This window comes from Pseudophryne corroboree, chromosome 10 (assembly GCF_028390025.1).
Source record: "Pseudophryne corroboree isolate aPseCor3 chromosome 10, aPseCor3.hap2, whole genome shotgun sequence".
Taxonomy (NCBI): Eukaryota; Metazoa; Chordata; class Amphibia; order Anura; family Myobatrachidae; genus Pseudophryne; species Pseudophryne corroboree.
Window position 1 is genome coordinate 342389006 of NC_086453.1, and position 144179 is coordinate 342533184.

Genomic DNA, 144179 nt, shown 5'->3' on the forward strand with positions numbered 1-144179 from the left:
CAGGTCTGGTGGCCCCCTTCCTCTACCTGCTATTATGCTCTCTAGATTGTCTACCCCGGGTCATAGGGGTGGGGTATCCAGATGGTATCAGTATATTATTCTTTTGAATAAAACCGGTAAACTACCTTTGCAGACTAAGTGGGAGAGGGATCTTTCTATTGTACTTCGAGAGGAAGAGTGGGATACAATTTCCTCACAGTGCTTTAAAATCTCTAAATGTCTCCAGCATTCAGAAATGTTCTATAAATTATGCAATAGGGCGTACTTCACTCCGCAGAGGCTTCAACGTATCTGGCCCTCGACCTCCCAGCTATGCTGGCGAAACTGTGGTGAGGTGGGTACCATTCTACATATTTTCTGGGATTGCCCAGTTTTGGGGCCTCTGTGGACGGAAGTGTTCTCTCTTTTGGCGGAAGTGGTGGGAGCGAATATGCCACTAGATCCACTATTTGCCTTATTCCACTACTCTCCTCACGCTCTCCTCAGCTGCGACAAGTTTATTGTAGGTCACATCTTAATATCAGCTAAGGCAGCGATAGGCCAATTGTGGAAATCACAGTCCATACCTCACATTCAGACGGTTATTAATAATACCCATAAGCATTTCCTTTTTGAAACGGCGGGATGTGTGTACTCTTCATCTCCTTCTTCTATCTATATGAGATGGTTTAAATGGAGTGAATTCCGGGAGAGACAGGGCCACTCCGTAATATTTAGTGATCCCATTGACATGACAATTCTGCACTCTCCACAATCTGATAATACCCGTATGTGACAGATGCCCCCTATCTATCTATCTATCTATCTATCTATCTATCTATCTATCTATCTATCTATCTATCTATCTATCTATCTATCTATCTATCTTTATGTTACAATATCTGAGTAAGGTACTCCCCTGACATATATGTTCTCCTCTCTTTGTCTATTTTTCTTCCCTCGTGTGTCGCTGTCTTGTTATGTCTTTTCCTCTTTCACTCTCTACTGTGCTCTCTACTACATTATTAGTGAACTGAGCTTCTGAATCCAGATTTGCTGTGAATGATCGGGTCTCATGTATTAGCTCAATGTTGTACTCTTTATACGATCTCTGTTCATGTACATTTATTGTTTTTTTTCTCTATATTTGGAAATTAATTAAAAAAAAAAACATTATTGAAAAAAAGAAGTGCGAACGAAAGGATCTGTAAATGCTGATTTACTTACAGGACTAAAAGCAATACCTTAATACACTCAATACACTTTAAATCGAGCCGCTGCGGCCGCTGTATGTAATCCTTAACCTACGTACTTTTTACTCAGTTAGCGTACAAAGACCAGTACCGTGTTCGCACTTTGCGTACACACGCCACGACGGACGTACAAAGTACATGCAGTGCATACACACACACACCGACACGCTGAGAGCACAATGCAGCTACACGTGTGGCTGAAATACACTTTAAACCTTAGCAGGAAGGAGACACGACACCAATTGTATTTAAGATGTTGGGATCCGACCCACCAACATATAATTGCTGAAAGGGGGTTACAACAGATATACAATCACAATAACAGAAAAGAGGCTACAATCAATGGTACATACGTTTGGTTTCACCAGCGCCACACAGTCCGGTGCTCAGTCAATCTAGCCAGATGACCTTCAAAGAGAGATCTGACCGGCTAGGCAGCTTTGCTTTTTATACAGTTGGTCAAAACACAATACAATGGAAACTGTAACCTCTTCATCTATAGGACAAAGGGCTGGTCATTTACAGTACAGGAGGGGTCATAGGTTGGTTTGAATAGGTGGGCGATGTCTGGTCCAGGTGTGCTTGCTGTTGGTCTAAACTGGGTTCCCGCCGAATATCAGAGTACAGTAAACACAGTATAATATTAATATCCTGTTCCTGCGCATAATTATGCGCAGGAGCGTGCTATCTTCTGCAAACTGATACCGGAATTTTTGCCCTTAAAATACCCTATGGTTGGATACCAAACACCACCTCATAACCTAATGCTGTCCCCTCATATCCTGTAAAGGTGAATCCCTTTGTTGTTGTACCTTTTAAACAAGTATAACTTGCTGGTGTGGTGCGTGTGAGCTATGTGTACATTGTGCACTATGTGGATTAAATATGAGATATGTCTTTGTGGCTTTTCCATGCGAATACAAATGCTACCGTAATTACTCATACCACGCGCTAATATGGAGGACCACGTGAGCGGTCATACGCAACTTGCGAATTTGCGCATGCACGGCAGAACAAGTACGCGCATGGAGGCCATCTGTGTGGAGTTTGTACGTAATGTGTCTACTGTAATATTTTCCGACTTCGACAGTTCACCCTTTGGCAGTCATCAATAACTGCCACTCTTAACTAATAAACTAAAAATATTACCTATACAATATATACAAAGCTTGGATGATCGGGGGAGAGTTGTAGGTGGGAAATGTATAGCCTAGTGGGATAGTAAAAGCATGTATGTATGAATCAATGTCTGAGGGGCATGTATCATTGTGCCGTATATGTTCTAAGTAGGCTTCAAGGTATTGCGAAGTATACATTAAATCCTTCTTATCCCGTATTAAGGGTCTGTACTTGGCCAAACAAACACTACCGAGCTCCTTTCGGGCAAGGGCTTTTGACCCTCGCCTCTTCGGCTTCAAATACCAACAAATGGGGAGCACATTTAGTTGATGATACATGGAGGGGGAACATATGTGAATGCTACGATATGTGTATAACACCTGTCGACTATGTGTGCCATTACCTGAGGGTTGCAGAGATGAAGATAAGACACATATATAAAAATGCATTCACATAAACATTGGGTAGGGTTGACGTCTTTTCCGGTTGGATGTTTCTGGGTAAAAAGGGGGAGACAGAGAAAAATGGTGAAAGAAACAGGCCATGAAATTCATTTGCAATCCTTATCATGACACTGTTTCTATTGATGGGTCATAACCCAAATCTGCTGCTGTGACAACGCCCTCACGCCTTAGACTCATCAAATTTGTGCCGTGCTTGCGCCGCGTTAAGATTCGAACATACCTGAATATCAAGCCAATAATTATGATGACACCCAGGATACAAAGGAGAAACTTTCCCACACTCATGATAACATTCGGTGCCCACTCTCCTAACCCTGAGAACCATTTGCGTGGGTTCAACCATGAGACCCAGCCAGTCAGTTCATTGCCCACAGCCATCAAGGTAAGGTTGTGTTTCCTCCAGAACTCCCACTTCAATTGTAAGATCTCATCCATCTTTTGATCGATGATCTCCGTGGGGTCGTTAGTGCTATTCGTGATATACATACAACACTTCATGCCATATTGAGTTGCCAGGGTAACACAGTACCCATCTGTCACAGCTGTAACGTAATTAAGGACCATCCTGTGCTGGATCAGTTCTTTCTTGTAGGCTTGTAACTCCCTTCCTGTATACCTGAAGGTGTCATCATACATCTCAGTGATATTATCTATCAAGTCCGCCAGCGCATGGATGTACCTATAATTTATAGTTCCTCTGGCAGTACGGGTGATATCTAATGCGAGTAGGAACTGAATCCCGGTGGATTCGTGGATCAAATCAGAGGCTGCGTGCTCTGTCCTATCTATGAGGTGTCTCTAGATGATGTGTTCATAATGGGTATGAGTATAAGGAGTCTGAGCGCTGTGGTGAATGTCTTTCATTTTGTTGTGGGTTATGGTCATGACCTCTGGTAGTACTCTCCCAATATAACACAATCCCTCAGAGCTCGGAGTAAGCCACTTATATGCTTTCCTCCCACATATGAAACAGGCATCATCTGGAAGAACATAGGGGACAAAATGTAACAACACCATATTGCAAATCTTCCATGTAAAGAATCCAGTCCCTAGTTCTCCCATTTGCTCAGTACAAGTATCGGGCTGGATGATGTGGGCACAATACCCCTGCGATACCTTTCCAACCCACATGGTTTTGCTTCCACGTGTATACTGGTACCGAAAATACTTCCCACTGTTGGCTATCTTGCGTACAAGTTCAGAGTTGGTAGGTATCCTATCAGCTCTGTGCGAAAAGGTCATTGTCTGGTTATTCCACGTCACTTCCCAATTTCCTGGTTTTCGGAAATTGGAAATATTAAAACACAACAGTGACTTATCTACATGATACTGGTGGAGCTTCAAACTAGGGGGCCTAGATATATACCGGTCTCCCACCCCGTAATTCGAGTACCTCATCTATTGCTAAAGGGTATGGCACTAATCCTGACTTACTCTGTACTTGAGGTACCTGTGAGCACACTCAACATTCTGTCCGGTTTAAGACCTTACCCACTAATGAGTGGTAATCACTCAACGGATGTCGGTTCATGTCGATATTAATGTTGGACTGACTTCTCTGGATGCACCCATCTTCGACTATGTTCTCACAATTCCTACAAATACAATATTCATCAGACAATAACCCCTCGCATTGCCCCCGAGCTCTGTGACTACCAGAGTGCTTACTGATACCAGCCTTTACTAGAGTTATGTGCTGCTCCTGAGATCCTACAAATCCGTACTCGCCATCAGAACCCATTCCAGATCCTTGCTCGACTTCTCTGGGACCCTCTTCAAAACAGATTGTCCTGGGCAAAAACAGAATTACCAGAAAAACACGAAACGCAGTCTCTTGAGGTAGATCCATTTCGTTAGGGAAAAAGAAGGGAAATAAGAAGGAGGAGAGAGAGAAAAGGGCAGTGGGAGGTGAAAAAAGAAAACTGGTACGACAACCGTCTTTGATCTTGTTGTTCTCCGCGCTCACGTGCCTTTTCAACAGTCCTGCCTCTCAGCTTTCCCGCAACAAACACTCCAGTGATACGAGGTTCTCTTCACCTTGCTCTTTGTCACGAGTTTTTCTCCGGGTCAGCGACCTTCTTGCCGTGGGACGAGTGGACCCAAGTCTCTCTTTCGGCGACCTTTAGTGCTGTCGTGCTGATTAACAAGACTTGATACGGTCCTTCCCACCTGTCTATGAGGCAACCTGAGCGTAAAAATTTTTGAATCATCACATAATCCCCAGGCTCAATATCATGACAATTACTGTTCGGTAGGTCAGGAATCACCAGCTTTAGATTTCTTTGTTGATTTCTCAGCTGCCGGCTCATCCTAACCAAATATTTCACAGTTATTTCGTTATTGCATTTCAAATCATCCTGGGGGTTTATCATTACATGAGGTTGTCGACCAAAAAGAATTTCAAAGGGTGATAAGTTAAGCGGTGACCTGGGAGTGGTTCAGATGCTGTATAACACTAGTGGCAAAGCTTCTGGCCACAGCAATCCAGTTTCAGCCATTACTTTGCTCAGCTTATTCTTAATAGTGCTATTCATTCTCTCCACCTTCGCACTCGCCTGTGGCCGGTACGGAGTATGCAGCTTGCTATTAATTCCCATCAGTTTGCACATGACCTGAAAGACTTCACCTGTAAAATGGGTACCCCTATCACTCTCAATCATTCTAGGGATACCATATCTGCACACAAATTCCTGCATGATTTTCTTTGCAGTGAACACAGCAGTATTTGTGGCAACGGGGAATGCTTCTACCCAGTTGGAAAACACATCAGTACATAATAATACCTATTTTAAATTCCTACAGGGTGGTAACTGTATGAAGTCGATTTGTATTACCTGAAAAGGTCCGTCTGTAGGAGGGATATGGGATGGCTCCATTGGTATTGCCTTACCAATATTCTTCCTCAAGCAAGTAAGACATGTCATTGCTTTCTTACCTGCATGAGAAGAGAATCCCGGTGCACTCCAGTAAGCTCTTACCAGCTTGCACATACCCTCCTTGCCCAGATGAGTCAGACCATGTGCCGCCTCAGCTAGACTTGGGAGATATGTTCTGGGGGCCACTGGCTTACCGTGTCCATCTGTCCAAAGTCCTGAGGACTCCTGACCATATCCCTTTGCCTTCCAGACTGCCTTTTCCTGTAGGGAACACAAATTTTGAATATCAATTTAATTATTTCATGTTATCCGTTGTGTGAAGTAAAAAAACACATCTCTGGATGAGCGAAGAGAGGGAAAATGAAAAAGAAAATGTCAGGTTTGCCATTCACCAACAGGCCATCACACCATCATGCATATCAGTGTCTGTACACAATCTCCCTTCACCAGTATTCCCATTCTCCAACCTTTGTGCATGACAAGGCACACTGCAGTAATACTGGTGTCATCCTGCTGGTGAGATATACTGGGTTTGGGCAGAACTCTGGAGGACTGAGTAGGCATGTGGTGTTTGAACTGTAATCGGGTCCATGTATTGGACCACCCCGTGTGAACGAAAAAGATGAAGAGGCAATTGTGGAGAAACAGAACAGAAGTTGGTGACAGATAAGTTTATAGAGATAAAGAAGATTTTATAAAATTTGACAAATGGATTGGGCACTACGGGGAAGTGATTCTCTACTTGGTCTACTCCCCTTAAAAAAAATCTATGTGTGTTGTATCTCTACTGGGACTATCCCAGCCATCAATCCAGTGTCCTGTCCATCCTAAGTTAAAAGGGAACCTGGTATTTTAGCGAGACATTTTCCTCTACCAGTGATGGACATGAATCTAGAACAGTGAAATGCAACATTAGTCTTCGTGGGTGTCTAACATACTTTGTACTTCCTGAGCGGGAGCACATTATATGTATATCATTTTTAACAAATGTTTCTGTTACGTTAGTCAGGGGCCATTTCTGCTGGAAAAAGAAGCAAAGGTTTAGAGGCCCCCTCTTAACCCCAGCAAGTTTTGTCAAAGGGTAATGTTGCATTTATTTTGTTCTTCCCATTTAGCCGAATCTGTGTTTTCTATATGGCTTGTGATTCCTTACTATATGTCCCTTGGTCCCGTCTATGTCTTTAATAATGTGGCTTGTGTTTTCTGTCTAGGGGTTCTATATTGACTATGTGTCCTACTACTCCTACAATCTCTGGCAAAATGCCCTTCCTTCCTACAAGTGTAACATATTATTGGTCTTCTCCAAACATCAAGGGTCTGGGGTTTAGGCAGATGGGACTTTGCTGTAAGAGCCTGTATACTTACAGTCCTCAACCTCTCCTCCTGTTGTTCTCTGCGCATAGTGATATTCTTGTGATGTTCAATAATGCACTCTCTGAGATTATCTACTGTGGCCCCTCTCCAAGTAGGCAAAGATGTTTGCACCCTGTCCCTCAATGCCTTATTGAGCCCGTCCATTAGCACAGAGACAGCTACCTCCCTGTAATTCGCATTGTTCCCTATATCCGATACCCCAGTGTATCTAGCCATTATTTGCAAAGCTCTATGGAAATATTCAGATGTCATTTCACTGTCCTTCTGTCTTATGGAGAAAAATTTGCTCCACTTAACAGCAGTGGGAAAATACAATCCTAGTTGTATATTAATTCGTTCCACGTTCTCCTGATTGTGTTCGTCAGTCATAGGACCATCTGACTCTAATTTACAATCCGTAATACATTTTTGGGTGTCAATATTAGGGGGTAGGCATGCTTTCAAGAATAACCGCCAATCTTTGGAGGTTTATGGGTATTGGTGGCCATTCCGAGTTGTTCGCTCGGTAAATGTTTTCGCATCGCAGCGATTTTCCGCTTAGTGCGCATGCGCAATGCCCGCACTGCGACTGCGCCAAGTAAATTTGCTATGCAGTTAGGTATTTTTACTCACGGTTTTTTCTTCGTTCTGGTGATCGTAATGTGATTGACAGGAAGTGGGTGTTTCTGGGTGGAAACAGGCCGTTTTATGGGCGTGTGGGTAAAAACGCTACCGTTTCTGGGAAAAACGCAGGAGTGGCTGGAGAAACGGAGGAGTGTCTGGGCGAACGCTGGGTGTGTTTGTGACGTCAAACCAGGAACGACAAGCACTGAACTGATCGCAGATGCCGAGTAAGTCTCGAGCTACTCAGAAACTGCACAGAGATGTCTTTTCGCAATATTGCGAATCTTTCGTTCGCAATTTTAAGAAGCTAAGATTCACTCCCAGTAGCGTGTGTAAAGCTACTAAAAGCAGCTTGCGAGCGAACAACTTGTAATGAGGGCCCTTACCCAGATCCTTGATAAACTTCTGGCTAAATGCTTCCGGGGATCGGGGAATTCTGAAATTATTGACCGCAGCTCTGATATGGACCAAGGGCAATACATTGCATTGTTCCTGGTGAGGGTTATTCCCTGACTATCGGTTCTCCCAATGGGAGTTACTATTTCCAAGACAGGATGTAACTCTACCATTCCATTCATAATTTGCTCACTGTGAGGTGTTATTGTCTCTGTGTAATGAACAGTCTCACACTTACCGATGTCTGTGCTCTCACCAGTCCTTTCAGTAGGGGACACCGTCACTGCTCTTATTGGTTGGGCAGGGCCCACCTGAGTTTCCTGTAAGGCGACTGCCTGATTGAGAGCTGAGATTAAGCTGGATCCTTCATCTTCCTGTGACCTATAACCTTGGAGAGAATTCAAAACAGGATTCAACTTGCAAGGGTTAGGGTTAACAGACTCATCATGAATGTCTCTATCGTTTTCCAATGTACCATTGATTGTAGCCATTTTCTCCCCTTCGACCTGTGTCGGTAATGGTGTGTTTGTACTCACATTCCTGCCAGGTATGGAACCTGCTGTGCGAGTCAGTTCACTTTGTACCTCCCCCTCCTGCTGACACAAATTTAAACAGTCATTATGTCTGATCCTTTGTTTTCTAGATTTGATAAGACATATTCTAATCTTTACGTTTTGCAGTACCTCTGATTCAAAGCTGCCCATCCTGGGGAATGATGCCCTATCTTCAGCAGTCATACATACCCATTCATTGCAATAAGCCTCCGTGTGTGGACCATATTTCTCACACATAATAAACCTCGCTGACCCTCTCGGCCGAAATTCTCCAGCCTGAACCCTGCATACTGAACGTCTCTCACTTGAGCAACTGGCTCCCATATTTGTGGGCCTTTTCCCACAAACACCAAAATACTCAATGCAAGCAGACGGTGAAAGTTCACTGAGCGCTCTTCACCCGCTCTCGCCCACGTTGGCCAGTACAACGATACACTGTTGATAGTGGATCGCAATGTGCCCAACCTTGGGCCCTATCAGACCTTACAGCACCGTAATTTCTTTCGGTGGAGGTTCTGTTGGAATCTTTTCCTGAGAGAGGCAGCGAAAAAATTTCTTTTCGGTATCTTTCGACTGGAATTTTTGTAGGGTGAAAAAAACAGTTGCCTAATAACTATTGCTCACCCTTTCCAGTGGAAGCCCACCAGGGAGATTTCCAGACGTTATCAAAGAAAAACCCCTTGTTTACACAATCACATCTGCGTATGCTCTCCACAGCGCATATGACACAATAATATCACTTTGTGCTGTGTAAAACACACGGACGTGCGGTTCAATCGCACAGCCTATAGATACTAGTTATCTATATGCCCTACGATTGCGGGAGTCGAATTCACAAGCTGCGCTCCTCAGCCGGAGCGTAACAAAAAAAAATCTATACGTTTGGGATTCACCTTTACTTCAATTCACGATTTCTATACTTCTCAATGCACAATTCCTTGTTACGCTCCTGTGCAAGCCTCCTCACGACTTGCGTATTTCTTTCTTTATGTTCACGTAAAGTAGCGAACCTTACGCCACCGGGCCTCTACTAGCCCAGTGTTCCCACGGGACCCGAATTTCCGGGGTTCAGCTCCACTCACTCTTACTTTCACTCACTCAGATACACCTTGTTTTTCTTTTCTGTACAGAAAATACCACTCTCCTAGGTTGGTTACTTTACCCCAGAGGTACTTACAGTTTAAACAAAATATTTAAGGTAACCTGCTTTTGAAATCGGATAGTTATGTGCTATTGTATTAAATGTATACTATCCCGCTTTTAATTGAACAACTATCATGTGATTTGTACATAGCATCCGCAATCCTTCGCAACCTTGTGTAAACACGCGACCGTGCATGCCTTTTATGCCACGTGTGCGACCCTGCGCCACGTGTGCGCTCCTGTACTTTGTCTGTACCACGTGTACAAATGTACGTCCGCAATTCATCAAACCACACAATGTCTATAAATGTGAGCAATACAAACTATTATCACTCACTAACACAACCCACACTTGTTCTGTATAAACCTTTAATGACTAGGCCAGAACTGCGTTTTATGTTTTATGATTACACCCTTAATACTTATTTCAAATTTATCTATATAGCAAACAGATGTATCCGATTTCACACAGGTCTATAATGACTGTAATAACCTATGAACCTATGGCAGCAGTATGTGAGAGGGTATGCAAAGTATCGGTACGCTTTGTATACGCTTTTGGCGCCAAAAAAAATTACACAGATTTTTTAAACAGCTTTTTTCCTGTTCACCTCCGGGTTCTATCAGCACCTCTGCAGACTAGACAGAGCAGACGCAATCTAACAGCACAAAATAGAGTTTTAAAACATCCAAGCAACCAGGAAAAGGTTTTACTTAAAGATGTATCTCCATCCTTTGCTGATAGATTAAAGTCTGCTATGATCTGCAAGCCTACGAGCGTGTGAAAAACCGGATCGAGCGCCCAATTGTAAATGCTGATTTACTTACAGGACTAAATGCAATACCTTAATACACTCAATACACTTTAAAATCGAGCCGCTGCGGCCGCTGTATGTAATCCTTAACCTACGTACTTTTTACTCAGCGTACAAAGGCCCGTACCGTGTATGCACTTTGCATACACACGCCGCGACGGATGTACAAAGTACACGCAGTGCATACACACACACACCGACATGCTGAGAGCACAATGCAGCTACACGTGTGGCTGAAATACACTTTAAACCTTAGCAGGAAGGAGACACGACACCAATTGTATTTAAGATGTTGGGATCCGACCCACCAGTATATAATTGCTGAAAGGGGGTTACAACAGATTTGCAATCACAATAACAGAAAAGAGGCTACAATCAATGGTACATACGATTGGTTTCGCCAGCGCCACACGGTCCGGTGCTCAGTCAATCAAGCAAGATGACCTTCAGAGAGAGATAACTGACTGGCTAGGCAGCTTGGCTTTTTATACAGTTGGAAACTGTAACCTCTTCATCTATAGGACAAAGGGCTGGTCATTTACAGTACAGGAGGGGTCATAGGTTGGTTTGAATAGGTGGGCGATGTCTGGTCCAGGTGTGCTTGCAGTTGGTCTCCACTGGGTTCCTGCCGAATATCAGAGTACAGTAAACACAGTATAATATTAATATCCTGTTCCTGCGCATAATTATGCGCAGGGAGCGTGCTATCTTCGGCAAACTGCTACCGGAATGTTGCCCTTAAAATACCCTACGTTGGATAACAAACACCACCTCATAACCTAATGCTGTCCCCTCATATCCTGTAAAGGTGAATCCCTTTGTTGTTGTACCTTTTAAACAAGTATAACTTGCTGGTGTGGTGCGTGTGGGCTATGTGTACATTGTGCACAATGTGGATTAAATATGAGATATGTCTGTGGCTTTTCCATGCGACTAGAAATGCTACCGTAATTACTCATACCACGCGCTAATACGCAGGACCGCGTGAGTGGTCATACGCAACTTGTGAATATGCGCATGCACGGCAGGACAAGTACGCGCATGGAGGCCATCTGTGTGGAGTTTGTACGTAATGTGTGTACTGTAATATTTTCCGACTTCGACAGATCGCACATCGGCTACAAAAAAATATTGGGGGTCATTCCGAGTTGTCCGCTCGTTATTTTTTTCCGCAACGGAGCGATTAGTCGCGAATGCGCATGCGCAATGTCCGCAGTGCGACTGCGCCAAGTAAATTTGCTATGCAGTTAGGAATTTTACTCAAGGTTTTTTCTTCGTTCTGGTGATCGTAATGTGATTGACAGGAAGTGGGTGTTTCTGGGCAGAAACTGGCCGTTTTATGGGAGTGTGTGAAAAAATGCTACCGTTTCTGGGAAAAACGCGGGAGTGGCTGGAGAAACGGAGGAGTGTCTGGGCGAACGCTGGGTGTGTTTGTGACGTCAAACCAGGAACGATAAGCACTGAACTGATCGCAGATGCCGAGTAAGTTTGAAGCTACTCAGAAACTGCTAAGAGGTGTGTAATCGCAATTTTGAGAATCTTTCGTTCGCAATTTTACTATGCTAAGATTCACTCCCAGTAGGCGGCAGCTTAGCGTGTGCAAAGCTGCTAAAAGCAGCTTGCGAGCGAACAACTCGGAATGACCCCCCTTGTGCAGTTTCTGAGTAGCTTCAGACCATCCAGTTCTGGATTTGACATCACAAACACTCCCTGCGTTCGCCCAGCCACGCCTGCGTTTTTCCTGGCACGCCTGCGTTTTTCCAAACACTCCCTGAAAAACGGTCAGTTGACACCCAGAAATGCCCACTTCACGTCAATCACTCTGCGGCGGCCATTGCGACTGAAAAGCTTCGCTAGACCTTGTGTGAAAATACATCGGCCGTTGTGAAAATACATCGCGCTTGCGCACTGCGCCGCATGCGCAAAAGTGCCGGTTTTTCACTTAATCGCAGCGCAGCGAACATTTTCATCTAGCGATCAACTCGGAATGACCCCCATTGTCCTTGTAGGATGCAGGTTTTCTTTCTTTTTTGATATTTTTGTCTTTTCTGTCGAAACGGAGAGATCTGGCTACGAGCACTGTATTATTCATTCCTTCTGGTAGTCGGCTGATTTTAATAGATTGTATGGAGATTTTTTATGTTGTTCATGTTTTATGCTGCTAGAGTTACCACATTCTCCGTGAGTGTGATGTGTATTAAAATTTGATACGCTTTTTAAAACTGTATTATACTAAGTATTTTTTTTTTCACTTGCAATTCCTATGTATCCATGTAATATGTGGAATATGTTCGTCAAACTTAGGAATCCTCATTTACATTGCTGATGCGCTACCCATCAAGAAAATTTTCTGTACGCCTAATATCACATGGGTTTTTGCAGGGCATCAAGAGCTGCCGTGGGCCTGGGTACTGGGGGGTGACCATACAGTGCAATGTACAATATGGGTAGAACCGAGAGCGACCATATTTCTTTTTTGTTTTTTTTCACAACATTTTGCCTAGTGCTATCATGGCAGCTTACAATTAAGGCTATAAGAAGCCTAAGTAGGTGTGGCTCACAAGTCAGCCCTGTATACTGTATATATACCCCTCTATCTGAGTGAATGGTGAGCTGAGCCTATACTCTATGCTAGTGTAGGGACTTGCAGAAAATTGGTGTCCCTTCATGTCGGCTGCAAGCTTCAATGTTTTTATGAGAATATGACAAAATCCCCTCTATTTTATTTGCTACATACACACAGGTATGCAGTAATTTTGGGTTTGATAGTAAATGCCAGCGGTCGGGATACCGGCGGTCACATGACCGACCGCAAGCATCCTGATTTTTGGAATGCAGACAGGGAATGGGGTAATTAATTTACCCCTTCCCTGCCCCCTACCCTACCCACCTGGGGTGGAGGCTAGGGCTAAGATAGTGGAAGTGGCGGCTATGGCTAATCACAGGGGTTGGTCGCTATGGCTAACTCCACTGTAGTGCCTAACCCTAAACACCGCCACCCCGGGCCCTAACCAGCACCCCAATACTTACCTTTGGTATGTTGGTGGTCAGGGTTCCGACGGCGAGATTCGGAGTGGTGACGGGATTCCAGCATCAGTCACCTCACTGTCGGCATCCAGTGCGTCAGGATGCTGACCGCATTCCGTATATTGGCCCTCATTCCGAGTTGTTCGCTCGCAAGCTGCTTTTAGCATTGCACACGCTAAGCCGCCGCCTACTGGGAGTGAATCTTAGCTTATCAAAATTGCGAACGAAAGATTCTCAAAATTGCGAATAGAAATTTCTTAGCAGTTTCTGAGTAGTTCGAGACTTACTCTGCCACTGCGATCAGTTCAGTCAGTTTCGTTCCTGGTTTGACGTCACAAACACACCCAGCGTTCGCCCAGACACTCCCCCGTTTCTCCAGCCACTCCCGCGTTTTTCTCAGAAACTGCAGCGTTTTTTCACACACACCCATAAAACGGTCAGTTTCCGCCAAGAAACACCCACTTCCTGTCAATCACACAACGATCACCAGAACGAAGAAAAAACCTTGTAATGCCGTGAGTAAAAAACCAAACTTCTTAGCAAATTTACTTGGCGCAGCCGCAGTGCGAACATTGCGCATGCGCAGTTAGCGGAAAATCGCACCGATGCGAAGAAAAATAACGAGCGAACAACTCGGAATGAGGGCCACTATTGTTAACGCCGACAGCAAATTTCTTTCAGTTCCAGGATCGGCCTGCGCCATCCAACTGCCACTTCACTCCTCTTGCTTCCCTGAATCCTGAATCTGGACTTCTGTCCATGAGTAATTTTACTTGGTGTCTCATATTCCTGTACCTTATTGTTTATCTCCAGAATAGACCGTGCACATCTCCAGAAAATCATATTGCTTTACTCCACACAGTGGGCCTAATTTAGATCTGATCACAGCAGCAAATTTGTTAGCTAATGGGCAAAACCCTGGGCCTAATTCAGATTGCTGGGCTGTGTTTTTTTACTGCCCTGCGATCATATAGTCGCCGCCTACAGGGGGAGGGGAAAACACTGTGCAAGTGTGCAATCGCTTAGTTAGCAGAGCTGCACAAAAATCAGTTTGTGCAGTCTCTGCGCAGCCCAGGACTTACTCAGCCGCTGCGATGGGATCCTGCTGATCGGGGCTGGAGCTGACATCAGACACCCTCCCTGGAAATGCCTGAGCCCGCCTGCGTTTTTCCGGACACTCCTGGAAAACGGTCAGTTTCCACACACAAACGGGCTCTTCCTGTCAATCTCCTTGCGAACGACGTGCGTTCAAATTTTTCGCACCATCCCGTCGATAGGCGCCGATGCATGTCGCTGTTGTGTGACGCGCTGGTGGATAGCGGTGCATATGCATGCGCTGTTCAGATCTGATCGCCCGCTGTGCGAAAACGCACAGCAGCGATCAGATCTGAATTAACCCCCATGTGCACTGCAGGGGGCGGGGAGGGGGAGCAGATGTAACATGTGCAGAGAGAGTTAGATTTGGGTGGGGCATGCTCAAACTGAAATCTAAATTGCAGTGTAAAAACTAGAGATGAGCGGGTTCGGTTCCTCGGAATCCGAACCCGCCCGAACTTCATTTTTTTTTACACGGGTCCGAGCGACTCGGATCTTCCCGCCTTGCTCGGTTAACCCGAGCGCGCCCGAACGTCATCATCCCGCTGTCGGATTCTCGCGAGGCTCGTATTCTATCGCGAGACTCGGATTCTATATAAGGAGCCGCGCGTCGCCGCCTTTTTCACACGTGCATTGAGATTCATAGGGAGAGGACGTGGCTGGCGTCCTCTCCGTTTATAGAGAAGAGAGTGAGACAGTAGAGAGAGACACAGTAGTAATTTTGGGGAGCATTAGGAGCATTAGGAGGAGTACTAGACTAGTTACTTGCTGAAGTGATAGATAGTGTGACTGTATTATCTGACTTGTGGGGGAGACACTGACAGTGGGGAGCAGTTAGAGTCTGAGAGCAGGACTCAGGAGTACATATAACGTACAGTGCACACTTTTGCTGCCAGAGTGCCACACTGCCATTGTGACCACACTGACCACCAGTATAATATATATTGTGATTGTCTGCTTAGGAGTACTACTTGCAAGTTGCTGATAGTGTGACCAGTGACCTGACCACCAGTTTAATAATCACCACCAGTTTAATATATATAATATATATATAATATTGTATACCACCTACCCGTGTTTTTTTTTTTTTTTCTTCTTTATACATACTACTATAGTAGCTTACTGTAGCAGTCTGCGGTGCTGCAGAGCTGACAGTGTCCAGCAGGTCCGTCATCAGTCATTACATAATAAATATATATACCTGTCCGGCTGCAGTACTAGTGTGATATAATATATATTGATTTTATCTCATTATCATCCAGTCTATATTAGCAGCAGACACAGTACGGTAGTCCACGGCTGTAGCTACCTCTGTGTCGGCAGTCGCTCGTCCATCCATAATTGTATACCACCTACCCGTGGTTTTTTTTTTTCTTTCTTCTTTATACATACTACTATAGTAGCTTACTGTAGCAGTCTGCGGTGCTGCTGAGCTGACAGTGTCCAGCAGGTCCGTCATCAGTCATTACATAATAAATATATCTACCTGTCCGGCTGCAGTACTAGTGTGATATAATATATATTGATTTCATCTCATTATCATCCAGTCTATATTAGCAGCAGACACAGTACGGTAGTCCACGGCTGTAGCTACCTCTGTGTCGGCAGTCGCTCGTCCATCCATAATTGTATACCACCTACCCGTGTTTTTTTTTCTTCTTTCTTCTTTATACATACTACTATAGTAGCTTACTGTAGCAGTCTGCGGTGCTGCTGAGCTGACAGTGTCCAGCAGGTCCGTCATCAGTCATTACATAATAAATATATCTACCTGTCCGGCTGCAGTACTAGTGTGATATAATATATATTGATTTCATCTCATTATCATCCAGTCTATATTAGCAGCAGACACAGTACGGTAGTCCACGGCTGTAGCTACCTCTGTGTCGGCAGTCGCTCGTCCATCCATAATTGTATACCACCTACCCGTGGTTTTTTTTTTTCTTTCTTGTTTATACATACTACTATAGTAGCTTACTGTAGCAGTCTGCGGTGCTGCTGAGCTGACAGTGTCCAGCAGGTCCGTCATCAGTCATTACATAATAAATATATCTACCTGTCCGACTGCAGTACTAGTGTGATATAATATATATTGATTTCATCTCATTATCATCCAGTCTATATTAGCAGCAGACACAGTACGGTAGTCCACGGCTGTAGCTACCTCTGTGTCGGCAGTCGCTCGTCCATCCATAATTGTATACCACCTACCCGTGATTTTTTTTTTTCTTTCTTCTTTATACATACTACTATAGTAGCTTACTGTAGCAGTCTGCGGTGCTGCTGAGCTGACAGTGTCCAGCAGGTCCGTCATCAGTCATTACATAATAAATATATCTACCTGTCCGGCTGCAGTACTAGTGTGATATAATATATATTGATTTCATCTCATTATCATCCAGTCTATATTAGCAGCAGACACAGTACGGTAGTCCACGGCTGTAGCTACCTCTGTGTCGGCAGTCGCTCGTCCATCCATAATTGTATACCACCTACCCGTGGTTTTTTTTTTTTCTTTCTTCTTTATACATACTACTATAGTAGCTTACTGTAGCAGTCTGCGGTGCTGCTGAGCTGACAGTGTCCAGCAGGTCCGTCATCAGTCATTACATAATAAATATATATACCTGTCCGGCTGCAGTACTAGTGTGATATAATATATATTGATTTCATCTCATTATCATCCAGTCTATATTAGCAGCAGACACAGTACGGTAGTCCACGGCTGTAGCTACCTCTGTGTCGGCAGTCGCTCGTCCATCCATAAGTATACTAGTATCCATCCATCTCCATTGTTTACCTGAGGTGCCTTTTAGTTGTGCCTATTAAAATATGGAGAACAAAAATGTTGAGGTTCCAAAATTAGGGAAAGATCAAGATCCACTTCCACCTCGTGCTGAAGCTGCTGCCACTAGTCATGGCCGAGACGATGAAATGCCAGCAACGTCGTCTGCCAAGGCCGATGCCCAATGTCATAGTACAGAGCATGTAAAATCCAAAACACCAAATATCAGTAAAAAAAGGACTCCAAAATCTAAAATAAAATTGTCGGAGGAGAAGCGTAAACTTGCCAATATGCCATTTACCACACGGAGTGGCAAGGAACGGCTGAGGCCCTGGCCTATGTTCATGGCTAGTGGTTCAGCTTCACATGAGGATGGAAGCACTCAGCCTCTCGCTAGAAAAATGAAAAGACTCAAGCTGGCAAAAGCAGTAGCACCGCAAAGAACTGTGCGTTCTTCGAAATCCCAAATCCACAAGGAGAGTCCAATTGTGTCGGTTGCGATGCCTGACCTTCCCAACACTGGACGTGAAGAGCATGCGCCTTCCACCATTTGCACGCCCCCTGCAAGTGCTGGAAGGAGCACCCGCAGTCCAGTTCGTGATAGTCAGATTGAAGATGTCAGTGTTGAAGTACACCAGGATGAGGAGGATATGGGTGTTGCTGGCGCTGGGGAGGAAATTGACAAGGAGGATTCTGATGGTGAGGTGGTTTGTTTAAGTCAGGCACCCGGGGAGACACCTGTTGTCCGTGGGAGGAATATGGCCGTTGACATGCCTGGTGAAAATACCAAAAAAATCAGCTCTTCGGTGTGGAAGTATTTCAACAGAAATGCGGACAACATTTGTCAAGCCGTGTGTTGCCTTTGTCAAGCTGTAATAAGTAGGGGTAAGGACGTTAACCACCTCGGAACATCCTCCCTTATACGTCACCTGCAGCGCATTCATAATAAGTCAGTGACAAGTTCAAAAACTTTGGGCGACAGCGGAAGCAGTCCACTGACCAGTAAATCCCTTCCTCTTGTAACCAAGCTCACGCAAACCACCCCACCAACTCCCTCAGTGTCAATTTCCTCCTTCCCCAGGAATGCCAATAGTCCTGCAGGCCATGTCACTGGCAATTCTGACGATTCCTCTCCTGCCTGGGATTCCTCCGATGCATCCTTGCATGTAACGCCTACTGCTGCTGGCGCTGCTGTTGTTGCTGCTGGGAGTCGATGGTCATCCCAGAGGGGAAATCGTAAGACCACTTTTACTACTTCCACCAAGCAATTGACTGTCCAACAGTCCTTTGCGAGGAAGATGAAATATCACAGCAGTCATCCTGCTGCAAAGCGGATAACTGAGGCCTTGGCATCCTGGGTGTTGAGAAACGTGGTTCCGGTATCCATCATTACTGCAGAGCCAACTAGAGACTTGTTGGAGGTACTGTGTCCCCGGTACCAAATACCATCTAGGTTCCATTTCTCTAGGCAGGCGATACCGAAAATGTACACAGACCTCAGAAAAAGAGTCACCAGTGTCCTAAAAAATGCAGCTGTACCCAATGTCCACTTAACCACGGACATGTGGACAAGTGGAGCAGGGCAGGGTCAGGACTATATGACTGTGACAGCCCACTGGGTAGATGTATGGACTCCCGCCGCAAGAACAGCAGCGGCGGCACCAGTAGCAGCATCTCGCAAACGCCAACTCTTTCCTAGGCAGGCTACGCTTTGTATCACCGGTTTCCAGAATACGCACACAGCTGAAAACCTCTTACGGCAACTGAGGAAGATCATCGCGGAATGGCTTACCCCAATTGGACTCTCCTGTGGATTTGTGGCATCGGACAACGCCAGCAATATTGTGTGTGCATTAAATATGGGCAAATTCCAGCACGTCCCATGTTTTGCACATACCTTGAATTTGGTGGTGCAGAATTTAAAAAAAAACGACAGGGGCGTGCAAGAGATGCTGTCGGTGGCGGGACACTTTCGGCGTACAGGCACCACGTACAGAAGACTGGAGCAACACCAAAAACGCCTGAACCTGCCCTGCCATCATCTGAAGCAAGAAGTGGTAACGAGGTGGAATTCAACCCTATATATGCTTCAGAGGTTGGAGGAGCAGCAAAAGGCCATTCAAGCCTATACAATTCAGCACGATATAGGAGGTGGAATGCACCTGTCTCAAGCGCAGTGGAGAATGATTTCAACGTTGTGCAAGGTTCTGCTGCCCTTTGAACTTGCCACACGTGAAGTCAGTTCAGACACTGCCAGCCTGAGTCAGGTCATTCCCCTCATCAGGCTTTTGCAGAAGAAGCTGGAGACATTGAAGGAGGAGCTAACACGGAGCGATTCCGCTAGGCATGTGGGACTTGTGGATGGAGCCCTTAATTCGCTTAACAAGGATTCACGGGTGGTCAATCTGTTGAAATCAGAGCACTACATTTTGGCCACCGTGCTCGATCCTAGATTTAAAACCTACCTTGGATCTCTCTTTCCGGCAGACACAAGTCTGCTGGGGTTCAAAGACCTGCTGGTGAGAAAATTGTCAAGTCAAGCGGAACGCGACCTGTCAACATCTCCTCCTTCACATTCTCCCGCAACTGGGGGTGCGAGGAAAAGGCTCAGAATTCCGAGCCCACCCGCTGGCGGTGATGCAGGGCAGTCTGGAGCGACTGCTGATGCTGACATCTGGTCCGGACTGAAGGACCTGACAACGATTACGGACATGTCGTCTACTGTCACTGCATATGATTCTCTCCCCATTGAAAGAATGGTGGAGGATTATATGAGTGACCGCATCCAAGTAGGCACGTCACACAGTCCGTACTTATACTGGCAGGAAAAAGAGGCAATTTGGAGGCCCTTGCACAAACTGGCTTTACTCTACCTAAGTTGCCTTCCCACAAGTGTGTACTCCGAAAGAGTGTTTAGTGCCGCCGCTCACCTTGTCAGCAATCGGCGTACGAGGTTACTTCCAGAAAATGTGGAGAAGATGATGTTCATTAAAATGAATTATAATCAATTCCTCCGTGGAGACATTGACCAGCAGCAATTGCCTCCACAAAGTACACAGGGAGCTGAGATGGTGGATTCCAGTGGGGACGAATTGATAATCTGTGAGGAGGGGGATGTACATGGTGATATATCGGAGGATGATGATGAGGTGGACATCTTGCCTCTGTAGAGCCAGTTTGTGCAAGGAGAGATTAATTGCTTCTTTTTTGGTGGGGGTCCAAACCAACCCGTCATTTCAGTCACAGTCGTGTGGCAGACCCTGTCACTGAAATGATGGGTTGGTTAAAGTGTGCATGTCCTGTTTATACAACATAAGGGTGGGTGGGAGGGCCTAAGGACAATTCCATCTTGCACCTCTTTTTTCTTTAATTTTTCTTTGCGTCATGTGCTGTTTGGGGAGTGTTTTTTGGAAGGGCCATCCTGCGTGACACTGCAGTGCCACTCCTATATGGGCCCGGTGTTTGTGTCGGCCACTAGGGTCGCTTAGCTTACTCACACAGCTACCTCATTGCGCCTCTTTTTTTCTTTGCGTCATGTGCTGTTTGGGGAGTGTTTTTTGGAAGGGCCATCCTGCGTGACACTGCAGTGCCACTCCTAGATGGGCCAGGTGTTTGTGTCGGCCACTAGGGTCGCTTATCTTACTCACACAGCTACCTCATTGCGCCTCTTTTTTCTTTGCGTCATGTGCTGTTTGGGGAGTGTTTTTTGGAAGGGCCATCCTGCGTGACACTGCAGTGCCACTCCTAGATGGGCCCGGTGTTTGTGTCGGCCACTAGGGTCGCTTATCTTACTCACACAGCTACCTCATTGCGCCTCTTTTTTTCTTTGCGTCATGTGCTGTTTGGGGAGTGTTTTTTGGAAGGGCCATCCTGCGTGACACTGCAGTGCCACTCCTAGATGGGCCAGGTGTTTGTGTCGGCCACTAGGGTCGCTTATCTTACTCACACAGCTACCTCACTGCGCCTCTTTTTTTCTTTGCGTCATGTGCTGTTTGGGGAGTGTTTTTTGGAAGGGCCATCCTGCGTGACACTGCAGTGCCACTCCTAGATGGGCCAGGTGTTTGTGTCGGCCACTAGGGTCGCTTATCTTACTCACACAGCTACCTCATTGCGCCTCTTTTTTTCTTTGCGTCATGTGCTGTTTGGGGAGTGTTTTTTGGAAGGGCCATCCTGCGTGACACTGCAGTGCCACTCCTAGATGGGCCAGGTGTTTGTGTCGGCCACTAGGGTCGCTTATCTTACTCACACAGCTACCTCATTGCGCCTCTTTTTTTCTTTGCGTCATGTGCTGTTTGGGGAGTGTTTTTTGGAAGGGCCATCCTGCGTGACACTGCAGTGCCACTCCTAGATGGGCCAGGTGTTTGTGTCGGCCACTAGGGTCGCTTATCTTACTCACACAGCTACCTCATTGCGCCTCTTTTTTTCTTTGCGTCATGTGCTGTTTGGGGAGTGTTTTTTGGAAGGGCCATCCTGCGTGACACTGCAGTGCCACTCCTAGATGGGCCAGGTGTTTGTGTCGGCCACTAGGGTCGCTTAGCTTAGTCATCCAGCGACCTCGGTGCAAATTTTAGGACTAAAAATAATATTGTGAGGTGTGAGGTATTCAGAATAGACTGAAAATGAGTGGAAATTATGGTTTTTGAGGTTAATAATACTTTGGGATCAAAATGACCCCCAAATTCTATGATTTAAGCTGTTTTTTAGTGTTTTTTGAAAAAAACACCCGAATCCAAAACACACCCGAATCCGACAAAAAAAATTCGGGGAGGTTTTGCCAAAACGCGGTCGAACCCAAAACACGGCCGCGGAACCGAACCCAAAACCAAAACACAAAACCCGAAAAATTTCAAGTGCACATCTCTAGTAAAAACAAAGCAGCCAGTATTTACCCTGCACAGAAACAATATAACCCACCCAAATCTAACTCTCTCTGCACATGTTACATCTGCCCCCCCCCCCCTCCCCCTGCAGTGCACATGGTTTTGCCCATCTGCTAACAAATTTGCTGCTGCGATCGGGTCTGAATCAGGCCAAGTGTCCACAGCTATCTAGCAGATCTGTGAAGCAGCACTCAATAAACGTAATAAAAAAAACACCGGGCCCTCGTCTACCATTGGTGGCGGGAAACCATCTGATCTTCCCCATCGATGGCAAAAGTATTCAACATTGGGTATAGACCTTCGATGATTTTGAATCATCGATGGTCGAAAGCCTTTCCTACCCACAGGCCGGACTGGCCATCTGGCATATGCCAGAAGGGCCGATGGGCAGGTGTGCCGTTCCGGTCCCTCAGAGTGCCGGGAAGGCCGCGCACATCGCAGCCTCTGGCTGTCTGGTTGAGAAGCCCCCACCAGTCTCCACGAAAATGGGGGCGTGCCGCGCGTCCATGCCTCCGGACACGAGGCGTGCCCCCTTCCTCCCGCACCCAGCAAGCATTGCCATGGTAAAAGGGGGCGTGCCACGATTCCACGCCCCCATGATTTGCGGCACGCCCCCGTATTACGTGATGGTGTGCCCCCCATGACGTGCGCGCCTCCCCCTTCCCGTGACGAGCGCGCGCGTTCACAAGTTCCCGGGACGAAATGGAGGCCCAGTCCGTCACTGTCTACCCATGGGCCTGGTACAGCGCTGCACCTCCTGCACTTGGTATAAGATGATATATGCCACATCCGGCTCTTACTGAGTACAGTAGATGCATTTATATAGAGACTACTGATCTATATGATGACAGGGATGCACCCTGCATTCTCTACATGGAGTCTGCACTGAAAATAACATGCTATTACGTCATTCACTATGTATGTATGCCAGGGCATTGCCAGAACTGTGTGAACCCCATAGCAACATGTTGATGGGGCCCCTGTTCCAATTCTCCTATAGACACCTTTCCGCAGCTGGTGTTAATTTTATGCTCCATAGTAGATCCTTAGTTCATTTTCTGAACCATAGTAGTGCCTTAGTTAATGATATACCCCATAGTAGTGACCTAGTTCACATTATGCCACACAGTATCCCCCGATTCACATTATGACATACCATGGCATCAATTTATATTATGCCACGTTACAATGCACCCAGATCATGTTGTGCCACTTTACAGTGCCCCCAGCTCATATTATGCCACATTATTGTGCCTCCACTTCATATTATGCCTCATTACAGTGCCCCAGTTCATATTGTGCTTCATTACAGTGCCCCCAGCTCATATTATGCCACATTATTGTGCCTCCACTTCATATTATGCCACATTACTGTGCCCCCAGCTTATATTATACCACATTACAGTGCACCCAGATCATGTTGTGCCACATTACAGTGCCCCCAGCTCATTATGCCACATTATTGTGCCTCCACTTCATATTGGGCCTCATTACAGTGCCCCAGTTCATATTGTGCTTCATTACAGTGCCCCCAGCTCATATTATGCCACATTATTGTGCCTCCACTTCATATTATGCCACATTACTGTGCCCCCAGCTTATATTATGCCACATTGTAATTTACAGTGCACCCAGATCATGTTGTGCCACATTACAGTGCCCCCAGCTCATATTATGCCACATTATTGTGCCTCAACTTTATATTGGGCCTCATTACAGTGCCCCAGTTCATATTGTGCCTCATTACAGTGCTCCCAGCTCATATTATGCCACATTATTGTGCCTCCACTTCATATTATGCCACATTACATACAGTGCCCCCAGCTTATATTGTGCCACATTACAGTGCTCCCAGCTCATATTATGCCACATTATTGTACCTCCACTTCATATTATGCCACATTACAGTGCCCCCATCTTATATTATGCCACATTACAGTGTTCCCAGCTCATATTATGCCACATTACAGTGCTCCCAGCTCATATTATGCCACATTACAGTGGTCCAAGCTCATATTATGCCACATTATTGGGCTTCCACTTCATATTGTGCCACATTACAGTGCCCCCATCTTATATTATGCCACATTACAGTGCACCCAGATCATGTTGTGCCACATTACAGTGCCCCTAGCTCATATGCCACATTAAAGTACTCCCAGCTCATATTACGCCACATTATTGTGCCTCCACTTCATATTGTGCCTCATTACAGTGCCCCAGTTCATATTGTGCCTCATTATGCTGCTCTCCAGTTCATATTATACCACTTTAAAATAAGCTTCAGACTGGGAAATCGGTGTGCAACTACAGTATAAAATCTGGGTACAGGGGCCCCCTAAGCCTCTGCTCCCTATTGCAATGGCACCCCCTGCACCCACTATAGCTATGCCCATGTACAGTCAGTCTATTTACTCCCCAATAAAGACTTCATCCCTTCAGGGTTGCCAGAGATAAAGGGGGTCATTCCGAGTTGATCGTAGCTGTGCTAAATTTAGCACAGCTACGATCATCTTCCCTGACAGCACAGGTCTAGTCCGCCCCGCCCCCACACGCAGCCGCTGCGGCCCGCCCCCCTCATGATCCGGCCACGCCTGCATTGGCCGGCCCGCGCCCCCATAACGGCGGTCAAATGCCTCCGTGCCGCCCCCTCCCGCTCAGCGACCGCCTCTGCCTGTCAATCAGGCAGAGGCGATCGCTAGTAAACGACGGCCGATTGCTGCGCTGCGAAAAACTGCAGCGAGCGATTGGGTCGGAATGACCCCCAAAGTTCCTTTACTTTCAATGGAATTTCTTTTCATTATCCAGGTACACGTTGGGCCTCATTCAGCATTAGGAGAGATTACAGTTGGTGGAAGGGAACATTCTACTTTTGTAGAAATTAAGGGATAACGAATTCAATCCAAAAGTGATATTACCGAAGCGTAAATTCCTATTTACTGCCATGTGCATTGATAGTTTAGAATCCATGATTGTGTAAGACGGGTGTGGTATGGTATGCCGGCGGCCGGGCTCCCGGCGACCAGCATACCGACGCCAGAAGCCCGACCGCCGGCATACCGACAGCGTGGTGAGCGCAAATGAGCCCCTTGCGGGCTTGCTGCGCTCGCCACGCTGCAGGCACGGTGGAGCGCTAAGCGCACCACGCTATTTATTCTCCCTCCAGGGGCGTCGTGGACCCCCACGAGGGAGAAAAACTGTTGGTATGCCGGCTGTCGGGATTCCGGCGCCAGTATACTGTGCGCCGGGATCCCGACAGTCGGCAACCTGAAGACCACCCTGTAAGACATACTGTAATCATGAAGGCAGTTCTTGAACATAATAAAGGGGAACACTTTATAGAGGTGTATAGTGGCCAAATGGTGAGCAGCGGCACAAAGCCGACGTAATCTGCGTCCACACATTTCCATGTGTATTGCTGTCTTTCATAGTAACAGAGGTCTTTATGTATTCCTGTGCTTGTTAAGTGAATACATTCTCTGGGGATGCGGTCCCGGCTGTCTGGATGCCAGCGGTCATGTGACCAATGCCGGAATCCCATTCTCTGCTATCATATGCCTGAAATTGCTACACTTATCAGGCACACAGGCCGCCTGCAGCAGAACTATAGCAGTCAGCGCTACCGCGCTCCCACTATATGCTGCCTGCTTCACAAGGAACATGCTACAAAGTATTCATCACTACAAGACCTGTATCAGACTATCTATGTTTATTCCCAAATCCCTGTTACATTTCATGCACCACGAGAGATTACATTCAGCGCCAGTAAAACAATTATCCTTCATATTCCGGTTTTAATTACAGAGTCGCATAATAATTGTTTACTTCTCTGTAAAAGTGTCATTGGGTTCTTTAGCTGAGAATTTACACAGTGTCTGGTTCTCACACTTTTGATGGCACCTGGAATAAAATACACCCCGTTTATAATTAGAGAAAATGAGAAATACACAATGCGGGTAAAACTGAAAGTGTTCCCAAGAGAACCTATCCAGTCATTGATGGCATTCCCCGCTTTACTCATAGCCCCAGAGAATTTCTGCGGTCTGTCCATCCATTGGCCAACACCACACACACGTCCTTACGCTTTATCTGGGACTTTATATCTATTCCTGTGCAACAATAAACTAATCCACGTACCTACAGATGCAACCACGCTCATCCAGCCTGCGGCACTGCCGCACGGGCACACCCACCGCGCCGAGGCATGGGTGCGACTTAGAACGCCGAGCTGCGGCTTAGTACGCCTCCCATGTAATCCTATGGACGCGCATACTTAGACACACGCGTGCATCCTTGTCACGGACACACTTACCGTGCCTGGCTTGTCGCGAATACGGCAATCTGCTGGCTAGATAGGCGTGGCTACATCCGTACTGCACTATTTGTGCATTAAGGAAAATTGGAAAATGTAGAAAAGTTGAGTAAAAATTAGCAAAATTAAGGAAAAAGTACAGTATGCAGCATGGGAATCACACCATACAGCGCAAAAGGGATAGATGAGCCTAACATATCACTGAGACTAACTATAACATCTTCATTGTACAATACATATAACATATACATGAGCTTTCATCATAGAAAGCTATAAATCCACACTGTGGTACTCTAGGAACTCTGTCTGGATAATGATTTTGGAATCCCTGAGGAGTAGATTAGGTCTCTAACGTTCCTTCCTCTGTAATCAGCAGCATTTTATCTTCAGAGTGATTTTCTACACCTGAGAGAAGGTTCAAGACAGGTTCTCAAGCATCCTCCACAGGAACTTCCATCTCTGCAGATGTAGGTGTCTGAATTCATGAAGAAACTGGTAAGACTGGTTCTTCCACACAAGGAGTTCCTGGAGATATGGGACTCATAATCTGGTCAACATTTGTCCCACTGGGGTAATGATCTCACCAGTATATGTATTTCAACAGAGGTGTCTTGCAAAGGAATGTGCGGGAACAGGCATTCATAATCTTCGAAACCAATGACAGACAGGGTAGACATGTTGTCCAATTTCAATTTCAGCTTTATAAACTATCGTTTTGCAAATGATGGTTTGATCTTGAACGGTGACTAAGGGGTAGCAAACAGTGGCATGTCACGTGTGTTGGGGGCGTGTTGGAGTCATAGCGGCCATCAGTGCTTAAAGTGGTCCTAGAGAGGTGGTGGAACTCACCCCCCTCCCCACGGCGCCCATGGAATAAAGGTATTGCGCACACTGCAAAAAAGGGGTGTGGTTTCAAAAAGAAAGGGGCGTGGTCACACAGTAATAATACCCACAGTAGTAGCACCCCATAATACACATAATGCCCACAGCAGTAGCGCCCCTTATACAATGCCCACAGTAGTAGTGCTCCTTATGCAATGTCCACTGTACTGGTAGTGCCCACAGTGGTAGTGCCCCTTATATAGAGCCCATAGTAGTGGTGCCCCTTATGCAATGCCCCCAGTAGTAGTGCCCCTTATGTCCCCAGGAGTGATGCCCCTTATGAAGTGCCCCCTTTACAATGCCCTCATTAGTAGTGCCTCCAGTAGTAATGCCCTTAATGGTAATGCCCGTGTAGTATTGCCCCCAGTAGTAATGTTTCCTGCAGTAATGCCCCCAGTAGTTATGCCCCCAGTGGTAATGCCCCTGCAGTTATGACCCCAGTAGTTACCCCCCCTTTAGTTCAGCCTCCCAGTGGTAATGCCCCCAGTAGTTTAGCCCAAGTAGTTTGCCCCTTGTAGTTTAGCCACCAGTAGTAATGCCCCCAGTTGTAATGCCCACTTGTAGTTTAGCCCCTGTAGTCATGCCCCCTTGTAGTTTAGCCCCCAGTAGTAATGCCCCCAAGTAGTAATTCCCCCAGTAGTTTAGCCCCCAGTAGTATTGCCCCTGTAGATACGCCCCCAGTAGTAATGCCCCTGTAGTTATGCCCCCAATAGTAATGCCCTCCTGTAGTCTGCCCCCTTGTAGTTTGCCCCCAGTAGCTTTCCCCCAGTAATAATGCCCCCCAGTAGTTTGCCCCAGTAGATGCTTCACAGTAGTTTGCCCCCAGTAGTAATGTCTCCCAGTAGTTTTGCCCCCAGTAGATGCCCCCCAGTAGTTTGCCCCCAGTAGTTTGCCCCCTTGTAGTTTGCCCCCAGTAATAATGCCCCCCAGTAGATGTCCCCCAGTAGTAATGTCCCCCAGTAGTTTGCCCCCAGTAGATGCCCCCCAGTAGTAATGTCCCCCAGTAGTTTACCCCCAGTAGATGCTTCCCAGTAGTAATGTCCCCAGTAGTTTGCCCTCAGTAGTAATGCCTCCCAGTAGTAATGTCCCCCAGTAGTTTGCCCCCAGTAGATGCCCCTCAGTAATAATGCCCCCCAGTAGTTTGCCCCCTGTAGGTGCCCCTCTGTAGTAATGCCCCCCAGTAGGTGCCCCTCTGTAGTAATGCCCCCCAGTAGTTTGCCCCCAGTAGGTGCCCCTCTGTAGTAATGCCCCACAGTAGATGCCGCTATACAAAAGAGAAAAAAACAAACAAAATACACCATACTCACCGAGCCCCGCTCCGTGTCCGGCCGCTGCAGTCCTCTGGGCGCCCGCTCTTCAGCACTATGAGAGAGGCGTCATGACGTCTCTCCCATAGCGCACAGTGACAGAGCCGGAAGCCGGAGCTCAGTACTGAGCTCCTGCCTCCGGCTGCCGCTGTGGAAAGAGAGCCAGGCGCCGGCTGGTAACACCATCTCAGTGGGCGCCCGGCATCTCCCTGCAGCGCCGGCCACACATTGGGTTACAACGCAGTTCCGCCTCAAAGTGGAACTGACGGAACGCAGTTCCGCCCCGTTCTGCGTCACTTTAACCCCTTGCAACCATGCTCCAACAGTAGGATTGCTCTAATGTTCTATGGTGCAGCTGATGTCTTATTGTACACACATTAGCGGATATGCACTGCTGCTGGTGGGCAACCTACCAGTCTGGTGGACGGTAGGATGCCCATCAACCGCAACACTGGCATAAAAACATATTTAAAAAGAAAAGAAAACTAGTAGTATTCATCATTGAAAATGTTTCAATTAATTAATAATTATTTTCTTTATATTGTAGCACCATTTGCTAGTTCATAAGACGCAGCAACATTTTTGCTGGCAATGCTAGTCCAAGCGGACAAAGAGACTGTGTATTGGTGTAATACTGACAGAGAAATTGTGGCTCCCTACAGCAAACTCTGCTGTTCCAGAACTTGTAGTGTGCTTGTAGTGCTTGGGGGTGTCCTGTCACAGACACCTCATGGAAGGGCCACTGGGCGGACGTGGACGACCATGAGAAACTCCAGAATTGCAGAGTTTGCTGCAGGGAGTCCAGACCAATCCAGTTTTTACCCAAACCTGCATGAGTCCAAGGATCCTTCCTACCAAGCGTCAACTATCGGCTGCTGGTGGAGCAGTCGTCCAGTTCCAGTGAGTACATACTGACTGTTGATACAGATAGAGCAATACTTGGATGCTACGCCATTGAGGAAGCCCACTCTCATCAACAGCAAATCTCATGGTCAATGAGATGCGGAAATGGTTCCAGAAAGCCAACAGAGAATTTAGCGGAGTTCCTTATCACCATACTGTATGCCAATGCAACATCTGCTGGATGAGAGGATAAGCTATTCAGAACAGTATCCCAATGCCTTGTCCTGTCGGAATTATGCCACAAAGAATTCAGTCTGTTCTGTGGGCAAATGAGCATGCAACTCACAATTAGGTGCATACTATGACAACCAAAGTGGCAATCTAGCACTAAAGTGGCAATGTAGCACTAAAGTGGCAATCTAGCACTAAAATACCATAACTGTACAGTATATACTGTATCTTTATTTTTACCACTAGAATATGTTTCTTTTTTTTTTTTTAGAATGTTTTCTTTCTTTTCCAAATTGCTGGTTCCTCAGAGCATTTTGTGATATGGAATTTAAAAACTGTACAAGTCCTCAACTTGCATGCCACCTTGCAGGATTGGGGCAGATGTATTAAGCCTGGAGAAGTGATAAAGCAGTGATAAATCAGTGATAAGTGGAAGGTGATAACGCACCAGCCAATCATTATGGGTTTGAAAAATTACAGTTAAGGCCCGTACACACTGGTCGATGTATCGGCCGTTCTCTTGTACGGCCGATACATCGCGGGACCGTCGGCCAGTGTGTACGGGCGATACGTCTGTGAACTCCGTCGTTCACAGACGTATCGCGTCGGCCGCGCAGCACAGCCGACAGCCAATATATCTAACGATATATTGGCCCGTCGCTGTGTGTGTACGGGGCGGTCGTCCGACCGCCCGTACACATGCTGCGGCGGCCGGCGGTGATTGACAGGTGAACTGGGCGGGCGCGAGCGCCCGCCCAGTTCATGACGTCAGTCCCCCGACGGATCGGGCTGTGTGTATGCGCAGCACACTGCCCGATCCGTACATAGATATATCTGCAGATCAATTGATCTGCAGATATATCTACTAGTGTGTACCCACCTTTAGGAGCTGATTGGCTGGTGCGTTATCACTGCTTTATCACTTCTCCAAGCTTAATACATCTGCCCCAATATATTTGGTTCTTGGTATTTCAATACTATTAATGACAATCTGTTGCAAATGTTTTTTTTATTTATTTTTTTATTTTATGTTGCCCTAAAAGGGTTAATGTAAAATGAAATACGAAAACGATCTGACCTAGAACTTTACAGCGGCGCAAGTTCTGAGTAGGGTGAGATTCCAGCTGTTTCATAACACTTTAGCTGAGAAATGAGCCAATGATACAGTCCCTGCCATGAAAGGTGTTAGCTTCTCATTAAAGTGCTTTTTATTACCAGGCACTCAGTGTTGTTTTGACCTCTTAAATGCAAAGTTAGTCCTGACCTCTGCAGGTTTCTACAAAGAGCTGGACAGCCGTAAGTGCCATACCATCCATTTACAGCAAGGAAAGTGAGGCTAGTCTATTCCTAATCCTAATTCCACATTATAGTATTAGCATAGTGGATCCAGCAAGAGAATGGCTGTGTCTTTGGTGTTTGCAGGTTCCGTCAGGATCCTGTAGATGCACTTGTGTGTGTGATAAAGTATGTGGTTATGTTTTGTATAGCTGGGAAAGGCAGTGTGCAATTTGGGTAGGATTTTATGAGTGCAAAGATGTTTGAAATTACAGCAGAACTCTGCCTTACAGGACTGTTATGCTATTGGCACCATATTATTACATAAGACTTTTGTTGTGCCCAGCCACGGAAAAGGATCACTATTATATGATTCTGTGCCGCAAGACTGCAGGCTGAAAAGGAAGCTGAATTAGCACGTTGCAGGGTGGGAGAGCGATGAGAGAGAATTTTGCTGCCACATCACTTAATCTCAACTCACCAGTTAGACATTTAATGGACGACTACAGCCAAGAGTAATGCAATTTTCTCCTGTGCATTACCGCGCTCTAATTAGGGCAGTACCGGTGACTTGTTAACAATAATTCCCTCTGAAACCATCTACAGTACAGTACGGGTCATTGTACTACAGTCACAGGTGGCAAATGCCACTGTAATAGTACATGTCGACCTAGAAACCCTGTCGACTTTCAGACCCTGTCGACCTAGTGACTGTCGACCTATAGTGGTCGACCTAAACATTGTCGACCTAGACCGTGTCGATCTTCAGACCGGATCCCGATAATATAGCACAGGACTGCATAACTACACAGCTCTCCATAGCATCATTGCAGGAAACACGAGCGTGGTAGTATACCATGGCAACTTTCAGATTGCCGACACACAGAATATCTATAGTCAGAATGTCATAATTCAGAAAATTTATATGGTCACAATATCAACACTGATATAATGTCTGCATTATTCAAATGTCAACGTTATGCAAGCCGACAGCACTTTTACCCTTATTGCAATGCCGACATGTTGAATGTGTTGGCATTCTGGGGGCTATTCAGGTTGGATTGCAGATTCTGCTAAAAAGCAGAATCTGCAATCTTTTTTTCTGCATGCTGGGGGCCGCCCATCGCAGAGCAAGGCCGCCCAGCATGCCGAATGGCGTGCTTAGCTTCTGCGACCGCAATTTAATTGTGGTCACAGCAACTGTGGATGATCCCCTGCAGCCGCTGCTAGGCTGCGTATGCAGGCGGTCCGCCGCCATTTTCTTGATTGGAGTGGCTGCCACCCAGTTTTAAATGCAATGCCCTCACAACACTTGGTTGCCGCCCCCCCGCCTGCCTCTGCCTCAGGGCCGGAGCTACCATTAGGCAGCTTTAGGCAGCTGCCTATGGGCGCCGGCCACTAGAGGGCGGCAAGCTCCCGCTGAACCAGTTTTACTTAAAAATTATTCTAGTGGCTGCCGCGGCGCGGGTCTGGCCAGCCGCAGCCACCACTGTCAGTCACCCTCCCCACCGGCCAGGGTGAATTGCGTTTGCCACCCTCTGCTGACGGACCCCAGACTGGACACAACCGCCAGTCAACAGCTGCGGCTCCCGCTCACCTCCGCCGCCGCAATGAAAGAAGTCAAAAAGGCTACGTACACTTAAAGCACTTGCGGCCGGGCCACCCTTATTGACTATCAGAGGCTGACAGTCGGCCTGCTGCGCGATGCTGCTGTGTCTCTCTTCTGGCCAGACAAGCAGCAGAAGCATCGTTTTCTCCCTTCCCGTCCTGCAGCGCCCCCTCTCAAAGCCGCAGGCAGGGAGGTCCGGTCACTGCCCCCAGCCTTGCATGCTCCCTCAGTCGCCCATCGTTTTCCACAAGCTGCTGGCAGCCGCCCACCTGCTCCAGGCTCCCTTGTATCTGCCTGACCCCGGCCAGCTCCACCTCCTGCCCCTGCAAGCTCTGTGTGCAGAGAGGAGCGATGGAGTGCTGCATTGGAACCGCACTTCTAGGACAAAAAGTCCCCCCCTGCCACAGTCATCAAATATATGTAAGTGAAAATGGTGTGTGGCACCATGACATTAAACTAAATTAGGGTTGTTAGGTATAATTTATATAAAGGAAAGAAAGAGGGGGGGGGGATAGGCACAACGCATATAAGGGGTGGAGGTATGGTTAACAAAAACATATAAGGGGTACACAAAATTGTCCTATATATATATATATATATATATATATATATATATATATATGTTCCGTATGGTTTACCGTTTGGATGGGATGCCAGCTGTCACAATCCCAACAGCAGCATCCCGCCCGCCAGAATGCCTCCCTGTCGTCTCTCTGGCTGTCCCTGTCGTCTCCTTGGCTGTCCCTTTCTTCTCTCTGGCTGTCCCTGTCTTCTCTCTGGCTGTCCCTGTCGTCACTCTGGCTGTCCCTGCTGTCACAATTTCAGCTCATTCAGTGTGCTATAATGTGAATTTCGGCTCATTCAGTGTGCTACAATGTGAATTTCGGCTCATTTAGTGTGCTACAATGTGACTGTCGGCTCATTCAGTGTGCTACAATGTGAATTTCGGCTCATTCAGTGTGCTATAATGTGAATTTCGGCTCATTCAGTCTGCTATAATGTGAATTTCGGCTCATTCAGTGTGCTATAATGTGAATTTCGGCTCATTCAGTGTGCTACAATGTGAGTTTCGGCTCATTCAGTGTGCTACAATGTGAATTTCAGCTCATTCAGTGTGCTACAATGTGAATTTCGGCTCATTCAGTGTGCTACAATGTGACAGTCGGCTCATTCAGTGTGCTACAATGTGACTGTCGGCTCATTCAGTGTGCTACAATGTGAATTTCGGCTCATTCAGTGTGCTATAATATGAATTTCGGCTCATTCAGTCTGCTATAATGTGAATTTCGGCTCATTCAGCGTGCTATAATGTGAATTTCGGCTCATTCAGTGTGCTACAATGTGAGTTTCGGCTCATTCAGTGTGCTACAATGTGAATTTCAGCTCATTCAGTGTGCTACAATGTGAGTTTCGGCTCATTCAGTGTGCTACAATGTGAATTTCGGCTCATTCAGTGTGCTACAATGTGAGTTTCGGCTCATTCAGCGTGCTACAATGTGACTGTCGGCTCATTCAGTGTGCTACAATGTGAATTTCGGCTCATTCAGTGTGCTATAATGTGAATTTCGGCTCATTCAGTGTGCTATAATGTGAATTTCGGCTCATTCAGTGTGCTATAATGTGAATTTCGGCTCATTCAGTGTGCTACAATGTGAGTTTCGGCTCATTCAGTGTGCTACAATGTGAATTTCGGCTCATTTAGTGTGCTACAATGTGAGTTTCGGCTCATTCTGTTCTACAATGTGACTGTCGGCTCATTCAGTGTGCTACAATGTGAATTTCGGCTCATTCAGTGTGCTATAATGTGAATTTCGGCTCATTCAGTGTGCTACAATGTGAATTTCGGCTCATTCAGTGTGCTACAATGTGAGTTTCGGCTCATTCAGTGTGCTACAATGTGAATTTCGGCTCATTCAGTGTGCTACAATGTGAGTTTCGGCTCATTTAGTGTGCTACAATGTGACTGTCGGCTCATTCAGTGTGCTACAATGTGAATTTCGGCTCATTCAGTGTGCTATAATGTGAATTTTCGGCTCATTCAGTCTGCTATAATGTGAATTTCGGCTCATTCAGTGTGCTATAATGTGAATTTCGGCTCATTCAGTGTGCTACAATGTGAGTTTCGGCTCATTCAGTGTGCTACAATGTGAATTTCAGCTCATTCAGTGTGCTACAATGTGAATTTCGGCTCATTTAGTGTGCTACAATGTGAGTTTCGGCTCATTCTGTTCTACAATGTGACTGTCGGCTCATTCAGTGTGCTACAATGTGAATTTCGGCTCATTCAGTGTGCTATAATGTGAATTTCGGCTCATTCAGTGTGCTACAATGTGAATTTCGGCTCATTCAGTGTGCTACAATGTGAGTTTCGGCTCATTCAGTGTGCTATAATGTGAATTTCGGCTCATTCAGTGTGCTATAATGTGAATTTCGGCTCATTCAGTGTGCTATAAATTTCGGCTCATTCAGTGTGCTACAATGTGAGTTTCGGCTCATTCAGTGTGCTACAATGTGAATTTCGGCTCATTTAGTGTGCTACAATGTGAGTTTTGGCTCATTCTGTTCTACAATGTGACTGTCGGCTCATTCAGTGTGCTACAATGTGAATTTCGGCTCATTCAGTGTGCTATAATGTGAATTTCGGCTCATTCAGTGTGCTACAATGTGAATTTCGGCTCATTCAGTGTGCTACAATGTGAGTTTCGGCTCATTCAGTGTGCTACAATGTGAATTTCGGCTCATTCAGTGTGCTACAATGTGAGTTTCGGCTCATTTAGTGTGCTACAATGTGACTGTCGGCTCATTCAGTGTGCTACAATGTGAATTTCGGCTCATTCAGTGTGCTATAATGTGAATTTTCGGCTCATTCAGTCTGCTATAATGTGAATTTCGGCTCATTCAGTGTGCTATAATGTGAATTTCGGCTCATTCAGTGTGCTACAATGTGAGTTTCGGCTCATTCAGTGTGCTACAATGTGAATTTCAGCTCATTCAGTGTGCTACAATGTGAATTTCGGCTCATTTAGTGTGCTACAATGTGAGTTTCGGCTCATTCTGTTCTACAATGTGACTGTCGGCTCATTCAGTGTGCTACAATGTGAATTTCGGCTCATTCAGTGTGCTATAATGTGAATTTCGGCTCATTCAGTGTGCTACAATGTGAATTTCGGCTCATTCAGTGTGCTACAATGTGAGTTTCGGCTCATTCAGTGTGCTACAATGTGAATTTCGGCTCATTCAGTGTGCTACAATGTGAGTTTCGGCTCATTCAGTGTGCTACAATGTGAGTTTCGGCTCATTCAGTGTGCTACAATGTGAATTTCGTCTCATTCAGTGTGCTACAATGTGAATTTCGTCTCATTCAGTGTGCTACAATGTGAATTTCGGCTCATTCAGTGTGCTACAATGTGAGTTTCGGCTCATTCAGTGTGCTACAATGTGAGTTTCGGCTCATTCAGTGTGCTACAATGTGAGTTTCGGCTCATTCAGTGTGCTAAAATGTGAGTTTTCGGCTCATTCAGTGTGCTACAATGTGAGTTTCGGCTCATTCAGTGTGCTCACAGTGCTTTTATGTGGCTTGATAAAAGCGCTGAAACGTTACCGATCAGAGCCGTGTCCTGTTGTCATTATTTACGAGACCTGAGTGCCGCCATTGGAGGGAATATAGATATATAGATATATATACGTTAATGCTATATAGTCTGTGCGTTTCCAGTATGAACAGCTGGGCTTGGGGAACCAGTGTAGCATTGTAGGATGGGTCCAAATTACTATTTTGGGGGAGAGGTTAGGCTGCGGGGGTGGGTGGGTTAGGGTTAGTCTGCAGGGGTGGGAGGGTTTTGCTGTGGGTAGGGGGGATTAGGCAGCCCTGGGGAGGGTTAGGATTAGGCTTTGGGGGAGGAAGGGTTAGCTGGGGGAAGGGGGAGTTAAGGTTAGGCACCACTGGGGAGGGTTAGGATTAGGAAGGGGGGGGAGATTAGGGATCAGGGTTAGTTTACATAATTAGCAAGTGTTGGAATTTTAATCTTCGGGATGCCGCTGTCCGTATTCTGACAGCCGGCATCCCGAGCGCCAGGATATCGTGTGTAACATATATATATATATATATATATATATATATATATCCCTAATAATAACACCTAACCTTAACCCACACTGATAAATCAACCCTTATTTCCTATCCCTAATACCGTAACCCCAATATCCTAACCCAAACAGATAAATTGTGAGGCGGTTACCTGGGTGGGGGGTGGGTGGGGGGCTGCTGCTGACTATTTGCCTAGGGTGCAGAGAAACCTTGCACCGGCCCTGCTCTGCCTGTCAATCAAGCAGAGGTGTTTGCAGCCAATGCGATCAGATAGCATTGCCGGCTAGCGCACGCGCAGGTTATTGCAGTTGCATCAATTAGCGATGCGGCATGAATAACCCCCTCTGATCGAATATGTTGACTTTGTATCATATACCTTTAGTAAAGTACTGTATATAATAATATTTTTCCAGTGATGATCCTATAGAGAGGTTTGCATGTTGATGTTCAGAATGTGAACAGGTTCAGAAGGTATATGATACTCATTAGAATTAGAGATGAGCGGGTTTGGATGTAACGCCAGAATTAACGCCAGTTCGGTTTTATCCGGATGTTTCTTATTGGATATCCAAAACACGTGACGTCCATGAGCCAATAAGATGCCATTTTGAGAACCGAGTAAATCCGAGTAAAACCGAACCCGCTCATCTCTAATTAGAATACACCATAAACACATTTTATAAATGAGTTTAAATATGAATTATCGCAAGAAGACAATGAAAAATAGAACAGTAGAAACCTCATAAAGAAACACTAGTGCTCAGATATCCAGGTGTTATATAACATGCTATTTACAAATATTGGGGTCTATGCAAATAAATGGCCATTGCACACTGTCTGCACAGGTGTGAAATGGTCTTCCTGGCCTAGCAAACGACAGTTTGTTTGCCCAGGAACCAGGTCCAGGGCTTTAAAGCAAGCCATAAAGATGAAAGTAACAACCCTACTAGATTGGCTGGGAAACCCCAACGTGTAAACTGACACTCAATCCACTTTAGTTTTGGGAGGGTTAAAGGAATCCCAAAGAAGTGGGGCTGGGGGGGAAGATGCAGCATGGAGGTTTAAATATGAGAAGTTGTCATTATCATTGAGGTGGCATTCAGGGAGAGACTGGGGCCTATAATGTACAGGATATGAAGAGAGACCTCACTCAACCAGCATTCGACTCTACAGGTGATCGGAACGTTGTCTTTCCCCCCCTTATTTTTATTTCTTGAAATTGTGATTACTGTGACTATTTACACTATTATGGGGGTCATTCTGTTTTTCGGTCGCAGCGCAGCGATTAGGTAAAAAAGTGGCACTTATGCGTATGCATATGGGACGCAATGCGCACGCGGGACGTACTTTCACAAAAGCCGATGCAGTTTCACACAAGGTCTAGCGACGCTTTTCAATCGCACTGCTGGCCGCAGAGTGATTGACAGGAATTGGGTGTTTCTGGGTAGTAACTGACCGTTTTCGGGGAGTGTGTGTAAAAACGCAGGCATGTCAGATAAAAACACAGGCGTGCCTGGGGAAACGCAGGCGTGCCTGGGGAAACGCAGGCGTGGCTGGCCGAACGTAGGGCGTGTTCGTGACGTCAAAACAGGAACTAAACAGTCTGAAGTCTCGAGCTGCTCAGAAACTGCACAATCTTTTTTTGTAGCAGCGCTGCGATCCTTTCGTTCGCACTTCTGCTAAGCTAAGATACACTCCTAGAGGGCGGCGGCTTAGCGTTTGCACGGCTGCTAAAAGCAGCTAGTGAGCGAACAACTCGGAATGAGGGACAATATTCTTGTAAGCATTCATTTTCTGTAACTATAAGCTTTGAAGTTTTTACTTGAATTAAAAATCTTAATTTTAGTTTTGGATTCTGTGTTTTCATACCCAAACCCTGAGAGCCTCATGTTACCTATTTTTTTTTTACGTATTAATAATTGCGTGTGCAGGTGAGAACAGAAGCTCGCCCTGGGTGTGGCCCCTCAAAGTCGCTTGGCCTGACTGGTGCAGTAACTGCATTGATTTACCACATGTGCTGAGGTAATCAGTAAGATGTCATGGTCAGCAGTTCTCAGATTGGCGTACCTGGAGAATCATGACAGCAGGCGCAATTAGGGTTTCGTGTGATTTGTGTGCAGCCCTAAATCAGGCCCATAGTGTATTAGCTCCTCCTCGACAGGAGCTTATACTTTGTTTTATGTCCCAAATGAATTATCTGCCATACTAGATTAAGTCCAACCAAGCAAAGAAGATTTTAGGCATTTGTATTGATACAATATTTATTTCTAAGTTATAGGGATCTAAATATTTAGATATATTATACAGCTATGACATATAGGATTACAGTTTAAGCAGAATAATGAGTAGATAGATGCAATTAATGACCAAATCACAGACATAGAAGCAATACTCGCACAATGACATACAGGAAAATTACAATTAAGAAGAATTTACTAAACTTGTCATGCTGGGAGTTGTAGTGCTCTGCAGAGACACTTTAGATGCACCATGGTCCTGATTGAGATCCCGCTGCTCCTGCTGTTGTTGTCGCAAAGTATGGATGTTGACGCCGTTTGGGAGAGGAGGGCGGTGATGGCATCCGTATCCCAAAACGGATGCGTGTCGTCTTCATTTTGAGTGCTGTGGCCAGGATCTCTGTCTTCTGATGGAGAAATCCTTGCCTCTTGGATGGAGCTGCGGCTGCCAGCTTGCTTGACCCCATCGGTCACTCAGCCGTTGCAAGGGATCCAATACTGCGCCCTAAGGCGCAGTACTTATCACAAATGCATGCAGGAGGCATCTACTTATACAAGGTGCCTCCTGCTGCATTACTATATTTGTGTATCGCTGCTGTTTCCAAGTGAGCAGAAGCAAAAGCACCTACAACTACATCTGAATCAGGCTCCACGGACGCTCATTCAGGGACGGTCGGGTTCGCTATCACTGCGCTGTATATAAATGCAGCAGGAGGCGTCTACAACATGCAGAATACTCCTGCTGCACTAGTGATCTGAGCTGCGTCCCAGCATCAGATCAAAGCACCCACCATTGCAGCACCCTTGGTTCTGCGCAAACCGCCCATTGCAGAGTCCCGACATGGCTCAGTTTTTTACAAATTAAGCCCATTGGCCCCCCTCCCCGAAACAGCATTAGACTGTCAATCCGCAGGACCATTCACGCATACGCAGAACAGTTCCCGCATATGCGCAAAGCAGCGAAAATCATATTTTGCGCCAATGGTCTCCGCTGCATTACCCCCTCCCCCCCATGTGCCTTAGACGGTGTTGTGTCTTTGAATAATCTAAACTTAGCTCCTTTTTCACCGTTGGACCCTTAATTACAATATCAAGTAAATCATAACGTCTGGCCATTTCTGCTCTGTGCGGCAGTAGGAGTAATGGGAATATATGATGTTATGTTTATTGTGTAAGTTAAACCCATCCTAATGCTTAAGATGCTGTTTAAAGAGCTCCATAAACAATAAAAAGTTGTAAAATAAGTAGAGCGAGTCCTCCGTGGATAAAACACACTACGGTACGTATGTTTTTGTAAATAAGTTGTTGCTAGGGTGGAGCTGACATTAAACAACTTCCCACATAATATGCACATTTTACAGAATTTTCATATATTTCATCGACATTTGATTTTCCAAACCTAATAAGAGAGGAAAACTCTGTGAACCAGCTGGGGCTGTAGTGAGATGTTAAACACTTGTTACCATAGTCACTGTTTCATGAAACATAAATGAACCATTGCGGGAGCGACCTCGGTGATCAGGCACAGTGACGGGCCAACCAGGGGACGACGACTGGGAGTGGGCGCAGTGAGGGAAAGAGAAGGGTGTCGACCATCAGATTTTTCTCTGTTGTCTTTCATAGACCCAACACAACAGACCTCATTGGTTGGTGGCTAGTGGAGAATTGTGTACTGTGACTTTACCTTTAAATAGGTCTTACAAACACATGGGCCCTCATTCCGAGTCGTTCGCTCGGTAAATTTCATCGCATCGCAGCGATTTTCCGCTTAGTGCGCATGCGCAATGTCCGCACTGCGACTGCACCAAGTAATTTTGCTATGAAGTTAGGTATTTTACTCACGGCTTTTTCTTCGCTCTGGTGATCGTAGTGTGATTGACAGGAAGTGGGTGTTTCTGGGCGGAAACAGGCCGTTTTATGGGCGTGTGGGAAAAAACGCTACCGTTTCCGGAAAAAACGCGGGAGTGGCTGAAGAAACGGGGGAGTGTCTGGGCGAACGCTGGGTGTGTTTGTGACGTCAAACCAGGAACGACAAGCACTGAATTGATCGCAGATGCCGAGTAAGCTACTCTGAAACTGCACAGAGCAGTCTTTTCGCAATATTGCAAATCTTTCGTTCGCTATTTTAAGAAGCTAAGATTCACTCCCAGTAGGCGGCGGCTTAGCGTGAGCAACTCTGCTAAAATCGCCTTGCGAGCGAACAACTCGGAATGAGGGCCATAATTAGAAGTACTTCACTCCTCCATTACAGGTTTTAAATATACATTTTTGGTTGCAGGCAATCTGTCAAATGAAAAATTAGTTGCCAGGTGCTGAAGAACATCCTTGAAAAATACTCATCTCCTGATCAGGGTCAGTGCTACCACTGGGCGGTCCTAGACACTTAGCTAGGGCGTCAGCATTTAGGTGGCTCCTAAACCACTAATGAGTTACCTAATGTCACTATGTGCTGGCAGCTACTTACCTGTGAGGCTGCTGGTTCCATCTCCTTCATGTTGGTAATGGGCAGGGAGTGTGGTATTGTCCTCATACCATGGTCCACACTTCCAAAGAGGAGACTGTTCATCCGGCTGGAAGGAGGATGCCTAGGATACCCAGGGAGCACTTACCAGCCTTGCCCAAAGAGCACTTACTAAATAGACCTGGCATTCCCAACCTCGGTCCTCAAGGCACACTAACAGTGCAGCTATCACTGATATCCAGGCTTCAGCACAGATGGTGAAATCAGAATAACTGAGGTACTAATTAAGTCACCTGTGCTGAGGCCTGGACAGCACTAAAATCTGGACTATTAGTGTGCCTCGAGGACCAAGGTTGGAAATGCCTGAAATAGACTTACAACATACCTCCCAACATGACCCTCTCCAGGAGGAACAGAATACTCTGCTCCTGGACTTCCCTCTTAATTTATGATTGGCATCACCTGTGCTGAAACACCTTTCTCATACATTATCTGTTCAAAACAGGTGACCGGCAATCATAAATTAAGAGGAAAGTCCAGAACCAGAGCATTTTGTCCCTCCTGGAGGGGGTAATGTTGGGAGGTATGTTACAAACACCTCACTGGATTCTGTCCCCATTGCTGCTAAGTTAGTCTATACATTGTTAGATGGCTGCATGAAAGGGCTCTTCATTAATACATTACAATATGCCATATAATGTTGACTGTGCTTGATAATAATGCAAATTGCAGTCTCATGTACCGCACATAGGGGGTAATGCAGACTCATTCGCTGCAGCAGCGATCGCAGTCTGAATAACTATGCGCAGTGCAGCCAGTGAGATGCAAAAGCATCTCACTGGTGCGATTGCCTCTGCCTGATTGACAGGCAGAGACGGTCGCGGGGCGGAAGGGGGCGTGTCAATGGTGTTGGCGGGGTGCGGTCTGGACAATGGAGGCATGTCTGGACCGTTGGGTGGGCGGGCCACGGCAGCTGCATGATGTCACACACAGCCACTGCCAGCGCGCACGAGCTGTGCTGGCAGGGATCTACTCGTCAGGTACAAAAGCATCACCGCCGTGCAATGCTTTTATACGTGCGCTGGGGGGATGGAGGGGGCAGGGCCTGACACGCGGGCGGACTAACCCCGTGCTGGGTATCCCCCGCATGTCAGAGTAAATGATTGTAGATGTGCTAAGTTTAGCACATCTACGATCAACTCTGAATTACCCCATAGTGGAATAAATTGGCCGTAACAACACATAATATACTACATGAGACACAACAATGCTTTCTGAGGTCATATATGGTCTACACAGCATATCATATACAGTACTACATGAGACACAACAATGCTTTCTGAGGTCATATATGGTCTACACAGCATATCATATACAGTACTACATGAGACGATACTTGCCTACCTGACCCTCTCCATGAGGGAGAAAATGCTCTGTTCCTGGACTTTCCTGGTAATGTATGATTGCCATCACCTGTGGTGAAAGACCTTTCTTATCAATTCACTAGCTCACCACAGGTGATGGCAATCATACATTACCAGGAAAGTCCAGGAACAGAGCATTTTCTCCCTCATGGAGAGGGTCAGGTAGGCAAGTATGCATGAGACACAACAATGCTTTCTGAGGCCATATAGGGTCTACACAGCATACCATATATACTACATGAGACACAACAATGCTTTCTGAGGTCATATAGGGTCTACACAGCATACCATATATACTACATGAGACACAACAATGCTTTCTGAGGTCATATAGGGTCTACACCAGGCATTCCCAACCACGGTCCTCAAGGCACACTAACAGTGCAGGTTTTAGTGATATCCAGACTTCAGCACAGGTGATTTAATTAGTAGCTCAGTTATTTTGATTTAACCATCTGTGCTGCAGCCTGGATATCACTAAAACCTGCACTGTTGGTGTGCCTTGAGGACCGTGGTTGGGAAAGCCTGGTCTACACAGCACAACATTTCCTACATGAGACACAACAATGCTTTCTGAGGACATATAGGATCTACACAGCATATCGGGGGTCATTCCGAGTTGTTCGCTCTGTATTTTTCTTCGCATCGCAGCGATTTTCCGCTAACTGCGCATGCGCAATGTTCGCACTGCGACTGCGCCAAGTAAATTTGCTATGCAGTTAGGTATTTTACTCACGGCATTACGAGGTTTTTTCTTCGTTCTGGTGATCGTAGTGTGATTGACAGGAAGTGGGTGTTTCTGGGCGGAAACAGGCCGTTTTATGGGAGTGTGTGAAAAAACGCTACCGTTTCTGGGAAAAACGCGGGAGTGGCTGGAGAAACGGAGGAGTGTCTGGGCGAACGCTGGGTGTGTTTATGACGTCAAACCAGGAACGACAAGCACTGAACTGATCGCAGATGCCGAGTAAGTTTGAAGCTACTCAGAAACTGCTAAGATGTGTCTTTTCGCAATTTTGCTAATCTTTCGTTCGCAATTTTGATAAGCTAAGATTCACTCCCAGTAGGCGGCGGCTTAGCGTGTGCAAAGCTGCTAAAAGCAGCTTGCGAGCGAACAACTCGGAATGACCACCATCATGTACTACATGAGACACAACAATGCTTTATGAGGTCATATAGGGTCTACACAGCATATCATATACTACATGAGACACAACAATGTTTTCTGGAGTCATATAGGGTCTACACAGCATATCATATACTACATGAGACACAACAATGCTTTCTGAGGTCATATAGGGTCTACACAGCATATCATATACTACATGAGACACAACAATGCTTTCTGGAGTCATATAGGATCTACACAGCATATCATATACTACATGAGACACAACAATGCTTTCTGAGGTCATATAGGGTCTACACAGCATAACATATACTACATGAGACACAACAATGCTTTCTGAGGTCATATATGGTCTACACAGCACATCATATCCTGCATGAGACAGAACAATGCTTTCTGGGGTCATATAGGGTCTACACAACCCATCATATACTACATCAGACACAACAATGCTTTCTGAGGTTAGGGTCTACATAACACATCTTATGCTACATGAGACACAACAATGCTTTCTGAGGTCATATAGGGTCTACACAGCACATCATATCCTGCATGAGATAGAACAATGCTTTCTGGGGTCATATAGGGTCTACACAACCCATCATATACTACATGAGACACAACAATGCTTTCTGAGGTCATATAGGGTCTACACAGAATATCATATACTACATGAGACACAGCAATACTTTCTGAGATCATATAGGCAGGCACAGTATATCATATACTACATGAGATACAACAATGCTTTCTGGGGGCATATATGGTCTACACAGCACAACATATCCTACATGAGACACAACAATGCGTTCTGGGGTCATATAGGGTCCACCCAACACATCATATACTACATGAGACACAACAATGCGTTCTGGGGTCATATAGGGTCTACACGACACATATATTACATGAGACACAACAATGCTTTCTGGGGTTAGAGTCTACATAACACATCTTATGCTACACGAGACACAACAATGCTTTCATGGGTCATATAGGGTCTACACAGCACAACATTTCCTACATGAGACTAGTGATGAGCGGATTCGGTTTTACTCGGTTCTCAAAACCGAATCTTATTGGCTCACTGATGTCACGTGTTTTGGATAGCCAATAAGATTCGGTTTTGAGAACCGAGTAAAACCGAGTAAAACCGAATCCGCTCATCACTACATGAGACACAACAATGCTTTCCGGGGTCATATAGGGTCTACACAACCCATCATATACTACATGAGACACAACAATGGTTTCTGGGGTCACATAGAATCTACACAACACATCAGATCCTACATGAGATACAACAATGCTTTCTGGGGTTACGTTCTACACAACCCTTCATACTGTATACTACATGAGACAAAACAATGCTTTCGGGGTTATGGTCTACACAACACCTTACATGTACTACATGAGACATAACAATGGTTTCTGAGGTCATATAGGGTCTACAAAGCATATCATATACTACATGAGACACAACAATGCTTTCTGGAGCCATATAGGGTTTACAGATCACAACATATCCTACATGAGACACAACAATGCATTCTGGGGTCATATAGGGTCCACACAACACATCATATACTACATGAGACACAAGAATGCGTTCTGGGGTCATATAGGGTCTACACAACACATATACTACATGAGACACAACAATGCTTTCTGGGGTTAGGGTCTGCATAACACATCTTATGCCACATGAGACACAACAATGCTTTCATGGGTCATATAGGGTCTTCACAGCACAACATTTCCTACATGAGACACAACAATGCTTTTCGGGGTCATATAGGGTCTACACAACCCATCATATACTACATGAGACACAACAATGGTTTCTGGGGTCACATAGGATCTACACAACACATCAGATCCTACATGAGATACAACAATGCTTTCTGGGGTTACATTCTACACAACCCATCATATTGTATACTACATGAGACATAACAATGCTTTCTGGGGTTACGGTCTACACAACACACCATATACTACATGAGACACTACAATGCTTTCCAGGGTCATATAGGATCTACACAACACATCATATCCCGAATGAGACACAGCAATGCTTTCTGGGGTCATATAGGGCCTACACAATACAGCATATCCTGCATGAGACACAACAATGCTTTCTGGGGTCATATAAGGCCTACACAGCACATCATATCCTGCATCAGACAGAACAATACTTTCTGGGGTCACGTAAGGCCTACATAACACAGCATATCCTGCGTGAGACACAACAATGCTTTTTGGGGTCATATAGGGTCTACACAACACATATCCCGCATGAGACACAACAATGCTTTCTTGGGTCATATAGGGTCTACACAACACATCATTACCTGCATGAGGCACAACAATGCTTTTTGGAGTTCAAAAAGAGTTTGCACAACACATCATATATTACATGAGACACAACAATGCTTTATAAGGTCTAAAGAGTCTACACATAACATCCTATACTGCATCAGATAAAACAATGTCTCCTGTGGTCCAACAGAGACTACACAACACATCATAGCCCACATAAGACACAACACTGCTTTCTGAGGGTCTATAGAGTCTACACAACACATTATATCCTACATGAGGCACAACAATGCTTTCTAGAGTCATATATGTTCTACACAACTCAACATGTCCTACAATGCTTTCTGGAGTTCCACAAAGTCTGCAAAGCAACAAACCAAACTGCATATTACTTGAAACACAACAATGCTTTCTGGGGTACTACAGAGTCTACACAACACATCCGAACCCACAGGAAACACAACACTGTTTTCTGGGGTCTGTAGAGTCTACCTCGCGGGGGTCATTCCGACCCGATCACCCGCTGCAGTTTATCGCAGTGCAGCGATCGGGTTGGAATTGCGCATGCGCAAGCGCAGCAGTGCGCCGGCGCATGGCGGACGGCCGAAGGCTGTCGTTTCCCTGCGATCGCCTCTGCCTGATTGATAGGCGGAGGCGGTTCGGTGGGCGGGAGGGGGCGGCATGGGCGCCGTTTTGGGGGTGCGGTCCGGCCAACGCAGGCCGGACCGCGTGGGGGGGAGGGCTACTCCTAAAGTGCAAAAGCATCGCTTCTGTGCAATGCTTTTGCACTTCTGCGGGGGGGAGGGGGGGGTGGTACTGACATGCGGGGCGTCCCCCGCATGTCTATTGTCATGATCGTAGCCCTGCAAAATTTTGCAGTGCTGCGATCAACTCGGAATGACCCCCCATGTCATGTGTGATACACAATGCACTACCGTACATACCATCAACATCAGCCCTACGGCAGGTGCAGTATTTCTGGGTGTCTCTGGCCGCCTATGGCTGTGGCTGTGTATCTTTTCAAATTATATTTATTTATTAATACACTTTCCCAAACTGTGTCACTACAGTCCAGGAGTTAAGGATATCCATGCTTCAACACAGGTGACTTAATTAGTACTTCAGTTAGTTTGATTTAACAATCTGGACTCAAGCATGGATATTCTTAAAACTTGGACTGTAATGGCGGAGTTTGGGTACTAACAATTATATTACTGTACAATGCGCTTTACAAATGTATAAGGACACTGATATATCTCCTGCCCTCAGCTCAGTAATGCACAATATCACAGTCTTCATTCACTGGGGACTGTGGTCTTCTCCAATTTACAGTATTAAGCTCAGAAAAGCAAACTTTTTGGAGCTTGACCATCTGATAAGTAATGTCATTGTGACATGGTGTTAGCCTGTAGACTACAATATCTCAGATACTTAGCTGGAGAGTGATCTCCGTCCCCTGCTGGCCACACATTCGCAGTGGTTAAGCCGTATCCCAACACGGAAGGAAAGTATTACCTGAGCTACCACTTTGCTTTTTACTCTTATTGGAACCACGGCCCTGGCTGAGAGTGTAGATAAATAGCCCCGAAAAAAAATCATTGCTTATTAGAATTACAGCAATATGCAAAAATAAGGAATTATATTTTCTGGGGCCCTCACTGCCACCAGTGATCTCACTAAGATAAAAATTATGTTAGTCCCATAAACCCATTATATAAAAAAATGGGGGTCCTACTTCATTGCTGGTATTGACACACTTCCTATACTTACCAATTGGATCTCCCATTCGGGATTTCCTGTGCTGAAGGTCCAAGTAGATGCCTCCTGACGACTTCTCTGATCCGCTGCTGCATTCGTGGTTGCACGAACCCTCAGGTTACTCAGGCTGGCTGGTGTTTTCACACTGCTGGGGCCAGTGAGCTGCATCCAAGGACACAGTCACTGGCCTCGACACGCCCAGAAAACACAGACACGCACCAGTTTTCTATAACGCTGACCATGCCCGCCCCTTTTCCCCCTCTCAAACGGCTGCAGTATGTCAATCAGATCTGCACATGCGCAGCACAGATCCTGCTCATGTGAAGATCTATGTTCATAAATCATCAGGTTTGTATATATCTCTGAATTAACCCCTTAAGTGGCATGCCTGGAGAATCTCAGGGGCCAGCTCCACTGGAGACACTGGCTATCCCGGAAGATTTCCGGGGTATCCCCAGCGCTGCTCCCCCTCCTCCCTCACACTCCACTAGCGCCCGCCAGCAAATATACAATGGTAACGGCCATTGCCCTTGGCAAAGAGCATTCCCCTTGGCAACGAGCATGGATTCCATAGCACGAAACTTCTGGCAACGAGTATGTCACCCAGCGCGTAAAACCCCTGCAACGAGCATGACATCCAGCGTGTGAAACCCCTGGAAACGAGCATGACAACCAGCGCGTGAAACCCCTGGCTACGAGCATGACAACCAGCACGTGAAAGCCTTGGCAACGAGCATGACAACTAGCACGTGAAACCCTTGGCAACGAGCATGACAACCAGCGCGTGAAACCCCTGGCAACGTGCATGACAACCAGCGCGTGAAACCCCTGGCTACGAGCATGACAACCAGCACGTGAAACCCCTGGCAACGAGCATGACAACCAGCGCGTGAAACCCCTGGCAACGAGCATGACAACCAGCGCGTGAAACCCCTGGCAATGAGCATGACACCCAGGACGTGAAACCCTGGAAACGAGCATGACAACCAGTGTGTGAAACCCTTGGCAACGAGCATGACAACCAGTGCGTGAAACCCCTGGCAATGAGTATGACAACCAGCGCGTGAAACCCCTGGCAACGAACAGGTAATTTACTTAAAAACCCACCCTGGGAGGTGTGACATGGCAAAAATAAAGTCACCACTGAAGGGGTTTAGCCCACTTTCCCAGAATAGTAAGGAAAACTTAACACTTTGATGTGCCAGTCTTGGCAGCTGTGTAAAAGTGCGAGCCAGCTGGGTCTTTCATTCTGCTAATAAAAATTAATATGTGAAGTATAAAAGTATTAATATAGAGTTAGATTTGGATGGGATATTTTATTTCTGTGCAGGGTAAATACTGGCTGCCTTACTTTTACACTGCAATTTAGATTGCAGATTGAACACACCCCACCCAAATCTAACTCTCTCTGCACATGTTATATCTGTCCCCCCTGCAGTGCACATGGTTTTGCCCAACTGCTAAAAAAATTCCTGCTGCGATCAACTCAGAATTACCCCCATAGATTTTAAAAAGAACAAGTAAATAGTAAATACTATTAATCACAAATACATTCAAAAAGAAATCTTCATTCTGAGTTGTAAACCGGTCTCTGTGGTTTTGTACTATTATGCTGCTTTCACATCGCAAAACCTGCTTTTGAAATGGTATTTGAAACGGTTCTTAAAACGGGTCTGAGCAGTTAAACCCCTTTCACATCTCATGTTGTAACCAGTAAATTACCATTTCATTACCGTTTTGGTACCTTTCACACTGAACCCGTTTCACCCATAGAAAACAGTGGTTGTCATTATAAATGGACTTTTCTGGCCCACACATTATTAATAATTATTAATTAATTCATTATTAATAATTTGGATAGTCGTACGATGGAACCCAGCAGCTTGAAGCATTTTTGCTATGGCCCTCATTCCGAGTTGATCGGTCGCAAGGCGAATTTAGCAGAGTTACACACGCTAAGCCGCCGCCTACTGGGAGTGTATCTTAGCATCTTAAAATTGCGACCGATGTATTCGCAATATTGCGAGCACAAACTACTTAGCAGTTTTAGAGTAGCTCCAGACTTACTCTGCCTGTGCGATCAGTTCAGTGCTTGTCGTTCCTGGTTTGACGTCACAAACACACCCAGCGTTCGCCCAACCACTCCCCCGTTTCTTCGGCCACTCCTGCGTTTTTTCCGGAAACGGTAGCGTTTTCAGCCACACGCCCATAAAACGCCGTGTTTCCGCCCAGTAACACCCATTTCCTGTCAATCACATTACGTTCGCCGGAGCGATGAGAAAGCCGTGAGTAAAAATACTTTCTTCATAGCAAAGATACTTGGCGCAGTCGCAGTGCGAATATTGCGCATGCGCACTAAGCGGAATTTCACTGCGATGCGATGAAAAATACCGAGCGAACGACTCGGAATGAGGGCCAATGTTTTTATATATGAGGGTATCCTTGACTGTCCCAGTAATTTGGCAGCAGATTTCCTCATCCCCTCTGATCCTAAAGCAGCTCCCTCACCTCTTCATCACTCCAATTAGACATTTTATAATGGCTTTGCAGTCTAAACGTTTATAAAGCCACTCTCACATGTGTCTCCTGTATTTTCCAAGCTGTTTCCTGGTTGTGGCTGCTGACATCACACATGGAGACAGCCTATGACCTGCTGGGGCTTGCAAATACCGTTTCAGACCCTTTCACACTGCACAGTGAAATGGGACTGAAACGGGTAGGACCCTTCTTTTTTACCGTTTCAAAATACCAGTATTTTGAAAACGGTAAATTGAAGGGGACCCTTTCACATCGCAGCTTGACCCGTTTAGGAAGCCAGTTAAAACGGCAAAATACCGGGTACAAGCTGCGGTGTGAAAGGGGTATTACTGTTATCCTGAGATAACGGTAACGGAGTGGCACTGCCGCTGTACTCAGCTCCTCCTTTCATGTCCCAGAATATACTCTGCACTGTATAAACACTGTATGCCTGTGATGATAATAGCGATTTCTTAGTTAAGTGTTCGGAATGGGAAAACAGGTCTTTGGATTCTCTTACAAGTATAAAGCGTGCCGATAGTGACCCATCTTTCCGTGCCATGTGACCACCCCAGAGTCGGTGAAAGGAGGTAGAGGGATTTAGGGTGGGTGGGTGAGTGGCAAACCTGGCATCAGCACAGTTCATGCTATTTAGTGTATCTCTAAGGGGACGGAGACTGTATATAAAGTGTTGGGAATAAAGGTTACATAAGGACAGGCACATTGTAGTCACCCGTCCGTGTTCCAGGCACCCAGCTAGCAGAACTTACACCTTCACAGTTAGGTCCCGAGCTTTCAGAACATTTCCACAGCCTGCATTTGTTTACAGAGCTGAACTTAACTGCCCCACTCCCAGAGAGCTGCAGATGTTACACTCCGCTTGCTGCTATATATGATTCATACTGTATAGGGGTTAATGCTGAGCTTTCCAATCTCCAGTCCTCCGTCCAGCAAGAAACCACATGTGCTGGAAGAGAGCTAGGGCTTGGAGTCCCTGGTGGGCTTGTAATGTGTGAGGTCACACACACGACCAGAGAGGGTGTTGGCCTGTACAGCAGATGCAGGGGAATGCCAGCTACAGCGTAGATCTCCATGCTGATATCATTGCAGTCTTATTAACTCCATCTCCAGACTTTTATTGGAACCTTATTGGGCACAGAAATAACAGGGACCCTGATGCAAAGCAGAAACTCAACTTATTCACTTACCCTGTTCTGGAGCTGGAGAGTACTGGACACTTTGCTGCTGAGCGGTGCATGTCAGCGTGTCACGGGCGATGCATTCTCTGCGTCTCCTGAAGCACTACAACTCCCATCATAACAAGTTTAGTACATTAATTGCAACATTTTTGCAGTTATCATTTTCGTTGTCAATAATATAGACTCCGGAGGATCCAAGACAATGGGGGATATTCAATTGTTTGAAAAGTCAATTGGGTGTCTGGTTTTTCCTATCTAACAGACAGGACAAAACAGACACCCAACCGACTTTTCAAACATTTGAATTTCCCCAAATATGTCATTAATAGTAATAATGATTACAATAAAAAAAATAAAAAATCTAATCTTACTAGTAGAAGGACGACTTTTAAGAGTGACATATTGCAGGGTGCATCATATACCAAATTAAAGGTCCGTAGAGTTGCAGAAAAATATTGGCGTTGTAATTGGTTGCTTCGTTTCGGAGGTATGTGGCAAGACGCCCGCCTGCCATTTCCAATGCATCACCATTGTGCTCTGGAAAATGAGGCAGTTTGTGAACTCTCTCTGAACACCTGCTGGGTGCCCTGAAAAATGTGACCTGCTGGGTGGTATGGAAACTGTGACAGTTATTTGCAGCCACCCACTAAGCAGGGATTTTTACTAGTGATGAGCGGGTTCGGTTCCTCGGAATCCGAACCCCCCCGAACTTCACCCATTTTACACGGGTCCGAGACATACTCGGATTCTCCCGTATGGCTCGGTTAACCCGAGCGCGCCCGAACGTCATCATCCCGCTGTCGGATTCTCGCGAGATTCGGATTCTATATAAGCAGCCGCGCGTCGCCGCCATTTTCACTCGTGCATTGGAAATGTTAGGGAGAGGACGTGGCTGGCGTCCTCTCCGTTTATTCATTGTTGAGTTGATGATGATATTATTTGTGCTTGGTTATATCATTGTGGGGACTGGGGAGCAGCTTTATATTAATATAGGAGGAGTACAGTGCAGAGTTTTGCTGATCAGTGACCACCAGTTTTATCCGTTCTCTGCCTGAAAAAAACGCTCCTTATCTGTGCTCAGTGTGCTGCATATATCTGTGCTCACACTGCTTAATTGTGGGGACTGGGGAGCAGCTGTATTATATAGGAGGAGTACAGTGCAGAGTTTTGCTGACCAGTGACCACCAGTATACGTTGTCTGCCTGAAAAACACTCCATATCTGTGCTGCATTGTGTAGTATATAGTAGGAGTACAGTGCATAATTTTGCTGACCACCAGTATATAATATATAGGAGTACGGTACAGAAGGCCACTGCTGTACCTACCTCTGTGTCGTCAAGTATACTATCCATCCATACCTGTGGTGCATTTAAGTTTTGCACAGTTTGCTGACCACCAGTATATAATATATAGCATTACGGTACAGTAGGCCACTGCTGTACCTACCTCTGTGTCGTCAAGTATACTATCCATCTAGATTCTATACCTGTGGTGCATTTCAGTTGTGCAGTTTGCTGACACAGTGACCACCAGTATATATAGCAGTACGGTACGGAAGGCCACTGCTGTACCTACCTCTGTGTCATCAAGTATACTATCCATCTACATTCTATACCTGTGGTGCATTTTAGTTTTGCAGTTTGCTGACACAGTGACCACCAGTATATATAGCAGTACGGTACGGAAGGCCACTGCTGTACCTACCTCTGTGTCGTCAAGTATACTATCCATCTACATTCTATACCTGTGGTGCATTTCAGTTGTGCAGTTTGCTGACACAGTGACCACCAGTATATATAGCAGTATGGTACAGAAGGCCACTGCTGTACCTACCTCTGTGTTGTCAAGTATACTATCCATCTACATTCTATACCTGTGGTATACCTCATTTTTTTTTGCATCATGTGCTGTTTGGGGGCAATTTTTTTGAAGTGCCATCCTGCCTGACACTGCAGTGCCACTCCTAGATGGGCCAGGTGTTTGTGTCGGCCACTTGGGTCGCTTAGCTTAGTCACACAGCGACCTTGGTGCGCCTCTTTTTTTCTTTGCATCATGTGCTGTTTGGGGACAATTTTTTTGAAGTGCCATCCTGTCTGACACTGCAGTGCCACTCCTAGATGGGCCAGGTGTTTGTGTCGGCCACTTGGGTCGCTTAGCTTAGTCACACAGCTACCTCATTGCGCCTCTTTTTTCTTTGCATCATGTGCTGTTTGGGGACTATTTTTTGGAAGTGCCATCCTGTCTGACACTGCAGTGCCACTCCTAGATGGGCCTGGTGTTTGTGTCGGCCACTTGTGTCCCTTAGCTTAGTCACACAGCGACCTTGGTGCGCCTCTTTTTTTCTTTGCATCATGTGCTGTTTGGGGACAATTTTTTTGAAGTGCCATCCTGCCTGACACTGCAGTGCCACTCCTAGATGGGCCTGGTGTTTGTGTCGGCCACTTGTGTCGCTTAGCTTAGTCACACAGCGACCTTGGTGCGCCTCTTTTTTTCTTTGCATCATGTGCTGTTTGGGGACAATTTTTTTGAAGTGCCATCCTGCCTGACACTGCAGTGCCACTCCTAGATGGGCCAGGTGTTTGTGTCGGCCACTTGTGTCGCTTAGCTTAGCCATCCAGCGACCTCGGTGCAAATTTTAGGACTAAAAATAATATTGTGAGGTGTGAGGTGTTCAGAATAGACTGGAAATTAGTGGAAATTATGGTTATTGAGGTTAATAATACTATGGGATCAAAATGACCCCCAAATTCTATTATTTTTAAGCTGTTTTTTAGGTGTTTTTTTTTAAAAACACCCGAATCCAAAATACACCCGAATCTGACAAAAAAATTTCGGTGAGGTTTTGCCAAAACGCGTCCGAATCCAAAACACGGCCGCGGAACCGAATCCAAAACCAAAACACAAAACCCGAAAAATGTCCGGTGCACATCACTAATTTTTACATATTCCATCTAAAGGGGGTGAAAACAGGTAAAATGTTCCACCCAGCAAACCTTTGCTGGTTGAAGCGGGCACATCAGCTAGTTGTCATCATTATTATTATTATTATTATTATTATTATTATTATTATTATATGGAAGAATTGCATCTATGAGGCTGGAAAAAATAAATTGCACTGCACAGACTGCTAATATTGTAATATGGGGACACTTTCAGGGACCAAAATGGGCAGTAAAAAACACTAAAACCTGAGACTATCCCTGCGGAATAGGGACATATGGTAACAATATGAGCACTGTGCATTTGGTAAATATGAAGAGCAGAATTACAGCAAATGTTTCAAATCATTATTTTACCTACAGTAATTTTGATAAATGGTTTCCGAGCAGCTCTAGTTCATAAATAATTATCCATATTTTATTACAGTCATTTATTCAGTACCTTCCCCCCCTAATTGCAGCCTAAATCTAGTATTACCCTAACCCAAATTGCAGCGTAACCATAACTGTTACCTAAACCTAGCCTTACCCTAACCATAACTGTAGCCTAACCTAACAGTAGCCTAAATCTAGCCTAACCCTAACTGTAGCCTACCCAGAACCCTAAACACTAGCTGTTACGTAATCCTAACCCTAACTGTAGCCTACCCAGAACCCTAAACACTAGCTGTTACGTAATCCTAACCCTAACTGTAGCCTACCCAGAACCCTAAACACTAGCTGTTACATAATCCTAACCCTAACTGTAGCCTACCCAGAACCCTAAACACTAGCTGTTACATAATCCTAACCCTTACTGTAGCCTACCCAGAACCCTAAACACTAGCTGTTACATAATCCTAACCCTAGCCTAATCCTGACCTTAAATGCAGCCTAACCCTAAATGTAGCCTAACCGTAACTGAAAACTAACTCCAACCCTAATTGCAGCCCAACCTGACATTCACAATGTCAACATTTTGAGCATACTGACGTGGATGTTGACATGTTCTCTGTCAACATTATAAACATGCCGACATCCTGAATGAAGACATTCAGAACATTATTTATTGTAGATATTGAAGATGCACCATAACACTTCCAATCGCATTGTTTTGGTCAAGGTATCTTCTCTATTAACAGTCTTCACCTACTGTTTGGGGGGGGGGGGGGTACAGAGCAATGGCCCATGAGCAGAGGCACATACTTAAATGTTTTAGGTATACAACACATGCTGATTTATCAAAGGGTGAAGAGACGTTGCCCAATATATACACTAGGGCCCTCATTCCGAGTTGTTCGCTCGCTAGCCGCTTTTAGTAGCATTGCACACGCTAGGCCGCCGCTCTCTGGTAGTGTATCTTAGCTTAGCAGAATTGCGAACGAAAGATTCGCAAAAGTGCGATTAGAATTTCTTAGCAGTTTCTGAGTAGCTCGACACTTACTCCTACACTGCGATCAGTTCAGTCAGTTTCGTTCCTGGTTTGACGTCACAAACACACCCAGCGTTCGCCCAGGCACTCCCCCGTTTCTCCAGCCACTCCCGCGTTTTTCCCAGAAACGGCAGCCTTTTTTTCACACACACCCATAAAATGGCCAGTTTCCGCCCAGAAACACCCACTTCCTGTCAATCACACTCCGATCACCAGAACGATGAAAAATCCTCGTTATGCCATGAGTAAAATACCTAACTTCTGAGTAAAATAACTAAGCGCATGCGCTCTGCGAACATTGCGCATGAGCAGTAAGCGACTAATCGCAATATAGCGAAATTCGTCAACGAGCGAACAACTCGGAATGAGGGCCTATATACACACTACACTACCACTTGTGTAAACGTATTTATAAAGCATTGATGTGGTAAGACCAAAAGTCTTTAGAGGCAGGCAAAGGCATATGCCACAACGCAATCACTAAACGGCGTTTCCATATACACCCCAGTGGGCAATCTTTGGCCCGTGCTCCACTTTTCCAATATAAAACTTTATAAGACATTTCACACAGGCTGGATTGAATCATTTACGCATAAAGAAATTCACATTGAGACTTTTTTAGAGTCTGGGTTACACAGCAAACGTCATACTGTTTCTCAGGCCCCACCTGGTATTTAAAGCTGTATGCCCACTAAATATCTGGGGCTTATTTTTTATTTTTTTAGACAGCAAGTTTTGCTTATTTTAAACAAAGGTAATCTAGTATGATGCCCTCATATAACTTAACGTTCCTTTTACAAAATCACTCTGTGGAGGGAAGGAATATGGCTGCCATTCCAGAGCACCCTCTATCACCTTGGACACTTTGATGTTTCAGCACACAAGATCACTTTTGGGACCAAGAAGCTTGAACTATTATGGGGGCCCCTTCGCAACCTGCAAAAATAGGGCAACATTCAACAAGGTCCAAAGGGCCTTTCTGCCCATGCAAGGACAGCACACACCGCTCAGCGCCTGCAAAATTACCTTATTAGACGCTTCCTTGTCCCGGGCCCCTTACCACCTGTCATTGCTCGCAGCCTCCTTCCTAGGACAGGCCCTCTCAGGCTCCACCATTCCTGGGAATGTCACAAGGAGAAGTTCTGCAGGCTGTTCGGAATTGTAGTCTAAAGCGGATACACATTTCACAGAGCGCAAATCACAGAGCTAGACTACAACTCCCAGCGGCTCCTGCATTACTAAGTGATGGACATCAAAGCTGTAATAGCAGCTATGCTGTACTAGAAGCCTGGTTGTCATGGTGTTATTGGTGACGAGATATAACCATACAGTAGATAAAAACAAGAGGTGCAAAACGTTGCTTCAGGGCCCTAAAGCTTAAGCTTCATTAGTAGATCACAGTAGATCCACCCCTGCTCAAGCTTATTCCCGGCATACGGTAAAGTGAGCCACAGAATCTTGTAGACAACCCTCTCCATATAGAAGATAGACTCCCGATTTTTCCCTGCACCTTCAAAAGAGTGGGCAGGAGGTTTGATGCATACATGCCTACATTTTGGCGGCCTCCTCCGGGAGGAGGCAGCCAGGACAGCAAAGTGGTGGGCATGGCCGCAGCATAAGGCGGCTTGGCATGGAACAGTGACGCCAAATCGGGGGGCGGTCCCGTTGCATGGCAGTAGAATCACATCATCGTGGCCCCACCCCCACTCCACAATGCCAAGATTACAGGCATTGAGAGGGAGGGGCCGGGGCCGCAATGACGCGATTCAGCGCAAATTGCATCATCGGACCACTCTGCCGGACAGCATTAACTGCAGGGGACTTCTGGGGCCTCAAGTATGGAGGGGCAGCCAGGAGACTGTTGTCCACTCTTCTGGGAGGCCGGGAGTGCAACCCAATTTTCGGGAGCCTTTCGGCCATTCTATGAGAGTGGGCAAGTATGCTTGATGATGTGTTTCGCCCTAAATTGCGTTATCATTAGAGATGAGCGGGTTCGGTTCTTCGAGATCCGAACCCCCCCCCCGAACTTCACCCATTTTACACGGTTCCGAGGCAGCTTCGGATCTTCCCGCCTTGCTCGGTTAACCAGAACGCCCCCAAACGTCATCATCCTGCTGTCGGATTCTCGCGAGATTCGTATTCTATATAAGGAGCCGCGCGTCGCCGCCATTGTCACTCGTGCCTTGTAGATGATAGCGAGAGGACGTGGCTGCGTTCTCTCAGTTTCTGTGTTCACTGTTCAGTGTGCTGCAAATATCTGTGCTCAGTGTGCTGCAAATATCTGTGCTCAGTGTGCTGCAACTATCTGTGCTCAGTGTGCTGCAAATATCTACGTTCTCTGCCTGAAAACGCTCCATATCTGTGCTGCATTGTAGTATATAGTAGGAGGACAGTGCAGAATTTTGCTGACCACCAGTATATATATATATATATATATATATATATATAGCAGTACGGTACATTAGTCCATTGCTCTACCTCTGTGTCGTCAAGTATACTATCCATATCTGTGCTGCATTGTAGTTGTGCGCAGTATATAGTAGGAGGACAGTGCAGAATTTTGCTGACCACCAGTATATATATATAGCAGTACGGTACAGTAGTCCATTGCTCTACCTCTGTGTCGTCAAGTATACTATCCATATCTGTGCTGCATTGTAGTTGTGCTCAGTATATAGTAGGAGGACAGTGCAGAATTTTGCTGACCACCAGTATATATATATATAGCAGTACGGTACAGTAGTCCATTGCTCTACCTCTGTGTCGTCAAGTATACTATCCATATCTGTGCTGCATTGTAGTTGTGCGCAGTATATAGTAGGAGGACAGTGCGGAATTTTGCTGACCACCAGTATATATATATATATAGCAGTACGGTACAGTAGTCCATTGCTCTACCTCTGTGTCGTCAAGTATACTATCCATATCTGTGCTGCATTGTAGTTGTGCGCAGTATATAGTAGGAGGACAGCGCAGAATTTTGCTGACCACCAGTATATATATATATATATATATATATAGCAGAACGGTACAGTGGGCCATTGCTAATGATATATTATAAATAGAGACTGCACTAAGGGTATTTCACACTTCTGAAGAAACCGCCATCCATCAAGGGCGGAGAAACGCGTCAGGTGATCGTGATATGTCAGGTGGAGTGCAGGTGGAACGCACCGGAAGCCGGAAGCTCCGTTCAACCCGGAAGTCATGGTCCACGACCAAGCGCTCCCTGCCACACCACATGCTTCCAGCGTCTCACGTGTAGTTGGAGACAGCTGCACCAGCCAGGCAACGGACACTCTGAACCGCCGCAGAGCGGGGGGTGAGCATCGCCCATGGGAGTATCGTGCCGCGGAAACATCAATTACTAGCACTGCATCACGTAACTATAACCGCTGCTCAGTGTATTGTTTGAACAGAATTATCTAAAGCCAAACAAACATTTCTAATATACAGTATAACCAGTGTGGGACTGTGCATTCTCCATTATGGCTTTATTTACGCTCATGTAACAACTACAATACAGCTACTAACAAATCCTCTGGAGAGGGATAACAGTTTTACTAACTAGCAGGACTATACAAAAAGACTGTGCTATTGTATTAATATACCGGTATATACGTTATATATTGCCATCAAAGCCCAATTGGTGAGAGCTCATATCATTATCTATTAACTGCCTTTCAGTCTTGATTGTCTTGGTACCATGATGGTTTTATGGGTTATTTTTGTTTTTGCTTTTTAACAGTTAAATAAAGGTGTATATATTTTTATCAAATCAGCAGCCTTGATTAAATTATATATATATATATATATATATATATATGATTGCATCTATCAGTGCGCACACACTTGATATATAACTTTTTGGACCTTGTGTCCTGAATTTGAGGGTATCCAGAACCTCTTTGTGTGAGCTGCCGACCAATATTATACTTTCAATCGATATATATCTAAATTTTAGCGCCCACTTTTTAATTCTTGATATATTACTGGCATTTAATTCCACACATTAAAAGATGGAGAACAAAAATGTGGAGGGAGGCCGGCCACTTGTGTCGCTTAGCTTAGCCATCCAGCGACCTTAGTGCACCTCTTTTTTTCTTTGCATCATGTGCTGTTTAAGGACAATTTTTTTAAGTGCCATCCTGTCTGACACTGCAGTTCCACTCCTAGATGGGCCAGGTGTTTGTGTCGGCCACTTGTGTCGCTTAGCTTAGTCATCCAGCGACCTCGGTGCAAATTTTTGGGACTAAAAATAATATTGTGAGGTGTGAGGTGTTCAGAATAGACTGCAAATGAGTGGAAATTATGGTTATTGAGGTTAATAATGCTATGAGATCAAAATGACGCCCAAATTCTATGATTTAAGCTGTTTTTTAGGGTTTTTTGAAAAAAACACCCGAATCCAAAACACACCCGTATCCGACAAAAAATTTTCAGGGAGGTTTTGCCAAAACGCGTCCGAATCCAAAACACGGCCGCGAATCCGAATCCAAAACCAAAACACAAAACCCGAAAAATTTCCGGTGCACATCTATAGTTATCATAACCCTGATGATTCAATTCACGGCGCCAGCCTTCACCACTCCCATCTGGACCATACCCCTCCCAGGTGGCACAGAAAGAAGGAATGTAATAAAATATCACCATGGAAACTATGTACGTCAGGTTTGTGGATGTCCGTCAGTGTGTTTCGCACTGCGCATTATGAGGGGGGAGGGGTGTACGTGGTTTAGAGGGTAGTGAGGGATGATCCGCCTTTTATTTTAAAATTTAATGCTGCTGGGTTGTACTATACAATGCTAGGTACAGAACACAGGGCACAGACTAACATCGGTTCATAAAGTTGTTTGGATAAAGCTGTATGATACTTGTATTTCTTTTTTTTTTATTGAGTTATTTTTTATTACATTTTCCAACAAAAATAGCATTAAAATAAATAAACACATAGATACTGTATTTCCAAATACAGCATAACACAAACAAATATGAAAATACTAGGCGATTCATCGCGCCCTACGGGCGCTCTTCACACCGTCGTTTGTGGCTACACCCCGTTAACCCCTGCACGCCTTTGAACATACGCAGGCCGGTAGAGAACAGATGCAGAAATGCCGGGCAGTATAGAGGGCATACAGAAATGGGGTCCGGTTGAGAAAAGATAGAGAGGAGTAAGGGGGGGGGGAGGGAATGTACAGAAACGCTGTGCGATGGGTAAAGGATAGGGAGAGGCAGGGTGGTAGGGAGAGGATAAAGAGAGGCAAGGTGTTACAAAATACCGTTGCAAAAGGCTACGATACGTTAACACCTGCACGGGCTTCAGCTGTGCTATAATTGTTATTATATGGAGTATTACCTGCAAAAAAATTTATGCTAGTGGGTAAATATTGCAAGGGGGAAGGGCGTGCGATTGTCAAGGGGGCGTAGGCCTTTGTGAGGGCGTGAAGAGTGGTCGCAGGGCACAATGAATAACATAGTGTAGTATATACTGCTAGTGTATGCAGCGCAGCTTATACACACAGTGGCCACAGGTAATGGAGCCGCGTATACACACAATGGACACAGGTAGCAGCGCAGCTTATACACACAGTGGCCACAGGTAATGGATCCACGTATCCACACAGTGGGCAGAGGTAGCATCCCAGCTTATACACACAATACCCACAGGTAGCAGAGCCGCTTATACACACAGTGGCCACAGGTAATGGAGCCGCGTATCCACACAGTGGGCAGAGGTAGCAGCCCAGCTTATACACACAATACCCACAGGTAGCAGAGGCGCTTATACACACAATACCCACAGGTAGCAGAGACGCCTATACACACAGTGCCCACATGTAGCAGAGCCGCTTATACACACACAGTGCCCACAGGTAGCAGAGGCGATTATACACACACAGTGCCCACAGGTAGCAGAGCCGCTTATACACACAGTGACCACTGTGTGTATAAGCGCCTCTGCTACCTGTGGGCACTGTGTGTGTATAATATACACACACAGTGCCCACAGGTAGCAGAGGCGCTTATACACACAGTGCCCACAGGTAGCAGAGCCGCTTATACACACACAGTGCCCACAGGTAGCAGAGGCGCTTATACACACAGTGCCCACATGTAGCAGAGCCGCTTATACACACACAGTGCCCACAGGTAGCAGAGGCGATTATACACACACAGTGCCCACAGGTAGCAGAGCCGCTTATACACACAGTGACCACAGGTAGCAGAGCCGCTTATACACACACAGTGGCCACAGGTAGCAGAGGCGCTTATACACAGTGGCCACAAGTAGCAGAGCCGCTTATACACACAGTGCCCACAGGTAGCAGTGGTGCTTATACACACAATGGCCCCCGGTAGCAGCGTAACTTCTAAACACAATTCCCATAGGTAACAGAGCCGCTTATACACACAGTGCCCACAGGTAGCAGTGGTGCTTATACACACAATGACCCCTGGTAGCAGCGTCACTTCTACACACAATTCCCATAGGTAACAGAGCCGCTTATACACACAATGGCCACTGGTAGCAGTGTCACTTATACACACAATGGCCACAGGTAGCAGTGGCGTTTATACACACAGTGGCCACAGGTAGCAGCGCCACTTATACACAATGGCCACAGGTAGCAGTGTCGCTTAGACACATAATGGCCACAGTATTACTTTTTTTTTATTAATCCAATGTCCATTGGTAGCAACTATACTCACAGAAGTTCAGTGTGTGTGGGGGGTTTGGAAAGGGGGTGGGTGCAGTGAGGTGGAGGTGCGTATCCATGCCGCTGATCACCGCGATTCAGGAAATCACTTGTAGCGGCTGCGGATGGTGTCCGAGGCGCTACGTGTGGTGGTGGGGTGGGTGCGGGAGGAGGTCCAGAGGTGTTGCGGGTGGTGGAGGGGTGGGTGCAGTGGCACCGATGGCGGAAAGGGTGCAGAGGTGCTGTGGGTGGGGGAGGGGTGGGTGCGGGGGGGGCTGTGGATGAAGGAGGGGGTCTGGAGGTGATGTGTGTGTGGGAGGGGGGATGTAGGGGGGTGCGTTTGGAGGTGCAGGGGGGTGAGCTTAGGTGATGGGTTTCAGAAATGCTGTGGGTGGGGGAGGTGTGGGATGGCACGGATGGGGTATGTAGATGCTGTCGTGTCGCGGGTGGGGCGCGGATGTGGTGGATGCTGTGGGTGGCGCGGGTGTGGGAGGGCTGGGTTGGATGGAGCATGCGGGGGTGTAGCGGGGGGGGGGAGAGGTGGGTATGGGGGTGGGGGAGGTGTGGGGGCGCAGCGGGAGGGCGAGGGGCGTCTGACGCAGATGTGGTGGATGCTGTGGGTGCCACGGGTGGGTTGGAGGGTGCAGGGGTGAGAAGTGGGTATAAGGGTGGTGCGGGAGTGCCGCAGGTGGGGTGGAGGGTGCGTGGGTGTAGGAGGGGGGGGGAGATGGGGGTGGTGGAGGTGCAAGGGTGCCGCGGGTGGGGGGGTTGTGGGTTGTAGGTGCAAGGGTGGGGGAGGGGGCGTGTCCCGCGGGTGAGGGACGGATGTGCTGGGTGCTGTGGGTGCCACGGTTGGGGAAGGGGGGGGGGGGGGTGCTGCGGTTGGGGGAGGGAGTGCAGCGGGTGGGGGAGGGGCGGGAGTGCTGAGGGTGTGGGTGCTATGGGTGGGGGAGGGGGCAGGAGTGCCGCGGGTGGGAGAGGGACGTGTGCCGCTGGAGGGGGGTGGATGTGGAGGATGCTGTGGGTGCCGTGGGTGTTTGGGTGGGGGAGGGGCATGTGCCACAGGTGGGGGGCATATGTGGTGTATGCCGCGGGTAGGGTGGTGGGTTGCGGGGGGGGACAGGTGGGTATGGGGGTGGTTGGGGGTGGTGCGGGGGTTTTGGGGGTGGGCTGGGGGTTTTTGCGGGTTGTGGGTGTTACGGGTGGGGGAGGGGGCGGGAGTGCCGCGGGTGGGGGAGGGGTGTGTGCCGCGGGTGGTGGACGAATGTGGTGGGTGCTGTGGAAGCCACGGGTGGGGGAGGGGCGGGGGGTGCGGATGTGGTGGATGCTGTGGGTGGGGTGGAGGGTGCAGGGGGGGGTAGGTAGAGGTAGGTGTGGGGGAGGTATGGGGGTGCCGTGGGAGGGGGGTGGATGTGGAGGATGCTGTGGGTGCCGTGGGTGTTTGGGTGGGGGAGGGGCGTGTGCCACGGATGGGGGGCGTATGTGGTGTATGCCGCGGGTAGGGTGGTGGGTTGCGGGGGGGACAGGTGGGTATGGGGGTGGTTGGGGGTGGTGCGGGGGTTTTGGGGGTGGGCTGGGGGGTTTTGCGGGTTGTGGGTGTTACGGGTGGGGGAGGGGGCGGGAGTGCCGCGGGTGGGGGAGGGGTGTGTGCCGCGGGTGAAGGACGAATGTGGTGGGTGCTGTGGGAGCCGCGGGTGGGGGAGGGGCGGGGGGTGCGGATGTGGTGGATGCTGTGGGAGGGGTGGAGGGTGCAGGGGGGGTAGGTAGAGGTAGGTGTGGGGGAGGTGCGGGGGTGCCGCGGGTGGGGGAGGGGTGGGTGGGGTGGAGGGGTGTAGCGGGGGGAGAGGTTGGTATAGGGGTGGGGGAGGTACGGGGGTGGTGCGGGTGGGGGAGGGGCGTGGAGTTTTGCGGGTTGTTGGTGTTACGGGTGGGGGAGGGAGTGCCGCGGGTGGGGGAGGGGTGTGTGCCGCGGGTGGGGGAGGGGCGGGGTGTGCGGATGTGGTGGATGCTGTGGGAGGGGTGGAGGGTGCAGGGGGGGTAGGTAGAGGTAGGTGTGGGGGAGGTGCGGGGGTGCCGCGGGTGGGGGAGGGGTGGGTGGGGTGGAGGGGTGTAGCGGGGGGAGAGGTTGGTATAGGGGTGGGGGAGGTACGGGGGTGGTGCGGGTGGGGGAGGGGCGTGGAGTTTTGCGGGTTGTTGGTGTTACGGGTGGGGGAGGGAGTGCCGCGGGTGGGGGAGGGGTGTGTGCCGCGGGTGGGGGAGGGGGCGGGAGGGCCGCGGGAGTGCCGCGGGTGGGGTGGATGTGGTGGATGCCGCGGGTGGGAGGGTGCGGGTTGCCGCGGGCCGTGTGCCGTGGGTGGGTGGATTCTGTGAGTGGCGCGGCCCGTGTGCGGCGGGTGGAGGTGTTGGATGATGTGTGTGCGGCGGGTGGAGGTGTTGGATGATGTGTGTGCCGTGGGTACGGCTGTCAGCGGTCGTCCACAATTCTCCTCCACACTGTGCGCCAGCGGTTATTGAGAGCGCCACTTACAGTCCCCGGCTGCACTGTCACCAGGGTGCAGGGATTGGAGGAGGGAGAGAGGGGAGTGTACGGGTAGGAGGGAGAGAGGGGAGTGGACGGAGATGGGGAGGGGACTGGGCGGGGATGGGCGGACAGAGGGAGGGGACTGTTCCTGCCCTGCATCCAGCCACCCATTTCTGTGCCTGTGACTCCGCCCAGCGTTAGAAAGCCAGGCACCGAGTCACAAGACTAATATATAGGAGATAACAGAATTGAGGGCATACTGTTACAGATGTGTGTAATCTGTAAACACGTGTGTGCCAAGTGGGCTTGGCACACAGCGCAGTTGCCCTGAGGGCGCACGGCCAGCGGCATGTAATGAGTCAAATTGACTCATTACATGCCGCCTCTGCTGTGTGCGCCGTGCGCCGCGCTGTGGAGGGAGAAGAGACCAGCGCCGGGCAGTGGAGAAGGAGGAGGAGGGAGGGGGAGCAGGGAGCCGCAGCAGCGCTATTTCATTGGTAGTAAGTGCCGCTGCAGCATCCCCCTCTCCTTCTGTATTGGCTGCCCGGCGCTGCTGTGGATGCTGGGATGCGGTTCCTCCATCCCAGCATCCACAGCAGCGCCGGGCAGCCAATACGGAAGGAGAGGGGGATGCTGCAGCGGCGCTTACTACCAATGACATAGCGCTGCTGCGGCTCCCTGCTCCCCCTCCCTCCTCCTCCTTCTCACCTCACTGCCTGCACCGAGGGAGCTGCACGAGGAGCTTGACTGCCAGCAGGGAGATGGTAAGTATGTCTCTCTCTCTCTCTCTCTCTCTCTCTCAGGGGGACACCGTCTGCCGCAATGTGTAAAAAGGGGGACTGGCTGCCGCAATGTGTAAAAAGGGGGCCTGGCTGCCGCAATGTGTAAAAAGGGGGACTGGCTGCCGCAATGTGTAAAGAGGGGGCCTGGCTGCCGCAATGTGTAAAAAGGGGGACTGGCTGCCGCATGTGTAAAAAGGGGGACTGGCTGCCGCAATGTGTAAAGAGGGGGCCTGGCTGCCGCAATGTGTAAAAAGGGGGACTGGCTGTCGCAATGTGTAAAAAGGGGGCCTGTGGGCCGCAATGTGTAAAAAGGGGGACTGGCTGCCACAATGTGTAAAAAGGGGGACTGTCTGCTGTAATGTGTAAAAAGGGGGACGCTGTCTGCTGTAATGTGTAAAAGGGGCTCTACCTGGTGTAGTGGCGCTACTGTGCAGCGTAATTTGAATAATGTAGACTACTGTGCACCGTAGTATGAATTGCTATTATTTTGTGACCACGCCCCTTCACCGTGAAGCCACGCCCCTATAAATTTTTTCGCAACGCCTACGGCGCGCACTGCCCCTATCTTCCATGGGGGGGCGCCACTGTCGTTTCTTGCACACAGCGCTAAAATGCCTAGTTACGGCACTGCTTAAGAGCATATAAGTATGCAGAACGGATGGTGTAATGGTTAGCAATACTGCCTCACAGCCAGGGGTGCAGCCAGAACTGTGTGGGCCCCATAGCAACATTTTGAAGGGGCCCCTGTCCCAATCCTTCTTGAGAGACATTTCTCTGCAGGACGTGTTATTTTTATGCACTATAATACCACCCTGGGTCATTTTCTGAACCATAGTAGTGCCTTAGTTAATGTTAAATCACATTATAGGGCTACCAGTACATATTATGCAGCAGTACCCCCAATTCACATTATGACATGCAGTGTACCCAGTTCCTGTTATGTCACATTACAGTACCCCCTCTTCATATTAGGTAAAATGGTATTGCCCTTCAGGTCACTGTATACCTTACCACAATGAGCAGGTCCAGGATCATAACTAGGTGGGTAATTCTGAGTTGATCGCAGCAGGAAATTTGTTAGCAGTTGGGCAAAACCATGTGCACTGCAGGTGGGGCAGGTATAACATGTGCAGAGAGAGTTAGATTTGGGTGGGGTGTGTTCAATCTGCAATCTAAATTGCAGTGTAAAAATAAAGCAGCCAGTATTTACCCTGCACAGAAACAATATAACCCACCCAAATCTAACTCTCTCTGCCTCCCCTGCAGTGCACATGGTTTTGCCCAACTGCTAACAAAGTTCCTGCTGCGATCAACTTAGAATTACCCCCAAGATGTGTTGTAGACCCCAAGGAAAAAGTTAGTAACGGCCCCTATGTATCACCCAGTGGTGAAAAATGTATAGAACACTAAACAGGTGGCCCCTCTCAGCTCTGGGACCCATAGCAGCTGCACTCCCTGCACCTATGGTAGCTACACCCCTGTATATAACACATGTACCTGTGACAGGGAAGGTGGCCCCTCTCAGCTCTAGGCCCCATAGCAGTTGCACTCCCTGCACCTATGGTAGCTACACCCCTGAATATAACACATGTACCTGTGACAAGGAAGGTGGCCCCTCTCTGCTCTGGGCCCCATAGCAGCTTCACTCCCTGCACCTATGGTAGATATGCTCTTGTATATAACACATGTAACTCTGACAGGGAAGGTGGCCCCTCTCAGCTCTGGGCCCCATAGCAGCTGCACTCCCTGCACCTATGGTAGCTACACCCATGTATATAACACATGTACCTATGACAGGGAAGGTGGCCCCTCTCTGCTCTGGGCCCCATAGCAGCTTCACTCCCTGCACCTATGGTAGATATGCTCTTGTATATAACACATGTAACTGTGACAGGGAAGGTGGCCCCTCTCAGATCTGGGCCCCATAGCAGCTGCACTGCCTGCACCTATGGTAACTACACCCTGCATATAACACATGTAACTGTGACAGGGAAGATGGCCCCTCTCAGCTCTGGGCCCCATAGCAGCTGCACTCCCTGCACCTATGGTAGCTACACCCCTGTATATAACACATGTAACTGTGACAGGGAAGGTGGCCCCTCTCAGATCTGGGCCCCATAGCAGCTGCCCTGCCTGCACCTATGGTAACTACACCCTGTATATAACACATGTAACTGTGACAGGGAAGGTGGCCCCTCTCAGATCTGGGCCCCATAGCAGCTGCACTCCCTGCACCTATGGTAACTACACCCTGTATATAACACATGTAACTGTGACAGGGAAGCTGGTCACTCTCAGCTCTGGGCCCCATAGCAGCTGCATCCCTGCACCTATGGTAGCTACACCCTTGCTCACAGCACTAAGGTCATGGGTTTGATTCTCACCGTGGCCCTAACTGTGTGGAGTTTGTATATTCTTCCCATACTTGCATGGGTTTCCTCCAGGTGCTTTGGTTTCCTCCCACAAACCAAGAATATACAGATAGGCTAATTGGCTCACTACAAAAATTAACCCTAGCATGAATGTGCGGGCATTCATGTAGGGAATATAGATTGTAAGCTCCACTGGGGCAGGGACTGATGTGATTGGCCAAATATTCTCTGTATAGCGCTGTGAAACATGTGTGCGCGATATAAAAAAATGGTTATAAATAATAATACGGTACATTAATTAATCCGCAGCAGATTGACGTCAAAGTAAAGCCTATTGAAATACAGCTACAACAGTTATATAATGGAAAAGTGGAAGCATACAGAACACAGCCGAGCCAAGGACGAGGCCCTCAGTTGAATATATATACAGTATGTCCCAGGTCAACCACGCAACTCTGAGATCGTTGAAGTATTTTCTCTAAAGCTTTCAGTTCAGGAAGCATCACATTACCCCACAAGGGGCAGCAATGTTCCATTCCAAAGTCCCCACAAAGTTTTAGCGCTTAAAACCAAACCTGTGCGGCCTGCACCGAGAGAAGGGGACCAGTCTAGTGGCGGGTCCAGAGGTGGGGCTGCAGTGCTGTCCAATATTCCAATTGGGGAGCCACACCAACTGCCACCCCCAAACACTGCCAAACATCACCGGCCGGGACTCACTGGCAGTTGGTGTGGCTCCCCTGTTTGAATTTTGGCCCCGCTTTTGGATCCGCCCCCTAGGGACCACCTCTATTATTCCAGCCTGCCATGTGAAATTGATGCAGGGTGAAGAGAAATCCTGCCCATCGCACGAAGGCTGGGTAAGCTGGACTGATAAATAGTATAGCTGTATGATACTCATATTTATCTGTAATGGGAAAGTTGTCTCAGTTCTGCAAATGAAATGTCCTGTAAAGGCTAGTCACAATATTTCTGTGAAAGAGTAATAAAACAAAAAACAAAACGAAAACAAAAACAATGTTGGGATGGGATCCGGTCTGAAGATCGACAGTATCTAAGTCGACAATGTTTAGGTCGACCACTATAGGTCGACAGTCACTAGGTCGACATGGATGGAAGTTCGACAGGGTTTCTAGGTCGACATGTGCTAGGTCGACAGGTCTAAAGGTCGACATGAGCGAGCGAAGCGAGCCATGCGAGGGGACGCGGTGCACTAATTTGGGATCCCGGTCACTCTACGAAGAAAACGACACAAAAAAAAAAAAAAAAATCCTTATGTCGACCTTTAGACCTGTCGACCTAGCACATGTCGACCTAGAAGCCCTGTCGACCTTCCATCCATGTCGACCTAGTGACTGTCGACCTATAGTGGTCGACCTAAACATTGTCGACCTAGATACTGTCGATTTGATGAACCACACCCGTTGGGATATGTTGTCATGTTTGTTAGAAACTATTGGGCACATTTATCAAACGGTTCCTATATGATGGATATTTTGATCACAGATTATCATGAGAAAAGAAATATAGTAACACTGGTTTGGGGCAGTAAATGGTAACTTAGGGGGTCATTCCGACCCGATCGCATGCTGCTGTTGTTCGCAGCGCAGCGATCGAGTCGGAGCTGACAATCAGAGGCGGTCGCTGGGCGGGAGGGGGCGGCACAGCGGCGTTTGGGGGCGCGGACCGGTGAGGGGGGGGGCTGGCCGCAGCGGCTGCATGACGTCGCGTGCAGCAGCTGCGACCCGGGGCAGCGACGAGTAACGCCCGGCCAGCCGCAGGAGCTGCACTGGCCGGGAGTTACTCTTCAAGTACAAAAGCATCGCCGCTGTGCGATGCTTTTGTACTTGTGCGAGGGGGCCGGACTGACACGCGGGGCGGGATAGCCCTGTGCTGGGCGTCCCCCCGCATGTCTTGGAAGATGATCATAGCTGTGATAAATTTAGCACAGCTACGATCAACTCGGAATCACCACCTTACTGCATCACCAGGTCAGTCTCTCAAATTGTTCATATACGCAATGGAAGCCTGGAAGATATTTCTGCAACGTAACCAGTTTATGTATTGGGGCGAAGAACAATCTCTGCCTCCTGCGGAAACATGCGTTATTGCCAGTAATATTTACTTTCTCATAAATATGCCCCTAAATGTGAAAACATGCAACAAGTTCAGGTTTCCAGGACAGATTGCTGTATTGGAGAAATATAGCCAATAAAACTCCGGCATTTGTGCTATTCACAGAAAACTGAAATCAACACCGCAACTGAGCCATCCGTCGTCTCCACATTGCTCTAAAAATGTTCCCATGCCAAGTTTCCTAATAGTGAATCTGGCATTTGCAGGCATAATCTGATACATCTAGACCACGGCAGACAGTTAATCCTGTGAAACACCTTTAAATCTTCATCTCTTCCACTTGTCTCGATTTTTGAAAGGCAAATACAGATTCCTGGTCGGGAGGTCTGGAAAAGAAAGGAGGACTTGTTCTCTTGGAATACATTGGCCTGCACAGGACACGCTGGCACAGATTGTGTATGGGATGCGTGGAGGCATAATGCAAGGGGGATCCGGACTATGGGTCGACAGTTATTAGGTCGACCCCAAATGGTCGACAGACAAAAGGTCGATGTGCACTAAAGGTCGACACTACATATGGTCTACAGACAAAAGGTAAGCACTGACAAAAGGTCAACGTGGACTTATGGTCGACACTAGAAAAGGTCGACAGGTTCATATGGCCAACACCCGTTATTTGGTGTGTTTTTTCATGCTTTTGGACTTTTTTCATCCTTGACTATCCATGTCACAATACATAACCCTTCGTAACCTTGCGGTGAGCGAAGCGAGACACCGTGCCCGAAGTGAGGGGATGTGTTTCAACAAATGGTGGTCCCAGATGAAAAAACTATCTACAGTAACCTCAAAAATGCAAAAAAAAAAAAGTGTGTTGACCATTTTTTTGTGTCGACCTTTTGTATGTCGAACATATGGGGTTGGCCTAATGACTGTAGACCTAATGCATGTAGATCTTGTACACCGCGCCCAATGCAAGGAGTAGCATTAGGTAACTGTACACTGCCTGCGACTTTCCATTCATCTAACACAGCTGTCTAACCTAGAAGCCAGTACGCAACAAGAACATTCACCTGAAACATGACCTAATATTACTAACATGAAACACATATCCTTACTACGTCACGTTCTATTCATTCTATGCAAACACAAGTATGAAAGATCACTGTGAACCACGGGATGACTACCAACCAGCAAATATAGCAGGAGATTATACTTGTATATGAGAATACACTTATATACTTAAATATATACATACATATTACACCCCATCTTGCAGTACCGTAATGAAAATTACCGCTGGCATTGTCTCTACTATGCCCAGAACCAGAGAAATCAGCCTTCCAGCAGCTGGTCCCTGCTCCAGCCCCACACACCTGGGGGTAAATTTACTAAGATAGGAGTTCTATTTAAGATGGGATGTTGCTCATAGCAACCAATCAGATTCCAGGTATTATCTTCTAGAAGTTGCAAGATAAATGAGAAGTAGACTCTGATTGGTTGCTATGGGCAACATCCCATCTCTAATAGAACTCCCATCTTAGTAAATTTACCCCCTGGTGTGCAGTTTTATGTTTTCGTAGACAGAGAATATAAAAGGATGTAAGTGCTATGACAAAGTAATATGACCAATATCACCAATTCATTAAATAAATAAAAAACTAACATTATATAATATATAAAGACCCCTGTGGTCTAGCACACATATACATATACAGTATAGAAGTGATTCAATATTATCGAGATAAATGCAAATCTACAGTATAGAGCCTGCCCTGTGCCCCCCTTGCCCAGCCCCAGCAGCCACTCACCAGCGCATTCCCCTACATTCGCTCACCTTCATGTTGACTGCTGCTGGTTGGGTACTGTCAGGATAGGTCACCAGACACTGCACTAAACCACTCCCCCCTCAGGGAGGCAGTTCTGATAACTCCTCCCCTTGTGCTGTGTTTTGAAGTATTATTGGCCACCCTGGATCCTACTTCATGTTTGTACGCAATGTCGATGTTGACGCAGCTAAGCGATTGTCGCAGACTGGGGTGTGGTATTGAAAGTCGACAGTAACTAGGTCGACAATGTCTAGGTCGACCACTATTGGTCGACAGTAACTAGGTCGACAGGGTGTCTAGGTCGACAGGGGCTTTAGGTCGACATGTTCTAGGTCGACAGGTCAAAAGGTCGACATGAGTTTTTAATGTTATTTTGGTGTCGTTTTCTTCGTAGAGTGACCGGGAACCCCAATTAGTGCACCGCGTCCCCTCACATGGCTCGCTTCGCTCGCCATGCTTCGGCCATGGTGCCTTTGCTCCACTACCGCTTTGCTCGGCACAGATTACCGTTCCAATCGTAGTCCACGTGGATCGTTAAGTATGAAAAGGTTCAAAAAAAGAAAAAAATTGTGAAAAACTCATGTCGACCTTTTGACCTGTCGACCTAGAACATGTCGACCCAAAGACCCTGTCAACCTAGACACCCTGTCGACCTAGTTACTGTCGACCAATAGTGGTCGACCTAGACATTGTCGACCTAGTTACTGTCGACTTTCAATCCGGATCCCGGAGTCTATACTCTTTTTGTGGCGGCAGCTTCACTTGTGATGATTAGCAAGTCCATAGCCTGAAAACTCGCAGCTGCATAGGCAAGTGTGTACAGGCATGAACTAGGCCCACAGTGCAGCCCCACCCCCAGCTCCAGGCAGTGTCTGACTCAGGTCCGCCATCAAGGAGGGACTGCCGGTACAGCAGTCCCGGGCCCAGACACTTTAACAGACAAGGGAGTAAATTTACTAAGGTGGGAGATTTTTAGAACTGGTGATGTTGCCCATGGCAACCAATGAGATTCTACGTACCATTATCTAGCTGCTTCTAGCAGATAATAGATATAATCTGATTGGTTGCTATGGGCAACATCACCAGTTCTAAATATCTCCCAACTTAGTAAATTTACCCAAAGGAGGGGCCCGGGCTGCTCCTACCACCGTTGGCAACATCATTCTTTGTAAAAGAGGCCCCCAGCCTGGCCGCCCGCCTGTCTTCCTGCCCCCGTGTGCCACTATAGGAGAGAGGAGATGCGCATCCAGCAAGTAGCTAGCCTGGAGAGGACGGGTAACTAAGTTTGTGTATGTAACTATGTGCATGGTTGCAGAGTGAGTGTGTGGTGAGTGAGCGGTGTAGCTATAACCATACAGCCCATGTGACCAGCAATGTAACTATAGCCATACAGCCCATGTGACCAGCAATGTAACTATAGCCATACAGCCCATGTGACCAGCAATGTAACTATAGCCATACAGCCCATGTGACCAGCAATGTAACTATAGCCATACAGCCCATGTGACCAGCAATGTAACTATAGCCATACAGCCCATGTGACCAGCAATGTAACTACTGTATAGCCATACAGCTCATGTGACCAGTGGTGTAACTATAGCCATACAGCCCATCTGATCAGCAGTGTAACTATAGCCACACAGCCCAGGTGACCAGCAGTGTAGCTATAGCCACTCAGCCCATGTGACCAGCAGTGTAACTATAGCCACATAGCCCATGTGACCAGCAGTGTATCTATACTCACACAGCCCATGTGACCAGCAATGTCGCTATAGCCACACAGCCCATGTGACAGTCCGTGTGACCAGCGGTGTAACTATAGCCACACAGCCCTTGTGACCAGCGGTGTAACTGTAGCTAGACAGCCCATGTGACCTGCGGTGTAGCTATAAACATACAGTCCATCTGACCAGATGTATAGCTGAGTTTGGTATGAATGACTGCCAGACGGAATTCCGGCAGTTAAAATACCACCGCGCCGGCATCTCAAAGTATGAAATCCTGACAGGGGTGATTTTGCTATGCTAATTCCTATCCCCTACCCCTCCTTTCCCTCAGCCTAACCCTAACCTCCCGCCTCATTGCCAAACCCTAGCCTCCCTCCGGTGGTGTCTAAACCTAACCCTCCCTGCCTCGCAGCCTAACCCTCCTCCCTTAGTGTCCAATCCTAACTCCCCCGGTGGTGTCTAACCCTTACCCACCTCTGTCCGCAGCCTAACCCTAACCTGCCACGCCCCGCAGCTTAACCCTAACCCCCCCCCCTTCAGTGTCGGCTAAGCGTAACACACACACCTCCTTCCCCCCTGCCCCCCCGGCACTAACCTGAGTTTGGTGGCTATACTTACAATGGTCGGGGTCCAAGCTGTTAGAGTTCTGTCGTCGGTATCCTAACCCTGTTGTTAGGGATTTTAATGGGTATCGGGATTCTGGTATCAGTATTTCGACAGCCGGGATTCCGACAGCGAGTATCTTAACCGTATCCTGTATAGCTATGCAGTCCATGTGACCAAGGATATAGCTATAGGGCAAACCAATTTATGGGCAGTAAAAGTTGCAGCCCAGCATCTCTAGTACACTGTGAGCAGATTTTTGCGGTGCCGCCGATGCTTCTGAGGCCCTGCATTTAAAGAAAAAATACTGTATGCTACTCGTCTCGGAGCGTCTCAGTCACGCCAGGCATAACATGCCGCATAGCCAGATTAAGGGGGGGTTGCAGGGCATACTGTACCCCGGGCCCTATAACTGAAAGAGACTGAGTTTGTTCTACACAAAAGCCCCTTATTGTGACATAAGTGCTGCTGTCAGGAGACGCTGCTATTCCTAGTTACATCCTTTTTGAAATAAAGAACTGAGTATCGTTGACATTTTGCATCCCATGATCCCCTCAGTAACTGTGTGCCCATTCTCCCCATTAACACGCTGTGGCACAGCAGACTTTAACCAGAGCTCCAACGACATTGCCGGTGAAGATATTTGTTACCTTGGCTAGGGAAAGCTAGAAAGTTAGTATTTAGGATTATTGAACATATTGCTTTTATTCTTCCTATAACCACTTTATAGAAAGGAATGCTCAGCGTCTGATATTATTTCATGATTCCAATGATTTTATGTTAATTTGTGATTACAATTGTTCTTCATCCTGATTGTAATTCTTCTTCTTCTGTGATTCAAATTGTTTTGCAAATTGGATGATCTTTTGTAGTGTGAACTGTAGTGAATTGTATATTCCTGTTCTTCTTATATGTCAAAGCCTTATTTTTTTGTGATTTACAACCAAAGCAACTTCCCCTAAAGGACCAATTACCCCAAACCCAGTTAATTGCAGATCAATTAAAAAGACATCCTGTTGGAATTGCTGACTCACTTCTGATTCATATCCATCTATCCCACCTTTCTGAGCATGGTAGACAAGGTATGGGGGACATTTCAGGGTAAAGGTCTGTCACTTAGCCAGCCAACATCTGTGATACCTCTCTCGACCACTTAGACATAACCTACTGTACAAAGAAATGCGTCAGTCATTATCATTACCATGCTGATGGGATCCACCTGCTAATCCTACACCTTGTGGTAGGGGCCCTTGTTTCTTGTGTATTGGACTTCAATCACAGGCAGACAGAAACATCTTTGGCTATTGCATGCAGTGATCCTGCCAACGTTTCCACATCTGCTACTTCTGATTTTCGCACGCCTCAGGAGGACTCACTATATAGGAGGGTGAGAGCCAGCATTCCTGCATGGACATTTTCACTGCGCAACCAGTATGACTTTGAATATTACTTTGGCCAGTGTTGGACTGGGTCATGATGAAGGGCCCACCATGGAAATGCAATGGTAGAGGCCCATGAGTACGGATGTGGCCAGTCTCCAGAAATGGTATGGCCTGCCAACTCAGAAGCTTGGCTAACCATTAGAGAGTGTATGGTCTGGGCCCCTTTATAGATATGTTCCATGCATAATAATTTACCAGATTAATGCACTGTAGAAGATATACCATAGTCCTCTGCGGTATAATGTAATATATGTGTGGGGAAATGGGGCATGGTGTAAAACTGTATTTTTTGTGTTTCATTCTTTGTAGTGGTTAATGTACTTTTTAGCCGTTTTGTTCCCTTGTCTCCCTGGCTGGTGTCACTATTCCTGTGTGTGTTCATTCACAGGACGCAAACTGTTGTGTTAACCTGTGTATTCTATACTGTAATCTTACTCAGGTAAATGCAGGTGTGTCGTGACCTGGTATATAGTGTTATCATGCTGCTGTGTTATGTTAGGGGCATGCCATTCTGTCTATGAGATCATGTGTTAGGTACTTGCCTAAACCATCTGTTACTCTTATATGGACACACAGGAAGTACCTATGAGGGAAAGGTAAGATCTCACTGAAAAAGCAGCTAATGGGTTAAATTCCCCCTCCACAGAGGACACTCAGGGCGGGATATACTAAAGGGAAAATGCGGTAAAAATAAGATTTTACTCACCGGTAAATCTATTTCTCGTAGTCCGTAGTGGATGCTGGGAACTCCGTAAGGACCATGGGGAATAGACGGGCTCCGCAGGAGACTGGGCACTCTAAAAGAAAGATTAGGTACTATCTGGTGTGCACTGGCTCCTCCCTCTATGCCCCTCCTCCAGACCTCAGTTAGGATACTGTGCCCGGAAGAGCTGACACAATAAGGAAAGATTTTGAATCCCGGGTAAGACTCATACCAGCCACACCAATCCCACCGTATAACTCGTGATACTATACCCAGTTAACAGTATGAGATATAACTGAGCCTCTCAACAGATGGCTCAACAATAACCCTTTAGTTAGGCAATAACTATATACAAGTATTGCAGACAATCCGCACTTGGGATGGGCGCCCAGCATCCACTACGGACTACGAGAAATAGATTTACCGGTGAGTAAAATCTTATTTTCTCTGACGTCCTAGTGGATGCTGGGAACTCCGTAAGGACCATGGGGATTATACCAAAGCTCCCAAACGGGCGGGAGAGTGCGGATGACTCTGCAGCACCGAATGAGAGAACTCAAGGTCCTCCTCAGCCAGGGTATCAAATTTGTAGAATTTAGCAAACGTGTTTGCCCCTGACCAAGTTGCAGCTCGGCAAAGTTGTAAAGCCGAGACCCCTTGGGCAGCCACCCAAGATGAGCCCACTTTCCTCGTGGAATGGGCTGTTACTGATTTAGGATGCGGCAATCCAGCCGCAGAATGCTCCAGCTGAATTGTGCTACAAATTCAGCGAGCAATAGTCTGCTTAGAAGCAGGAGCACCTATTTTGTTGGGTGCCTACAGGATAAAAAACGAGTCAGTTTTCCTGACTCCAGCCGTCCTGGAAATATAAATTTTTAAGGCCCTGACTACGTCCAGTAACTTGGAATCTTCCAAGTCCCTAGTAGCCGCAGGCACTACAATAGGTTGGTTCAAGTGAAAAGCTGATACCACCTTAGGGAGAAACTGGGGACGAGTCCTCAATTCTGCCCTATCCATATGGAAAATCAGATAAGGGCTTTTACATGACAAAGCCGCCAATTCTGACACACGCCTGGCCGAAGCCAAGGCCAATAACATGACCACTTTCCACGTGAGATATTTCAAATCCACAGTTTTAAGTGGCTCAAACCAATGTGATTTTAAGAAACTCAACACCACGTTGAGATCCCAAGGTGCCACAGAAGGCACAAAAAAGGGGCTGAATATGTAGCACTCCCTTTACAAATGTCTGAACTCCAGGCAGTGAAGCCAGTTCTTTCTGGAAGAAAATCGACAGAGCCGAAATCTGGACCTTAATGGAACCCAAATTTAGGCCCATAGTCACTCCTGACTGTAGGAAGTGCAGAAAACGACCCAGCTGAAATTCCTCTGTTGGGGCCTTCCTGGCCTCACACTACGCAACATATTTTCGCCAAACACGGTGATAATGGTTTGCGGTTACTTCTTTCCTGGCTTTTATCAGCGTAGGAATGACTTCCTCCGGAATGCCCTTTTGCTTTAGGATCCGGAATTCAACCGCCATGCCGTCCAACGCAGCTGCGGTAAGTCTTGGAACAGACAGGGCCCCTGCTATAGCAGATCCTGTCTGAGCGGTAGAGGCCATGGGTCCTCTGATATTATTTCTTGAAGTTCTGGGTACCAAGCTCTTCTTGGCCCATCCGGAACCACGAGTATCGTTCTTACTCCTCGTTTTCTTATTATTCTCAGTACCTTTGGTATGAGAGGCAGAGGAGGGAATACATAAACCGACTGGTACACCCACGGTGTCACTAGAGCGTCCACAGCTATTGCCTGAGGGTCCCTTGACCTGGCGCAATATCTAGTTTTTTGTTTAGGCGGGACGCCATCATGTCCACCTGTGGCCTTTCCCAACGGTTTACCAACAGTTGGAAGACTTCTGGATGAAGTCCCCACTCTCCCGGGTGTCGGTCGTGTCTGCTGAGGAAGTCTGCTTCCCAGTTGTCCACTCCCGGAATGAACACTGCTGACAGTGCTAAGACGTGATTTTCCGCCCATCGGAGAATCCTTGTGGCTTCTGCCATCGCCATCCTGCTTCTTGTGCCGCCCTGTCGGTTTACATGGGCGACTGCCGTGATGTTGTCTGATTGGATCAGTACCGGCTGGTTTTGAAGCAGAGGCCTTGACAGACTTAGGGCATTGTAAATGGCCCTCAGTTCCAGAATATTTATGTGTAGGGACGACTCCTGACTTGACCAAAGTCCTTGGAAATTTCTTCCCTGTGTGACTGCCCCCCAGCCTCAAAGGCTGGCATCCGTGGTTACCAGGACCCAGTCCTGTATGCCGAATCTGCGGCCCTCTTGAAGATGAGCACTCTGCAGCCACCACAGTAGAGATACCCTGGTCCTTGGAGACAGGGTTATCAGCCGATGCATCTGAAGATGCGATTCCGACCACTTGTCCAAGAGGTCCCACTGAAAGGTTCTTGCATGGAACCTGCCGAATGGAATTTTGCTTCGTAAGAAGCTACCATTTTTCCCAGGACTCGTGTGCAGTGATGCACCGATACCTGTTTTGGTTTCAGGAGGTCTCTGACTAGAGATGACAGCTCCTTGGCTTTCTCCTGCGGGAGAAACACTTTTTTCTGTTCTGTGTCCAGAACCATCCCCAGGAACAGCAGGCGTGTGGTAGGAACCAGCTGTGACTTTGGAATGTATAGAATCCATCCGTGCTGTTGTAGCACTTCCCGAGATAGTGCTACTCCGACCAACAACTGCTCCCTGGACCTCGCCTTTATAAGGAGATCGTCCAAGTACGGGATAATTAAAAACTCCCTTTTTTTCGAAGGAGTATCATCATTTCTGCCATTACCTTGGTAAAGACCCTCGGTGCCGTGGACAGTCCAAACGGCAGTGTTTGGAATTGGTAATGGCAATCCTGTACCACAAATCTGAGGTACTCCTGGTGAGGATGGTAAATGGGGACATGTAGGTAAGCATCCTTGATGTCCAGGGATACCATGTAATCCCCCTCCTCCAGGCTTGCAATAACCGCCCTGAGCGATTCCATCTTGAACTTGAATTTTTTTATATACGTATTCAAGGACTTCAAATTTAAAATGGGTCTCACCGAACCGTCCGGTTTCAGTACCACAAACAGTTTGGAATAGTAACCCCGTCCTTGTTGAAGTAGGGGCACCTTGACTATCACCTGCTGGGAATACAGCTTGTGAATTGCCTCTAGCACAGCCTCCCTGCCTGAGGGAGTTGTCGGCAAGGCAGATTTGAGGAAACGGCGGGGGGGAGACGCCTCGAATTCCAGCCTGTACCCCTGAGATACTACTTGAAGGATCCAGGGATCCACCTGTGAGCGAGCCCACTGATCGCTGACATTTTTGAGGCGGCCCCCCACCGTACCTGGCTACGCCTGTGGAGCCCCCGCATCATGCGGTGGACTCAGAGGAAGCGGGGGAAGAATTTTGATTCTGGGAACTGGCTGACTGGTGCAGCTTTTTTCCCCTTCCCTCGTCGCTGTGCAGAAAGGAAGCGCCTTTGACCCGCTTGCTTTTCTGTACCTGATAATACAGTGCTTTCTTAGGCTGTGAGGAAACCTGAGGTAAAAAATTTTCTTCCCAGCTGTTGCTGTGGATACGAGGTCCCAGAGACCATCACCAAACAATTCCTCACCCTTATAAGGCTCTATGTGCCTTTTAAAGTCAGCATCACCTGTCCAGTGTCGGGTCTCTAATACCCTCCTGACAGAATGGACATTGCATTCATTCTGGATGCCAGCCGGCAAAATATCCCTCTGTGCATCCCTCATATATAAGACGACGACTTATGTTCGCAAAATAGTATCCCTGTTTGACAGGGTTACAGACCACGCTGCAGCAGCACTATCTGCAGGTCTCAGTCTAGTACCTGAGTGTGTAAATACAGACTTCAGGATAGCCTCCTGCTTTTTATCAGCAGGTACCTTCAAAGTGGCCGTATCCTAAGACGGCAGTGCCACCTTTTTTGACAAACGTGTGAGCGCCTTATCCACCCTAGGGGATATCTTCCAGCGTAACTTATCCTCTGGCGGGAAAAGGTACGCCATCAGTAACTTTTTAGAAATTACCAGTTTCTTATCGGGGGAACCCACGCTTTTTCACACTTCATTCACTCATTTGATGGGGGAACAAAACACTGCCTGCTTTTTCTCCCCAAACATAAAACCCTTTTTTAGTGGTACTTGGGTTAATGTCAGAAATGTGTAACACATTTTTTATTGCCGGGATCATGTAACGGATGTTCCTAGTGGATTGTGTATATGTCTCAACCTCGTCGACACTGGAGTCAGACTCCGTGTCGACATCTGTGTCTGCCATCTGAGGGAGCGGGCGTTTTTGAGCCCCTGATGGCCTTTGAGACGCCTGGGCAGGCGTGGGCTGAGAAGCCGGCTGTCCCATAGCTGTTACGTCATCCAGCCTTTTATGTAAGGAGTTGACACTGTCGGTTAATACCTTCCACCTATCCATCCACTCTGGTGTCGGCCCACAGGGGGCGACATCCCATTTATCGGCATCTGCTCCGCCTCCACATAAGCCTCCTCATCAAACATGTCGACCCAGCCGTACCGACACACCGCACACACACAGGGAATGCTCTGACTGAGGACAGGACCCCACACAGCCCTTTGGGGAGACAGAGAGAGAGTATGCCAGCACACACCAGAGCGCTATATAATGTAGGGATAAACACTATCACTGAGTGAATTTTCCCCAATAGCTGCTTGTATAAACAATATTGCACCTAAATTTAGTAGAGATGAGCGGGTTCGGTTTCTCTGAATCCGAACCCGCCAGAACTTCATGTTTTTTTTCACGGGTCCGAGCGACTCGGATCTTCCCGCCTTGCTCGGTTAACCCGAGCGCGCCCGAACGTCATCATGACGCTGTCGGATTCTCGCGAGGCTCGGATTCTATCGCGAGACTCGGATTCTATATAAGGAGCCGCGCGTCGCCGCCATTTTCACACGTGCATTGAGATTGATAGGGAGAGGACGTGGCTGGCGTCCTCTCCGTTTAGAATTAGAATAGATTAGAGAGACACTTGATTTACTAATTTTGGGGAGCATTAGGAGTACTCAGTAGTGTACAGTGCAGAGTTTTGCTGATAGTGACCAGTGACCACCACTTTTATTTATAATCCGTTCTCTGCCTGAAAAAAGCGATACACAGCACACAGTGACTCAGTCACATACCATATCTGTGTGCACTGCTCAGGCTCAGGCCAGTGTGCTGCATCATCTATTATCTATATATAATATTATATATATATCTGTCTGACTGCTCAGCTCACACAGCTTATAATTGTGGGGGAGACTGGGGAGCACTACTGCAGTGCCAGTTATAGGTTATAGCAGGAGCCAGGAGTACATAATATATTATATAGTGAGTGACCACCAGACACACAGTGCAGTTTATTTAATATATCCGTTCTCTGCCTGAAAAAAGCGATACACACAGTGACTCAGTCAGTCACATACCATATCTGTGTGCACTGCTCAGGCTCAGGCCAGTGTGCTGCATCATCTATATATATTATATATCTGTCTGACTGCTCAGCTCACACAGCTTATAATTGTGGGGGAGACTGGGGAGCACTACTGCAGTGCCAGTTATAGGTTATAGCAGGAGCCAGGAGTACATAATATTATATTAAAATTAAACAGTGCACACTTTTGCTGCAGGAGTGCCACTGCCAGTGTGACTAGTGACCAGTGACCTGACCACCAGTATATAATATTAGTAGTATACTATCTCTTTATCAACCAGTCTATATTAGCAGCAGACACAGTACAGTGCGGTAGTTCACGGCTGTGGCTACCTCTGTGTCGGCACTCGGCAGCCCGTCCATAATTGTATATACCAGTGACCTAACCGTGGTTTTTTTTTCTTTCTTTATACATACATACTAGTTATGAGTATACTATCTCTTTATCAACCAGTCTATATATTAGCAGCAGACACAGTACAGTGCGGTAGTTCACGGCTGTGGCTACCTCTGTGTCGGCACTCGGCAGCCCGTCCATAATTGTATATACCACCTAACCGTGGTTTTTTTTTCTTTCTTTATACATACATACTAGTTACGAGTATACTATCTCTTTATCAACCAGTCTATATATTAGCAGCAGACACAGTACAGTGCGGTAGTTCACGGCTGTGGCTACCTCTGTGTCGGCACTCGGCAGCCCGTCCATAATTGTATATACCACCTAACCGTGGTTTTTTTTTCTTTCTTTATACATACATACTAGTTACGAGTATACTATCTCTTTATCAACCAGTCTATATATTAGCAGCAGACACAGTACAGTGCGGTAGTTCACGGCTGTGGCTACCTCTGTGTCGGCACTCGGCAGCCCGTCCATAATTGTATATACCACCTAACCGTGGTTTTTTTTTCTTTCTTTATACATACATACTAGTTACGAGTATACTATCTCTTTATCAACCAGTCTATATATTAGCAGCAGACACAGTACAGTGCGGTAGTTCACGGCTGTGGCTACCTCTGTGTCGGCACTCGGCAGCCCGTCCATAATTGTATATACCACCTAACCGTGGTTTTTTTTTCTTTCTTTATACATACATACTAGTTACGAGTATACTATCTCTTTATCAACCAGTCTATATATTAGCAGCAGACACAGTACAGTGCGGTAGTTCACGGCTGTGGCTACCTCTGTGTCGGCACTCGGCAGCCCGTCCATAATTGTATATACCACCTAACCGTGGTTTTTTTTTCTTTCTTTATACATACATACTAGTTACGAGTATACTATCTCTTTATCAACCAGTCTATATATTAGCAGCAGACACAGTACAGTGCGGTAGTTCACGGCTGTGGCTACCTCTGTGTCGGCACTCGGCAGCCCGTCCATAATTGTATACTAGTATCCAATCCATCCATCTCCATTGTTTACCTGAGGTGCCTTTTAGTTGTGCCTATTAAAATATGGAGAACAAAAATGCCACTCCTAGATGGGCCCGGTGTTTGTGTCGGCCACTAGGGTCGCTAATCTTACTCACACAGCTACCTCATTGCGCCTCTTTTTTTCTTTGCGTCATGTGCTGTTTGGGGAGGGTTTTTTGGAAGGGACATCCTGCGTGACACTGCAGTGCCACTCCTAGATGGGCCCGGTGTTTGTGTCGGCCACTAGGGTCGCTTATCTTACTCACACAGCGACCTCGGTGCAAATTTTAGGACTAAAAATAATATTGTGAGGTGTGAGGTATTCAGAATAGACAGAAAATGAGTGTAAATTATGGTTTTTGAGGTTAATAATACTTTGGGATCAAAATGACCCCCAAATTCTATGATTTAAGCTGTTTTTTAGTGTTTTTGGAAAAAAACACCCGAATCCAAAACACACCCGAATCCGACAAAAAAAATTCGGTGAGGTTTTGCCAAAACGCGTTCGAACCCAAAACATGGCCGCGGAACCGAACCCAAAACCAAAACACAAAACCCGAAAAATTTCAGGCGCTCATCTCTAAAATTTAGTGCCCCCCCTCTCTTTTTAACCCTTTGAGCCTGAAAACTACAGGGGAGAGCCTGGGGAGCTGTCTTCCAGCTACACTGTGAAGAGAAAACGGCGCCAGTGTGCCGAGGGAGATAGCTCCGCCCCTTTTTCGCGGACTTTTCTCCCGCTTTTTTATGGATTCTGGCAGGGGTAATTATCACATATATAGCCTCTGGGGCTATATATTGTGATTATTTTGCCAGCCAAGGTGTTTTTATTGCTGCTCAGGGCGCCCCCCCCCAGCGCCCTGCACCCTCAGTGACCGGAGTGTGAAGTGTGTATGAGGAGCAATGGCGCACAGCTGCAGTGCTGTGCGCTACCTTGGTGAAGACTGAAGTCTTCTGCCGCCGATTTTCCGGACCATCTTCATGCTTCTGGCTCTGTAAGGGGGGCGGTGGCGCGGCTCCGGGAACGAACACCAAGGACGGGTCCTGCGGTCGATCCCTCTGGAGCTAATGGTGTCCAGTAGCCTAAGAAGCCCAAGCTAGCTGCAAGCAGGTAGGTTCGCTTCTTCTCCCCTTAGTCCCTCGTTGCAGTGAGCCTGTTGCCAGCAGGTCTCACTGTAAAATAAAAAACCTAACATATACTTTCTTTCTAGGAGCTCAGGAGAGCCCCTAGTGTGCATCCAGCTCGGCCGGGCACAGAAATCCAACTGAGGTCTGGAGGAGGGGCATAGAGGGAGGAGCCAGTGCACACCAGATAGTACCTAATCTTTCTTTTAGAGTGCCCAGTCTCCTGCGGAGCCCGTCTATTCCCCATGGTCCTTACGGAGTTCCCAGCATCCACTAGGACGTCAGAGAAACTATTTTCATATGTACTATGTTATGTTAGTACATATACGATTAGCATCGCTGCGGTAGGCGTCGAGGGGCGACGTTGTACATTCCGCCCTCAGAACTCAAACCAATGTCCCTATCATTGTTCCTAAACATCCTAGTGACATTTGGTGGACCCCTTCGTTCTAAGTAAGCCTTCGTTACCTCTCATACCCAGAAATAAAGACACTGAGACTTGAATTTGGTAGAAAATTGCTAGCTATTTATTTGACCCTAACCATAGCAAACCTGTAAATGAAAAACTTTGGTTAAGATTCCGAATCAGCCGGCATATGGTGGCAGAAAAAAGAACGGCTCTATTAAACTGACGCTAACCTTAAAAGACTGCTAAAATCAAAACTATCTTAATTTAACTACAAAGTACAAACTATCAAAAACGGTAATAGGTGCTAGCTCCACCCCCACAATGACTTCCCACCCGGAGGGGTGCCCATTCCGCTGCCTCCCGGTCGGGTGGTCGAGCGGCAAATAAGTCGATGGAGGTGAGTGCACCTAAACCAAATCAAACTGTAAATCACTACAGCTTACCATACAACTACAAACTGCCGTTCTTTTCCGCCAATAAATAGCCAACGATAAAACCAGCCAACAATTCAAAGCCAATGCACTCCATGCCAAAAACCTCTACCAAACAGGGAGGGAGGGCGGGAAGGCAATTTCACCAACCAGAGAGAAAAAATGGCCTATCCTTCCCTATATATGCTAACCCTCCCATTTTTCCAAGGGCTGTACTTTCCTTCCAGCTAGGTCCACCCCTCACAAGATGTTTAACTCATTCCTTTCCAATGCTGTCAATTCTCTCTCCTAAACATCCTAGTGACATTTGGTGGACCCCTTCGTTCTAAGTAAGCCTTCGTTACCTCTCATACCCAGAAATAAAGACACTGAGACTAGAATTTGGCAGAAAATTGCTAGCTATTTATTTGACCCTAACCATAGCAAACCTGTAAATGAAAAACTTTGGTTAAGATGCCGAATCAGCCGGCATATGGCGGCAGAAAAAAGAACGGCTCTATTAAACTGACGCTAACCTTAAAAGACTGCTAAAATCAAAACTATCTTAATTTAACTACAAACTATCAAAAACGGTAATAGGTGCTAGCTCCACCCCCACAATGACTTCCCACCCGGAGGGGTGCCCATTCCGCTGCCTCCCGGTCGGGTGGTCGAGCGGCCAATAAGTCGATGGAGGTGAGTGCACCTAAACCAAATCAAACTGTAAATCACTACAGCTTACCATACAACTACAAACTGCCGTTCTTTTCCGCCAACAGCGAAAGACTCCTCCCCAGAGTCTTCGCACCGCCACCATAACCTCACCCTAACTCCTGCAACACTAGGAACAGATCCTCCAGGAAAAACATCATCCCCTCATCGGATAAATGCACACGTCAGGCCGAAAAAGGTGATTGTCTCGGAACCGAATCCTAGGGTGGCGAACTACCTTGCCTCCGTGGGACAGCACCCACTTCGCCACCGCCCCATTCACCTTCTTCCTGGCCTCATCAATTACGCATCCATCCGCCACACCTCGCCAACCCAATCTTGGCACCATCAAGGAGAACACCAATATGCAATTGGTCCATGCTGCGGCCACACTTGCCAGATCCTGTATCATGGCCCACCGCAACTCCAAAGATGTCCTCTTCCCAAGGTCGTTGCCACCTAGATGGACAACCAATACTCTATGAACTCCATGCTTGCTAGCCTGACTAACTAGCCTACTCCTCAGATCTTTCCACATCATTCCTCGCCAATCAAGCCATCTAACTCCCTGAGCCCTAGGAAACCGCTGAGCCCCCGCCGAGGCTAAAAACTTTGCGGCCCAAAACACATACGAGTGACCCACCACCCAAACGGTCAAGTCATCAGCAAACCAACCTGAAGAGGAGGAAAGGGGTAAAATTGGTTACTAAATATCTATACCATAGTACAGTAAGTGCGTTAACCTGAAGGATCTGCCAAAAAGAAAAATTTTGTTTCCGAATATTGCAGAAATCTCGGCCTAGCCGATCTGCTCGTGCTTCCAGCCAATTTGAAGCCGCACATGAACACACAAATGGGGAAATTGAAACAAAATTTAAGAAAATAAAAAGTGGTGGTGGGGGGGGGGGGGGGGGTAAAAAAAGGGGTAAAACATGTAAGAACTCAGCTGGAGGTGAAAGCGTAAAGACCTGCTGAGGGACTCTGATTAGAACAGATTAGCCGAATTGTGGATTAGAATTCAGTCCGTCAAGTCAGGCAAAAAATCGCAAAATAACTCCAGACCCCCGCTGCCGGCTCATGCCAGCAACGGCGAGTAGCTAATCCCTGAGTAGGATAAAAAGGGGGAAGACAAACAAACGCACAACACCATAACGTACTGAACTGTACAACATGACTGAACAACTGTAATTAAAAAACAACAAACTACGCGCGAGCCAACATCTCATGCAACGGGGCGAATATACCGTCTGTAACTCGACGACTTCCATCGCCCCACCGCCTGGATCTCAGCCATGGAAAATCCTGCAGCCGACGTCGCCGCCCCTATGCGGAAGGAATGCGTCCCGAACGCAGAGGGTGGAAGGCCCAAGCTCGCCAGACAGCGAGCCAGCATCCAACGAAATTGATATTTCGTCACCGGCAGCCCATCATAATGCAGCAGCCATGACCCCCTACCGACGGGTCGTACTGCCTCATATTGCACTGCCAACCTCACTGGGCAAATGCTCTCATCAAGAGCCGGAACCAAGGTGACCCAACGACCTCTCCCTACCTGGTCCGTCTTAGAGCGACGCAATCTGCAAAGCAAGGACCTCTCACCCACCACCACGTCCCCGACCAGCATGCGCGAATCTGCCCGCTTAGAAGGCGCTACCAATTCCGAAACCCTAAAGGCCCCGTGGTAAGCCATTGAGAACGCCAAACTGAACAACAGCGACTCAAACATGGACGATGCGACAACTCCCACCGCCCTGATGACAGCCGGCAACAAGGCCGCGTCAATGGGCCGCCTCCTGTCAGGCGGTGTCGGCGCGACTCGCGCCCATCCTTTCATCGCCTTCAGCAGAATCCCACTTTTCGTCACGTCAGGGACGCCCTTTATCTTGCTGAAAAACGAAATCCCAGCCAAGTACCGGGCAACCATTGCTCTGGACCTACCCTTAACATACAGCTGCCAAATAAAAGAAAGCATCATCCGATGCCCGCTCTTACCTTGTGAATTCCGTCCTTGAACAAACTCCTCCCACTCGCTCCAGGCTTGCCTGTAAGCCGTAAGCGTAGTTGGCGCGACTGACCGCAACGCTAGACCCTCCAGTCCGGCCCGATCACCTGCCAAACATAACCGGGACAATGAAAACCATGCTCGTCGGCCTCGGGTGCCAACAAACAAAATCTTTCCCACTGCCCTCGTGATAACGGGTCAGCAATTCTGTTCTCTAGCCCCGGCACGTGCTGCGCGCGGAACCACACATTCCTACGTAGGCACGTCAACAGCAACTGCCCCAGCACCCGCAGAACGACCAGCGACTTCGCCCTCTGGTTGTTAATCGCATGCACCACACCCAGATTATCACATCTAAACAAGATGCTGCGATGAGCCAGCCGATCGCCCCATACCTCCAGCGCCACCATAATGGGGAAAAGCTCCAGAAGCAAAAGGTCCTTTGTCAAACCTCTCCGATGCCATTCCGCCGGCCACGAGGCCGCGCACCAAGATCCCTCCAGATAGCAACCGAATCCAGAGGCACCCGCTGCGTCGGTGAACAACTGCAACCTAGCGCTGTCCACCATTGGGGCCTGCCATATACACACCCCGTTGAAGTCCTCCAGGAACGAGGCCCATATTGCCAAATCCCTCTTAATCTCTGAGGACAAACGCACGAAATGGTGTGGTCTGGCACACCCCGCAGTCGCCCTTTCTAGCTTCCGGCAGAAAACCCTGCCCATCGGGATTACCCGACAAGCAAAGTTCAACATGCCCAGCAAGGACTGCGCCTGCCGTAGTGTGACCTTACGCGACCCTACAAACCGGCAAATGGCGACGCGGAGCTTCACCACCTTGTCCCAAGGAAGCCGACACGCTCCTTCTACTGTGTCAATCTCAATCCCCAAAAAGGACAAGCAGGAGGACGGGCCCTCTGTTTTATGCTTGGCCACCGGAACGCCGAAGTGGAAAAACAGCGCTCGGATGCTGAAAAGCAAGTCGCTGCACCGAGGTGAATTTGCCGGGCCCGCGCACAGGAAGTCATCGAGGTAATGGGCGACCCCGTGACCCCCTGATGAAGACTCCACGCACCAATGTAAAAAAGTGCTGAAACGCTCGAAAAATGAGCATGAAACGGAACATCCCATCGGCAAACATTTGTCGATGAAATACTCCGCTCCAATCCGGAAACCCATAAAACGGAATGAGTCCGGGTGTAATGGCAGCAACCGAAACGCGGACTCAACATCAATCTTAGCCATAAGGGCCCCGGTCCCGTAACCGCGGACCATCTCCAACGCTTCGTCAAACGACTGATACACCACCGAGCAATGAGCCGGCGGTATTGCGTCGTTGACCGACGCCCCCGACGGGTAAGAAAGATGCTGAATGAGCCGGAAAGCGCCTGGCGTGTTCTTGGGAACCACCCCCACCGGAGAGATGACCAAGTCATCCACCGGGGGCGATGGAAACGGTCCCTCCATCCTGCCCAACCTGACCTCCTTATCCACTTTCTCCCTCAGTACTAATGGCAAGGCTCGGGCAGACTGGAGGTTCCGCTGGGCACGCACGGACACCTCGCTCGCAACAGGCAAGCGAAACCCAAACAGAAAACCAGAAAACAAAAATTGTGCATCCTCCCTATTCGGATACAAGTCCAACCACCAGCCCATAGTCTCCAATTTAATTGGTGTTGGCGCTCTGCGAAGCGCTCCCACCCGCGGCTTGTCTGGTGTAAGGTTGTTTACCCCGGGCACCCTGCCGACCGCCTTTGAAGCAGGAGGAAGCTGGGTGGGATCCGCCGCACTGGAGGCATGAGTGTCGAAAACGACACTGCTTCCCAAAGGAACATACCGCGTTGTTAAACGCGAAACATTTTCCTTTTGTGGCGGCACGCCCCCCTGCACGGACGGCCGACCTACCTGGCTTGGCCAATCCGCCTTCCGCGCCGGACCCTTGGGCGGATGACCCTGCGCGGTGCCCGTCCGCCCCCGGCTTCCGGGGCTCCTCAGCCTGTTGCGAAGCCCGAGTGACCTTGAGCCAGACCTCAACGTCCTTGAACCCAAAGTCCATGACCTGCAATCCGTCCTGCTTTTCCCTGAATTCCTGGTCGTACCTACGCCACTCCGATCCCGCAGACGTGCGCTGCATGTCATGTACGAGATGCAGGTATCGGATTATGTTCATGTGCTCGCTTGGCCTGTCCTCCAGGTAACACGCCGCGAAGACCCAAAACCCGGCCAGCCAATTATCGAAGGTACGGAATGCCTCCGTCCCGATACCCTTCTTTGCGGCCGCCGCCTTATACTCCCTCTTCGCGTCCTTCGTCAGGACGAACACATCAACGAAGTCCCCTCTGCGAATCTTCCTGCGACAGCTATCTCGAAGCCCCCGCATAACGGCAGTATATTCGCAGCGCACGACCCCGGGCAAATCACGGCGCTTCTTGGCCCTACGAGCTTCCTCGCTAAGCCGCTTGCGCCTCTTCCGCCTCTTCTGCTGGCCCGCTGCCCTCTTGGCGAATTTCGTCGCCCGCTTCCTTGCCCTAGTCGTGCTACTGACTGCTGACACTTGCGACGACAGAGAAGACGAAGAGGAGGAAGAGGAAGAACTACGAGAACTAGAGCTCATGGAGGTACCTGATACCGACTGCACCACCTCACCTGATGCCGCCGACCCCGACATGGAATCCTCCGGCGTGGCCAAACCGCCGTCTTCCTCTTCGTATTCGGCCATCTCCACTTCCCCGAGGTCCCCTGTAACAGAGAAAGAAACGGGGGACCCAGCCAGCACTTGCGTCGCATGCCGCGCCCTCCGTGAGGGGGGAGTTGCCGCCGAGCACCCCTGCGCGTCCTGCCCCGGACCCTGCTCCAATTCCGCGGCGGCCGCCACGAGCTCCCGGCAGGCGCGTGCCACTCGCTGCGCCGCAGCAGCCCTCCGACCACCGGCCCCGGTTCAGGTTCGCCGGAACTAGCAGTCGTCCTCGGGGAGCCAGCCGCTGCTAACGGCCCTAAAGCCTCCACCACAGTGGCCAGGGCCGACGCCAGCGCTCCGGAGGGGTTGCAACCCCCCCAAAATGAGCCATCGGGCCCCGATGAACCTCCCGCCGGGGCTCGCGCGCGACCATGCGCCCGCCGCCCGACCGGCAGCAACCGGGCACCCAACGCCTGCTGCCCCGGTGGGAAGACGGGGGCGCCCCCGTCGGCGCCCGCGCTGCCCTCGCTCTCCGCCTCCGAGAACACCACCTCCCCCTGCGATCCGGAACTATCTCCCGCCGCTAGGGGGGAGACGCCCCGGGAATAAGCCGCACGCGCCGCCGCCCTGCGGCCACTGACCCATTCCCTGTCACCCCTCCTCTCCCGCGGGCCGCTGGATTCCGGCCCCAGGGGAGTAATTAGGGGAGACCGAGAAACCTGCGGCGCAGCTGCGTGCGTCCGCGCGCGCACTGTGCCGCTGACATTGGGCACGGGCTCGCGCGCCTCCCGCTCGCGCGCCCAGTCACCGTGTGTAACTGCACTCCGGTGCTCATAATGCCCCACCACTTGTGCCTCCTGCCTGCCCCTTAATGCTGTTCTACCTTTCCTGCCTCCCCGGTTCCCGCCGGACTCCGGCTGCCGGGGAGTTAACGGCAGTGAACAGGGGGACAACAGGGCTGGCGGCGCCGCTGCGCGCACACGTGCGCGGCCGGTGCCGCCGGAGGCAGGCGTGGGCGCGCGCGCACCTCGTGCGCGCGTCCCACTTGTCTCCGTCTCAGCTCTCCCGCTCGCCGTACTAACCATACCCGCCGCGCGAGGCCCCGAAGCAAGCCCCGCGCGGCGAGCCACTGACCCCCGCCCGGCTTCTACCCCCCGCCCGGCACTCAGCTCCGGCCACGGCAAGGGGGGAGAGACAGGGGCCGCCTGTGCAGCAGCCGCCGAGCGCCCGCTGCGGCGCGCATGCGCGCGCCCGCGGGCGCCGGACACCGCCGCTTCGTCAGGCGCTCCCGGAGGCGAGGGCTGATGCCCGTCTACCTCCGGGCCTGACTCGATCTCCGGCCTACCCCGCCGCCCGCGCCCGCCCGGCAAAGTTGGCCTGGCCCCCAGCGGCGAGGCCGACCCGACCCGCCTAGCAGCGCTCCTGCCCGCGCCCGTGGAGGACGCAGGGGATGGAGCCCCGTCCCCCAGGCCTGCCATCCCTTCCCCCGGCCCAGCTCCACCGCCAGACGTGCGGTATCGAGCTGGGGTCCCGGCGGAACGGCGAGGGCGGGAAGCCATAGCAACACAATGTAAGGGAGAGCAGTTAAATACAAAAACCTAGCTGTAAACCAAATATGGGGAGCTCTGCACTGCAGCACTCACCCAGCAAAGGCAATTTCACCAACCAGAGAGAAAAAATGGCCTATCCTTCCCTATATATGCTAACCCTCCCATTTTTCCAAGGGCTGTACTTTCCTTCCAGCTAGGTCCACCCCTCACAAGATGTTTAACTCATTCCTTTCCAATGCTGTCAATTCTCTCTCCTTCTGTTCACTTTCCTCTGTTAATCTCTGGGCTCAACAGACAACTCAGAGCCTCACCCAGCATGTGGTCAGCAGGAGAAAGACCAGCTGTGGGTGGGAGAGACCTGAAATGGGTTCCCATCAATCAGGAAACTGTACAACTTCCCTAGGTGAGCACAGCATCATGGGAATATGGAAGGGTTTAAAAGAGGTTGCTCAGGACAGCTCCTGATGTTAGTTGCAGGACTTTGCATAGGGGTAATTCTCCGCCGAGGTACCTTGTGGAACACATCACTGTGTGCACTAATACGAATTTACTCCTGCATGGACTTATACAACCAATCTCCTGTGGACTAATCTGCTATCACTGCTGCATGCCTCCCAACTTTTGAATCAGTGGAAAGGGGTGGGACTCCAGAAGAAGGGGCGGGCTGCAACAGTCGCAGCCCGATGAAAATGGGGTCGCCGCATGATCCCATTTTCATCGTTTTGGGGGCGTGCACAGTGCTCTCTGAGCAACTGGGCAGCCCCCAACTTCTAGCTAAGGGGGTCATTCCGAGTTGATCGCTCGCTGCCGTTTTTTGCAGCGCAGCAAACAGGTTACTACTGCGCATGCGTATGCACCACAATGCGCACATGCGTCGTACGGTTATAAAGCGGATCCATTTGCACAGCCGATCGCAAGGAGATTGACAGGGTGTTTATGGGTGTCAACTGACCGCTTTCAGGGAGTGTTTGAAAAAACGCAGGCGTGTCCAGGCGTTTGCAGGGCGGGTGTCTAACGTCAATTCCGGGACAAAAAAGACTGAAGTGATTGCAAGGGCTGAGTAAGTCCAGAGCTACTCAGAAACTGCAAAAAAAAATTACGTCCCGCTCGGCTGCACACGCGTTCGCACACTTGCAAAGTGAAAACACACTTCCCCGTGGGCGGCGACTATGCGTTTGCACGGCTGCTAAAAATAGCTAGCGAGCGATCAACTCGGAATGACCCCCTAAGTGCACAAAGTAATGAAAACATGTCTTTAAAAACGCATGTTTTTATTACTACAAAATCGCACAACATTGCATGCGATTTCCATTTTAACCCCAAAAATCGCACCCTATTACATTTGCGGTTTTATCTAAAAATCTCACTGCCTCCCCTGCCATAGACTTTTTACTCTGGAGTTTTGACGAGAAAAATGATTAGAATAATACAAAGTAGATATTTGTTACATATTTTTGTATTTTTCATATATTTGATATAGTTAAAGCTCTGGCACAAATGTTAGTATGACAGGAAAAGCTCTGCCTCACCCCACCGCACGTCACTGGCTTAGGGGGCTTATTTCTGAAACAAATTCTATCCTTGCAACGCGTGGAAACAGCTATTTCCACGTTTATGGATAGAATTAGGTATCACTGTGATTTAGAAACCTAGAATGGATATACAGGTATCTCCTGCTTTTTCCAGAGCATTAAGGTGTTACTAATCAGCTCAAAAATGCTTAGCTCTCCATACAGATGCGTTCTCACACATCTTTGCTCTAGGGTCCTTGTGACTTAGCCATGGTAAGCAGCCACTTTTCAAAGTTGCGTCTTATCCTCACAGCCAGTGTCGGACTAGGGCATGAAAGGCCCACCGGGGGAATGCAGTTATAGGGGACCATACTTAGGGGTGTGGCCAGCCTACAAAGGGGTGGGGCCAGCCTCCACAGAGGCTTGAAATACATAATAGTTCAGTGCAGTGTAATGCAACATATCTACCATGTATAATACAAGTGCACAGTCTGGAACCTGATCCCTAGAGGAAAGAATGGGCCCTCAGGCAGTGGGGCCCACCGGTGGTTTCCATGGTACCCCTGTGGGCCAGTCCGACTCTGCTCACAGTCATAAACTGCAAAACACAACATAGCTGGGATACGGTCGTTAGGTCAATCCAACTTAGGTGGACAATCACTGGGTCGACCACGATAGGTTGACATGTGTCAGGTCGACAGGGTAACTAGGCCGACATGGTCCTTAGGTCGACCTGTACTAGGTCGACAGGTCTAAAGGTCGACATGAGTTTTTCACATTATTTTTTTCTTATTTTTCCATACTTGACGATCCACATGGACTACGATTGGAACGGTAATCTGTGCCGAGCGAAGCGGTAGCGGAGCGTGGCACCTTGCCCGAAGAATGGTGAGCGAAATGAGCCATGCGAGGGGACACGGTGCACTAATTGGGGTTCCCCGTCACTTTACGAAGAAAACGACACAGAAAAAATTCCAAAAACTCATGTCAACCTTTCCACCCGTCGACCTAGTACAGGTCGACCTAACGACCATGTCGACTTAGTTACCCTGTCGACCTAACACATGTCGACCTATCGTTGTTGACGCAATAGCTGTCGACCTAAGTTGAGTCGACCCAGCGACCCATACCCACATAGCTACAATTCCAACGTACACTGACCAATGAAGCTTGCGGTATTTGTACATCTGTGTGTGACTAAGGGGTCGATTTACTAAGCCTTGGACGGAGATAAAGTAATAGCCAATCAGCTCCTATCTGCCATGTCACAGGCTGTGTTTGAAAAATGACAGTTAGGAGCTGATTGGCTGGTACTTTATCCCAAGCGACTTTATCTCCATCCAAGGCTTAGTAAATAGACCCCTAAGTCGCAAATCAGTTTAAAAAGGGTCCCGATACGAACAACCGCGGCTATTCCTCCCCTAGATTCCATTATGCCCCCATTAGCATGCTTACCCTTAGTGGAGCAGCCTTGCCGGAATGGGATCTTACGATATGGTGGGCTGGATCTGATCACTTTGCCCATACCAATGTTATTGCGTTCTACTCAGTGGCGCACCCAGGGGGGGTTTCCGAGTACCCAGAAACCCCCCTCCACTAAAAAAAGAAAAAAAAAATTTTTTTTTTTTTTAAATAGCTGCATGAGTATTATTAATGGCTGTCTAGCGTCCTCTGCAGCCTGCTGTCTTCCTGGTGGCACTTGTAAGTGCAATAAAAGTTTACTTTATTTTAATTATAGTACATATATATCCATGTGCATACATATATACACATGTATATAAATACATACATATAAACACACACACACATATGATATATATATATACATACATGTGTATATATATGTGTACTGTATGTGTGTGTACACATATATATATATATATATATATATGCATGTTTAATATGCTATGTATATGTGTATATGTATGTGTGTGTGTATGTATATATATATATATATATATGTGTAGATAGATATATATATATATATATATACACACACACACACAGACACACTAGTTTTACGGACCCAGCATATACTGGGTCACCTCAGTCCACACCCCCGTGATTGGCTCCGCCCAGTTCTGGAAACCCCCCCATGCAAATCCTGCGTTCGCCACTGCTACTGTATATTATTAACCATCAGTTTACTTCTAACTCATCGGCGGGACAAGCTTTTATCAGAGACTGTGTCCTGGTAACTGCAGGATGATATACTGTATGCAGTTGCCCCCCAAAAATAGTCCGTGTTGCCAATTTAGAGATGAGCGCCTGAAATTTTTCGGGTTTTGTGTTTTGGTTTTGGGTTCGGTTCCGCGGCCGTGTTTTGGGTTCGAACGCGTTTTGGCAAAACCTCACCGAATTTTTTTTGTCGGATTCGGGTGTGTTTTGGATTCGGGTGTTTTTTTCAAAAAACACTAAAAAACAGCTTAAATCATAGAATTTGGGGGTCATTTTGATCCCAAAGTATTATTAACCTCAAAAACCATAATTTACACTCATTTTCAGTCTATTCTGAATACCTCACACCTCACAATATTATTTTTAGTCCTAAAATTTGCACCGAGGTCGCTGTGTGAGTAAGATAAGCGACCCTAGTGGCCGACACAAACACCGGGCCCATCTAGGAGTGGCACTGCAGTGTCACGCAGGATGTCCCTTCCAAAAAACCCTCCCCAAACAGCACATGACGCAAAGAAAAAAAGAGGCGCAATGAGGTAGCTGTGTGAGTAAGATTAGCGACCCTAGTGGCCGACACAAACACCGGGCCCATCTAGGAGTGGCACTGCAGTGTCACGCAGGATGGCCCTTCCAAAAAACCCTCCCCAAACAGCACATGACGCAAAGAAAAAAAGAGGCGCAATGAGGTAGCTGTGTGAGTAAGATTAGCGACCCTAGTGGCCGACACAAACACCGGGCCCATCTAGGAGTGGCACTGCAGTGTCACGCAGGATGTCCCTTCCAAAAAACCCTCCCCAAACAGCACATGACGCAAAGAAAAAAAGAGGCGCAATGAGGTAGCTGTGTGAGTAAGATTAGCGACCCTAGTGGCCGACACAAACACCGGGCCCATCTAGGAGTGGCACTGCAGTGTCACGCAGGATGTCCCTTCCAAAAAACCCTCCCCAAACAGCACATGACGCAAAGAAAAAAAGAGGCGCAATGAGGTAGCTGACTGTGTGAGTAAGATTAGCGACCCTAGTGGCCGACACAAACACCGGGCCCATTTAGGAGTGGCACTGCAGTGTCACGCAGGATGTCCCTTCCAAAAAACCCTCCCCAATCAGCACATGACGCAAAGAAAAAGAAAAGAAAAAAGAGGTGCAAGATGGAATTGTCCTTGGGCCCTCCCACCCACCCTTATGTTGTATAAACAAAACAGGACATGCACACTTTAACCAACCCATCATTTCAGTGACAGGGTCTGCCACACGACTGTGACTGATATGACGGGTTGGTTTGGACCCCCCCCAAAAAAGAAGCAATTAATCTCTCCTTGCACAAACTGGCTCTACAGAGGCAAGATGTCCACCTCATCATCACCCTCCGATATATCACCGTGTACATCCCCCTCCTCACAGATTATCAATTCGTCCCCACTGGAATCCACCATCTCAGCTCCCTGTGTACTTTGTGGAGGCAATTGCTGCTGGTCAATGTCTCCGCGGAGGAATTGATTATAATTCATTTTAATGAACATCATCTTCTCCACATTTTCTGGATGTAACCTCGTACGCCGATTGCTGACAAGGTGAGCGGCGGCACTAAACACTCTTTCGGAGTACACACTTGTGGGAGGGCAACTTAGGTAGAATAAAGCCAGTTTGTGCAAGGGCCTCCAAATTGCCTCTTTTTCCTGCCAGTATAAGTACGGACTGTGTGACGTGCCTACTTGGATGCGGTCACTCATATAATCCTCCACCATTCTATCAATGTTGAGAGAATCATATGCAGTGACAGTAGACGACATGTCCGTAATCGTTGTCAGGTCCTTCAGTCCGGACCAGATGTCAGCATCAGCAGTCGCTCCAGACTGCCCTGCATCACCGCCAGCGGGTGGGCTCGGAATTCTGAGCCTTTTCCTCGCACCCCCAGTTGCGGGAGAATGTGAAGGAGGAGATGTTGACAGGTCGCGTTCCGCTTGACTTGACAATTTTGTCACCAGCAGGTCTTTCAACCCCAGCAGACTTGTGTCTGCCGGAAAGAGAGATCCAAGGTAGGCTTTAAATCTAGGATCGAGCACGGTGGCCAAAATGTAGTGCTCTGATTTCAACAGATTGACCACCCGTGAATCCTTGTTAAGCGAATTAAGGGCTCCATCCACAAGTCCCACATGCCTAGCGGAATCGCTCCGTGTTAGCTCCTCCTTCAATGTCTCCAGCTTCTTCTGCAAAAGCCTGATGAGGGGAATGACCTGACTCAGGCTGGCAGTGTCTGAACTGACTTCACGTGTGGCAAGTTCAAAGGGCATCAGAACCTTGCACAACGTTGAAATCATTCTCCACTGCGCTTGAGACAGGTGCATTCCACCTACTATATCGTGCTCAATTGTATAGGCTTGAATGGCCTTTTGCTGCTCCTCCAACCTCTGAAGCATATAGAGGGTTGAATTCCACCTCGTTACCACTTCTTGCTTCAGATGATGGCAGGGCAGGTTCAGTAGTTTTTGGTGGTGCTCCAGTCTTCTGTACGTGGTGCCTGTACGCCGAAAGTGTCCCGCAATTCTTCTGGCCACCGACAGCATCTCTTGCACGCCCCTGTCGTTTTTTAAAAAATTCTGCACCACCAAATTCAAGGTATGTGCAAAACATGGGACGTGCTGGAATTTGCCCATATTTAATGCACACACAATATTGCTGGCGTTGTCCGATGCCACAAATCCACAGGAGAGTCCAATTGGGGTAAGCCATTCCGCGATGATCTTCCTCAGTTGCCGTAAGAGGTTTTCAGCTGTGTGCGTATTCTGGAAAGCGGTGATACAAAGCGTAGCCTGCCTAGGAAAGAGTTGGCGTTTGCGAGATGCTGCTACTGGTGCCGCCGCTGCTGTTCTTGCGGCGGGAGTCCATACATCTACCCAGTGGGCTGTCACAGTCATATAGTCCTGACCCTGCCCTGCTCCACTTGTCCACATGTCCGTGGTTAAGTGGACATTGGGTACAACTGCATTTTTTAGGACACTGGTGAGTCTTTTTCTGACGTCCGTGTACATTCTCGGTATCGCCTGCCTAGAGAAGTGGAACCTAGATGGTATTTGGTAACGGGGGCACACTGCCTCAATAAATTGTCTAGTTCCCTGTGAACTAACGGCGGATACCGGACGCACGTCTAACACCAACATAGTTGTCAAGGCCTCAGTTATCCGCTTTGCAGCAGGATGACTGCTGTGATATTTCATCTTCCTCGCAAAGGACTGTTGAACAGTCAATTGCTTACTGGAAGTAGTACAAGTGGGCTTACGACTTCCCCTCTGGGATGACCATCGACTCCCAGCAGCAACAACAGCAGCGCCAGCAGCAGTAGGCGTTACACGCAAGGATGCATCGGAGGAATCCCAGGCAGGAGAGGACTCGTCAGAATTGCCAGTGACATGGCCTGCAGGACTATTGGCATTCCTGGGTAAGGAGGAAATTGACACTGAGGGAGTTGGTGGGGTGGTTTGCGTGAGCTTGGTTACAAGAGGAAGGGATTTACTGGTCAGTGGACTGCTTCCGCTGTCACCCAAAGTTTTTGAACTTGTCACTGACTTATTATGAATGCGCTGCAGGTGACGTATAAGGGAGGATGTTCCGAGGTGGTTAACGTCCTTACCCCTACTTATTACAGCTTGACAAAGGGAACACACGGCTTGACACCTGTTGTCCGCATTTCTGTTGAAATACCTCCACACTGAAGAGCTGATTTTTTTGGTATTTTCACCTGGCATGTCAACGGCCATATTCCTCCCACGGACAACAGGTGTCTCCCCGGGTGCCTGACTTAAACAAACCACCTCACCATCAGAATCCTCCTGGTCAATTTCCTCCCCAGCGCCAGCAACACCCATATCCTCCTCATCCTGGTGTACTTCAACACTGACATCTTCAATCTGACTATCAGGAACTGGACTGCGGGTGCTCCTTCCAGCACTTGCAGGGGGCGTGCAAATGGTGGAAGGCGCATGCTCTTCACGTCCAGTGTTGGAAAGGTCAGGCATCGCAACCGACACAATTGGACTCTCCTTGTGGATTTGGGATTTCGAAGAATGCACAGTTCTTTGCTGTGCTGCTTTTGCCAGCTTGAGTCTTTTCATTTTTCTAGCGAGAGGCTGAGTGCTTCCATCCTCATGTGAAGCTGAACCACTAGCCATGAACATAGGCCAGGGCCTCAGCCGTTCCTTGCCACTCCGTGTCGTAAATGGCATATTGGCAAGTTTACGCTTCTCCTCCGACAATTTTATTTTAGGTTTTGGAGTCCTTTTTTTTTCTGATATTTGGTGTTTTGGATTTGACATGCTCTGTACTATGACATTGGGCATCGGCCTTGGCAGACGACGTTGCTGGCATTTCATCGTCTCGGCCATGACTAGTGGCAGCAGCTTCAGCACGAGGTGGAAGTGGATCTTGATCTTTCCCTAATTTTGGAACCTCAACATTTTTGTTCTCCATATTTTAATAGGCACAACTAAAAGGCACCTCAGGTAAACAATGGAGATGGATACTAGTATACAATTATGGACTGCCTGCCGAGTGCAGACACAGAGGTAGCCACAGCCGTGAACTACCGTACTGTACTGTGTCTGCTGCTAATATAGACTGGTTGATAAAGAGATGTCTATGTAACTATGTATGTATAAAGAAGAAAGAAAAAAAAACCACGGTTAGGTGGTATACAATTATGGACGGACTGCCTGCCGAGTGCAGACACAGAGGTAGCCACAGCCGTGAACTACCGTACTGTACTGTGTCTGCTGCTAATAATATAGACTGGTTGATAAAGAGATGTCGTAGTAGTATGTATGTATAAAGAAGAAAGAAAAAAAAACCACGGTTAGGTGGTATACAATTATGGACGGACTGCCTGCCGAGTGCAGACACAGAGGTAGCCACAGCCGTGAACTACCGTACTGTACTGTGTCTGCTGCTAATATAGACTGGTTGATAAAGAGATGTCTATGTAACTATGTATGTATAAAGAAGAAAGAAAAAAAAACCACGGTTAGGTGGTATACAATTATGGACGGACTGCCTGCCGAGTGCAGACACAGAGGTAGCCACAGCCGTGAACTACCGTACTGTACTGTGTCTGCTGCTAATATAGACTGGTTGATAAAGAGATGTCTATGTAACTATGTATGTATAAAGAAGAAAGAAAAAAAAATCACGGTTAGGTGGTATACAATTATGGACGGACTGCCTGCCGAGTGCAGACACAGAGGTAGCCACAGCCGTGAACTACCGTACTGTACTGTGTCTGCTGCTAATATAGACTGGTTGATAAAGAGATGTCTATGTAACTATGTATGTATAAAGAAGAAAGAAAAAAAAAACACGGTTAGGTGGTATACAATTATGGACGGACTGCCTGCCGAGTGCAGACACAGAGGTAGCCACAGCCGTGAACTACCGTACTGTACTGTGTCTGCTGCTAATATAGACTGGTTGATAAAGAGATGTCTATGTAACTATGTATGTATAAAGAAGAAAGAAAAAAAACCACGGTTAGGTGGTATACAATTATGGACGGACTGCCTGCCGAGTGCAGACACAGAGGTAGCCACAGCCGTGAACTACCGTACTGTACTGTGTCTGCTGCTAATATAGACTGGTTGATAAAGAGATGTCGTAGTAGTATGTATGTATAAAGAAGAAAAAAAAACCACGGTTAGGTGGTATACAATTATGGACGGACTGCCTGCCGAGTGCAGACACAGAGGTAGCCACAGCCGTGAACTACCGTACTGTGTCTGCTGCGACTGGATGATAAATGATATAAAAAATATATATATATCACTACTGCAGCCGGACAGGTATATATTATATATTATATAATGACGGACCTGCTGGACACTGTCTGTCAGCAGAATGAGTTTTATTTTTATAGAATAAAAAAAAAAACAACACACAAGTGAAGTCACACGACGAGTGTTTAACTTTTTCAGGCAATCACAATATAAGTATACTACTAACTATACTGGTGGTCAGTGTGGTCAGGTCACTGGTCAGTCACACTGGCAGTGGCACTCCTGCAGCAAAAGTGTGCACTGTTTAATTTTAATATAATATTATGTACTCCTGGCTCCTGCTATAACCTATAACTGGCACTGCAGTGCTCCCCAGTCTCCCCCACAATTATAAGCTGTGTGAGCTGAGCAGTCAGACAGATATATAATATATATAGATGATGCAGCACACTGGGCTGAGCCTGAGCAGTGCACACAGATATGGTATGTGACTGAGTCACTGTGTGTATCGCTTTTTTCAGGCAGAGAACGGATATATTAAATAAACTGCACTGTCTGGTGGTCACTCACTATATAATATTATGTACTCCTGGCTCCTGCTATAACCTATAACTGGCACTGCAGTGCTCCCCAGTCTCCCCCACAATTATAAGCTGTGTGAGCTGAGCAGTCAGACAGATATATAATATATATAGATGATGCAGCACACTGGGCTGAGCCTGAGCAGTGCACACAGATATGGTATGTGACTGAGTCACTGTGTGTATCGCTTTTTTCAGGCAGAGAACGGATATATTAAATAAACTGCACTGTCTGGTGGTCACTCACTAGTAAACTCTCTGCACTCTCTACACTTCTACAGTACTCCTCCTAGTCCTAAGCTCCAGTAAATCTCTCTCTCTTATAATCTAAATGGAGAGGACGCCAGCCACGTCCTCTCCCTATCAATCTCAATGCACGTGTGAAAATGGCGGCGACGCGCGGCTCCTTATATAGAATCCGAGTCTCGCGAGAATCCGACAGCGTCATGATGACGTTCGGGCGCGCTCGGGTTAACCGAGCAAGGCGGGAGGATCCGAGTCTGCTCGGACCCGTGAAAAAAACCATGAAGTTCGGGCGGGTTCGGATTCAGAGAAACCGAACCCGCTCATCTCTAGTTGCCATACGCTGCGATACTGAATGTTAATATTCGGAGGCAGATCACAATTGTTGATAAATAGAACCCCACATTTCTGGAGTTCTGCAATTCATATATACGTTTTCTAATACTTTTTTTTTTCTTTGAAAAGAAGCCAGTTCCATTTTTTTTTCCATTTGCTTTTATTTCATGGGTTTTTCCCCCAGATTTTTTCCATTTTATTCCAGGAGATAGCAGTTTTGCAGGCTCCTTCTCAACAGCTGCTCCTAATATGCCTGTACAGATGCATTTTGTACTTTGGAGCACCATTGAAGTTTTACTATTGGAACTGAAAAGTCCATTTTCCCTAACCTTTAAAAGTGGTATTGACAAAAGTTTAAACAATCCTGTCAAACAAACTAATGGTATTGTCATCATTTATCTCTGCTTTGTAATTGAATGCAAATGGCTCAGAAGAATGTGTTTCCTGCAGGTTCTGAGATCATAAAGCAGAAAATACCAGGATAATTTATTAGGGCAAAATATCAGATTACACTAAGTTTTACAATGGTGGTTCTGGCACTAGCAGAGGAGACTGTTCAATCTGGAAGAAACACCCATAATAAAGAGTCACTTTCGCTACACAGCTGGTGCAGGCACTTGGATATTCTGTGAGAGTGGTAACACCAAGTAACACTACTCATTACACTACGGCACAATTGGGGAAGGGGTAGGTACTAGGTCGACAGGTCAAAAGGTCGACATGAGGTTTCTGACTGTTTTTGGTGTCGTTTTCTCCGTAAAGTGACGGGGATCCCAAATTAGTGCACCGTGTCCCCTCGCATGGCTCGCTTTGCTCGCCATGCTTCGGCCAAGGTTACCATTCCAATCGTGGTCCACGTGGATCGTTAAGTCTGAAAAAAATCCAACAAATGAGAAAAAATTGGAAAAACTCATGTCGACCTTTTGAACTGTCGACCTAGTACATGTCGACCTAATGGCCATGTTGACCTAATGCATGTCTACCTAATGGCATTGTCGACCTTCAGTGATCAACCTAATGAGCGTCGATCTAAGTTGTGTCGACATAACGACTGTAACCCGGAGGAAGAATGGAGGCAGAGGATCTGCAAACATAGGCCAAGTTCCATAAGGACGCGTTGAGTATGGTATCCCAGCCTCCAGAATGCTAAAAGGTGGGGGGCGAGCGCAACGAAGCTCCTTACAGGCTCATTCTATTGCCACTCTATGGGGTAAATTTACTAAGATGGTAGTTCTATTTAAGATGGGATGTTGCCCATGGCAACCAATCAGATTCTACTTCTCATTTATCTAGCACCTTCTAGAACATAATACATGGAAACTGATTGGTTGCTATGGGCAACATCCCATCTTAAATAGAACTCCCATCTTAGTAAATTTACCTCTTTGGGTGTCGTAGACACCACGAGTGGGAATAGCCCCTGTTAGCCGTGATTCCGGCTGGCGGCATTGTCAGTGGTCAGGATTCCAGCGTCGGTATCCCGACCGCCGGGATCCCGACTGCCAGCAATGCAACTGCATTCCATAAGGATATGTAAATGTGGCTCATGCAGACCACAAGAAAGATGCATGTGCATTTGACAAGAGGCATATACATAGCAGCTGTTCTACCCCTGGGGCAAAATAGGCACTGGTGACAGTGACAAACGTAGGATTTCTAGACAGGGCTTTCCAAACGCAATCCACAATCTCCCATTCTGCAGAACATGGAGTACAGCATTAATATTTAACACTATAGATGGTCTATAGCACGGGTGGCCAACCCGCGGCTCTCGAGCCGCATGTGGCTCTTTCATCCGCCGCATGTGGCTCAGCCGGCTCCTGGCCACAGCTGCCATAGTCCCCCCTTCCCCCGTGCTGCTCACTGCGCTGCTGCTGCCTGTGAGGGGAGGAGAACGCAGCGTGCGCCTCTCCTGCCCCTCACTCTCCGGAGGCGGTCCGTGAGCCAATCAGAGCTCGTGGACCGGCAGCTAACGCTGCCGGATCGCGAGCTTTGATTGCCTCACTGACCGGCGCCTAATTGAAGAGAGACACAGCCGCCGGAGAGTGAGGGGCAGGAGAAGCGCACGCTGCGCTCTCCTCCCCTCACGGACAGCAGCAGCGCGGTGAGCAGCACTGGGGAAGGGGGGGGATCATGTATATCTGGCACTGGGGGCATTGCTGGCACTGTGGGGACATGTATACCTTGCACTGGGGTCATAGCTGGGACTGGGGAAACATGTATATCTGGCACTGGGGTGCATATCTGGCACTGTGGGGACACTGGCATTGGGGGCATAGCTGACACTGTGGGGACATATGTATGTGGCACTGTGGGGACATATATATCTGGCACTTGGGAGACATGTTTATCTGGCACTGGGGGGCATATCTGGCACTGTGGGGACACTGGCATTGGGGACATAGCTGGCACTGTGGGGACATATATATCTGGCACTGTGGGGACATATATATCTGGCACTTGGGGGACATGTATATCTGGCACTGGGGGGCATATCTGGCACTGTCGGGACATATATATCTGGCACTAGGGGCATAGCTGGCACTGTGGGGGCATATATATCTGGCACTGGGGGCATATCTGGCACGGGGGCTAGCTGGCACTGGGGGAAATGTATATCTGGCACTAGGGGGACATGTATATCTGGCACTGGGGGCAGAGCTGGCGCTGTGTGGGGACATGTATATCTGGCACTGTGGGCATATCTGGCACTGTGGGGACACTGCATTGGGGGCATAGCTGGCATTTTGGGGACATATATATCTGGCACTAGGAGCATAGCTGGCACTGTGGGGACATATATATCTGGCACTGGGGGCATATCTGGCACTGGGGGCATAGCTGGCACTGGGGGGAAATGTATATTTGGCACTGGGGGGGGGGACATGTATATCTGGCACTGGGGGGGTCATATGTATCTGGCACTGTGAGGCATATATGTATCTGGCACTGTGAGGCATATATATGTATCTGACACTGTGGGGCATATATATATCTGGCACTGTGGGGACATATGTGTATGTGGCACTGTGGGGACATAGGTTTCTAGCAGTGTGGAGGCACCCAATTTTTAAAATTTTTATATGTATGTGGCACTGTACTGGGGCATTATATGTATTTGGCACTGTACAACATGACTAAAAACGGAGTTATGACACAAGGTCATACTCCTACAAACGTCATAACGAAAGGTGTGTGCACAAAATGGGGTATGGCTTTGTGAAAACTAGGCCACGCCCCCATGATACTGGCTCTTGCCGTTGACTACGGATCTTTTCTGGCTCTTTGCCTCTGACTGGTTGGCCACTCCTGGTCTATAGTATAGCCCGTATCAAACATATTTAAACAATATAAATAAGTGGCCAGGAAAAGGTTAAATATACTATAATAAATAAATATACAAATATAATAGAACCAGTACTGCACTTTCTAAGCACACATTCCCCCACCTCATGGTAAGTCTCCTATCTCTTCTTCCTGATAGCTACTCTCTCGTCCAGTGGACTGATTGAGGACTCACATCCACCATCCACACACAGCTACCACTGGGCACTTGCAGCAGCCATGCTCCGTCCCTTAAACTGCATGCTGGCAGCTCTAGTAATCATATTATATATACCAATACTAATGCTGTCATATTTTGAGCCACTTGCCTAGAGGAGGGGGTTTCCAAGCAACCAGAACACCACCACCCCAACCCCCCCCCCCCCCCCCCCGCGCGCGCGCCCCCCGCGTTTGCCTATGGGTGAGGATGACGATCGACAGCCACTTCTGATTGGCCAAGTGTGTCTTGATCCCTCCAACAGTATATAAAATATTGGTGTGGATGCTGCAGTCTGTTTCCATTATTGAATTGGTATTTGCATTTGGTCTGTGGAAGACAGTTTACGTTTGTGTTTATTTGAACTTAATAGGTTTATTTTGTACTTACGACTGTATTTACTGATATTTTACATGGTAAATGGCATTTTATTAATCATTACTGGCATTGTTTAGACGCAGACAATTGGGTCCTGTAACTGTAACTCTAGCATTTACTACGACCACTGTCCAGCCACATCTTCTGGCATGAAGCAGGCACATAGTGTACTGTATATTACTGTTTTATCCTAGCGGTGGGTGACTTCTGCAGTAGTAATTAATAATCATTTCGAACTCCATATTATAGTATTGTTTTATATTTATTTGTACTTCATAGATGGCGGTGTAGCCGTCTAACAACCAAAGAGAAAAACGGGTGTGCCTTGTATGTCTATCAGCCTAGCGTCAACCTGGAGCATACACCACTGTTCTACTGGCGTAAACCTAAATCAGATACTACTTTCTCCTGGAGGGAACAGGGCCACCATGAAAATGTGTGTGTGGGTCATGACACATTCAGAACATCGGGCCGCACCATGCAACCATATGCAACATCAGTCCAACTCACGGTCTTTATGGGCACAAATTATGCCTGCTTTTTACGTAAAATATGTCCAAAACTACATGGAGGCCCCTCCATCTCCTTTCATCCCATTTATTCCAGAAATCCTGTATTCTTCAAAAAAAAGATCCTACCTGACCTCTATTTTCTATCATACTGTATGACCTCCACCCTTATACCTGTGTCCCCTTATCTGGAAACGTTCAGCTATAGAAGACTTCACGGAGTCTGCACACGGGCATCCTCCTCACTTAAACTGCCCCTTAAACTCCCTCACACACTCCTGTACCTCTTGCTCATAGCCCTTGTCTGGGGGCAGATTTATCCTTCTTGACCATATTGTCTCTTAATACAAGATACACGTTATTGAATTTATATGCCATGAATAACCCATCAGAATTTTTATCGAACTATCTCACTTTTTAGCCCAACAGGATATCCCTGGATTGATTGTAGATTAGGGATTTAATACGGTAGAAAGATGATCCTCACTTGTATAAATCTCCCACTCCAGCCTCACTCCACTCTTCTACTTGGCAGTTGGCACCTCACAGGGCCTTACTGATTCTTGGTGTTTACTTAACCCCACTGATCGGTCTAATACTCATCTTTCCGCAGTCCATCGTACATTGTTGTGAAATGATTATATATTGGCGGAGGACTTTATGTTCTCATTTGTTCAGAATCAAACTCTAGGGGACATTATCATATCGGATCATGGTCTTGTTAGTATATTCCTTTATTATCCCTCTCCTACGTTATCCTCTCATCTCTGGCGCATCCCCTCCTTCCTCTCCCAGTCCAAGGATTTCAAAATCGTTTTAAACCTTAAATGAAATAGGATGTATAGGGGTACCCAGCAGGAGTGTCCCTTGCCTCCCCTTCTTTTTAATTCATCTCCAATTAATTCAACAAGCCCCTAACATTCATGGCATACGAGTGGGTTCAAGAGAAATTAAGGTTACAGTGTTTGCGGATGACATGTTGCTCTTCTTGTCTCAACCCACCGCTTCCATCCAACATCTACTGTCCTTAGTTCATGACTTTGGAGATATTTCAGGACTTCAGGTGAATCCAGAAAAATCCGTTCATTTGTATTTGCGGATAGGTTTCATCCACCCTTAGTGGCATGCTAGCTTACCCTTTTCCTCGGCTAGCGGGAGGTTTACATATTTAGGTGTGCAGATTACTAAAAATCCATCTTTGTTATATGAACATATCTTAAGCTATAACAGCTTTGATTGGGTTCTAGATGGGTGATGTAATCTTTGGCTCTTCTATTTGAGTAGGGCCAGTTTGTATAAAATGATAACGTTCCCATGAATGATTTATTTGCTCTAGTCACTATCTTTATTGCTCACGATGGAAGACACTAAAAAGTTTAATTCTGTATTTGTTAAATTTATTTGGAACCACAAACGTTATAGAATAGGCCTAATTCAACTGCAACAGGCTAAATTCAGTGGAGGAATGATTTTTCCTAACATCACGTACTGTAATCATGCTGCACTTCTACAACATCTTCGCAATTGGTTACCTGGTACATGTACTGTATTTACATGGATTCTTTATTAGAGGAGAATTTCTTAACAGAACATAGTTTCTTTCTACGTCTACAGGATCATGAGATACCTACAGATTTGCGGGATTATCCTCTTCTCTGGAACACGCATCGGCTATGGCATAAATTACGTCATAAAAAAATGTTTGAATGTACATAAAACTCTTTGGGTGGTATTCAATTGTTTGAAAAGTCAGTTGGGTGTCTATTTTTTCCTATCTAATAGACCGGAAAAAAACAAACACCCAACCGAGTTTTCAAACAATTGAATACCACCCTATATCTTCCATTATTACGTAACCCAGAGTTCCAGCATGGCTTAGCTGTGAATCCTTTCCTAATGTGGTGAGCTTGGGGTTTGGTTTATACTCTGTTAGTTGCTTGGTAGATAGAACTCTTAGGAGGTCCCTCACATTTCATCAGGCGGTTGAGAAATATTATTTTATTTTTCCTCTTTTCCTTTTGCCTATTACCAGGCACAACACTACGTGGGACAAACTATTCATAATTTCTCCGACTAAGATTGGGATGGTAGCCTAAATACACTTTCTCTTATCCTCCACCAGTGCATAAGGCAATTACTAGCCACTATACCTTTTTACGTAGTAATATAGATTACGATACACTGCAGACTGGTTTACCCCAGTGGCTACACCACTCTCCTGATCTCACCGTCGACATACTGCTTAAAAACCTGTTTGACTCTTGTCACATATTTCTTCTAGTTCTTACAGAGTTCCTCCTGAAGATATGACACAGAACATATATTAGTGGGTTTTTAATGGTCTCCTCCTCGCATTTGTGCCCCCTAGATGTCTGAAGAGCAACGCTGACCTCCTTCACTGTTTATAGCCTTGTCCCCTGTCATACTCTTCTGGCTCTGGGTTCGTAGATATACTGTGGACCATCTGGTTGTTTTTCTGCCCTTTGGTCCTGTATGGACTGTATACTAGGAATTTTGCCACGGAGTCAACGGGTGTCAAGTGGATACCCTAAACTTTTACTGAGTTCAGCGGCTAAAAGAAAACATTTTACAGGTCTGGATCCAGCCTAGAGTGCCCCCTTTTTCTCTATTTCAAGAAAAGTTATTTTATCTATTCCAAATGGACTGGTTGGAGGATAGCCAGGTTTTTTTGAAGATTGGGAGTGCCACATTATCGTACTCCCTATGCAGACACAACAAACACTTACTCAATGGGGTGTATTCAATTCTAGTAGGAAATAGCCGTCTTGTCGGAAAGACGGCAGTTTCCAACTTTTTTAGGTCGGAAGGGGTTCTGACCTTTTCAATCTGGCTGCTTTTTTTCCCAAACAAGTCGGATAACACGTTGATCGGCGGAATAGCCGCGGATCCATGTGCTTTTGTCGGAAATGCGGCCAAATCCAATAGGTTTTGGCCCCGTTTCCAACAAAGTCAATCCGAATTAAAAAAAAAGTCAGATTCAGGAGATGAGATGGGGGAGCAGGGACATGTTTTGAGGGGTGTGGGGATGGGGGAGGATTAGGAGGAGGAGATTGGTTGTGACCTACATTGCCGGAGCCGTGACCTCGCTTGCTGGAGCCGGGTGAGTGCCGTGAGGTCTGGTGGCGGCACCCCATCCTCCTGCTTCGCTGCTGCATAGCTGCGGTGTTCCCTGCTCTCCCCGCCATGATGACTTGCTAGCGGGACAGAGCAGGAGGGCGCCTGTTCAGTCCGTGTCCTTTTCCGACAATGTCAATCCCACTTTAAAAAAAGTCGGATCGGCATTGTCATTGAATACTGGCTTGTTGGATCCTTTACATAGTAACATAGTATCTGAGGTTGAAAAAAGACAATTGTCCATCGAGTTCAACCTATTTGTGGTCTCCTATGCATGATGATTTGACTAAAATTTCTGACTGATGCTGCTGTCAGCCGTTGCATTTTATCCCTATTTATAGTAACTATAATGCATGACTATGCACCATACCCCTGGATATCCTTATCCATTAGGAATTTATCTAACCCATTCTTAAAGGTGTTGACAGATTCCGCCATTACAACTCCCTCGGGCAGGGAATTCCAAACACGTATTGTCCTTACCGTGAAAAAGCCTTTACGCCGTATTGTGCGGAATCTCCTCTCCTCTAACCTGAGCGAGTGTCCACGAGTCCTCTGTGTTGATCTAACCAAAAACAGGTCCCGCGCAAGCTCTGTGTATTGTCCCCTTATATATTTGTAGATGTTGATCATATCCCCTCTTAGTCTCCGCTTTTCCAATGTAAACATGCCTAGTCTTTCAAGCCTTTCCTTGTATTCCATCGTCTCCATGCCCTTAATTAGTTTGGTCGCCCTCCTCTGTACCTTTTCAAGCTCCAGGATATCCTTTTTGTAGTACGGTGCCCAGAATTGTACACAGTATTCAAGGTGTGGCCTCACTAGTGATTTATATAACGGGAGTATAATACTCTCGTCCCTAGCATCAATACCCCGTTTTATGCATGCTAATATCTTATTAGCCTTCTTTGCTGCAGTCCTACTTTGGGTACTACTGCTTAGCTTGCTATCTATGAGGACACCTAAGTCCTTTTCCAGTACAGAATCCCCTAATTTTACCCCATTTAGTAGGTAGGTGTAATTTTTGTTCTTGTTACCACAGTGCATTACCTTACACTTGTCTGTGTTGAAGCGCATTCTCCATTTGGCTGCCCATGCTTCTAATTTAACTAAGTCGTTCTGAATAGACTCGGCATCCTCCTCTGTATTTATAGCCTTACACAATTTGGTATCATCTGCAAAAATTGACACCATGCTCTCTAGACCTTCTGTTAGGTCGTTAATGAAAATATTGAACAATAGCGGTCCTAATACTGAGCCTTGCGGCACACCACTTAGCACTTCAGTCCAAGTTGAAAAAGATCCATTAACCACAACGCGCTGCTCCCTATTATCTAACCAGTTTTTAACCCAAGTGCATATTGTGCTTCCTAGCCCTGATTCCTGTAGCTTGTAGATAAGTCTCATGTGTGGTACAGTATCGAACGCTTTGGCAAAGTCTAAAAAGATTACATCCACGTCTTTACCCTGATCTAGGTTTGCGCTTACTGTTTCATAAAAGCCAAGTAAGTTGGTTTGACAGGATCTGTCCTTCATAAACCCATGTTGATTCCTTTTAATGACCTTATTGGTTTCAAGGAACTTCTGAATACTATCTCTTAGAATACCTTCCAATACTTTCCCCACTATAGATGTAAGACTAACTGGTCTTTAATTACCTGGTTCAGCTTTACTTCCCTTTTTGAATATAGGCACTACTTCCGCTATACGCCAGTCTTTGGGAACCATACCTGATATAACTGAATCCTTAAAGATCAAAGATAGCGGTTTTGCCAGTTCAGAGTGAAGCTCCATTAGAACCCTTGGATGAATGCCATCGGGCCCTGGTGATTTATTAATCTTTAAATGTTTTAATCGGTCACAGACTACTTCCTCGCTTAAATAAGTACCTATCAGTGTGATATTCTCATTATTGAGATTGTGTGTCAGTCCCTGAATTGCGTCCTCTCTAGTGAATACTGTTGAAAAAAACTCATTTAGTGTGTCCGCTATGTCATTATCATTTTTGCTTAAGACTCCCAACTTGTCTTTTAAAGGGCCTATACTCTCCTTCTTTAATCTCTTGCTATTAATGTATTTAAAGAATTTTTGGGGATTCGCTTTGCTTTCCTTTGCTACTAGTTTTTCAGTTTCTACTTTAGCCGCTCTTATTTCCTTTTTGCAAATTTTGTTACATTCCTTATAGTGCTGAAATGACTCTGCTTCCCCGTCAAATTTGTATTTTTTAAATGCTCGCCTTTTCTTGCCCATAAGTTCCTTAATCTTTTTGTTAAGCCACATCGGTTTATGATTTTTATTCCTTTTTTTGCTACTCATAGGAATACATTTGAGTGTATTTTTAACTAGCAGGAATTTTAGTACCTCCCATTTCTCCGTAGTATTTTTACCTAAAAACAAACCTTCCCATTCAATATCCCTGAAAAATACTCTCATCTTTTCAAAATTTGCTTTGCTAAAGTTTAAAGTCCTAGTTGAGCCAGTATAGGGCTGTTTATGAAAACTGATATTGAATGTGACCATATTGTGGTCACTGTTTCCTATGGGTTCCCCTACTATAATATCTGATACCAAATCCCCATTGTTTGTTAATACCAGGTCTAAAGGGGGGTACACACGGAGAGATCCGTGCTTAAAATCTAAGCAATCTTGCTAGATTGCTTAGATTTTAAGCACGGATCTGCCGTGTGTATGCCCTCCAGCGATAGCGATGCGCGGCCCTGCGCATCGCTATCGCCGATGCTAGATTGAGCTGCATGCAGGCTCAATCTAGCGGGCCGCTCACTTCACCGTTGTGTGAAGTGAGCGGCCCCCCCGTCGGCTTTCCCCCTCGCTCAGCACATCGCGCTGTGCTGAGCGGTTGAGAGATGTGTGCTGAGCGGTCTGTGTTAAGATCGCTCAGCACACATCTCTCCCGTGAGTACCCCCCTTAAGATTGCATTGTACCTAGTTGGTTCCTCAATTAGTTGGACTAAGTAGTTATCATTAAGTGTGTTTAAAAACATATTGCCCCTAGCAGTATCACATAAGTCGTTTTTCCAGTTTATCTCTGGATAGTTAAAATCTCCTATCACTACTATGTCTCCTACTCCTGCTGCTCTTTCAATTTGCTTTAGTAACAATTCATCATCAGATGTGTTGATACCAGGCGGCCTATAGCATACACCCAATACTAACTTTTTTATTCCTTTTTCCCCGCATGCAATTTCTACCCATAATGTCTCGACAGTGTCTACAGTCCCCTCCTGAATATCTTCCCATATATTAGGTTTTAAAAACGGCTTTACGTAAAGACACACCCCTCCACCCTTTTTATTTAGTCTGTCTCTCCTAAACAGTGTATAGCCCTCTAGATTGACTGTCCAATCATGAGATTCATCCCACCAAGTTTCAGTAATGCCTATAATATCATACTGTTTGCTTGCTGCAAGTATTTCTAGTTCCCCCTTTTTACCAGTAATGCTTCTGGCGTTTACATACATACAACTAAGATAAGTATTTTCCCTTGCGTTAGGGACATCTTTCACCTTATGTAGCAAGGATGACCTGTAATCGTCATTGGTTAGTGCTTTGGTAAAATCCCTTTTAGTACCCATGTTAGTAACCTTACCGTCTGCTCTTACCCTCCCCCCAACTTCTCCCCCATTTCGTTTACTACCGCCATCCCCACTATTCTCACTGCATGACCCGTAGTTTCTAGCTAAACCCTCCCCCCAGGCTCCTAGTTTAAAATCTCCTCCAACCTTCTAACCATCCTTCCCCCCAGCACCGCTGCCCCCTCCTCAGTCAGGTGCAATCCGTCACGACAAAAGAGATGGTGCCTGACTGAGAAGTCCGCCCAGTGTTCCAGGAACACAAACCCCTCTTTCCTGCACCAATCCCTAAGTCACACATTTACCTCCCTAATCTCCCTCTGCCTCCCTGGACTAGCGCGTGGCACGGGTAATAATTCCGAGAATATTACCTTAGATGTCCTTGCCTTCAGTTTCTTTCCTAAGTCCCTATAGTCTTTCTTAAGGACATCCCACCTTCCGCTAACTTTGTCATTGGTGCCAACGTGCACCAAGACCGCCGGGTCTTTGCCAGCCCCTCCCAACAATCTATCTACCCGGTCCGCGATGTGCCGTACCCAAGCACCCAGGAGACAACAGACTGTACGGCGATCACGGTCCCGGTAGCAGATTGCCCTATCTGCCTTCCTGATGATAGAATCCCCTACCACCACCATCTGACTAGGTACCTCTCTATCTTTTATCCCAACCGCGCCAGAGGGACCACACCTCTGGATGCTAGAGGGAGCAGTCTCCTCCGGCACCGTCATTTCTTCACTATCATCCTCCGATTCCTCGTCCAATCGGGCAAATTTGTTCGGGTTTGATAGTTCGGAGATGTCGTGCCTCTCCCTCTTTTTCTTCCTTCTAACTGTGACCCAGCTGGCTACCTGATCATCATCCTCTTCTACCAGTGACCCCTCCCGCAACTCCTCCACCGTTCTGTCTAAACTACGCTCGAGATTGTGAATCCCCCTCAGTCGCGTAACGATTTGCTCTAGATCAGTTACCTGGGCTTCCAGAGCAACAGTTCGCACACACCTCGTGCAGATGTATTCACACTGGGCCGGTAGCTCCAGGTGTGCATACATCTTGCACGACATGCACTGAGTGAGGTCCTCAATCACAGCCCCTCCCATATTGTTTGTAAGGTCTAACTCCCTGTTACTCTCACAGAAAAAGCAGCAAAAATAAAAAGTAGAAGACAAGCAATCTCACTTATACAATAAATTAAGCTGGCTTATACTTATCTATCTTTGTATGGTTCTTGGTCCTTCACTTTTATGCAGCCGTAGTACTCTCTCCTGCGGCACCTATACTCCACTTAGCAGTTGCAGTTGTTCCAGCTCACTGCACCTCCTTTTCACTCGGCTTCCAGCTCCTGGAAAAACACAAAAAAACAAACAAAAAAAAACGCACACACGCACAATCACAGGATCCGACAGCCATTGAATACACCCCAATGTCTCTCATCTACCTTGTGGTACCTAACGAGGCTTGTAGACAATGATCCTCTATATTTTAAATGTCCTCTTCTTTCAAACAGTATATTTGTTACTTTCTTATTTATTGGCATTGTATTGTTTATGTTAACTGGATACATTTAATTTGTTTGGTGAATCATAATTAGTGATGTGCACTGGAGATTTTTCGGGTTTTGTGTTTTGGTTTTGGATTCGGTTCCGCAGCCATGTTTTGGATTCGGACGCATTTTGGCAAAACCTCCCTGAAAATTTTTTGTCGGATTCGGGTGTGTTTTGGATTCGTTTTTTTTTTACAAAAAACCCTCAAAAACAGCTTAAATCATAGAATTTGGGGGTCATTTTGATCCCATAGTATTATTAACCTCAATAACCATAATTTCCACTCATTTTCAGTCTATTCTGAACACCTCACACTATTTTTTTTAGTCCTAAAATTTGCACCGAGGTCGCTGGATGACTAAGCTAAGCGACCCAAGTGGCCGACACAAACACCTGGCCCATCTAGGAGTGGCACTGCAGTGTCAGACAGGATGGCACTTCAAAAAAATAGTCCCCAAACAGCACATGATGCAAAGAAAAAAAGAGGCGCAATGAGGTAGCTGTGTGACTAAGCTAAGCGACCCAAGTGGCCGACACAAACACCTGGCCCATCTATGAGTGGCACTGCAGTGTCAGACAGGATGGCACTTCAAAAAAATAGTCCCCAAACAGCACATGATGCAAATAAAAAAAGAGGCGCAATGAGGTAGCTGTGTGATTAAGCTAAGGGACCCAAGTGGCCGACACAAACACCTGGCCCATCTAGGAGTGGCACTGCAGTGTCAGACAGGATGGCACTTCAAAAAAATAGTCCCCAAACAGCACATGATGCAAAGGAAAAAAGAGGCGCAATGAGGTAGCTGTGTGACTAAGCTAAGCGACCCAAGTGGCCGACACAAACACCTGGCCCATCTATGAGTGGCACTGCAGTTTTCTAGCGAGAGGATGAGTGCTTCCATCCTCATGTGAAGCTGAACCACTAGCCATGAACATAGGCCAGGGCCTCAGCCGTTCCTTGCCACTCCGTGTCGTAAATGGCATATTGGCAAGTTTACGCTTCTCCTCAGACGCTTTTAATTTAGATTTTTGGGTCATTTTACTGAACTTTAGTGTTTTGGATTTTACATGCTCTCTACTATGACATTGGGCATCGGCCTTGGCAGACGACGTTGATGGCATTTCATCGTCTCGGCCATGACTAGTGGCAGCAACTTCAGCACGAGGTGGAAGTGGATCTTGATCTTTCCCTATTTTACCCTCCACATTTTTGTTCTCCATTTTTTAATGTGTGGAATTATATGCCAGTATCAATAGCAATGGCCTACTATATACTGTGCAAAACTGAAATGCACCACAGGTATGGATGGATAGTATACTTGACGACACAGAGGTAGGTAGAGCAGTGGCCTTCCGTACCGTACTGCTATATATACTGGTGGTCACTGTCAGCAAACTGCAAAACTAAAATGCACCACAGGTATAGAATCTAGATGGATAGTATACTTGACGACACAGAGGTAGGTAGAGCAGTGGCCTTCCGTACCGTACTGCTATATATACTGGTGGTCACTGTCAGCAAACTGCAAAACTAAAATGCACCACAGGTATAGAATCTAGATGGATAGTATACTTGACGACACAGAGGTAGGTAGAGCAGTGGCCTTCCGTACCGTACTGCTATATATACTGGTGGTCACTGTCAGCAAACTGCAAAACTAAAATGCACCACAGGTATAGAATCTAGATGGATAGTATACTTGACGACACAGAGGTAGGTAGAGCAGTGGCCTTCCGTACCGTACTGCTATATATACTGGTGGTCACTGTCAGCAAAACTCTGCACTGTACTCCTCCTATATAATACTGCTGGTCCCCAGTCCCCACAATAAAGCAGTGTGAGCACAGATATATGCAGCACACTGAGGACAGATATGGAGCGTTTTTCAGGTAGACAACGTATAATACTGGTGGTCACTGGTCAGCAAAACTCTGCACTGTACTCCTCCTATATAATACTGCTGGTCCCCAGTCCCCACAATAAAGCAGTGTGAGCACAGATATATGCAGCACACTGAGCACAGATATGGAGCGTTTTTCAGGCAGACAACGTATAATACTGGTGGTCACTGGTCAGCAAAACTCTGCACTGTACTCCTCCTATATAATACAGCTGCTCCCCAGTCCCCACAATTAAGCAATAAGCACAAATATTTGCATGAACATTAATAAACGGAGAGGACGCCAGCCACGTCCTCTCCCTAACATTTCCAATGCACGAGTGAAAATGGCGGCGACGCGCGGCTGCTTATATAGAATCCGAATCTCGCGAGAATCCGACAGCGGGATGATGACGTTCGGGCGCGCTCGGGTTAACCGAGCCATACGGGAGAATCCGAGTATGCCTCGGACCCGTGTAAAATGGGTGAAGTTCGGGGGGGTTCGGTTTCCGAGGAAACGAACCCGCTCATCACTAATCATAATATGTCATGTCCAATTGATACTGCATTGTTTGATGTAACTTTTGACATGGGTGGTCATTCCGAGTTGTTCGCTCGGTAATTTTCTTTGCATCGCATCGATTTTCCGCTAACTGCGCATGCGCAATGTTCGCACTGCAACTGCGCCAAGTAAATTTGCTATGCAGTTAGGTATTTTACTCACGGCATTACGAGGTTTTTTCTTCGTTCTGGAGATCGGAGTGTGATTGACAGGAAGTGGGTGTTTCTGGGCGGAAACTGGCCGTTTTATGGGAGTGTGTGAAAAAACGCTACAGTTTCTGGGGAAAACGCGGGAGTGGCTGGAGAAACGGAGGAGTGTCTGGGCGAACGCTGGGTGTGTTTGTGACGTCAAACCAGGAACGACAAGCACTGAACTGATCGCACTGGAAGAGTAAGTCTCGAGCTACTCAGAAACTGCAAAGAAATTTCTAATCGCAATTTTGAGAACCTTTCGTTTGCAATTTTGATAAGCTAAGATTCACTCCCAGTAGGCGGCGGCTTAGCGTGTGCAATGCTGCTAAAGCAGCTTGCGAGCGAACAACTCGGAATGAGGGCCCATGGTCCAGAATCAATAAAAACATAAGATAACAAGCAGGTGGAAAAGCAGCCGCAGATGTGTCAAACTCAAGACCAGGCCTGAGACACGGAAAGCTAGAAAGTCAGAGATATAGGATCACGCTATATACTGTATATATTTTATTGTGAAGGAAGGAATTTCCCGAGAGTGAATTCTTTCTGACTTCTCCGTAGCTACAATATTCCCCTAATTATTCTAACATACTATCCTGTTTTATGATGTGTTTTGATCAGGAATTAATATAAACTTGCCGCACTGCAAATGTAATATGCGGTATGCCGTATTTGCTGAGGGGTATTCAGTCTAACATCACCCACCACGGGATAACCTGCCCCATCGTACGGGCAGACGCGCAGAGCAAAGTCACTTTAATAAACACAGCGTGAGCATTTTTAGCCAAGTAACTGGAATGCAATAAGAGTAAATTCATAGCATAAATAGAGAAACCATACAGGCAGTAACGCAGCCAGCACGGACCCTAACAACAAGACTAATATAAAGCAGGATCCATCTGCACACCTCGCCTTTCTGTGGGTTATATTAAAATGCAGAATACATTGTAGAAAAAAAAGACAATCAACTTTACCGTGATTCATCATGAATATGGCTCGCTTAACTCGTATAACCGATAAACCAGCAAGATACACAGCAGCCAAGTCACAGTGAGTCATCAATATTTCTGAAATATAACCATAAAATAATAGTTTTCTTTAGCATGGCGCTACGGTAATAAATGCAAAAAAACACCCCTAATGCCTTAATTCCTCTAACAAACTATAGCACTAGGCACTTCGACTCAGGACACTCAGACGACTGGATTACTAATAATACAACAGATTGATGTTTCTTTGCGCCTTTAACATAAACTGCAACTGAGGTGCCAACTCTCAAGGGTACCAACACTTGACCAACTATTAGAAACACAACAAAAAAGGTGTGGTCCACCAGCGCTGTTTATATATCACTGTATAAGCGTAATTTTGATTGAAGACTATAACATTCACTCAATCATCACAAGGCAATTAAGTTAGGTTGAATTTTCACTTGTGGGATATACCTTACTCACCGACATACAATGAGATTCACCCGTATAAAGGTATCTTTTCCTATGTCATTATACTGGACATCATAAGGTCATATGGAAATACACTCACCAATATTGTGAGCCCTATGTTCATCAAAAGGTTTCTTTATGGCTGCTCCAATAGTCTCTTTCCACAGTGTCAAAGAGTTAGCACTCTGAAATATTCATGACTGGACTGCTGGATCTACATAAAAAGATGTTTATTCATAAAAACAATTCCACCATAGACCAAAAAATCCCTGTACCTTTAGCCACCTAAAGGTACAGGAATTTTACACCCTCACCCATATAGGGAAAAACAGCTTTTACTTCAAGCTTTGCCTTATCTCCTTTTTTTCCCCCGGGATTAAATTGTCGACTGTCTAATGTTTGAGGTCCTTATGGAGTGAAGTGTTGTAATCCCTGGTTTTTAAATATATTTTTTGTCTATGGTGGAATTGGGCATCTATAAAAGATAAAGAGAAGACAATTGGCTACAGTTCCCATCACAATGGATCATTAAAAAATGCAAAAGACAATCAACTGAATCACAGATATTGGCATATTATAATCACAATCTATAAGGTGGTAATGAGAAGAATAATGAAAGACACACTTTTCAAAAACAATTACTAAATTCCTAGCTTTCCCTAGCCATGGTGTAATGATCTTCACAAGCAAGTAACATTGGAGCTCTTGTAGAATTCTGCTAGTGCCACAGCATTGCAATGGGGGAATTGGCACACAGATATATAAAGAATCCTGAATTGTAATAATGTCAATATGTCTTAATTCTATTCAAAGGAAGATGTAGCTAGCGAATGGATGGTAGTGTCTCCTGACAAATATAACTCAATTGGCAATAAGGGTCTCTTGTTTGAATAAAATCAGCCTCTTTAGGTTAAAGAAACTTACTTTCACTTGCACAAATAACTCAAGTCTTATCCAGATTAAGTAACTCGCTTGCACTTGAACAAATAACTCAGTCTATGGTTTCCCAGCAGTGTTAAAGCAGGCGGGGTGGTTTCCTTTACTGACTCCTCAACCACCACAACTAACTTGTGGATATGGCGCTATGCTGTCCGCACCCTTTACACTACACAGCTTGTGGCAACTTGGATACTCGGGCTGGGTGTCTGGTCTGCCTGTGGCTTTGGTCACAGTCTCAATGTATTCACTCAGAACTCTAGGACAGAGGTATTTACTTGCTGGACCAGTTTCAACAGCTCCTCACTGTTACAAGATGGCACCTGGGTCTGCGCCTTTCACTAGTCCTGGCAGTGTCTGATCTCTGGCTGTGACATCTCACAGTCGCTCACCAGCCTCTCTGCTTCCCGGTAGCACCCCTCTCCTTCTACTCTGCAGCGCTGCTCTCACCGCACAACATGACCCTGCGGTTGGAATCTGTTCTCAGCTCCCGCTCTGCTCTTCACTCAGCAAGCATCCAGCACCACTAGTCACTCCTGCCGACTCCTCCTTCTTCTTCCCACAAGGCTCCTCTGCTCCCAGACTGCCTTGTCCAATCAGCGCTCAGCATCCAGACCATGTGATCGGACCAGGGTCCAAACTTAACTCCTGCTGTGCCAGCGCTTCCCATTTCCACCTGTAAGTAAAACTTTAAAGGGGAACACACACTATTTTCCGGGGTGCCACAACTCCAACTAAACCCCATTCATCCACATGTGACAGATCACACCCCCATGTACCTGTTTGCCTTCCTAATTGCACCAGCATAATATTGCTCCCTGTCATATTACAATATACAGTATCACGTACTACTTCCTTCCTTGCCTGTTTGTACGGGATATGGTCAGCAATACTGTAACTAGACATTTTGGTGCCTTGTGCCAAGAACCATCTACACATCCCTCATACAACTACAGGCAAGTGCCTTGTTGCCACCAAGTTTCAACCATTCAGCCGTAAGTGGAATGTAGCTAAGATGCGTGTCACTCAGATTTGATCATAAATGCAAATGAGCATGGGAAGAGCTAAAAATAGCAAGATCATCAGTACATTTCCTCTATAATTTCAATGGACCTGCTAACCTGGCGCATGGTGCCATTTATGTAGAGACAGCAAGGCACTGTTATATACATGGTGGTGGTCAGAGGCCTGAGGCTGAAAGCCATATACTGTTTAGCAACAAGTGATGAGGACCCGCATGGAACGAGAAATTATTATATGTACTACCTCCACAAGTCTAGAGATGAGATCTACATTAGCAAGAACACAAATCACTTATTTTGATGATGTTATCGCTCAAGGCCATTTTAACTGACTGAAATAACTGTAAGGCGAGTATGATTGCTGCCATCTCTCTCTATATAAATGATACGCAATATGTTTATTTCTTCCTTTTGGGTCTGATTGCACCAGAGACACCATCCTTCAATATATATTTCTCAATTAGTATAGAACATATAAAAAGGTAAAGTGTTTGCGGTATCACCAAATCCAAATCTATGGGGGAGATTCAAATGTTTGAAAAGTCTGTTGAGGGTCTGTGTTTTCCTATCTAATAGACAGGAAAAAACAGACACCCAACTGACTTTTCAAACATTTGAATCTCCCCCTATGTCTGTTCCATTTCAAATTCAGAACATAGGGTATACTGACTTACCCAGTTGCAGCAGTGATGCAAATCCCCTCCGTCACTCCAGCATTGAGCCGCCGAAGTATCATTCCCGGTATTGCATGCATGTGGTAGGGAATACTGTATAAACTGTAAGCTCCACTGAGGCAAGGACTGATGTGAATGATTGAATATTCTCTGTAAAGTGCTGCAGAATATGTGTGCGCTATACAAAATTGTTGGAAATATGTGTACAGTTTGGTAGTTTAGCAGAGTTGTGTACACACCAGCCGAGTTGTAATTAATCGAAAGCACAAGTCCAGTGGCTTAACCAGGCAGTGTGTTGTATTGAATAGGTGATTGTACAGCCGTACTCACTGCTACAGTGGCGGATCTAGACTTAACTTTTAGGGGGAGGCGGTTTAAGAATTATGACTCCTCCCCCTAATCATAGCTCCTCCCACTTAGAAATGCCCTTCCCGTTCGCTTCTAAAATTTCCTATTGTTGCCATTACTAATAAAATGTTGCCAGTTAGTGGAGAGAACCCTGCGCACTGGTGATACAGACTGGCGAATCACCATTCCTGCATAGCACACAGAATGAGCCGAAATTCACATTATACCACACAGAATGAGCTGAAACTCACATTATATTACACGGTATGAGCCAAAATTCACATTATAGCACACAGAATGAGCTGAAACTCACATTATACCACACTGTATGAGCCGAAATTCACATTATAGCACACAGAATGAGCCAAAATTCACATTATAGCACACAGAATGAGCCAAAAATTCACATTATACCACATGGTATGAGCTAAAATTCACATTATACCACACGGAATGAGCCGAAATTCACATTATAGCAAACAGAATGAGCCGAAATTCACATTATAGCGCACAGACTGAGCCGAAATTCACATTATAGCACACAGAATGAGCCGAAATTCACATTATAGCACACAGAATGAGCCGAAATTCACAATATAGCATACAGAATGAGCCAAAATTCACATTATAGCACATGATATGAGCCGAAATTCACATTATAGCACACTGAATAAGCCAAAATTCACATTATATCACACTGAATGAGCTGAAATTCACATTATAGCACTGAATGATCCGAAATTCACATTATAGCACACTGAATGAGCCGAAATTCACATTATAGCACACTGTATGAGCCGAAATTCACATTACAGCACACAGAATGAGCCAAAATTCACATTATAGCACACTGAATGATCCGAAATTCACATTATAGCACACGATTTGAGCCAAAATTCACATTATAGCACACAGTATGAGCCGAAATTCACATTATAGCATGCAGAATGAGCCGAAATTCCCATTACAGTACACGGTATGAGCCGAAATAATGCACGCACTGGGAGCAAGGGGAATTCTACCCCCTTATTAACTTACACTGGGGCAGCAAGGAAAAAAAACACAGGGGAGCCTGCCCCCTTCTTTATGTTAGGCAGAGTATTGCAGCAGAAGGGCTTAAACAGTATCTCACCCCAAGCTGCGGGCCTGCGGCTCTTTGCCCCAGGTCTCGCTGTCCCAGACCTGTCAGATCAGTCATGTGTCCCGTCACTCCACTCAAATGGCCGTCAAGCTGTCCCTGTCTTGGAGGGACACGGTGACATACACACTGGGGCTTTAAGGGACATAGTGACAAATACGGAGAGGGATTTGGCGAGGGAGAGGGATTTGGTGTCAAACATACTGGGGGAGGAGGGGCATGGTGACATACACACTGGAGCCTGGGACGGTACAAGAGCAGACACACACTTTAGCTAGTGGGGGGGCACTGGGACGGTACAAGAGGAGACACACACTTTAGCTGGGAGAAGAGGGGGGGGGGACATGGCACACAGACACTTTAGCTAGGAGGGGAGGGGGGGGGAGACATGGCACACACACACTTTAGCTAGGAGGAGGGGGGAGACGTGACACACACACTTTAGCTAGGAGAAGAGGGGGGAGACATGGCACACACACACTTTAGCTAGGAGAAGAGGGGGGAGACATGGCACACAGACACCTTAGCTAGGAGGGGAGGGGGGAGACATGGCACACACACACTTTAGCTAGGAGGAGGGGGGGACATGGCACACAGACACCTTAGCTAGGAGGGGAGGGGGGGACGTGGCACACACACACTTTAGCTAGGAGGGGGGAGACGTGGAATACACACACTTTAGTTAGGAGGGGGGACATAGCATACACTTTTGCTAGGAGAAGAGGGGGGAGAAATGGCACACAGACACTTTAGCTAGGAGGGGAGGGGGGAGACATGGCACACAGATGCTTTAGCTAGGAAGGGAGAGATGGCACACACACTTTAGCTAGGAGGCGGGGGGGTGGAAGACATGGCACACACACACACACACACACACACACACACACACTTTAGCTTGGAAGGGAGGGGGGGGGGGAGACATGGCATACACTGACACCTACTGTATTTTGGAGTCCACTGCAGCATGAGGAGACAGATAAGGGACGGCAGAGGCAGCAGTGTCCACAATCACTGTAGCCTGTCCCCGCCGGCCTCTGTTCTGACCACGCCCCCTTCCCCCGCCACGCTGCACCGCTCTCCACCCTATTGCCAACAGGCCTCCATCCCGATGCCGGTATGTGCAGGGGGGGCGTTCGCCCTAATCGCCACCCGTTAAATCCGCCACTGCCAGGCTTGGACTGGCCCACAGAGGTACAGGGGAAACCACCGGTGGGCCCCACTGCCTGGGGGCCCACCTCCTGCTCTAAGGATCAGGATTCAGACTGTGCACTTGAATTATACATCATACATATGTTACCTTATACTGGACTATGGTGTATTTTCTACAGTGCATTGCTGTTATTGGGGGTCATTCCGAGTTGTTCGCTGGTTATTTTTTTTTCGCAACGGAGCGATTAGTCGCGAATGCGCATGCGCAATGTCCGCAGTGCGACTGCGCCAAGTAAATTTGCTATGCAGTTAGGAATTTTACTCACGGTTTTTTCTTCGTTCTGGTGATCGTAATGTGATTGACAGGAAGTGGGTGTTTCTGGGCGGAAACAGGCCGTTTTATGGGTGTGTGCGAAAAAACGCTACCGTTTCTAGGAAAAAGGCGGGAGTGGCTGAAGAAACGGAGGAGTGTCTTGGCGAACGCTGGGTGTGTTTGTCAAACCAGGAACGACAAGCACTGAACTGATCGCAGATGCCGAGTAAGTTTGAAGCTACTCAGAAACTGCTAAGAGGTGTGTAAATGCAATTTTGAGAATCTTTCGTTCGCAATTTTACTATGCTAAGATTCACTCCCAGTAGGCGGCGGCTTAGCGTGTGCAAAGCTGCTAAAAGCAGCTTGCGAGCGAACAACTCGGAATGAGGGCCCTTATTCTGGTACATTATCATGCATGCAGCAGCTGCATTTACTGTATATATTTATGAAGGGGCCCAGACATTGCATTAATGGTTAGTCAAACCAATGATGTGGCAGGCCAAACCCCCTCTGCGGACTGGCCACACCCCTAAACATGGGCCCTTACCACTGCATTCCCCCGGTGGGCCCTACATGCCCCAGTCCGACACTGGCCACTGCTGTTATAACTGGATAAGGAGGAGCATGAAGCGGAGCGGAGTCAGGCAACTCACCAGCTGGTAACTATCTGAGGTATGTGGTAACGGTGCAGGAACAGTGGTCACTGAGTGCAGTCACAGGTCTCTGGATCTATGGGGCAGATGTCCATCTCCCACCCCAACATTCATACACAGTGACAAGATGGCGCCAGGAGCCATCTTGGTAATGAAATGAAGCATCATCCCTTGGGAACGCATGTTGGAGTGTGCAGTAGCGCTCTCCACTTCTAAAGTAAACAACCACTCTCCAGTATTTGGATATATCTATATATGATTGATATGTGTAGCAAAATAAGAGATTACTATTTCATGTCACTGAAATGCTTTAGTGTAGTAAATCCAATGTATGTGTGTCATGTTCTATAGTGGTTATACTCCGTCCTTACATGTGCAGCCACATACTGTATGGCAGAAGGAGAGTTACATTATAGAATGTTTAATCGTTTAATTAATCCAAAACATATGTGAGAATTATTGGAGGCCTTTATTCATAATTCATGAAAGATAAGGAAACGCCCCAGGGCTGCATTTTCCCAGACACATCTTGTACTGTAACAAATGCATCTGATTTAGAAAAGGCATTAAGCCTAATACATCCCCTACAGTATCTCCAGCTCAGCCAAAAACATTGATTTGCCAAGTCAATATGAGCTTGTAATGCCAACAAGAGGCTCACGCTGTTCACGTCTGTTCTTGCTGACCTCAGTGTGTAAATAATTTCCCTGTCTCCGATTAAGCAGATGCCAGCCCTATGTGTACTGTACAATTCAGCCGCAAGCTTAGGAGCAGGAAATTGGGACTTGTCACCCACAATAAAATTAGTATTGTTTTTTTTATTATCATTTATACAACACTTCCCTTTTGTCTCTATTGTAGCATTTCCAGCTATCACTCCACTTCTCTCTCCCCTTTACTTCTAAAGAGTTTCTTCTCCCTACTCATCCCATCTGGACCTCTCTGTTGCTTTCATTACAGTCTACACACCATCTTCTCCATGCTCTTCCTTTTGCCAATCCACATCCACTGTGTCAATCTGTGTCATTCTGCACTGGCTCCCAATTTCCTCCAGAATCCAATTCAAGCTTCTCATCCATACACTCAAAGCCTTCCCCAACTCCTTACCTTAATACATATGTGACTTTCTCACGAGCAGGACCCTCTGTGCACTTGGTTTTACATATGCATCTTCCATCCTACTTGTTCTCTTTAATAGAGGATTATCATGTTGGGTGATGTCAGCAAGAGGACTCTCATGTTGAGTGATGTCAGCGAGAGGACTCTCATGTTGGGTGATGACAGTGAGCGGATTCTCATGTTGGGTGATGTCAGCGAGCGGATTCTCATGTTGGGTGATGTCAGCGAGAAGATTCTCATGTTGAGTGATGTCAGCAACAGGACTCTCATTGTTAGGCGCCGGGGTCCGCTCGGCCGTGCGGCCCGGCGCCTAGCAACCAGGGACGCCGTGCGCGTTCAGCCGCCGGCTCCCTGGCAACGCTAAGACGCCGGGCGCACGGAGCCGCTCTGACCTTAGCAACGGGGACGCCACGTTCAGCCGCGTTCCCCGTTGCTGGGTCTATTCTCATTACCCTGATTATGTGCTAGCCGTGCAGCATGCAAGCTGCACGGCATTTCTATTTGATTGTCCTGTCTGGATCCTGATTGGAGGGTGCCTGAATAAAGGCACCCTCAGGACTTCTTACAGACGCCGGTGATAGCTTCCTGTTTGCCTGTGTCTGCTGCAGAGAGTTCCCAGTCCCGGTCTTTTCGGTTGTTCCTGTCCTCAGAGATCCTGTACTCGGAAGTTACCATCTGTTCCTGGAGTCTGACCGAGCACCTTTAACATCTGGTGGTGTCGTGAGTCGCGGCGCAGCCGTGTGTTGCGGCTTGTCCGCTTCTGTTTATTATTTTGTTTAATTGTTTTCTGGAGCTTTGCGGAGGATTCCGCTTCCACAGATCCACTCTGGTGTCCGGCGGTGCCGGATAGGAGTGTCGGATCAGTGGATCCTTGGTTGTCCTTTTTCCTGGCGGCTAGTCCGCACATACCTTTTGATTTAGTTAGTTAGCTTGTAACCCCTGGCCTGGTTGCTTAGTCAGAGGGCCCCTTGTTATCACCCTGTCTCGGACTTCCCCTTGTCTCCCATTAAGACCTGCGGGGGCATCGGGGTTGGGCAGACATAATCCGCCCTTCGAACGCGGCTGCCATGGGCTCAAGCAACCATAGTCTCGCAGGGGATTTCTGATAACACGGGCGAGACAACGGAGTTAGGGCGCCAGGGGTTACTAGGCTATCCAGCTCCCACAACCAGCTTATTTTCCTGTACTCAGATCCCTGCCATAAGATCTCCTCCGGTCTGGAGTACAGGAATCATAACATTATCACCGGCCTACAAAAGAAAAGATTTAACTTACAGTAAATTTTTTCACTTTTTAGTTGGGAGATTTTTGTCGGCCTTATGAATCCCACCGGTGTTGGGCCAAACCCTGGCCAGCTTCTTGTTAGTCAGATTCAGGAACTTACTCAGATGGTTCAGGATCTGTCCCTCCGGGTGAGGTCACAGGAAGATCTGTTACGGACTTCCCCGAGGGTCATCCCTGAACCAAAAATGCATCTGCCTGACCGTTTTTCTGGGGATAGAAAACAGTTTTTTAATTTTAAAGAATCTTGCAAACTGTATTTTCGTTTAAGACCAGTTACCTCAGGTACAGAGGCTCAGCGGGTTGGGATTATTATTTCTCTACTTCAGGGGGATCCTCAGACCTGGGCTTTTGGTTTAAAGACAGACGATCCGGCCTTATCGTCTGTAGACGCCTTTTTAAAATCTTTAGGGCTATTGTATGACGACCCTGATAGAGAGGCGTCCGCAGAAAGTCAGTTGCGTGCTCTTAGACAGGGTAGGAATCCCGCAGAGAATTATTGTACGGAGTTTCGCCGTTGGTCGAACGACTGTGGCTGGAATGACCCAGCCCTGCGCAGTCAGTTTCGCCTCGGCTTATCGGAATCTATAAAAGACAGTCTCCTCCAGTATCCCGCTTCTGAGACCCTCGATAACCTCATGGAGCTATCTATTAAAATAGATCGTCGGCTCAGAGAGCGGAGGGCTGAAAAAGGGGCATCTGTCGGGTCCTCTCCCTGGGTTCCTTCCATTCCTGTAGACATAGAGGAGCCTATGCAGATTGGTCTCTCCAAATTGTCTCCGGAAGAAAGAACCAGGAGGCAAAATTATGGTCTGTGTTTATACTGCGGAGGTAAGGGACATTTTGCCCGTAGTTGTCCAAACAAGTTGGGAAACTTCCTGACCAAGTGAATTGTGAGGGGGTTCACTTTGGTCTGCAGCTCATCTCCTCAAATAATTCACTGTTGGTTCCTGCTAAAGTTTCCTATGGCAGCCTCTGTTCCTCGGTCTCTGCTTTTGTGGACAGTGGAGCTGCAGGAAACTTTATGGATTTAACATGGGCCAAGGCCTTAGGTATTCCTCAGCTAACCTTAGGTAGGTGTATCACCATGCATGGTTTAGATGGGAGTCCTTTATCCAATGGGGTTATTTCTCTATGTACACCTCCTGTTTTGCTCTCGGTGGGAGCTCTGCATTCTGAAAAAATTGAGTTTTTCCTTACCCATTGTCCAGCAGTTCCTGTGGTTCTGGGTCATCCTTGGCTGGCCTTTCATAATCCCGTCATTGATTGGCAGTCTGGGGAGATCCTACAATGGGGTACCATCTGTGATAAAGAATGTATTACGCTTCCTATCCGAGTAGCTGCCGCCAGTTCCGCACATATTCCTGGGGAATACCAGGATTTTCTTGATGTGTTTTCCAAGGGCAATGCGGATATTTTGCCTCCCCATAGGCCTTATGATTGTGCCATTGAGTTAATTCCTGGTGCCACGTTGCCTAAAGGAAGGTTATATGCATTGTCTGGTCCTGAAACTGTGGCCATGAATGAGTATGTGAAAGAAAGCCTTGGGAAAGGGTTTATCAGGCCATCTAAATCCCCTTTAAGTGCAGGTTTCTTCTTCGTAGAGAAGAAGGATGGTTCACTCAGACCCTGCATTGACTTTAGAGCTTTGAATAAAATCTCAGTAAAGAATACTTACCCTCTGCCGCTGATCTCTGTCCTCTTTGATCAGCTACGTTCGGCTGTTATTTTTTCTAAGATTGATCTTAGAGGAGCATATAACCTCATCAGAATCAGGTCAGGGGATGAGTGGAAAACGGCATTTAGTACTCAGTCGGGCCACTATGAGTATCTGGTCATGCCATTCGGCCTATCTAACGCTCCGGCAGTTTTCCAGGATCTCATTAATGATGTGCTCCGTGAGTTTCTGGGAAGATTCGTCGTGGTCTATTTAGACGATATTTTGATATATTCTTACTCCGTGGAACAACATGTTACCCAGGTGCGTCAGGTGCTAAAGAGATTACGTGAAAATCACTTATATGCCAAGCTGGAGAAGTGTGAATTTCATGTCACGGAAGTATCCTTTTTAGGGTACATTATTTCCCCTCGGGGATTCCGAATGGAACCAAAAAAGCTCCAAGCCATCCTTAGTTGGGCGCAACCCACCAATTTAAAAGCAATTCAGCGCTTTTTAGGGTTTGCAAACTACTATAGAAGATTTATTCACTCTTTCTCTGACCTAGTTGCTCCCATTGTGGCACTTACTAAGAAGGGAGCAGATCCTACCAATTGGTCATGTGAAGCGGAGTTATCTTTTCAGGCCTTAAAACAAGCCTTTGTCTCAGCCCCTGTCCTTAGACATCCCAACCCAGAATTACCTTTCATTATTGAGGTGGATGCCTCGGAGGTTGGAGTAGGGGCTATCCTTTCTCAGAAGGATCCAGATTCCCTTGAGTTACATCCTTGTGCCTTTATGTCCAGGAAATTCTCATCTGCAGAATCCAACTACGATGTTGGTAACCGGGAATTGCTGGCTATTAAATGGGCTTTCGAGGAGTGGAGACATTGGCTTGAAGGAGCTACCCACACCATTTCAGTTTTGACTGATCACAAAAATCTTCAATACATTGAATCGGCTAAACGACTGAATGCCCGACAGGCTCGTTGGGCTTTATTTTTTACTCGTTTCAAATTCATTATCACCTTCAGACCAGGTTCCAAGAATACCAAGGCAGATGCCCTGTCACGCAGTTTCCTTCCGGTTCAAGACAACAGTCCTGTTACTCCCATACTTCCGCCTTCAGTCATTCAGGCAGGTCTCACACAGGATGTATTTTCCCAATTAAAGCTGCTTCAACATCAAGCTCCGGGAAATACTCCTGCTAGTCGTCTTTTTGTTCCTGAGTTTTTGAGAGCAACTGTTTTGTCGGAATTTCATGATAGCAAAGTTGCAGGGCATCCGGGAATCGCTAAGACTTTGGAATTAGTATCCCGCTCAGTATGGTGGCCTGGTCTTTCCAAAGACATTAAAGAGTTTGTTTTTTCGTGTCAGGTCTGTGCACAGCATAAAGTTCCCCTTTCTTTGCCTATTGGTCAACTTATGCCCTTGAAAGTTCCTCTTAGGCCATGGTCGCATATCTCCATGGATTTTGTGGTGGATCTCCCTCTGTCAGCCGGATGCCGAGTCATATGGGTGGTAGTGGACCGTTTTAGCAAGATGGCCCATTTTATTGCTCTTCCCCGATTGCCATCTGCCCAGGGATTGGCAGTCTTGTTCCTCCGTCATGTTTTCAGACTCCATGGGTTACCCACTGATATTGTTTCTGACAGGGGTCCACAATTCATTGCGCAATTTTGGAAGTCTTTTTGTGCTTCATTAAAGATGAAATTATCATTAACCTCCGGCTATCATCCACAATCCAATGGACAGACTGAGCGAGTTAACCAATCTCTAAAACAATATTTGCGTTTGTACTCGGCCAAACTCCAAAATGACTGGTCTGAGTTTCTTCCATTGGCGGAGTTTGCTTATAATAATGCCTGTCATTCCTCCACCAATGTGTCTCCATTTTTTGCAGTTTTTGGTTTCCACCCCAGAGCTAATTCATTTTTTCAACATTCCTCTGTCTCCTCTCTGGCCCTGACCTCTCATCTTAAACTTATTTGGAAAAAAGTGCACCTGGCTCTCAGAAAAGCAGCTTTCCGGGAAAAAAAATTTTCTGACAGGCTCCGGCGGCCGTGCACTTTTAAAGTAGGAGACAGGGTGTGGTTGTCGACTCGCAACATCAAACTTCGACAAACCTCAGCCAGATTGGGTCCTAGATATATTGGACCATTTCTCATTATCAAAAAAGTCAATCCAGTTGCTTTCCGGTTACGTTTACCAAAAACTTTACGGATCGGAAATACCTTCCATTGCTCATTGCTTAAACCATATGTTTCGTCCAGCAGATTTCCTCGTAAAAAATCTCAGGGGAGATCACCAGTTAATGTACAGGGTCAGCAAGAGTTCTTGGTTGAGAAGGTTCTCGATTCCAAGTTGTCCCGGGGTCGGCTTTATTTTTTGGTGCATTGGAGAGGTTATGGGCCAGAGGAAAGGTCGTGGGTCCTGGATGAAGACCTTCATGCCCCAAAGCTCAAAAGGGCATTTTTTCGTGAATTTCCTCGGAAACCTGGCTTTAGGGGTTCCTTGACCCCTCCTCAAGGGGGGGGTACTGTTAGGCGCCGGGGTCCGCTCGGCCGTGCGGCCCGGCGCCTAGCAACCAGGGACGCCGTGCGCGTTCAGCCGCCGGCTCCTTGGCAACGCTAAGACGCCGGGCGCACGGAGCCGCTCTGACCTTAGCAACGGGGACGCCACGTTCAGCCGCGTTCCCCGTTGCTGGGTCTATTCTCATTACCCTGATTATGTGCTGGCCGTGCAGCATGCAAGCTGCACGGCATTTCTATTTGATTGTCCTGTCTGGATCCTGATTGGAGGGTGCCTGAATAAAGGCACCCTCAGGACTTCTTACAGACGCCGGTGATAGCTTCCTGTTTGCCTGTGTCTGCTGCAGAGAGTTCCCAGTCCCGGTCTTTTCGGTTGTTCCTGTCCTCAGAGATCCTGTACTCGGAAGTTACCATCTGTTCCTGGAGTCTGACCGAGCACCTTTAACATCTGGTGGTGTCGTGAGTCGCGGCGCAGCCGTGTGTTGCGGCTTGTCCGCTTCTGTTTATTATTTTGTTTAATTGTGTTCTGGAGCTTTGCGGAGGATTCCGCTTCCACAGATCCACTCTGGTGTCCGGCGGTGCCGGATAGGAGTGTCGGATCAGTGGATCCTTGGTTGTCCTTTTTCCTGGCGGCTAGTCCGCACATACCTTTTGATTTAGTTAGTTAGCTTGTAACCCCTGGCCTGGTTGCTTAGTCAGAGGGCCCCTTGTTATCACCCTGTCTCGGACTTCCCCTTGTCTCCCATTAAGACCTGCGGGGGCATCGGGGTTGGGCAGACATAATCCGCCCTTCGAACGCGGCTGCCATGGGCTCAAGCAACCATAGTCTCGCAGGGGATTTCTGATAACACGGGCGAGACAACGGAGTTAGGGCGCCAGGGGTTACTAGGCTATCCAGCTCCCACAACCAGCTTATTTTCCTGTACTCAGATCCCTGCCATAAGATCTCCTCCGGTCTGGAGTACAGGAATCATAACACTCATGTTGGGTGATGACAGTGAAGGGATTCTCATGTTGGGCGATGTCAGCGAGAGAATTCTCATGTTGGGTGATGTCAGCGAGAGGATTCTCATGTTGGGTGATGTCAGTGAGCAGATTCTCATGTTGAGTGATGTCAGCGAGAGGACTCTCATGTTGGGTGATGACAGTGAACGGATTCCAATGTTGGGTGATGTCAGCAAGAGGACTCTCATGTTGAGTGATGTCAGCGAGAGGACTCTAATGTTGGGTGATGTCAGCGAGAGGATTTTCATGTTGGGTGATGTCAGTGAGGACTCTCATGTTGGGTGATGACAGTGAACGGATTCTAATGTTGGGTGATGTCAACAAGAGGACTCTCATGTTGAGTGATGTCAGCGAGAGGACTCTCATGTTGGTAATGTGAGAGGACTCAGATGTTGGGTGATGTCAGCGAGCGGATTCTCATGTTGGGTGATGTCAGCGAGCGGATTCTCATGTTGGGTGATGTCAGCAAGCGGATTCTCATGTTGGGTGATGTCAGTGAGCGGATTCTCATGTTGGGTGATGACAGTGAGCGGATTCACATGTTGGGTGATGTCAGCGAGAGGACCCTCATGTTGGGTGATGACAGTGAGCGGATTCACATGTTAGGTGGTGTCAGCGAGAGGATTCTCATGTTGGGAGATGTCAGCAAGAGGATTCTCATGTTGGGTGATGTCAGCGAGCAGACTTTCATGATGGGTGATGTCAGCGAGTGGATTCTCATGTTGGTAATGTGAGAGGACTCTCATGTTGGGTTATGTCAGCGAGAGGACTCTCATGTTGGGTGATGACAGTGAGCGGATTCTCATGTTGGGTGATGTCAGTGAGTGGATTCTCATGTTGGTAATGTGAGAGGACTCTCATGTTGGGTGATGTCAGCGAGAGGACTCTCATGTTGGGTGATGACAGTGAGCGGATTCTCATGTTGGGTGATGTCAGCGAGAGGACCCTCATGTTGGGTGATGTCAGCGAGAGGACCCTCATGTTGGGTGATGACAGTGAGCGGATTCACATGTTAGGTGATGTCAGCGAGAAGATTCTCATGTTGGGTGATGTCAGCGAGCGGATTCTCATGTTGGGTGATGACAGTGAGCGGATTCACATGTTAGGTGATGTCAGCGAGAAGATTCTCATGTTGGGAGATGTCAGCGAGAGGATTCTCATGTTGGGTGATGTCAGCGAGTGGATTCTCATGTTGGGTGATGTCAGCGAGTGGATTCTCATGTTGGTAATGTCAGAGGACTCTCATGTTGGGTGATGTCAGCGAGCAGACTCTCATGATGGGTGATGTCAGCGAGCGGATTCTCATGTTGGGTGATGTCAGCGAGAGGATTCTCATGTTGGGTGATGTCAGCGAGCAGACTCTCATGATGGGTGATGTCAGCGAGAGGACTCTCATGTTGGGCGATGTCAGCGAGCGGATTCTCATGTTGGGTGATGTCAGCGAGCAGACTCTCATGATGGGTGATGTCAGCGAGCGGATTCTAATGTTGCGTGATGTCAGCGAGCAGACTCTCATGTTGGGTGATGTCAGCGAGAGGACTCTCATGTTGGGTGATGACAGTGAGCGGATTCTCATGTTGGGTGATGTCAGCGAGAGGATTCTCATGTTGGGTGATGTCAGCGAGCAGACTCTCATGATGGGTGATGTCAGCGAGCGGATTCTCATGTTGGGTGATGTCAGCGAGTGGATTCTCATGTTGGGTGATGTCAGCGAGTGGATTCTCATGTTGGGTGATGTCAGCGAGTGGATTCTCATGATGGGTGATGTCAGCGAGCGGATTCTCATGTTGGGTGATGTCAGCGAGCAGACTCTCATGTTGGGTGATGTCAGCGAGAGGACTCTCATGTTTGGTGATGACACTGAGCGGATTCTCATGTTGGGTGATGTCAGCGAGAGGATTCTCATGTTGGGTGATGTCAGCGAGTGGATTCTCATGATGGGTGATGTCAGCGAGCGGATTCTCATGTTGGGTGATGTCAGCGAGCAGACTCTCATGTTGGGTGATGTCAGCGAGAGGACTCTCATGTCGGGTGATGACAGTGAGCGGATTCTCATGTTGGGTGATGTCAGCGAGAGGATTCTCATGTTGAGTGATGTCAGCGAGCAGACTCTCATGATGGGTGATGTCAGCGAGCGGATTCTCATGTTGGGTGATGTCAGCGAGTGGATTCTCATGTTGGGTGATGTCAGCGAGTGGATTCTCATGTTGGGTGATGTCAGCGAGTGGATTCTCATGTTGGGTGATGTCAGCGAGTGGATTCTCATGTTGGGTGATGTCAGCGAGTGGATTCTCATGTTGGGTGATGTCAGCGAGTGGATTCTCATGTTGGGTGATGTCAGCGAGAGGACTCTCATGTTGGGTGATGTCAGCGAGCAGACTCTCATGATGGGTGATGTCAGTGAGCGGATTCTCATGTTGGGTGATGTCAGCGAGTGGATTCTCATGTTGGGTGATGTCAGCGAGTGGATTCTCATGTTGGGTGATGTCAGCGAGAGGACTCTCATGTTGGGTTATGACAGCGAGTGGATTCTCACTTTGGGCAAGTAGGTCACTAGAGGCACATTTTGATTGATCTTCCTAGTGATTTTTTTTGCTGACATATACAATAAATTGCCATTAGTCTCAGAAATGCTTGCTACATGTGTAACTCACGTTGCAGCTGTTATTCTGTACGCAGCAGCTGAGCTATAATATGCAAATGCCGCAGTCACCCAGATCTGTATAGCGATGCCCACTGCAAATGTCTGAGATCCATTGTTTGTGTACGAAGACCCCACCATCGGATGCACATCAGACCAACATCAACCTCCAGATTGACGTATGGTTGTGCAGCAGTGTCGCTGGAAGGAGCAATTTCTTTCTGTGTACGGGATCACAGTCACAGGCAGAAACACACCCCAGACATGCCTGCGTCTGACTTGCCACTCCCCCATTACCTCCCACAAACGGGCCCTGACTGCCAATCACTGTGACCGCCTCTGCAAGACCATTGCGCCCCATGCACAGTGCAAATTATACATGAGCAGCGGCAAAAAAAAAATTCACACTGTGTCCATTTCTGAATCAGGCCCTCTGTGCTTCTCCTACCGTCACACAGCATTCCCTGGTTTTATCTTCAGGGAGCTTTGGTGCAGGATTTACAGGACATGTTTAAACATTTAGCATCACTTAGTTATATATTTACAAAAAAAAGAGTTTTGAAAAACCCTTGTCCAGGGCTGTGTGATTCTCAGGTTCTCCACGTGCTGATATTCTCCACCCATCTGCGTGTCCCGCACTAGGCTGGGCTGCCAGAATGCTGCAGCGTACTTGCCAATAGTTTTCAGTCCAGGTATACTATTACACAGCAACTCTCTCAGCTGCAGAGCAGACACCTTCCTCACCATAAGTGCCGTTTACTATTAGGTGATATGCACTGTGTTTGGCATTTATTGTAACTATCACTTTTAAGCAATTACATGTAGGATACATTGCTACTCCTCACCACGTAATCACTGGGGCACTCCAATACAGTCTATCATCACTCGGACATGCTGGGCTGAGTTTCAGTATTATGAGATGTTATTCCAAATAAGAGAGCACACTGAGAGTCCCCCTGCAGTGAAGATTGGGGAGAATGTGTTAAAATACAAAATGAAACAGACCCACTATGAGATTTCCTAGCTCAGAGAGAGCTTAATATTTGGGAAGAAGGTACTGTGATTAGGGGGGCACCCCTCACCATTAATGTGCCTCACACAGTACCAGCTGGAAAATCACAGACGGCTGAGAGTGGGAGTGGGTGTTATCGATTCTGCATCCCAGGGGTGAGGGGATTGTGTACAAAGTATGGGAGGACTGTGGATAACCGTGAGGATGAGCCAAGGGTCTAAAAGTACTTATTCTAAAATAAATAAATAAAAGGAACAGCGGGAAAGTGACAAGAATTCTTATTATTGTATAATTAGGCCAAAAAGAAAAATAAGTCAGCAGAAGCATCGTGTTAATGTGGGGGCATGCTTTCAATTACAACTTTTATCTTCCAAACTAATTAATCAGTTTGGAGAGAGTCTTGTAAATGTCAGTTATCGCCTAGAACAGCTGTGGGAGGAAAGTGACGGCTGGAGGAGCTGCAGTTACACAAACTGACAACATGTAGATTGTTTTCTATGATAAATATGCCTCATTTCTGTTTGTAAAGCTCTGTACAACTTGTGACCCAGGGACAAGACAAAAGTGATCTCTCAGAGCTGCTCTTGCAGGGACCACAGTTCCTGTCTACCCCTATATAAAATATAAGGACAGATGTATTATGCCTGGAGAAGGGATAAAGAAGTGATAAAGCAGTGATAACTTGTGACCCAGGGACAAGGCAAAAGTGATCTCTCAGAGCTGCTCTTGCAAAGACCACAGTTCCTGTCTACCCCCATATAAAATATAAGGACAGATGTATTATGCCTGGTGAAGGCATAAGGAAGTGATAAAGCAGTGGTAAGTGCAAGGTGATAACACACCAGCCAATCAGCTCCAATATGTAAATTTACAGTTAGGAGCTGATTGGCTGGTGTGTTATCACCTTCCACTGATCACTGCTTTATAACTTCTTTATCCCTTCTCCAGGTTTAATACATCTGCCCCATAGTGTGGTAGAATTTTAATTAAAGAGACATCTGACTTTCCCATAAAGTATTTGGATGCCACTAATTCCAAAGCTTAAAGAACTGAAATAATCTTTTTATTTTTTAAAATGAAGTAATCAAAATCCCCAAATACCCAGATCTTTCTGCAGTTAGCCTGTGTTCTTCTGTAGGGCATAAACTACATGAGCGATATTTGCCTTCAAGGTTGCGTCTCATAGTGCCATCACTGCTACATTATGCTTTTGTGATATGAGCCTCTCATCACGCAGGTCACTGTGGCATTTCCTGTCAGTAGTTATGGACTAGATACTGGTCGCCATAGCAATGCCACAGTTATACTATAGCTATGGAGGCACCTTCTTACATATTTGGCGGGACTGCCCCCAAAATGAGAAGTTATGGCATATTTATGACCTAATTTATGTGATAACAGGAACTGCTCTTCCTAATTGTCCTTTTTACTCCGCGCCCATCTGGCACCTACTGTATTACAGCTGTAATCAATAGAATATGGCAGGTATAAAACTCCAGTATTCTTCATGACTGATCTACTAAATTGCTTTCTGTAAGGTCTTCCTGGCCCACCCGTTATGAATCAGCCTCAGTGAAATCACTGATTTACTGATTACTTGCATTTACCTTGATCTTCAATGATTATCTACATTGACTTATTTTAAGGTTAGACCTTGAAGATGGTACTTCCCGATCACCCTCCTCCTCCCCATTCTTATTTTTCTCCTTAATAACATCCTCTGCTTCTGCTCTTATCCTTGGCCCTATTTTGAATCTCACAAGCACCTCCAGGTGACCTGGCTCACTCCCCATCATTGACAACACTTAAAAATAACCCCTTCTCTACCATTCAGCAGTGCAGCCAGATCAGTTATCCCCATACTCTGGAATTCTCCTAGACCCAGTGTTGGACTGGTGCGAGAAGGGCCCACCAGGAAAATGCAGTGGTAGGGGCCTAGCTGCAATTTTTGGTTTTGTGTAATCAGTTTTTATTAAGGAATTAACAACAAAGAACAAAAGGGGGTAGCATATTGAGACATTACAATGGACAGAACTAGGTATTACGGTACCATTACTGACAGAGAGTGCATAATTCATCTATATTTCTGAAAATCACGTTATGTTTATTACCTTGTAGGTGTTCCTTTCGCATGGTGTTATCTAATGGTATTGATATACAGTAACTGTCTTTAAATGGAATTGTAATTGCTTTTGATCAATTAATCCTCCAGCGGTGACCAGTTGTTCCCGAATAATAAAACCTTCTGTCACCGTCCTAACGCGTGGTGACTATTGTGTTGGGTCCTCTGGGGTTGGGGTTCCTTGTGTCTCTGCCTAGGGTTCCAGCAGTGATATCCGTTTGTAGAGGTGATTCCGGGCGAAGAATCCAGGTACGTCAACAGACACCTGCACCTGCAGAACACATCCACCGTATTTGCCTGTTGCACAAGCAGGGGGATGTTGTCCCTAAGAGAGGCCTTCAATGGCAACCCACTGTTTAGAATTTTGCTCCTGGTCCATTCAAGAATCCTGTTCAGAATAACGGCACTGTAATTCTTAATATATGGTAACTGGACACCCCCTCTAAGTGTTTGGAATGGGATAAGACTTCACGTCTAATTCTGGGGGTCTTTCGAAGCCAGATGAACCTTCAAATTAAAAGGTGTATTGAATGAAACCAGGAGGTGCGAATACAGTATGTACTCGAAGGGATTGGAGTATGTTAAGCAATTTAGGAAGAGTATCCATCTTGACCACATTAAGTCTGCCTAGCCAAGAGAGTGGTTTCAAGTGCCAGTTATTCTTGTCAGAATTTACAGATGAGAGAAGTGAGTCATAGTTCACCTGAAAGAGCTGAGATATACTGTAGTTTTGTTTTTTATTGTTAAATAATCCCAATACTGTCCCCTTTCTTTTTTCCATCCCTGTCCTCATAACATATAACATATAAACCAGAAAATGTCATATAACATTTATTTAACTTATAAACCGGAAAATGTCATAACATTCATTTTAAAAAAAATGTGCACAATAGAATCCTACTACTGACTCACAGACAGGACACACATATATGTGAGCAGTGGTAGAGAATAGACTGTAAGAGCGCAGTGTTGTGTACTGCTTTGATCAGGGGGACCTGGGTATAGATTGCTGGAAACACAGCAGAGCTAACATGCATTTGTGCACTGAGGCTCCAAGTCTCTCTTCTGCCAAGCTTTCTATGCATTAGGCCAGACCCATGCTAAAAGCTGAATCAGCTCCAGAGCCTACAATTCCACTTATTTGTCTCACTGCCGTTCTGACTACTTACAGTACTTACAATTTACTATGGGGGCCATTCCGAACCAATCGCACGCTGCACTTCGCAGCCGTGCGATCGGGTCGGAAATGCACATGCGCGGCGGCCACATTTCGCAGGCGCATCGTTGCTGTTGCCGGGCAGCAACGCCGCGAACGAGGAAAGCAGTCGCAGCGGTGACCGCAAGAAGATTGACAGGAGGAAGGCGTTCTGAGGCGTCAACTGACCGTTTTCTGCGAGTGGTGTTGCGAACGCAGGCGTGGCTAGGCGTTTGGAGGGCGGATGTCTGACGTAAATTCCGGGACCTGCATCGCTGGATCGATCGCACAGGGTACGTAACTCTTACCCTGGTCTACTTCTACACAAAACTTTTTTTTGCATAGCAGGGCTGCACAAGCGTTCGCAGCCTTGCTATGCAAAAAAGCCCTCCCCCGTAGGCGGCGTCTAGTTGATTGCATGGGCAGCAAAAAGTTGCTACGTGCCATCAACTCGGAATGACCCCCTATATCTACTATAGTTACATAATGGTCGGCAACTTAACAGTGCACATCTCAGTTGCTATAGTGGGTTGGATTATGCTGTCTATTTCGTGTTAAGCGTAGAGATGAGCGGGTTCGGTTTCTCTGAATCCGAACCCGCCCGAACTTCATGTTTTTTTACACGGGTCCGAGCGACTCGGATCTTCCCGCCTTGCTCGGTTAACCCGAGCGCGCCCGAACGTCATCATCACGCTGTCGGATTCTCGCGAGGCTCGGATTCTATCGCGAGACTCGGATTCTATATAAGGAGCCGCGCGTCGCGGCCATTTTCACACGTGCATTGAGATTGATAGGGAGAGGACGTGGCTGGCGTCCTCTCCGTTTAGAAATTAAAATAGATAGGAGAGTGAGAGTGAGACACTTCATTTACTTACTGGAGCTTAGGAGGAGTTATACTAGTGACTGATGACCAGTGACCTGAGCACCAGTGCAGTTTTATAATTTATTATTATTTAATAATCCGTTCTGTTCTTGTTCTCTGCCTGAAAAAAACGATACACAGTGACTCAGTCACACTCACATACCATATCTGTGCTCAGCCCAGTGTGCTGCATCATCTATGTATAATATCTGACTGTGCTCACACAGCTTAATTGTGGGGGAGACTGGGGAGCAGTTATAGGTTATAGCAGGAGCCAGGAGTACATATTAAACAGTGCACACTTTTGCTGCCAGAGTGCCACTGCCAGTGTGACTGACCACTGACCACTGTGACCAGTGACCTGACCACCAGTATAGTATATTGTGATTGTCTGCCTGAAAAAGTACACTCGTCGTGTGACTTGTGTGGTGTTTTTTTATTCTATAAAAATTAAAAAACTCATTCTGCTGACAGACAGTGTCCAGCAGGTCCGTCATTATATAATATATACCTGTCCGGCTGCAGTAGTGATATATATATATTTTTTATATCATTATTTATCATCCAGTCTATACTAGCAGCAGACACAGTACGGTAGTTCACGGCTGTAGCTACCTCTGTGTCGGCACTCGGCAGTCCATCCATAATTGTATACCACCTACCCGTGGTTTTTTTTTCTTTCTTCTTTATACATACTACATCTCATTATCATCCAGTCTATATTAGCAGCAGACACAGTACAGTACGGTAGTCCACGGCTGTAGCTACCTCTGTGTCGGCACTCGGCAGTCCATCCATAATTGTATACCACCTACCCGTGGTTTTTTTTTTCTTTCTTCTTTATACATACTACATCTCATTATCATCCAGTCTATATTAGCAGCAGACACAGTACGGTAGTCCACGGCTGTAGCTACCTCTGTGTCGGCACTCGGCAGTCCATCCATAATTGTATACCACCCACCCGTAGTTTTTTTTTTCTTTCTTCTTTATACATTACATACTACATCTCATTATCATCCAGTCTATATTAGCAGCAGACACAGTACGGTAGTCCACGGCTGTAGCTACCTCTGTGTCGGCACTCGGCAGTCCATCCATAATTGTATACCACCTACCCGTGGTTTTTTTTTTCTTTCTTCTTTATACATACTACATCTCATTATCATCCAGTCTATATTAGCAGCAGACACAGTACAGTACGGTAGTCCACGGCTGTAGCTACCTCTGTGTCGGCACTCGGCAGTCCATCCATAAGTATACTAGTATCCATCCATCTCCATTGTTTACCTGAGGTGCCTTTTAGTTGTGCCTATTAAAATATGGAGAACAAAAATGTTGAGGTTCCAAAATTAGGGAAAGATCAAGATCCACTTCCACCTCGTGCTGAAGCTGCTGCCACTAGTCATGGCCGAGACGATGAAATGCCAGCAACGTCGTCTGCCAAGGCCGATGCCCAATGTCATAGTACAGAGCATGTCAAATCCAAAACACCAAATATCAGTAAAAAAAAGTACTCCAAAACCTAAAATAAAATTGTTGGAGGAGAAGCGTAAACTTGCCAATATGCCATTTACCACACGGAGTGGCAAGGAACGGCTGAGGCCCTGGCCTATGTTCATGGCTAGTGGTTCAGCTTCACATGAGGATGGAAGCACTCAGCCTCTCGCTAGAAAACTGAAAAGACTCAAGCTGGCAAAAGCACCGCAAAGAACTGTGCGTTCTTCGAAATCCCAAATCCACAAGGAGAGTCCAATTGTGTCGGTTGCGATGCCTGACCTTCCCAACACTGGACGTGAAGAGCATGCGCCTTCCACCATTTGCACGCCCCCTGCAAGTGCTGGAAGGAGCACCCGCAGTCCAGTTCCTGATAGTCAGATTGAAGATGTCAGTGTTGAAGTACACCAGGATGAGGAGGATATGGGTGTTGCTGGCGCTGGGGAGGAAATTGACCAGGAGGATTCTGATGGTGAGGTGGTTTGTTTAAGTCAGGCACCCGGGGAGACACCTGTTGTCCGTGGGAGGAATATGGCCATTGACATGCCTGGTCAAAATACAAAAAAAATCATCTCTTCGGTGTGGAAGTATTTCACCAGAAATGCGGACAACATTTGTCAAGCCGTGTGTTGCCTTTGTCAAGCTGTAATAAGTAGGGGTAAGGACGTTAACCACCTCGGAACATCCTCCCTTATACGTCACCTGCAGCGCATTCATAATAAGTCAGTGACAAGTTCAAAAACTTTGGGTGACAGCGGAAGCAGTCCACTGACCAGTAAATC